The sequence below is a fragment of the Myzus persicae genome, unplaced genomic scaffold (assembly GCF_001856785.1).
Source record: "Myzus persicae strain clone G006 unplaced genomic scaffold, MPER_G0061.0, whole genome shotgun sequence".
In the NCBI taxonomy this organism is placed as follows: Eukaryota; Metazoa; Arthropoda; class Insecta; order Hemiptera; family Aphididae; genus Myzus; species Myzus persicae.
The window spans coordinates 835,692-948,275 of record NW_019100470.1 but is presented as its reverse complement, the minus strand read 5'-3'; the positions used below and the strand labels follow the sequence as shown (position 1 = coordinate 948,275).

Sequence of the window (112,584 nt, the reverse complement as noted above, 5' to 3'; positions counted from 1 at the left end):
TTGGGGGGGGGGGGGTTGGCAACCTGACCTTAGCCTCCCTCCCCCATTTTATTAACCCAGGAACTTAGAATTAGCATGGTCCATCTTTATTCATCTACGCATTCGAACCTGGTGTCAAAGATTTATATTCAAATAGGATTTTAAATTAAGAATATTTATTATTAATTTTAGATTTTTTTTTATTAATTCACATTTTTTTTATTAATTATGGATTTTTATTATTACGTTTTTTATTAATTTAAGTTGATTTATCAATATACACTTTTTTCTATTAATTTGGCATTTAATCCAATCAAGAATATTTTTTATTCAATTTAGATTTTTATTTAAATTATATATTTTTTAATATTTTAGGCTTTTGATTTCATTAAGAATATTCTTTATTAAGTACGATGGCGGTGGTATAATACCGCCAGATCAGGTTGGTACCTATCAGATGGATAAGTACTGAGATTAATTGCATACGACATTATCCGGTAGTCGTACATGATATTATATTATGTAATTTGGACTAAGAGACATTTCGCAAGGTTCCGGTTACGTTATCAAATTATTACTCAAGTTATGCACAAGTGTTTTGTAATAAAATAGCGGCCCGACGGTCGCCAACTTAATTATCCCGAAATCTCGAGTGTAATAATAAGTCGGTATAATTAAAATATTTAACAGCAAAGCATCAGTAATTTTAGACTGATTAATGTAAAATAGTGGTGGGCGTTGAAGGTATTTGATTTTATACTTTACGTGTTACGTTTACTAGCTGTTATGTTGGTAGAACACCCAACCTTTAACCATTGTTACGATATTATGCGAGTAGTGTTATTTTAGTTCAGTAGGCATTTTCATACAATTTGTAACGAATACAAAACAAAAAGCTTGGATCTACTAAATAACTTAATCCACATCGTTACACCGATATGAATAAGTTATCTGTATACCGAGTTTTATATAGTTCCTCATTATACCTACAGTTAGGTAGTTAAATTTATTTTGAATACAAAAATAAAATTGTAATTTTCAACTATTTTGTATTTAGTGTATTGGTAGATTATTTACAGTCAAATTATTTTGATCAGCGTCGCCTTAAATATGCATACTTCGCATCACATTTTCTGTAACAGGTAATTTATTAAAAGTGAAAAAAATACACTTGAAAAAAAAGTAGTTTAAAAACTTCTTATACATTTTTAAATGTATTCAAATTTTAACTAGGTAGTTGAAGATTTAATGTTATTAAAACTTTTACGTATTAATTTTAATAAAGTATCTTAAAACTCGTAATACCATTGTTATACCATCAAGTATCAACAGTTCGCAGCATGCATAAAAAATACAACTACTGTGTAGTATGATACATATTTTGTGCTAACAGATATCTTTAATTTGTAAGATCTTTATAATATATTATGTTTATAAGTTTCACAACAAAGTGCGTGTAATGGGTGCATACCATGGTTCACCCTATGCACACATTACCTTTAATACTTAATATCAATTTTATCGTATTATAAAAACTGTTATTTCAGTATAGGTACTCGAAATTATAGTAGATACTAAATCTTCAAATTCTATCATATGATCATCGATATATTATCTACGATTTAATGGGAATTAGAACCGTCTCGTATATAAGCTAATGCAAATCAATAGAACAACAAATAATATATTGAAAATATTTTAAAATAAAAAGTAGTAAACATTTATTCAACCACTGCTTTGGCGGCTGGAATGATTACTGGACCGGTGGTTATGGAGTTGACTCCGACACGCACAGTCTGGTTAGGTTCGTGACCGAGCGCAAAAAAAGGGTGGTCCCGAGTGGTCACCATCCCTCGCGTTATTGTTCGAATGTATACAGTCCGATAAGTGCTAATGTCTCCATGCAATTGGAGAAGCAGGGTGATGCTGCCATGCTATATAGTATATGTGGATAAATGTATCACAAATTGTCCACCAACTCACTTGTCATTGACCAAGACCTTTGATGGGTTGACTAAAAAAAACGAAACTCAGAGAAAAACAATATTCTATTGTATAATTAAATTTATTTTCTCGGACGAATTGATTTGATGGCACATGTTGCGGTTTTGTTAAGGAAATTATCTTTCCTTAACTATTCCCACGTTCCTATTTCTTACCTATGAAATTAATTTTTAGTGTCAAAATGTATCAAATATAATTAATTACAAATATTGTAATAAAAGTTACTGTGTAATTAGGAGTACCTATACAATTAGATTTTATCAACTGATTATAAACAAAATACACACTCTAGTTGTATTATTTTATTTATGAAACATAACTGTTGTGGAACTTGTCCATTCTGATGTGTTACTTGATTGTAGTTTTATTTTGATTTTATTAAATGTAAAGTATTCAAATTCATAACTACCTAGTTTAGCGATTTGTTCTTTCCCCGAAACAAGTTATACATTTGTGGTAGATCCTAGTGGGTTTTTCCGTCCTACAAAGTAGTTGAAATTGTGTGTTTTTACCTTTAATATTAGAGCAAATTAACCTGTTATCTCACTTAAAGGGACTGTTATCATTATACCTGAGTTATTTTCATATATTTTAATTGTCAAGCAAGTTCTGAATATGTAAAATACATAATAAAAATTCTCAAAAGTCTCCGAAAATTAAAATATCGTAGAAAAACCTCGTAACAACACAGATTATGACACACATAATTATCCTTACTCGATCTTAACGTTGAAAAAGGTTCGTACATTTCACTTCACATAATACATTTTATTGGTTACTACACAAAACTGGAGCTGTTGTCAACAAGTTTGCTATTTTGTTCGTTGATGAGGCGGACGCGACCAATAAAAATAGTATGCCGGGTGTGACGTTCTCTTAAAATGATTTTTATAAGATACTAGATTATTTTTATTCTTCGCAACTGTTCTGACTTTTTGAATCCAGATTATTTGTGGCTCTATGTTTTAGTTATATGTATATCGTGAGTTGATGTTATAAATGTTTTTATAGAAACTCGTCTATTATATCCTTCTCAAAACGAGTGTTTCTGATATCACCTTTGTCTTCAAGCTATTGAATGGTTCAATTGTCTATCCTGAAATATTGGAAAACATCGATTTCACATCCATTAATTTTATCCTGGTTTCAATAGAACTTCAATACCGAACATATAATAGTCTCTATTCATCTCAAATACATATTTTTATAAATCCTTTGACTTTTTCTATTTTGAGATAATTGATAACACTGCAGCCGCACTCGGTATAAAATAGACGTAGACAAATTCATTTATTGATCGAGACGACGAAGAAACATTCACACCACATTATAGTATGTTTTCCATCTAAAAAATCGTACCCATTTTCAGTATTGAAATAGCTTTTAGGTAATAAAAAACACACATATAAATATTATTAAATATAAATACGTTGGATCTGCTCTCTCGTTTTGTACACTCGTTATTATTAATTAAAATGTATTGGAATAAAATTGTATTAAAAAAAAAATTGTTCAAAACGTAATAATGGTTTGATAGTTCTATGGATTGATCAAGAATAGATATTTTAAATTGTAAGTAAGTAGTAATGATATTTATTACAATATAGGTTATGATTTCAATCAGAAATACATAATTATTATTCCCGTGATTTAACAAAACATACGTTTTTATTACTAACCACGTGATTATAAATATTAACCTTATACCTGTAGTATAAATGAATGCATATTGTATGTTTAATGAAAGATATGTTTATCCATTTTTTATATTATACATATTAAGTATGTATACTGTATTATAGTATTTAAATAATAATTGTCAAAATATATAATACAAGAAGGAGGGTACTCACTTTAGGTAGGTACTCAAAATAATTGGGAAGATATCTATACAACTAGGTATATAATTATTTGAACAGTGATATATGAAGATTTAAATTTTAAAAAATATCTATAGATTTTTTTACATACCAATTCAATTAAAAAATGTCAACGTTAAAAATTTTATGACATCAGATTCTATACCTATACCTAATAAATTATGAGATTATTTCTGTTAGGTTGGAAAATAGTTTGGCCAACGTATTCGGTAAAGATATTCTGTCCTACGACCCTTATGCCCTTTTTGCATCCAACAATTCCACACAAAACTGCCGTATAATATAAGAGTGGTCGATAAATTACACAGAAACGTCCAATGCTGAATCCGTTTTGTAGACCCAGCATTGTACATCATTTATAAGCCGCATTCACATACGCTCTCAATTATCCCAAAGTTTTGAAAACCAAGTTTTGAACCGTTTTAAAATTGTATATAAAATGCCTACATTTATAATATTTGTTTTTGCTGAAAGTTTATTTAACAAATTAACTTTAATTGAATGGCATGACAAAAAAATAACTATTCAATTATAATAAAAAATAACTTAGAAATCAGATTTATTTAACGATCTACTATCTAATTTAAAAAAATATATATATAATGGAGTCTTATTTTAAATTGTTTTTTCGTCATCGGGAAAAAAGGATATTTACATTTAGCAACATAATAAAAAATATATACCTACTCTAAAGGCAAATAATATATAATTAAGTTTTAATGACATTGAATGTACTATTATAATGAGGTAAATTCTGTGATTTTATATTTATTTAATTTTCATACTGACTGAAATATTCCAAAATTGTCAATTAGATTAAATTGAGAACTTTGTATACAACCCAAATTTACAATTATTAGTGCTGTCTCAAATAAACTTGTATTGTTAATAAATAAAGACATCATTATTTATAACATAATAATATTATATGTCCCAAAGGCAACCAAATAGAAATCAAAATAGTTATTGATCAACGTTTACAATAGTTGTCATATTTAATAGATTAAGTTGTTTTGATTTGAGAATTTTGTCCATGCTGGTTGACAGAAGTGGCTTCATAAAGGTGGGTCTGTCAAGATTTAAATTATGAAATTCACATATATCTAGTGTGTAAAATTGGATTTTGTGGCTAAAATTTTTACTTTCTAGTTTCTTATTACCCATGGCCTTACTAAGAAATCTAAAATCATCATCCTTATATAGACTCATAACTATACAAACACAATTGCTGTCGAAAAAATATCCTTGTTCAATAAATACAGTTATGCATAGATATATTATGTATACATTATATACTTCATACCTATTCAAAGAATATTTTTTTAGTCTACAGAAAGCATTATCATTGCTGTTAAAAATAAACATAAAATATATGGATCACATTTCAACATTTGTATGACTTGTTTTATTCTAAATAATAAATCGATTGATTTTAGTATAATCGTAAACCTTGCTTTAAGTTCAAAGGGTCCATAAATATAAACCATTTTAATCCACAAAGTTTGTTTCGAACACCATGCAAATAGGTACCAAATAAAATCGATTACATATTGTTACAATAAATAATGAGACATAAAGCCAGTATATATGCAATACGTTAGTGTGCTCTATTTTTTATTTTTTTTAATAACTTTTATGTCGTAGAACTTAATATAATATTGTAACACTGTGTACGATCCTAATGTTCTTTAATTATTGAGCTACATAATTAATTATACTCTAAATAAATTAAACTATACGTTTTCCCTAATTAGTATTTTATACTGTGAGAGCAATACCGTTAACTACACCATTATTTAGTTTAAATAAATAAATACAATCCTTTAATGAATCACTTAAACTTTTTTCCTATTCTTATTTTTACTATTATTATTTTACTACAAGAAGATGAAGTATTCATCAATTGTGTTTATTATAATTGTGTGCACATTTCAAAATTTTCATGACTCTTTAAAAATTAAAATATCACAAAAACCCTTAGTGGGGCCCTTATAAACCTTATGAAAAAACCAAAATTATGCATACATTGAGGCTCTCGTTCTCTCAATATCCGGTGACTAGAGAAGGCCCACATCACAGGTTCTAAAGGGTTATACATATTAAACATTATAGTCCAATAATAATTATATTTTAAAGTTAATATTTATCAAAAACTAAAAAAATTTTGCTTTCTATTTTTTAGATATTGTGATGCATCTATAGACTATAGAACAAAGTTCCTAGTGGTAAACCAAAATTTTCGGTAAATATTTTTTTTTAACAGTCCTCCATACACATAATGTCGATGCTTCTTTAGCTACTACCATTGTCAAGATTTTACTAATCAAAATGTTTGAATTTATCGCAGTAGATAACGTTTTGCATTCCTATCCAGTTAATTTTCAAAACACATAGTCGTGGGGGGCTTTCCCCCCCCCCCCCCCCAATCAATTTCCTCGAGTGTCACCACCGTTGATCAATGTGTATTGTGTATGTTGTACACGTTAAAATTATTGGACATTAACATATGACATTTACTATTGTGTACCTATTAAAATTGAAGTGCTCCCTAAAATGTACATTGTCTGCAAATTGTATACTTACCTATTTTTTTTTTTTTTTTTTTGATCTTAAGCCCGGCAACTATGGCCATTAGCTGTTTAGTAGGTTTGTAGGTTTGTTAGTTTATAGAGAGGATTGAACGGTATGTTTTTAACACGTGTGTGTTTTGTGTTTGGCAGAATTTCGATTGGGCACTCGTAGGTTTCCGCCTGTGTACCTATTGTCTGTATTATGTATGTATTTGAAGCTAATTTATCATTGTGTATTTCATTTTAACACCAAGGTGTACACGTAAACGATCAGTTTTACACTTAAATAGTATTGGGTATACCTACTAAATTATATTTAAATTAAAGACCGGATTTATATGTATTTTAAATTTTAAAAAATGCACTTAAAAAGCACAAAATCTGAAAAATAATTTTTGAATATTAAAGCTATTTATTCACTGCAAAGTTATAAAACCAAAACATTAATGATGGAAAAATGGATGTATCAATAAACTCCAATATTATATACCTACAGTACATCTTCTGATTGTGATGAAAAAACATACAATTTAAACGTTATTGGAAAAACAGTAATTATTTTAATATTTTCCATATTTGATATAGATCTCTGGTTTCGTTTAGAATTTTAAAAATAGTTGTACAATTTATTTATCATAGGGTAGTACACGGCATAATATGTATCGTACAAAATAAATGACAATAGACTATTTCGACTATATTTATGATTTATCACTGTGGTATTTTGTACTATTTTCCCTGTATGGTGTAGTAATAATTAATAAAATAATGACATCATTATGCTGTACTTATTATATGAATTTATATTTGTCTTTTTTCCCCATCCAAATCGAAAACAATTTATGTGAAGTAAAAATAGCGTTGCGTTCTTACTACGCCCAAGGAATAATCCCCATCTTCACCCTTCTAGTTCCATCTGTCCCTATAGATTATATAGATTATAGGTATGGACTTACGAAATTATAATACGTATATTTATATAATATAATATAGGTACGAGGTACATCACAAATTATGTGTATAGCAGCCTTTTCATGTTCGCGTTTATTTAAATTATTTTACAACGAATACCTGTTACAACAGTATAGTGACTAATTAAATTCATCAAATTTATTTATGTAATATATTGTATCCTATTATAAATTCAACTAATACTAAATGTATTCCAAAACGTCGCCCCCTACATGTATATTAATTAATATAATATATTGTATTATATTAAAACATTCGTATTTTATGTTTACACACACGCGCTGCACGTGGTGGATTCGTATTTCAGAAGTATGTATTGTGTTGTGTATGATAATAACTAAAAACAATTAAACTAATCAAATTAAAACAACTTGGAATATAATATCTTCTGTAAACAACGTTTAACTAATTGTAAATAAACATATTTTATTTGAATTTGTTTTTCGCGAATAATATTGTATTCGAACGCACTCTGCTTAAATATTTGACGTCGCACTATAAATATTCCGGATATTTTATTTTAATATTTATAAATAAATACATATTTCATATGGATTTATTCAACAACATAAACATTGCAAATCCTAACTAATGTGCATTGTCTTCCCACACTATTTTTTTTTCTATTTTAAATTCAATGGTGCGTATTAAAACGTTATTCATATTTTAGTATATTAGTGCAAATTAATATATCTGTTGTAATATGATGTGGTGCTGTATAATTCAATAACTAATATAATTTGTAAAAAAATATCAAAATAATCACAAGCTTTTTAAATATCTAATTGATGGATGAATGTCATTTTACTGCTTGAAGTACACAAAATACTAAATTATTGCTTACCATAAAAATTGAGAGTGTGAACCAGTATCACATTTTAGCAAGGTATCTTACTTAACGGTATCGTCGTCACTTTTTCTGCACTATTTTTATGAAATAAGCATTCGTATCTCTCTATACAATTTATTTAATGCTGTACTCCATCACGCACCTTAAGTATGAGTACTTTTTAGGTCCATCATATTTCACATAAAAAAAATATATTAAATAGCACTTGAAGATTTCATTATGATAGAGTACTTGTAATTCATTACTTGATAATTTAAAAAATATTAAATCATCGTTGTTTTTTATATTCCAACGTTTTATACCTTAAAAAATGATCTAGGTATACCAAATTACAATTACTTTTTTTTTTTAATAACTGTGTTCAAATAATTATGGTCATTTGGTAAAAGTTTAGCAATACGCAAATTTGAATAAGGGACGGTCATGATAAAAAAAAAACAATATAAAAAAAAACTTAATTTAGCGAATTGAAACTCCTTATAATGGCTAAATGCCATTTATTTATAGAGTGCAATAAATGTATTAAGTCTTAGTAGCATAGTTTTAATGTTTTAAAAAAATCAAAAGAACCAAATCGACAATAATATATGATTATTATTGTGAACGTTGAACAATAGCTATATTTTGATTTGTATTCATGTTAACGAGTAAATTGGATTAATCCTGAAAAATTACTTTGAAAGTTTGGTGGCATTCTTTCTTAGTTAGGAAATGCGAAGTTTTCATAGAAGTATTGGTGGTCATAAATAAAATAATATCAATAAAGTGACGTAATCATATCATTCATATTGAAGAATGTACATATTAAAGAGTAACGACATTATACTATAGAATCTTAAAATTAAAAGATATAAACACAAGTGCTGCGTGTACACAAGAATAATTTGTTGGATATTTGAAATAGTAAAATAAATTAGGAAAGTAACCATTTCGTGTAAGGCGTATACTATTCTAACCTAACTCAAATTTTAGATAAATTAAGGCAGGTGCTGTAGGCTTAGGACTATTTTAAGAAATAAAGAATTGTGAAAAGAAAATTGAGACCGATAAACCTGAAATAGATGGGCTCTGCAGTATGTGTATATAGAAGAAAAAAATGTCATTATTTACTTTTATTATGATTGTATTTTCTGTGTGATGGTTATATTAAGAGTTAATACACATAGACTCGTAATGACTATATGCTTATACATAAAAAATAACGATGTGATATCTAAACATTTGATTTTAAATATGGAACTCATGGTATAAAAAAAATTATTTTAAAGTCACTTTTATCGAAGAGGAAATTATTTTTTCTTTATTTTTGGAAGCCTTTTAGAGGCCTCATATTATACCGATACCGATACCGATTTATATCTTTGAATAATATCAACATAAATATGTACGGAAATTATAAATACTTTCGATTCAAGAATGTTTTAAATTTAATTTAATTAATTTAAACTTAAAATTATGACAAGTTAAAGTATTTTGGGTGACATTATGAATGTATAATAATTATTCAAACAGTTACATTATTAAATATTTAAAAGACAAAACCCACGGGACACAAACAACTTAATTTTGTTCTTAAGAATGCAGAATTTATTGTATAATTTAATTTTAAAAAAAACAATGTAAATAAGACCTAACCTTATACAAAATACTTATACTAATGGCCTAGACGTTGATGCCTTTAATGATCAATAAAAAAATGTATGTATATTTAAAAACAAACACTATAAGAATGACTTTGACATGTTTTTTTATTTGGATTATGGCTTCGACTACTGAGAACACGTGTGTATGTGTGACAAGGATGTGTTGCTAAAAACCCCGGTGGTCACCCATCCCAGTGCTGGCAACGACAGCAGGTACGTACGCTCAGAGCGTTTCCGCAGTTTGAGCTAAGGACTTCACCTCACCAATAGATACCACTGATATCTTCAATATTATTAGACTACAATGCATTATATAACACATAGGTAGTATTTGTATTTTATAATTTATAGTGCCGCATTATAATATTTAATGACAAATGTAAGTTTAAAACATACTTTAACCGTCACGAGTTCTCCTTCTCGCCCCAAAATGTCGGTATTTTATTTATTTTATAACTTAATAAACAAATTAACAAATTGTATAAAATTGTTGTTGTTGGTTTATTATTGGTGCAAGTACGGTACAATCCAATTTTATAGTCAATAATAAATTATTATTGTGCCGTAATTTGGCATTGCGGAAGACTGCTGAAACGAGCGAAACCACGCTACGCCCGGCGTCGCGAGATTCCGGATGGGTAACCACCCGGATTTTTGGCGACGAAACATGTCACACATACGCAATACCACGTAATACAACCATATCGACGCATAAACCTACTAAAAAATATACAAAAATAACACTCCACCGTAATCCCCCTCCCCAGGCCCATGGTTTATGTTGCAGCGGATTCCTCTAATAAACAAATGATTATTGTATTTCATTATTGGTTGATAATTAATAAAATATAATATATATTATTTATACCTATAATTCGTTGAAAAATTCAAATAAATTATGAGTTTCTATTTTTTAAATAGTAAATACTTTCAAAATAACTACATAATATTATTATTAGGGTCGAGCACTGCAAAGAAGGCGTAGGCAATGCGTATTATCAAATTGTGCAGTGCATATATGTCTTGCGGCGCCGTAATAGTTACCTTATATTTTCCACACATATAAATAAATATGATGAAATAAACAAGTCAATTGATTTGTTAAAAATATGTCCGTAAGGACATATCGCGAAATTTAATTTTAAATTTTTTTTAATAAAAAGTAAAAAATATACTGCAATGACATTTCCAATGCTTAATTTCCGGCTTGCAGTAATATTCTAAAAATATTATAAAAGTTTGTTTTAATAATAAATAGGTATTTATTTTCTTCGGTGTTTTCAAAAAAAAAAAAAAATGTGTTCATGAAAAAATCCTTTTTTCCACTCGTTAAAAAATGGAGGATAAGGATAAGCCGCTGTATTAGAGAAGGAGCTCTGGTTATATTCATCCTACCTGACGCAAACGTATACTACTAGATAATTCTTTTTCTGGTAAACAAATAAATAAAAATACGTAGTATTTTTATATTATTTATACCAACACAGACGTCATAAAATACATCACAAACTACTTTGCAGTTTTTTCAGAAAGCCATAAACCATGCAAGTACCAATAACACCACATGCATTATGGTATCACTTATGAACTATGTATATTATATAAAATTCTTTATGCTAGTTTATTTGTTTCTTCATGCTATTATTCGTACAGAACGATTGATTTTTCCTGTATCTAATTGCCTCGGTGCTTCTGATCACTTTATAAAAAGACAATAATTATTGATCGTGATGTGGTTTTTCTTGATATTGTCATCGTCAACGAATAATATCGTCATATAATAATGATATTGAATTGCAAGTCTGTTTTTTTGATGGATTTGAATTATTATCGTAACGCGTACAATGTAATCGTTTTTGATACACGTGACATTTATGCCTAGTTTCCACGCATCATTAGTACCTAGAAAACAAAATAACGACACATTGCCATTAGGTATTCATAATAATACGTTTTCGACGTTTAAAACAAAAAATGGTGTATTTCAATCAAATCTGCAGAACATAACTGGCCATTCTATAGGAATGTATGATAGTATGATTAACGTATAATGCGGAATTTTATTATATGATAAGACTTTCGTAAATTATAATAACACGATATCTATTTTCCACAACTTTTAAGAGGAACGTTTACTGGTGTGGTTCATTTTTTTAAATAGTTAAAACAATTTAGCTCCTAGTAATGTAGAAAAAAGCTCTAAATTAACTTCTCGGTTAAAAATCCAATAATATAAAAATGTTTAATCATACCAGAAAAAAATAAAAACACATTTTACCTAGAAATTATCTTACCACACGTACCGTACGTGTTCCTTTGGGAATGAAGCCGGGGAAATAACCGCAGTTTCTATAAAATGTTACTTGAGCTTTGGCCCAAATGAATACTGTCTTTTTTTTTTCTGAAAAAAAAAAAATAAAAACAACCCCTTGGCGCAATATAAAAACATAAAAGCTCTCTATGTTACATTTCACAAGTTATGTTATATATATGTATTATTTTTTTGTGAACCAATTTTATTATATAATATTTTTTTTTTTTTACATAGCCATAATCATATATAACGTATCTTGACGTTTATTCCATACTCGACATTGTATGAACAGTAAATAATAACAACCAATGATATTACTATCAACAAAGTGAAAAATGAATTTTGAATTTTGTTCTTAAAAATAACGGCGGACAGTATTGACGTATCTTAACATATTGTGATTCTTTCCACTTTTATAACATTTCACTACTATTGTGTACACTTATAATTACCTCTCATAATATAATTTTGTATAGTATTCGTCAGGTTATGTTACGCCATGTATAGGGACACTATAACGTATTTTTTATTTTTTTTTTATTTAATATCATAGATTCGATTAATAAATTATTGGTATCTACATTTAACCAATTGCTTTTGATGGACAATACAGCTGACAGATCCAAATCACATTTAGAGCATACGTATTTTTTGTAGATGTCTATTATAATGGTTCTCTCTTAGATTATATTATGTATTTCCCAAAGATGTCTGCAGTTAATATCCGAAGTTTGAAGTCACGACAAACACGGCGTAATTTATAGTTCGCGAGATATTTTGAATCGCATGGTCTCCGTGATCATTGCTATCTTTATGACACAATATAATAATAAATACAAATGTGTACACAAAATTATTGTCCTAATACACAAATCATCTAGTTCGCACTTTACCCGTGTAAGTATTATATATTATGTACGTATGCCTCTGTTTAACATTTATTATAAATAATAATATAGGTATACATAATATGTTATGTAATACAAGTGAAACATATTATACAATATGTACAAACTATGTACAATTCTTGTTCAGATGTATATTATACTACAGTATAGTGTCTACAAGCAAGTAACTATAGGTGCTACAAACTTATAAATTCTATAGTTATGTGACAAACATTGAGCACATATATCAATAGAAAAAAATAAATAAAAAATAATAATAGATGTGTGTAATTTTATTTTAATAATATATAACTTTATAAATTCCGAGTGTGTTAATTCAAATTATAAATCAACTATTGATCAGAGTGGGTTTTATCTGGAATATTATGTGGAAGTTAACTAACTAATTTTAATAAACACACACACACACACATATTATATGTATGTATAAAAATGAAATATAATAATAAAATATATTTATATATATTTAACATTTATATGCATATAAATGAGTAACACACCATCAATATTTTTTGTTATAAGACACTCAAAATCAGATAAATCAATAACCGACATTTTTTTTAAGTGGTTTTCATTAAAAAAAATATGTACCTGTATAACCCATAAAATAGAATGAGTAAAATTAGAAAATAATTCTTTTCAAGCTTGTATTACATTCATAATACAAATAACACGGGACAAATAAATTTTAAGGGTTCAGGTTGGTTTCTCAGCATGCTCATAGTTCATCAAGTCTATTTGGCTGCAGAGCAACAGCTTTACGACATTTGCGGTTGAGAGAAGTTTTTACCGACTTCTGGGAGTGTTTTAACTTTTCGAGAATGATTTTGAAATGGAGTTGTCACAGTATAGGTTTAGTTTGAAATGGCATATTTGGTTTGCAGAAACAGTATTATTGATTTTGTTGTCATGTAGATTAAAATCTAGAGTTTTCTTTTTCATGGTAAACGCTTGAAGTTTTTACAGAAGTATTTTGTTTGGCTGGGATATAACAATGTTTTTTCTTCGGCGTCTCAAACAAGGCGAAACGGCGAGTTAAGTTTTCCAACTACAGTATTTTGAGTGTAAAGTGGTATAAGCTTTGGTTAGGTATCTATACAATATTAGTCATAAGTACTTAAGTACCACGAATTTTTAATAAGTTTTTGCCAACAACTGCAGGGATCTGTGGAATTGTGGTTTGCGGTAAGCCGAAGGAGTAGATGTAAAAACAACATTTTAGATTCTCATTAGAACGATAATTGTATTGGTTTTACAATGATGTGTGTTTCTTTCTTGTCAGTCATTATCTTTTGAACATTAAAAATGCTTTGATTTTCCACCTTTAAGGGTACTTTATGGTAGAAAATTTAATCTAATCGTTGGGATTTTCCAATCCACCACACATGCTTTTGTTATTTAGTTTTCTCCTACAGAATATTGCACAATAGATTAGTACCCACGATTCGGTATTCCAATTAGCCCAGTTGGGTTAGGTTCACAAATTCGTTGGAAATTTTTAATCGTTTGTATCGTTTTTGTTTTTTTTTTTTTTTTAATACTTTCGACCTGTGATTGTTATACTGCGTATTGTGTATTGTGTAATGTGTTTTTTATTTCCTATCATATAATTATAATTTTCACTCGTGTTCTAATTGTGCTTAATTTGATGCGGTTAAATTTATTTCCCTTGTGAAACAATTAAACTACAGCTAAAGCTTTCCTCTATGGCTCTATCTCTTCTTTTCCACACTCAGCTAACGGCACGTATAATAACGAAACGGACTTTCAGAGCCAGTGTATTTTTTGTAATATGACTTTCTGAATTGGTATATGGAATGCCGAATGCGTATGTATGTCTCCCGAATACCTAAAACATTTTTATTAATTTTCAACGTATTAAACTACTTCAACCATTTCATGGTTAATATCTGCAAATACCAATTCCAACATCGAGTCCGTTTCCATTCCATGCGGCTCGAATATTTTAGATTATTATTTCACAGATACACTATCGTCATGATACTGAAAACTTGTTTGGCATTTTGAGGAATTTCATAAAATTAATTAAAACAGAATATATATTGTAACTTATTAAACATTTGTCTACCGAGATATGTGAGGTTCTTACTTAGATTCATTTGGCCATGATAAACTTATGCTTAATAATTATTGACTTCTGTGACTCGTTAGTACGACGATACATTTTCGGATTTTGTATAACATGTATAAAATATGATTTAGAGACAGTGTATCACTGTATTCCAAACTGACAATAATTTAGCCAATAACAGTTTCGTGTATCACAAAATGGATTTTATTTAACGATTTGAACATAAATATTATAATATCTACACTTATATTATTACTATTTTTTTTTTTTTTTAAGAACACAAGTTCAAATACCCATATTATATTGTTGCTTTTTACTTATTGAGTGGGTACGTGAAACCTGCAGTTATCAATGAAAATTGGAAGTTCGATAGGCAGCAGATGCGATTTTCTTATCTATTCTTACTTATTGTGCACTGATCATTTAGTTCAATTTAGTTTCACAGTCACATATTATATCCATCTAATTCATCGTTTAGCCTATTTTATATGCGTCGCCCGTAGCGGTCGTCCCGAAAAGCCTATAACAGGAGTCGAGTGCAGTCATTTTTTTAAGTTAAATCCTGACACGGGCAGGATTTTTGCTCTAATTAAGTCTCGTGTATTATATTTTGTATTCTGTGTACTTTTGTGTATCACAACATTCACGGTGTGGTACATATATGTTTATAATATGTAACATTACATTGTTTTGTATTTTTATATTATGTTCTACAAAAGTCCCACATTATATTTATAATATGACGTAGTATGTTAAATAGATATTATTCAAATGTTATTTCTTCAATACAATAAAACTAATAGATTACTGTTAAAAACCCTCATTTAGATATTTTATATCATATTAATTTGACCCAGGGATAATTAGATCGGAAAATGGGGCTTTTGGGACTTACTGTACTATAATTATACTAATATAATTTGTTGATGAAATTTATTTACGTTTTTTAACCAAAAAATACAATGTACTATGCTATACTTAATACATTATACAATTAATATCAGCATTTTTTTTTTCCAAAATAACAATTCAACCTAATTATCTCAATAGTCATGTACTTGTAATACACACAATCAAAACATAATTCGTGCATATTCTAACCTTTTACAAGTGTTTTAACAATTACACGTATTTCAAATGAAAATCAAAAAAATGAATTTATAATATGTATATTCGATGGCAATTCACAAATAGAAATATTCCAACAGAATATAATCTTCTATAATCCACGATGTAATTATGTCAACCCTATGAGGAATATTATATCCCATTTAAAGAAATCGAAAAATACAAATTACAATTAATAGATATAAATACTCGTATTTCAATTATACTGTAAAACATTGAATTATTGAACGTAACGCCATAATCTTTTGTTACAAGAATTTTCTTTGAAAACCGTCTACTCAAAATTAAAAATATATGACACGATAGAAAGAATGTGTATGTGCCTAGGTACTTTATCATTTCGTCTCACTCACCGAATTTAGTATTTCATTTGTATAAGATCATCAATCATTTTCAACAAAACAACTCATTTAAAAATTAAAATCAGTATTACTGTAGCAATAGGTATAATGTGATATTGACACATTGTGTTTAGATTTTTAAAAACTTACCTACTATTGTAAATAATTCCGGTATATTGTTTAGAATATGGAACAATTGATACATTTTATTTTAATTACTCATTCATTACTTCATTATATTAATCACTTATTTCTAAATCAATAAATTACTCATTTTAAATCGAAACAAGTATGATTAAACATGTTAGAGACAATTCATCAAATCGTTATAGATCACCTTAAACTGTCCTAAATAAACAAAACACTACGTACTAAGAAATATTTTAATAACTTAAATAAAACTGTTTTTAACAATCATCATTTATTTATTTATTTATTTAAATTCAGAATACCTATTATTAATTATACTATTTAGAATATAATCGTATGGTTAATATTGTTTGTACCTATGTGTTATAATTATTCTTAAAACTACTAATTTTGATTTTTTGACACAAACAATTATGGTGGGAATAGTATTAGAATACTTATTCAGTGGAAAAATGTCTAACTTAATAATCGTTCTGAATCGTCCTGAATGCACAAGCTACTGATCGAGGGGAAACCTGCAGTTGTTTAATCGTTGAACATGATATAGTGGTACACATTATATAACACTGAAATACTGTACTATTTATATATTTGTATATATCTATAAATTAATATATTAATTTTTTTACCGTCTCATTAAGATTATTATTACATAATTAAAGCAGTAGCTAGTGTTTAACTTAAAATAAAAAAAAACGTTCAATCTTTGTTGATTTTAAAAATAGTTTTTTATACTGACAACATTTTGGCCGAGGTGAAATTCATTTTATTATTTTTGCAAATTATATGTGTCGGCCATTAACGAAATTAATCCATTGATATTACTATAATTTTTCATGCTGCATTAACAAGACAACCATCACTCAACTGGGCCTGGGTGTCTTGTATTGATGTTATTTTTCTCTTGGACTCCATCAAGTATTATTCCGGTTATGGCGCAAAGTGGCCCATCCATTATCCGCATATACGATTGAATCAGGTTTGTCGTCGAAGACAGATAATCCTTCTGCGATTTAACGATCAATCAGGTCGGGATCTGTACAGGAACATTGTCCTTACATCAAAGTCAGCAATTACACCTAACATTGTAGTCCGGTAGGGATAATTCAGTACTTGCGTATCGTAAATCAGAACGAATTCCGTTTAACGGCCCTAGAGATTTTTCTAATTTCAATCCACAGTCATTTAAAACACACGGTTGGTTGGTCAACCGGATGGGAAATTCTATTAAAGAGAGACGCGTGGGACCAAAAAAAAAAACCCTAAAACCAAGGCGAATGTAAGATAATAAAACGATTTTGGATTATCACCGTTTGTTTTTAAAGGACGACGTGTTAAAACCATATAATAGAAAATGAAATAATAAATCAAACAAAAAGATTTTTGTTAGAGCTTTTTAAATCGATTTTTTTAAGACATATCAAATGTTTTTATTAGATTGGAAAAAAACATTAGCAATAGCTCAATAGTGCACTACAAAAATGTGCTGTCAATTCAGGCAATACAATACAAATTAGCCCTGAAGAAGAACTTACCAAAGTATAATCAAGTACCAAATAAAACTGGATTTAATAAAAAAAAAAAACTATGAGCATTATATTTGAGAGGTTACAAATAAATGAGATATGAAATAAAAAAACTCTCCTAAGACGTTCTCTCAAGTAAAATTGAATCTACACCACTGAATACATGTCATACATAAAAGCTTTTATACCTACCAATCGAAATTTACTATTAAAATAAATATAATACTACAACTATATTTGACAATATAACATGATTTATTTACAATTACCTAATTGCATTTGTTTGAGGACGGAAATGCATCTCGTGTAAAAAATATTTCATTTAATGACAACAACGATAAATGATTTTTGTTTCTTTTATTAAAATTGTCATGAAAATAAATTAAATGGTCTATAAAAAAAACTAAGAAGAAATCAATGATTGTAAACTCAATATGATATTACCTATAGCACACGGTTATCATTACCTACTCCATTATTAATTTTGTTGCAACTATGACGGTGTAAATTATTATTGTATCAACATCAAAAGAAAAATTATTTTTAATGAAATAGCTGAACAATTATTCGATGTACCTTAACATTATTTTAATTATGAAGAACTTCAAATACATTTTTAATGAAATCTCAACATTAACAGTCTTACATAATCGCATCAAAACCCTTTAAAGACATTTTTGTTGGAAAATATTTACTCAAATTAAAAAAAATAAATTCATACATACAATAGATACAACGTTTTGAGACACTTTTTCGTTTCATTTGATTTAGTGTTAAACAATCATATATGTACTACATTTTAAATAGTATTGTTAGTTTGAAAATCAATGATTAGCCTTTGCTTTGAATATGATATCGCCAATAAATCTCAGTGTACCACAACATTTTCATACACTACAAATTCTTGTACCAAGTCACCGGGAATCTAAAAGCGTATCGTCGTCACTAGAAAAAAAAATATGTCGCTAGATTTATTTTGAAAATTATAGTGGTATCCGAAAAGTACGAAAGTAGAAAGTATAAATATATAAAATCCCATTCGGAAAATGACATAGACAGTAAAGGACACTGAGTTTGAAATGAATCTAACTGTGTTATATTATTATTACTCAGTAAAACTGATCATATAGCCATATGATAGCCATGCGATTTTCTAGGTTATTAATTATTAAACCTTATTGCAGCGTTGTATATAAACAATTTACCACGAATAGTTCACGTGGTAGGATCAAGGATGTTGTATATTTAATTGAAAAGCACACTGTGATACTCGTACATTGAATTCATCAGATCAAAATATAATGTTTTAATGAGCATAATCTTATAGCTTTAAGCCGATAAAATCAAAGATAGGAAGTTGTTTTCGGATGTCTAATGAATAATATTGAGTACCTTTGAGCGTCTTGGGTTCACTCCAAAATCAGTAAACGTTCTAATAATATCTAAAAGAGAATTACTAGAAACCATTAGAATCCATTAGTAATCCATGGATAAAGAAAGGTTCTACCTGATCCGGTTAAAATGATTTTCACAGAAATCGTATTTTCGTTTTTTTTTTAAATCGATGGTTTTGTAGTTATTGCCCAGAGACCAATTGCCAAGCTTCCCAATAATTAAGTAATGACGTTTAACCATATAATATGTCCTTTGATTTAAATAATATTTGCATACCTACCTATTACTTATACAAATAATTATGAGATAACATGGTTTAATTTATGCTATTAAATAATTAAATATTCTATCAATTATGTTTTATTGTATTTAATACCAAGAAATATTTGGTCTAAAACAACGGTTAAATTAAATTTGGTGACTTATCGCGAGGATCAGTAATTATATTATTAATAATGTATTGTTTACCTTTCATATATATTTTCATAAATATTGTTTAACGTATAGTCAACAATTCACTAGTGTTTTCTTTGAAATATTTAACTATAATGAGTTTATTTGAATTATTATTATTATTTTGTATATTATGCAAGTTGATAAAATATGGAAAATATAATTCAATTATATAATTTACGAATAATGTTTGAAGGTAAACAGAGTTGACAGCTTCTTATATTACGTCGTTTATGACGTTTATCGAAATAATATTCTCCTGTCGAGCTTCATACCGAATTTTAATATTTTACTCTAATAATATACAATATCAAGTTTGAAAAAAAAACTAAAATTTTCGTCCGTCGATTACAACGATCTAGTTATCAATATTGACATTTTATTTCATATTTTTTAATCAATAATCAACTAAACAAATATTATGCAATTTATATTAAAATTCGACTCTCGATGATTCACACATTCTATAATTTGAAACTTTCGATAAGTACGAATTGCTCGTTCCCTTAAAAATCTAGCAGTAATTCGAATAAAAACAATGCAATTACACTCGGTAATTCGTAGTAAAATTTTAGGGAAAACTAGCCGTCAACGCTCGGCAATAGCAGAATTCGCTCGGCGAATTGTGTTCACCAAAATGTATTTAAGTTTATTCGATAAAAATAATTTACCTTACCATTGTATATACATTTAGCTTATTATTTCGGATAACTATCGAATTATTACAGAAGGTACGAAATTGGTTTTCAAAACTCAGTAATTCTAATTATTTTTTTTTCCTCTCTTGATATTTAGAACCACTCAGCAATTTAAAGTCTCGGTAATTCGACATTTTTCACATGTTTCACAAACTTCGAATTAACGAGAGTCGGCTGTTCTCAGAAAACCCTTTCGACGACGATTAAAATAACCATCATTAATTATCGAAATTAAAATATAATAAATCAATCAATACCTTTCATATATATCTTCTATAGCAGAACTTGATCCAGAATTCCAGACTCTCGCCTAAGTCCGAACGGGAAAAAAAAATCATCAGAAATTTAGACGAAAAATAATAATAAGCTGAACAACTTGGTTGGGTGGTACAAATGACATATCATGACATAACTGCAGCAGCCAAGAAGAATTGAACAATAAACTGTAGTGGACTTTTTAATTCCTATTTTCCTCATATCGTATAATGATACAGTCATTTATCACGTAATACGTACCTACATACAATACAATGAAACGTTCAAACGTGATAAGAAAAACTACTCAACATTAATCAAAAAGATGATAAACATTAAACACATATTATTTTATACGTTTTGACAATTAAATTAAGTGGCCGGCAAAGGAAACCAACTAATCAATAAGTATACAATATGGTTAATTTATAAATAAACAGATAAAACTACTTAAAAGTCGAGACTATGAAAATGGATTGCAAAAACAAACATAGTGAGTGAAAGCATAATATACTTCCACAAACACAAAAAATAATGTGCAATAAATTGAAATTCGTTTTTTTATGTAACTCATAATTAATGTTTAATATTAATCATAACATTATTATAAGAGTTAAAACAAAAAATAAAAATGTAACCGATATTAATATTGTTTTCTAAAAATATAGAAATCATCCAATTAAAAATAATATATAGGTACCTGTGTTTGGACGTCGAAAAATGTTTATTTTACAAATTGAAACTGAACTAAACGAATTACACGGTTTCAGTTAAAATATTATAACTGCAGGAAACAAAAATAGAAATACGTACAACAACAATTTATTTAAAAAACATGAAATCCAATAGGTAAATATAATATCCTTTGACCTTTTTATATTATATTTAATATATTTACGGATATCATCACCTATTGGAATTTGTGATACTTATACATTTATCCCAACAGTTAATAAAATATACGTAAAATGTTAAATACAAAACACCAATCAGCATATTATTAATCAACTATATAAAACCTCTAGAGTATAAGTATATTATATTAGTAATATTATCTTATATTACTAATATAATATACTTAAATTCTAGAAAAAATGGAACATCAAGTTTCTTGATAAGTGGAACAAATGGGTTGCATATTTCAGTTTTCGCAGGTCGCCAGCAAGCATTCAACAATAACAATAACCACTGATCAACAACAATACTAGAAGATCCGACTCTTTAAAATAGCCATCACAAGAACAAAGTCCCGAGATATCGAGCTATGTAGCTGCGAGGTACTCCAGAGTTTCTCGTTTAATTTAATGGGAGCATCTGAAGTTTAGAGTGTTTAGAAAACGACAGTATACAAAAACACGACGTGTATTATATTATATTATGTTCACAACACTCGAAACGTAAATACTATTCCAACCAATCGGACAGTATATATTTTCCAAAAGTTTTTGATCGAATCAAAAGTGTATTTTTACAAAAAAAAAAAAAAAACGTCAAGTAACTCTCTTGAAAAGCGAACGGGGCGTTTTTTTTTTTATAAAGTAATCGCGTTTCATTTTTCTCTTCCAAGAACTCGGGTGTACGTTATTTAGAAGTAATTCAACAACAAAAAAAAATAAATAAATAAAAAAAATCTCATCTTGAAGCACACCAAGTGTTGACAGAGCCCCCGAGTATTTGATTTCAAAGACCGCCCTTTTTTGTCAAATACACTGACGCCGCAGTCGAGCGTCGATCCACTTTGATTAACACATAATATAATATATTATATATACCCTACGATTTCAAATATAATATATTATTATTATTATTACGTGTGCACTTAAACGATCGATGATTGTCGTCTCGGTTTCCAACGCAGACAACCGTTTTCCTCTCAACATAATACAACACACACTGGTACGTGATCTGAAAATTAAAAGCAATATGATTTTATAATTAAAATCTCATTCACCGAGAGTGGTTGTACACCATGAAACAAATATGAAATTAATTTCGCTTCCGAACAAATTCAATTACTGCTGTGACGGTAAATTTTCGGTTACCATTTCCTATACCGTGCTTTCGCGCGTTATTGCATTACGCCGAGTTTTTTATAATTGTGTATTTTTTTTATTTTTTTCATGTTTATACACCCAGTCATGATTTGGCGAGTCGACAGATATTATGGAATATCGCCCAAACATTTACATCCGAATAATAGTAAACATCAATTTTCCGCCATTCAATTATTACGGCCAATGATGCGCTGCACAACATGATAATTGTATAATCAAACACTCCTGATAGTATTTTATTCTCTGTAGGTATGTAATGTGTACCCTGATAAAAAAATACTTTTAAAATTGTATTTAAATAGGTACCGAAACGAATGCACACTTTCAAAAAGTATTTCAAATAACTTTAAGAAAAATTTCAAGTACTTGACAAATTGTGTGTAAGTGTAAATACTGTTCAAATAAATTTTTCATTTTTACAAGTATACAGGTAAGAGAATTGATTTTTTAATTAGTGATTACTAATTTTAAATAATTTTAATGTCACATTTAAGTATCACGAGGATTTAGAATTTTGTACAATTTACTTTAGTAATCTTAATAATATGCTAAGGAATTAAAACAAGTTAGAATTTGTTACATTTTAATTCTGAAATACTTAATATTAATTAAACAATAAACAGTTGTTAGTGAAATATAAAATCATTAATTATTTAAATATTAATTATAAATAAAATAATACAATGCGGGAATCTATATATAAAAAAATATATATATCAAATTTGAAAAGTATTTGATTATAGAAAATATTTTTAAAAAATATATTCCAAATACTATTTAAGTATTTAAATACATTAACCCAAATGCTTTACAGTTATACTTCACAAAGTCGTTTATAACAGTTTTGGACAAAACGTCCAAAGTTACTTCCCTATCTGTGAGAAAACGTACAAAGTCCGACAATGTTAAGAACATAATGATTTCATCTCTCAGCCAACGGCGCAATAATTAATTTATCACGAAACCTGTATTATTAATATCGTTGTGCGATGACGGATATGTCAGTTGTACACCACGTATGTGTTGGAGTGTTGCAAACATAATTGGCTCCGAATAATTCTGAGACTAAAATATTAACTCAAACAAAATATTTATATTGCTATTATTCATCGTCTCGAGTTGGAGTGCAGGATATAAATTGCAACTCTATAGTCTGCTAGTCAGTGTTAGTTATGCAGTTACACGAAATTGAAATTTCGGTCAGAATTAATAATGTTAAAATTCATGACGTGAATTGCTAATATTATTGTGCACAATGTACCTACCTATTACAGGTGAGTGGTGACTCTTGCAATTTACATCATATTATTGTCATTGCACAGCTTAACGGTATTGTTGTTCAAAAGCTTGGAAATGTAACAGATGGTCCCTCGTAATTTAATTTTCACTAAATTTATTTTACATTAACATTTTCCAGTAATGATATCAAGACTATTTGCAAAATATATTTACTGTTTTTGATGGTTATAAAATATATTTGCATTTGAAATTTTCTAATTACATTAGTTTTTTTCCATTTATGTTGATAGCAATTTTATGTTTGGTCAAAAAGCTTGAAAATATATAATATTCTATGTTTCTTGTAGGTTGTTCCTAAATCCAATTCCTAACTCTCAAATATAAATAAATACAATAATTTTTTGTTAAAAGCTTTCGAACTTTTGAAGTTTAAATTTTAACACAATCCGTAAAAATCACGAACCTGAGGAAATGACTAAATTATTATTTACTTGTAGTTTTTCTACAACCGATACGGTACCGTCGAACTAATTGAGGCTGACCAGTCGGGTCAGTGGGAATAGTCCTACCGGGGCGAAAACTCTGTGTGGTCGCCGAGCCGAATGAAACTAGTAACGTTATGCTCAGATATGATGACTATCAAAATAAATACATTTCGGTGTAAAATACTAAAATATGACATGTTTATTTAGGAACAAATATACCTATTGCAGCATGCAATATTATTATACGTTATTATATTGTTATCAGTTATCACGTGGTATCACACCTCACTGGAACAAACGCATACGGTAAACGGTAACAACCATATCGCATATTTTAGTAAACGGTAATGGTACCGCGATGGACCTCATACCAGTGCCTCATACCTCACATACCTGTATATATAAGGTCAATGAATAATGCCTATGCTCGCGTATAATTTCGTGATATTATTTACAGAGTGAACGTGTATAGATAGTAAAACTATATTATTATATCTGCGTACTGATTTGTGACGTTAACATTAACGACGTGGAGCTAATATAATAACCACTCGTTCGTGATTTTCATCAACCGAATTCGTCACACTCGTATTATTTCGCACAAAACGTATTCTAAAACTTTGGTTCCAACGAAAACTCTCAACTATATACTGTCGCGAACGCTGTCAAACAGCATACCTGCGTCTATTATTGTTACCAATTATTATTATTATTATTATTATTATTATTATTATTATTGTCTGCATTGTTATTCGATTTTTAAACAGCTGACTATAGAGCACGAATCGTCGCAACAGCAGCAGCCACGCCGTCATTATAATATCGTGACGTATGTATCATATGCCAGACAAAACGACATTTGTGACGAATAAACTTGAATTAAATATAACCCCGCGCCGCCGCGTGATACCGGAATAATATGTTGCGACTATTGTGATTGTTTCAGTGTCGGCCGAGAAATTGTTTCGTTTCGCTACCCACTCCTGTACAATATGACGACGGTGAGTGCACTTATTGTCGGTAGTTTTTAAGTTCTTATACCTACGAAGTTCGCATTCGTACACGCTCGTATAATAATTCATTGTATTCCGGTTCTTTTGTTTTCCAACTACTTGTCGAGGATTAAAAACTTATGAACGTATTCGTTAAAATCGGGTAAACGTAGACACACTAGTGCTGGTTTACTGCAGTTGTTTATATTATATTGTATACGCCAGGACGGGATCTGATAAGCTAAACAAGACGAACGAGGTGTATTTAATCATTAATATTGGGGAGGAAACCCCTCCTCCCGTCTTGCCGTTTCCAGAACCTAAATTATGATATACGTTTGCGAACATTAGTATTGTGATTAAAAAAAATGCTTAGTTATTTTAAAGTGCCGCGAATTACAATTGCTGTAGGCACAATAGATGCCACAGATTACGTAATGCCCTTATATTTAATTTTAACTACAATCTTGAAAATTGTTACAAATTACCGAAATTAATTTTTAAATGTGCCGCAAACTACATGGATATATTTTGTTTTGGTTGTTTTTGGCACAAATCACATACGCCCCTCTGTTTAAAAAAAGTTGTGTACATCTTATCTAGCACTGGAGTTCCACATATTATTGTATTTTTAAATTTAACATGCAAAGGAGAGTGGGCTGAGACCCTTGGGGTATGGGGGGGAGGGGGGCAAAGCGCACTCGGAGTGGGTCAACGGGTTGGTGAGCGAAGAGCCCAGAGATCAGAGCCTATCTAGTACCCCTAGTGCATTATTATAATATAATCGTCTATGTTTGTGATGAGGGTTGGAAAGGAACGGGGGACGTGGAGGCACCAAATAAACTTATTTGGCGCCGTCCAGACGTAAACGGAAGAGAATATCCTGTTGTTGGTAAATGTTATTTGGCATTTCATCAGATCGGAGAGCAATTGTGTAACGGTCAACATTGGCATAGTGTCGGAGGACCATAAATATCGAAGGCAATTTTCAACGTTTTCATTTAGGGGCGGTCGTGTCCTTCAGCGAGAAGCGTTACGCATTGTGTATGTTTACGCACTTTAAATTATCGTCAAAAGTTGTGGTGCAGGAACGTTGACCGGTCCACTGTAAAGTCAAATCGATCAGTTAGACAGTGAGAAACTGGGATTTTTAATTTAATGTCGTATTATATCGATGGTAATTTATAATACGTATCGTCGTCGTGTTATAGTAATACAATATTATAGACCACGGTTTTATAATTTATTCATTTATTTTATTATTAATAAGAAAAACCTACTATAAACCTACTATACAACACCTATTACACCGTTCTGCGTTTCCGTGTGTAATTCCACCGAAACTCGTGATTTATAAACTAGACTTGGACTGTTGTTAAATTAAAAATATTTTCTATTTTATTATCGTAATCGAAATCGTAACCCATTGCAAAATTGTGCCACAACATTTTTTTTATTATTTTTTTTTTGTTGTTGTTTTAATAAACCACTCTTTTGTTAATCACTTTTTGTGAAGAAATATTTTTTTAATACTCAAACAAGCACAGTATAATATTATTATTATTGTTATTCAAGCATAATATACGTACAGTATGGCATGTGTCCAATTTACAATTAACATTTAGTACAATTAAAATTACAAAGTGTGATAATATGTAGGTGAACATAATCATTAAAAACAACTAAGTTAGGTTTATGAGATAGAAAATTAAGGGTCAAAATTGACGACCTGGCAACAAACATACTGGGCAGAAGTGATTCATATTTAAGTCATAATATTATTGGATGAGGTGGGCAAATTAAAAGTGGTATGTTGACGTTTGAAGCCTGGAGGGACATTAATAATATTTATTCAAGTTGATTTTTAAGCATAATCTCCATATTTGTATGTTTAAATTATGTATATAAATGGTGAATCCAAAATTAGGTACCACTAAATGGTTCAGTATGCGTATTTGCAAATATTTGTTAACAATAACAAATAATGATTAAAATAAAAAAATAAAAATCTAAAATAAAGAACGCACAATTTTGTATTAAATATTTTAAAACCAATTAATAATTTATAATCACCTGCAGTGGCCTGTATGAATAAAGAATGCGTTACGATACATTGACCGTGTATTAATAGGCATATATTCCTCAGTTGAATCTAAAACGAGAAATTGACACTAAAGAGCAGTTTAAAATTGCCAATAAGTTATTTAGTAGGTTAGTATAATATCGTAGGTGAAAAAACGAATAACAACAATTTATGGTGTAAATAAAAAATACAATTATGTAAAAAAAATTGTTATAATTTTAATACGAAAATACATTACTCAGTGTAGTTTAAGTGTTGGGTGTACAGATTTCGTGTGACTTTATAATATAATAGTTTTTTTTTTTTCAAGTAATTTACTCAGCAATTGAATATAAATATAAACATTTTTAATGCATATATTTTAATGTATACAAACAAACGAACTATTTTAATAATAAGTTATATATACGCGACATCAACGAGTAATAATATTTATAAATTAGTTTGTATTAATATAGTATCGTTATTATAAACAATAATTTACTCGCTACGGCTTGTATATTTTCACTGGCGGTCTAGTGGGAATCGCATCCTTGTTTTTGCCATATCCGACTTCACTCTCGGTCCGCACAAAACCGGAAACTCTGCGAAAAAAAATATACATTTATATATACACGGTACACGAAAATGTCTAATATAAACCGTCTAGGTGAGATGGGACGTTCGCGCTCACTACACGGAATATGCATTAAAGTAATCGTCCGCAAAAAAAGTCGGTGGCGCTATATAATATAATAATAATAATATCTCGACAAAATAATAATACCGTCGAACATTTCTTTTGCCGGGTCGAGACCGGAAAAAATATTCAATTTTTCTTTTCATTTAGCTCTAGTGCGGTGTTTATTTTCTTTGGCCGACTTACCGCCGCCGCCGCCACCCCCGCCGGAGGGTGTTACACGTTTTTATTATTATTATAATACTCGCAGTTTGATTGAAAAAAAAAATATGCCAGCCCCCGAGGCACCACGGGGGTTTCCGAGTATTGTGCACATGTATCGCGTCGATCGCGTTTTTTTTTTAAAGAATCTCACAACAGCATAACGATTATTATAGTCAGAAGTGCGTAGCTTTAGAATAATAGTATTGTGGCGAGTGAAAATATATTATCATTTCGATCGTTCGTTCCGTTGTGCAAGTCATTACATATATTAAGACAATAACACATTATTGTGTAATGAATAGGTACCTACATAATATATATATATATATATATAAGACAACGACCAATTAATTAACACGATGTGTTTTTCACACTTTTATAATTCACTCGGTGAGGTGCGTTTGAAAATATTGTGAAGAGAAAAACAAGAATTTTCGAGATTTACATGACTGCTGACCAACAAATTCACCAAAATGTCCACCTATGCTGCTGTGTCCTGTGGGTTTCCCCAAGCACTGTTTACAATATAATATTATATGTTTAATTTCTGGCATTATACGGAGTAATCCGTTTAACGCAAGACTCTCAATGGTTCAGAAAACACTAACGTTTTTTAAAATATTTCTTTTACATATTTTTAAGCAGTTACAAATAATCATTTTAGGCTCAGAACGAATGTATTGATATTTTGGAAATATTTATATTTTTACTATTTTTTATTATTTTTGACGAAACTTTTTTTTTTTTTTTTTTTTTTTTTTATTGAATATATACAATCTGTAAATTAGTTTTACAATAAGAATATGAGCTAAAATAAGTAAGAAGACATGATTTGCTTGATAAAAGAAGTAACCCAGCGGCTACACTTTTCATTGATTTATTTATGTTAGATATATATGTATATTATATATATACATATGTATTTTTTTTTTTTTTTTTTAAGTTTTGAGATTAAAAGTTTAGGTCACGGCACCATCTTCTCTTAAGCCTTCTTTGGGGATTCCCGGGTATTGTTTGTGAGTTTAGTGCTGAGATTAGCGGGTTGGGGTGGTTTTCTAGTCGTAACCTATAACGTTTGTGTATAGTTGATGCCATTTCTGAGACAGTTTTAATGTTTAGGTCTGTGTGGAGTGTGTGGTTGGATACGTAAAAGGGGGCCCTAGTTATCATGCGTAAGGTGATCGATTGAAATCTTTGTATCATGTTTAAATTTGATAATTTAGCCGCACCCCACAGTTGTACGCTTTTGACGAAACTAAATTAATTTTCATTCCGATTCAAAGTTACAAACCAATATTGTATAAACAATGTACAGGAATAATTTGATCAAATAATCAAAGTTCAACCAAGTTTATGGTAACCAAGTAATATGTCCGCTATTTTAAAACCAATTAAGATTATTAAGTTGTGGCCAAAGATTAATACGATTTTGCCCCGTAGGTAGTGAAAAATTGATTAACTCGAAAATTGGATTTTTTTCGTGTTAAATATTCATAATTTTTTTAGACAAGACGTACTACCTATATCAATACGTAGCTATTAATATTATGCAATGAAATAAAATGTTTAGAGGTCTCTTTTCGTATTAAATACCAGTGGATAAACGGTGTAATATATTTTATATATGCTTTCAATGGCAATTAATTCATTCAAGCCCACGTTTCGGAGCCTCAAAAGTTGGTTTATTTTCGCAGTGTTTATAGTTGTCACATTCATTGAATATTAAAATCATAATCTATTCATCACATAATTTACAATGCTCGTCAGTAATTAAAATTAAAATTGTGATTAAATTTTTATTCTTGTTTGTCGAAAGAAACGTAAATAATTAAATCCGTTCAATAATTACGACACAGTTTAACGATTGTAGCCTGTAGGTATACTAACTGATATACCATTTACGCATATGTAGTGTACAGAGGTGTTGTAAGAATTGGTATTTATTTTATTTATAACTCAATTTATTAAAGTCTGTCGAAATAAAATTTTGATACATATTATTATTATTATTACTACTACTGAACGCTCGACGAATCGGAAAAATCTAATGATATTATAATCTATGCCGTGTCGTTATTATTAACATCCACATCAGATACTACAATTCAGTTTAAATTTGTCAGTTTGCAAAACATTTTGAAATCACATTTAAAATTTTAACATAATATGTGTATCTAAGCCCACACTGATGCCCATTACCCGTAATTATAAGTCGTCCAGTTCATATCGACTCCTTTGACACTATGCGGTTTAAAAATTGCAGTTATTGTTAGTAAATTAGTAATAGTGAAGAGATGCTGCTGCAAGCATAATTCTTTGTTTATTTTAATTTTTACCGGCAAATAATGGCTAATCGATACAAAAACCAATATCAATAAATACAAGAACACAACAATAATCACGAAACTAATAATATTATAGGTGGTCAATAATAATTATGATTTATTTTACTCATACCAGTGTACGGAACTCTGGACAGAAGTTTTAAACGCCTAAACTGATAAGATGAACTTGGGCATACGACGTGTAGAGCGCGTGTGATACCGTGATTAAAACACCCTAATAATATAGACGAGTCACGAATATTACTGTAAATCGTGAAGGATCGTCGTCCTGGATCCTCCTTCCCGCCATCTCAGAAATCCCGAGGACCTCTGACTTCACGTCTTATTGCAATAGTTATGCGATAATTCCGCAAAGACGATCTCCCCTACGGGCCTACTCCAGTACTCCCGTTGTCCTAGCAGCAGGTCTACTACGTAGCTGCTGATCCTACACCGAGTTCCCGGGACAAATTAAATTATGCCAGCGGATTTTCCCACGTTTTTACAACTCCCTCAAAATATCAAAGCTGCAAGTATCCTTACACTGTAGCAACGGGTGGTTTCTTGTACAAATATAAAATACAAATCTAAAACCGTATCCGGCGTCTCGTGGGAACGACTTAATTGTCCGTCTGGAAACCCTATACAAATAACAATACAAAAACATTCAACTAATCTCTGTGCAGTCTAAACTATTGGCTTCGTGGTGCGCATCTTCGGGTATACGATTACTCGAGTGCCGAATTACAGAGGACTTGATTATTGGATCGCACACACACACACACACACACATATTGCCTTTTATAAATATACGGATAATAATATATTAGAGTCAAATCAGTTGTACCGTCGGTAACACCTCAACCCACTCGCTTCCGACTGTCAGCCCCGAGCGACGATCCCGGACCACGCGCTTTTGTTCCCGTGCCCACTATATACGACACTGTACCCGTTTAATTATTATTGTATAATATAATAATATCATCACGTATTGCCGATAACCACTGCGCTGCACCTCTTTTTCGATCCGCCGAGCGGCGGCTGCGTTGTTGTAAACGACCGTTTTTCAAGACGGTCCGCGCGCGGGTCTTTGTGCGCGGCCATTAATCAGAACGGGAAAAGGCTTGGGGAAAAATGCGTTTCCATTTATTCGGCATTATAAAAGCGAAATTAAACGAAACGCCGAACACGCTATACTTTTGAAACGCGCCGATTAATCAACCGCCGGCGGACGTGGTGGGAGGGGGGATGGGGGGCACGACACGTATAATGGAATGGTATGTACCAGGCATTATATTAATATATTATTTTGTCATATATATATATATAAATGTACAGCCAGAAGAAGTGCGGTTGGCTTGTGCAATGTTATTTTCTATTCTAGAATATGCGCGTATATTGTATAATAATATATATTTATGTGTCGATACCCTGCAGCAACCAATCGCCGTTGTCCTCTCACAATATCTGTGTATAATTAAGGCTGAGCACTTCGCGTGTCCTTTTATCCTTAAAATATTTTGCACGCGTCTGTGCCCTGAAATATGCATCGATCCTTAATCGTGCAGCGATAAAAATTTGCCGACCGAAACATTTGAGTTGACATACGACGTACGAACGTGTACTTTTATGTATTAGAAAACAATAAATAATAATAATAATAATAACTAGGATCGGGGACTAGGTCAATCAATAGTAAACACGTGACGACGAGACAATCGCGAGACCGACGAAACACATCGCATATAAGAATATCATGTACCTATCATATATAATTATGCGAATAAACGACCGACGCAGACTGATTGAAGTACATCAGCTATCACGTTGATGGGTCCATAAAATTGATGTAGTCGCGAGTATTACGCGAGGTGTGTAGATGCAATATTATCGGTGTGAAATAATCCAACACGAAAAAACGTGAAAATACGCAGCCCACACTTCATTCATTCAATAACGTTATTTTTCAAATGTACATATTATAAATTATTATACAAGAATATTATATTTTTTATCTTTTGGCAATTCAAAGAGAAAAATGAAATTCCAATTTCAAAATCGGGAATGTGTGTGCTTAAAATGAAAATATACAATAAAATACACGTTGACGCGTGTGATTAATGCGCAAACTTCGAAAGGAAAAATTACTATAAACTTCTAGTACTATATAATGGAAAAAATTTCATATCACTCGGGCACTTGGCTATGTTTCGGACAATTTAGAAAAACGTACCACTAACTTCTAAAAGTCTCTAACCTCGTGCACAATACACCTTATTTTATACTTCCGAATCATTATACCTATGTATAAGTAGTACCTACTGCTGAAATTATAATATTATATCCTGCAACGGGCAAAGTTGGTGGACGCGAATTCGGAAACGCGAAATACTCATTTAGGACCCCTGGTGCACCGAAATGAGTTTGAAACATTTTTATTTTTACTTTTTAGGAAACGTTTTTATTACCTATATAAATCCAAGAACCGGCAGCAATGGCGTGTTTACGGGGTTTCGTCACCACCCCTCATATCACCTGCGGGAACCGACACCGAATTACACTGCACGTTTACGCAGCTACACATTATAAAAAAAAACTTTCGAATAAACATACTATTGTAAATTAACAACACAATGTTTTGTTTTCGAATAACACCGTGATGTAGGTACGGTGTGATCCATAATTACAGAAAACACTAAAGGTTTTGAAAATGTTTCGTTTGCACAGTTCAAAATCGTTACAAAACAACGTCCATCAAGTGCGTTAAAAAATATTCTGCTATGGACTATGCTGTCATTAAACATTTCAATTAAAAACGATTGAAATAAAAAATATAAAAATACATTTTTGTTTTCAAAAATGTTGTATTTTAACTACTTAAAATCGTGCGAAACAAATATTTTCATAAACAGATTTTGAAACATTGAGTGTATTTTGCTTATAACAGTATCACCCGGTATGCCACGCGCATTTATTATTCGTTCTGATGTTTTGCGCCCCCTTGCCTTTTCGGTATTATTTGAGTATGAAAAATTTCTTTTGAATTGAATGAAAAAAATTCGAAATCACGTCTCAGCTATATTATACATTATACTGTCGCATTTTCGTAGACAAAATATTCGTTCCCTGTTCGAAATCGCAGACTATATCTGCAAGTACATATAATATTAATATATATACGGAACATATTTTCATCCCGATGCAACCATCATTACGTATAGGTACTCCGCTGCAATATATTTCATTTTTTCACACACCTGTTTACTTCGTACATCTATATCGAATGCTTCAATGCGTTTGATTTTTTCATTCTGGTCCGTATATATACAGTACTCGCACACATTACATTATATTAATAATATATAATATTGTGCATTGTATTGCGTCCTCGTTCAGTTTGTTCATCGTGACGAGTGAATTCCGTCGAGGGAGACAATACGATATTATGTTCATTTCGTCGACACTCGCCACACCGAGACACTTCTTTTCTATACATATATACATATTGTGTGCTATAACTTATGAGTACGTGAAAGTCAATAACTATATTGCACATATAAGCGATACTCCCCCTCCCCCGCGGCAACTAAACCTCCGAACGTCGTCGTGGCCACATCGATTATAACTCGAGTTCGTCAAAGTATAGTGAAACTTTGGATACTCGTCCGGGTATACGTAGGCATACATATATATATATATATATATGCCAAAATTTCGGACATAAAATTACCAAAACTTTCTTTTTATAAACCTATATCCGCGAAAACGACAAGCGTCACGGGGCGCACGGGAACAGCTCGACTTAAAATATTATCATCTATCATCCGCTGTTAAAAATTATACGTCTCCACGTTCACAACTCTTGCGAATCTCGTCATCTCGACTTGAATTCTCTTTCACTCTAACCGCACCAGAGACGTATTATAACGCCGTTTTATGCGAAACGCATTGCTCGTGGTAACACATGTCGATTAGGTATATCCGCGGACCGCGGAAGACAGTTCGATTTAAATATTTCAAATATTTGTAAGCATTTGCGTTATACACAAGAACAACGATGATTTGTATACTATTATTCACTCTGTATGTATCGTATTATTATACTTGTCAAGTTATGGGTTCTGAGACGAGCGACGAACGTATTGATTTTACAATGATATATGGGGTTTTTCTGCGTCCCCGCATGTAATTATACACGTATATTATGATAAAAATTTGAAAAAATGCTTCGGTTTTCAACTCTGGGCGTGGTGTCTGATAAAAATTGAACCTAGTTGTTGACTTTGAGATGTCAACATTAAAAACTCCAATGCTTTTTCTTAATACTGTCATTGGAAAATGACAAACGAAAACATTATGGATAAACGAGATAACATTCAACAATTGCTTACGAAACCTCAGTGCGCCGCATGGGTGGTTAGGCCCATAGGGAAATCGGAAATTTTCCTGTAGGCTCCCATCAATATTATACTCAGAAGTCCAATCCCGAAAAATTAAAAACAATATTTTACAATACCGGTTGGCGGTATTCATGCGTATATTTGTAATATTTGCACATTCCATTAGGAACCTTCGTATAATACACGTTGATTATAAATACAGTGAAACCTCTAAATATCGGACACTCTCGATCGCCCCGTAATTTTTGTCCGTTATTTAGAGGTGTCCGCTAATCAGAGGGAAAAAAAGTTCTCGAAAATAATTAGGTAAAAATTAATGAAAATGTAAACAAAAATAAATTTAAGATAAAAATGGACATTTATTGAAAAATGCTTGTTTAAAACCTCGATGCATAGTAATTTCGAGTATCGAGGCATTTTCTAATTCGACTGCGTTGTAGAACAATGAAGTGTTCTGTGTGTCGATAGAAGAAATGTATTCGCTCACTGTCCCTATGTCTCCCTTAGACTTCCTATTTGTAGATCACTTATAGATACTAAATACGAGTAAGTTAACTTCACAGAACATAAACCAGGAAAATGTTTTCATCGACGTGATAATGGACGGATACGATAAACTATATAATATTGTGCATAGTACAATAATATACAGTACGCAAATTAGATTAGATAGTTATTTATTAAGGCATTCCACGATTATTCTATATTTACGATAAAATTAAAAGTCAGAAATTAAACTACCATAAAAGTATCCGGTATTTAGGGGTTTTCCTACATAAAAACTGTGAAAATGTCACCGCTTCCGTTCGCTATTCGCACGTGTCCGTTAAGGGAGGTTTCGCTGTGTATACTTATTTTGTTGTATGCACCATTTTCTAATGTGTTCTAAAACTAAATAATGTATATATGTAATGTAAATATAAGTGAATATGTTCGATGTCCGAATGACAATAATGAACAACCGTAATAATATAATTAATTGGTAGGTACCTAATACCTATACACGAGTAAATATTATAGTATATTTAAGAAAAAAATGTTATCATTTTATTAATCTATTATATTTTTTTAACAATTGATTGTGTAGGTAGGCATAGTTTATGCATTATATCAGTGATTCCCAACGTGGGCGCTACCGCCCCCTTGTGGGCATTTTTTATTTTGAAGGGGGCGTTTTTATGAGGGGGGCGCTAAAGGGGGCGCTCATCTATCATTTAATTTTTTGTATTATAATTTTATATTAGCGAATTCGTATCAAATTATATAATTATTAATTATTGGTAGGTATTTAAATTTAAAATTAACTCAATTGTAGCGTTAAAATGTTAAATGATATTTTGTCTTAAATTAAATAGCTTATTAAAAAATAAAACCTTTATCATTTTAAAAAATTAATTGGAGGGCGGTGTGAGATTTTTAAAATCTAAAAGGGGCGTTGAGTAAAAAAAGGTTGGGAAACACTGCATTATATGATTTGATGGTAAAAGTATTGCGAGAGAAGTGAGCATTTTTTTTTTACATAATATATATTATATTGGTTTTAGTCATATTATGTGGCCCTAATAAATGTGTATACCAGTGAAAAAAGAAATACCTATACCCGCCCATGGTAGTATGTAACATGTTGTAATGTCACGGGGTAGGACAATTCAATTTAAATATTTGTACGTAACGTTACATTATAATATACTCAAGAACAGAGATAAACTATGTACTATTATTTAGATTGTCGTATATTATACTTCTTGTGGAGTTTTTTGTATCATGTCCAACTTGGATTGAGAAATGAAAAACAATAAAGTATATTTAAACCGAAATTCCTCTCTGTAATTAAAATCTTCAAACTCCTACGAGCACAATAAATTAATGCAGATAGTGTGTTAGTAATACTTAAAATAATATACTCGACGAACTCGTGTGCGCAAAATAAAAAAAGCGGGCAAGTGGATGTCGCTCAGCTGTGCATTAGGTGTCTACGAGGAGGTCGCTGTGATGGATGGTATTAAATTTGAATTCGATGATATCAAATCATTGTGTACGAAAAACTATTCTGAGCGGAGACGGTGCGTCAGTTTAGGATATTTTATTTTGTGTTTTATTGGTATAGCTTATGATGCTTAAATAACATCTAACTTTCAACTTAATAAAGACTACGAAAAAATAGTAGTAAAATATGCAGGTTATTGTATAATAATAAAAATACCTATATTGAAAACGGTATCGAACAATCGCGGGCAATACTTTCAGTCGGAGAATTTTTTCCCAAATTTTCGGTGCACACAGCTCAATAATATTATTATGTAGACGGGGACGTCGGATGTAGACCGTATAGTTTTCACGAGAACCGCACTCGGCGAGCACATCAAAAAAGCGTATCCAATAAGCATAACGACGGCGGCGAGCAAATGTTATTACCGAGTCGATGATTTTTATTATTTTCTGGCACGAATATATATTGTTATTTCACGTATCATGTTGGTCGATATTTTAATATTGTGTAATATGTATAATGTATTTATGGTACGGCCATTTGGCGTTCAGTATATATAGTTCGCGTTATTGCGACCTCCGAAGACAAAAATATACTATACCCGCTGCGTAATATTTTAATAATAATAATAATAATATGTGGGTAGGTACTGCACACGTCATATTATACTATATCCGGAAAAAATATTGACGGCAAAAATGTAAACAATAACAGCGACGTTTGGACGATGCGAAACAATGGTAATATAGTAGTTGTATGTGTATAGGTACCCAAAGGAAAAAATAAGCGCGCGCGGATGTATGTAAAAAAAAATTGTTACAAATGTGTGTTTAAAAAAACAAACAAAAATTATGGTTTTTTTTTCCTCGAAACTTCCTGTGATATCTATTTGACATAATATATTATCATGCATCGGTTCGATCGTATTAATATTAAAATAATAATAATAATAACATCGTACGATCAGGGGGGAGATGAAACGGTTCCGGTCGCTTCGTTCTCCGCACGTCCACATACAGCGTGATTCATCGAGCACGGTGGCCCAGGTGTTTTTTTTTTTTTCAATAATGCAATTATTCGAAATCTGATTTTTTGAACTATTATAAAACGAATACACTTGAAGACCGTGATTTAAAATTCTTGATATTTTTGAATAAATACACACTACAATTAAACGAATAAACGGAGGGGGCGAGTATGCTGAACGAACCACTCTGTACACCGTCATCCCCCGCGGTTGACGACGTCACATAATATGAATAAAAAATAAACAAATAATAATGGTATACAATGAGTATTATTATAATAATAGGTATACCTATACACTATAACAGAACTGTATACGATTCCGTTTAACCGGCTAAGCTCGGGTAATCGGTTTTAAACACCGTATTGACCCTGAACCGTGTTTATTTGTATAGAATAATGTGCATTATGCGAACTTGAACAAAACGAATGGACATAACGGCATTTCGATAGTAATAATAATAATAATAATAAAGGGATGCATTCCGTGCAGTCAACTGACGATCGGCATAAACCAAACAAATCCGTACTTATATACATTGTATATTATATTGTACTGCACGAAAACTAGTGTAAATATTCGATGTTACACTGGTTACACTGGTCACACGTGGAACACAATAGGAACTGAGTACAAAATAATCTCTTCTGCACATCGATCTGTATTTGTATTTAGATACCTACTCACACCATAAGTACAGCGTGCATGATTGGATTTTTGGGTAGACACTAGACACAGGTGTTATGAATAATATTATACACATTATTATTATTATTATTATTATATGCGGTTCGAAACGGTATACCTACCCGTGTAATACACAGAGGTTTGTTATATAGGTTGATAATTTAAAACCATTGATAATAGATATTCGAAATGTCTCGAAAAACCGCCACCAGGGTTGTATTATCGCCGTCCAAACGATTAGCAAGAATTAATTTTAAGTAGAAGTTTAGTGCCACCGAAATGTAAAACGGGCGACCACGTGAATTAATTGTTTGTTTTAATTCATCGTTAATTATTTGAACAGCAAATTCGATGTCTAACTATCTAGAAAATGTGTTAACGTTTTTTGAAAATTTTCATAATTTTTAAACTCTTTACAAAAAAACGTTTTTCACTATTTTATCGTTAGCTATATTTTCAATTTTGAGCTTTAATTTATTGAATGGCAACATAACGTACATTTGACATTTTGTGTTCCTAACCAGAATATTTTTCAAGGAATTTATGTTTAAAAAATACAGAGAATTTACAGTTAATTAGTTATTAGTAGATACTTTAAATTTAGATGAGTGATGAGTGGACCGACATTTCGCTACCAAAATTGTACCTAATCACTCCACACCTCTGCCTATCAAAATTTTAAATACTTGTAACTACTCGTTAAAAATTCAATTTCGGTACATACAAATTCTCAAGAAATATTCTGATACAGAATATGAAATTAAAAATATATGCCATATCGTTCAAAAAAAGTAAAAACTTCCAAATTACAATAAAAATATTACTTGTCTGAAAGGTGATGCGTTGTTGACAAAAATCCTAACAATGTACCCTGATTAAAATAACTATCTTGTACATATTTTAATGAAGATAAATTTAAAAAAGGTTAAGTAGAGAAATGTTTAAAGGGTTTTAAAAGTTTACAACTACCTAGTGGCTACCACTAAACTTGTATTCATATAGTATAGAAGTATAAATGATGATTTCAATTTGTCTTTTATGACAGCATAAAACCAAATTTCAATTTGTATCTGTTTTAAAAATACCTAGTGAAATCCTTATAAAATAATAATAAGGTTTACCGAAATCCATAAAATAACACACACGGTTTTTCTAAATAATCTTTTATTTAGGTCAAGTAAAATAAACAATCAAAAACTGATCTCCATGACAATACAATAATGTTCGTCAAAAGTCAAAAGACTCGTTTAATAGAATATATTATAACTGCAATTAATAGTGCCACAGGACATTGACTAATGACTACACAATTTTTGAACTATTATTTAATTGTACCTACTTCTACGGTATACCTATTATGTCTACCATTTTTTTTTTCATGACATTAAAATGCAATATAAATCAAACCCACATTGACACATGGCGTACTCAAATAACAGTACACCAACTAACGAAATAATATTAAGTACTTCATAATTTGTTTCAGGCGAACACCGTTATTAAGTGATGTTGGATTTAGAAGGAAAAAAACAAGAAACTATCAAGGGAAAACGATGGTCTAAACAATATTCCATGTCGTGTGCCATAGGCGAGCACTTAATATTCGTTTATGATTTAAAAAATATATGATTAGAAGACGACGTGATGGAGTTGACGTCAATACGCGAATTGTTTTGAGTACTACACTTCAATAAATAATTGTGTGCAATGGGAAATGTGATCCTGCACGATTGGCTATCGGAGATATCTAAGACTGTGCGCTCTCCGTCATCGTCATCATCGTCATCGTCATCATCATCATCATCATCATCATCGTCATCAACACTATCATCACGTTTAAAACCTTCGGTTATCGTTTTTTGGTGGGCGTCGAAGTCTGTGCTGGTTTCACTGCAATAACGAAATAATTAAAAACGAAATAATCGATTTGTGGCGTATGTATAGGTGATGTGTACGACGATATAGAATGTTCGCACCGAAATTAATTCTACCAAAAACGACGACGATGATGCGATGACGTACACATTCATAATACCACAATATTGTTGTTATTCTGAAGCGACCGCATGGCGTGCGGGGAACCTAAGTCCGCGGCCGTTTGAAATAAAATTTAAATCAACCGTCCATAAGCAGATTAAAATAATATATTTATCACTCGTTTCGAAAACCGCCACCGACCTTTTTAAGACCACTGTGCGTTTGCAGTATATAATATCATGTGAGCTCATCTCCACATCGTTTCGATTTCGCGTACAAATATTATGTACCTATACGTCATTTAAAAATAATATTGTATTATATACCTCCGGTGGAACGGTTTTTTTTTTTTTTGTTTCTCGGACTTTATCGCGTACGGTACACAGTCGGGGCGTTTCTGATACATTCTCCCTGATATACTGCAACATCAACGATGTGCATTGTTTATGTCTTTGACGGGGAAAAAAATGTATGTGTATATATATAATGGTATGAGTAAATAAATAAAAGTTTCCGACCGACTCGAGCGCGCGCGCGTTCCACAGAGGCACTGCAGAAGAGAGAAAAATATACAGACAACGAACAGACAACGAACAGTCGCATAGTATACGCGGTATACGGTACAAGTATAGGTCCTATACCTGCAGCTATACCAGCTTTCTATATATATATACGTATCCGGGGCCTACGGTTTGCGTTCATATATTTTTGACGTCTCGGCGCCGTGATGGGACCAATAAATTTTGGCCAAGACGAAACGAACCGAAACTTTGTTTCGAAATTATTATGGCCAATAAACTTTGCCGCAGTCCCTATACCTAATATAATAATGGACAAAATGTATATTACGGATATTTATTTTGTATATATATATTATATATGTATACACGCACTGTACACTTCCCACCGATTCTGCACTTTCTGAACCGAATATTATTCCCGGCAAAAGTGTGTTACGCGTACATGTTATATACCACCTGTACAACCCGACTCCACCCTGGTTAAAATAATTAATCTATATCTATTGTTTTCCGTTTTTCCGTTACACGCGAGAGCTCCGTCGAAATCGGTTCATCCGTTTCGAAACCTTTCTCGGACAGACAGCCAAATGTATCTGCGCGTGTTTCGCGCGATATCACACATGATTTTTAAATCGCGTAAATGTTTAAAAATCATATATCGTTTAAAATTGTAATACTATTCGTTTGTAACACATGGGATCGATAAATTAATGGAAATAAGTTCGTAAATAGTAGCAAATGAGTAGATTTTCCAAAAATTCAATGAGCCGTGAGGCGAACAATAGTTTTTTGTCACGTCGTTCTGTATAAAATGTAGACACATTTTTAGGCGTGCTCTACCCTAATGTACACGCCTTATAAATATTGTCCGTGAGAAATGCAATGTTTTTTCAGATAAATCGAAACTAGACCGTCCAGTAAATTTTAAGATGTACAAAATATTCTTGAAATATTCTTGAATTCTTGAGGTTTTTGTAAAACCTACTTAAAGAGTGTTGCTTTGTGTGAATTCCAAGTGCAACCCCTTTTTTTACTGTAAATTATTAAGTGGATAATTTTACTGAAAATGTTGACTTATCAACATCAAAATTCTAATGAGTAGTATTTAAGTATTTTTCTTTGTGTACTAAGGGTGATGATAGGTCCATGATTTTGGAATTAGTAGGTATGGAGGCTATGTTAAGTTGAACATTTTAGTAGTTAATAATTATCTATCTACGTTTTTAATTTTTAAAAATGGTTGAAGTATAATAAATACAAGATCCAGTATTAAATCTATTTTATATTTTTTGTTTAATCATTTTTCACTAGGACTAGGGATTTATAATCATAATATATATGAACAATTTAATAATTGAAAATGCAATCGCTCAAATTTTAAATCAAGTACATGGAAATTTGAAAAAAAATTATCCATCAATAATAATAATTCACAAGAAAAAAGAGGGATTCTCATTTGAAAAGCAAACGTTTGTATCGCCACGGAACATTTCTGTGTATGCTACAAAAACCTCAACAATTTTAAACTATGTACGAAAGCATATTATTTAAAAACTCCATAAATCAAAATTCGAATAAATTCATTATTAAATAAAATAAAGGGAGTGAGCATGCTCGGTGAATCAAACTAGCTGTATATCCTATTCATTATTATTACACATGTATTTATTATATTATGTGTGCATAGTGAGAATATAGGGTTTAAAATTATTTCGATGTAAAATAATTGTCTTGACGCCATTTTTAATCGATATAATAATAATAATAATATGATGGTATTAAAAGAAAACCTTAAGCATGTCACATTGCGGCCGATCGCGGGTCGTCATTAAAACCGTCGTACAAATTAAAATTAAAAGCATGCATACACCCTCCTCGTATATACCCACATATATATATATGGTTATTATATAAGCGTATAATATCACACTGGGTAGGTCATTCGGACGAGTGTGTTAGTTTCGTTAGTTTTCGTGCGTTAAATTGTGTGCGCGTAATGTGTTCAAAGTCATTATAATTAATGCGAAAAATTATAATCGTGTCTGTATAATAAAATAAGTTTCCACTACCTATTTACGATGCGCGTTTAATATTATAATCAACAGCGTAATAGGGTTTCTGAGAACCATATTTTTCACTGTCACGATTATATTTCAGTTACGTCATTTCGGATGAAAAATTAATTTTAAATTGCTAAAAGTATGATTCGCTTGTAAGCACGTAGGTTTCGAAAAAAATTAAATAAGTACAAAATATGTTGACTTTAACGTTTACCGATAGAAACTTAATGTTTTATAATAATCAATAATAACAAGCACTTAAAATTAAATAATTATTTCGGCAGTCCTTCAGAAAATTAAATTTTGTTATTGTAATTATTAATAACGTCAGGATAATATTACTCACCGTCAAGAGTAATATTTTGTAGATGGTGCATCGTGGATTTAGTGCTATATTTCATGTAAAATCACAAAACAAACATAAGAGTGGGAGGTACATTGGGTACAAATAATAGTTATTTTTATTTAATATAATTTATTTGGAATATCAAATGTCCGAGCAATAATTTATTACATTATATCCAATTGATTGTGAAAGGAGACTGTTTATACTTTGTGATTCACAAAGCATGCTCAAGCCCGTTTTTACTCAATACATTCAAAAACCATAATATTATTTTCAAACACTTTGTTTTTTTTTTTTTGTACTTTTTAAGAAATGGCATGTGGACTGTGGTGATGGAAACTTCTGTTTCTCAAACCAAAACCCCTCCTTTTTTACTGTAAATCCATTAGAAGATACATTTTCTGAACATTTTAAGGACCTAGTTAAAAACTCGAAAGAGTCAAACTAAAATTTCACTATTTTTCCAAGATACAATTTTTGAAATACTGAAATCAAAACAATGTACTTGAATAGTTGAATATTGTTAATCTAAAATATAAATATATTTTTGAATCGTTCCTAATATACTAGCGATAAAGTATACTACTTGTAACATCAGCAAGATATGAAAATATTAGAGAAAAAATTGTAAATAATATTTATACATATCAGAAATTGAACATTTTTTTTATACAATTATAAATGTTTGGGTTATATTCTATAATTTCTATTATCGTATCAATGGATAAGTTTCCCCCCTTGAGTAAATTTTTCAAAAGACAAAAATATATTTTATGATCAAATTAATTTATTGTTCTCGCTATATACACAGATGTTAAATATGTCTGCTTTTTTTAATAAACAAAAAATAACAAATTAAACTAAACGAGATAGTCATTTTTCAACAATTATTGTTATAAGCTTTAATAACAATTATAAATTAAACTATGTATAAAATGTCTGCTACAAGTCGATGCCGTTCCCTTCCCGTTCTCCATACCCCACAGACGCCATCTGTTTATCATAATATTAGGTATATAATATTAATATGTACCGTTGTACCCAACCCGATAACATCCCAAACTAAAATTTATATCGTAAAACGTGTATTCAAAATAATAAAAATTGTATCGACATTTTACAAACACGAAATGAAACTGAAAAATAAATTAAATTTTAAAAAACTGTTTAGTCTGCAACAGCATGATCTTTTGCACTATTACAATAACGAACAAATCTGGGTACGTGACACCTATATCGGCCATGCGGTGTTATGTCGTATAGAGTTTAAATTTAAGAATTTTCATAATATTTGAAACCATATACGTATAAAATTTTACCGAACAATATAATATAGGGCATAGGTATATAGTAGATATTAACTGTATTGTATACCGTAGGTGTATTATACGTATAGCAGCAATTGTAAAGGTCGACCGAAAATCGTATTTGAGAAAACCGAATGGGAGTGGTTGAAACCGCAGTTGTCAAATAAAAATGATTATACGATTTTCACGATTTGACCTTTTACTCGTCTGCAATAACGAAATTCCGAACATTATCTCTTTGGTGGCCGACCCGAAACGTGTGAATACTGCAAATGCGAAAAATAAGGGAATGACCGCGGATATAAAAGGTTCAAAGAAACACGCGTGTTTCGCTAATGTTCGAATCGTTTATCAAGTATTTTTATTCGTCTCGATAACACGGACTAGACGGGAAAAATCGTGAGTGCTCTGCCAAAATATTGCAAAAACGTTTGGATCCCGCAACGTGTCGTGTAGTCCAATCGCAATAATAGATTCGATTGCACTGTGTCAAAGACACGAATTGATGATCCAGATGATATACCGTACAGGTGGAGAGGACTGTTTAACATTTGTAACTGCGACATTAGGTATATTCGTGAATTCGTGATGGAATTCAGAGCTGGAGAATTATTAAATTAAAAACGTCGAACCGCCGTTGTCGTTTTCTCGGTATCGAACGTCTAACCGACTTTACCGAGAAACCACAGAAAATAAAAAATAGATTATGCGCCAAGTGGTCCAAATGTCCAATAATATGGATTATATATTGTAGTGTTAAATATTATACATATTATTATGAATAGACCCCGTACGGGGGGAGAAGACGAGAACCGCGTGGTCAACACTTGTAACACTATTATACATTGATGTTAAAATTCAATGCACAAAATGAAATAATATCAAACCATTGTCCGGGAATCGTCTGTTTAACCGACTTTGCCGAGAAAACAGAAAAAATAGATTAAAAGACCAAATGTAACGGTGCGTGTTCGAGTAACACATTATTATGATGAAAACTGACGTTTAAGAAAATGCCAGAAGACATTTAAAACGAAACAAACGCAAACCTTTAAATTCTTTGTATTGACTTTTTTCAACGTTTAGAAACGAAACTAGGACAGCGACAATTTTGTCATCTGTATACACAATGACATGTATTGTACCAGATATAAGATAAGAGCATTTTTCAAAGCAAAAACTACATCTATTTTTTTTTCAAAACTTATAGGTACATTCAACAATAGCTTTCATAACTTTTTAAAATTATATATTTTTATGCAATAGTTAAAAATTATGATAACAATATTGTGGTTGTAAGTGATTTTCATCAAATAATTTGAAAAATCCTTTTTGTTAATTATTTAGCTAACCATAACTCATTTGACCGTCATAACGACATTAAAAACAAACGCGATTAAAATGAATATATTTTTAAAAAAAAGGTAAAGCTGCACTTGAACTGATACGATGTAAGATTGATAAAAATGTATTTAAAAAAAAAAAAAATACAGCTCCTGAAAAGTTTAGTGTATAATATATTCCGATTCTGGTAATTGGTGGCAATATTCCATTCCGATGTTAAGTTGGAATTTTTTTAAATATAAAACTTCGTAGCAATACGCCCTAGAGAGTCTCTGAAAAACAACCTAATCACGAATTGAAAACATAATCGCTTGAATTTTTAGAACAAGAGAACTTGTTTAACAACTTTTCTTTGAAAAAGCAGATACCATCTCCCGAATTACATTTCAGTTGCTAACATTCGCCTGAAAAATATGTAGTTTGCGGGTCGCGCATGACGTTATAAATAACTAAAATTCATTAAAAACGAGATACCCCGAAAATATCGTAATGGTATAATTATATAGCAATAGTCGTCTTTCGAGCGGTTTAGTCGGACAATTTAACCGTTCGGAAAACACCTCGATGGCTTAAAATGGGTATTACACGACGGCACATAATACCACGGTGTGGTCGATACTTGAAATACCCCTTAACTGCACCCCTGTCACTGGCCTCGTCCCCCGGCCATAATTGGTTTTCTTGACACGAATTTTGGATTAAATAAAATACGCGCAGGGACGCCGCGACCGCGTGTGAAGAATGGGCGGGGTGGGGGAAGGATCGGATGGAGCATTGTTAGCGCAATCCCACTTCACTTCAGTTCCCTTTTCCCTTCTCCTTTGAAACCTGCACCGTTCAGATCTGAAGTAGGATGTAAAGGACCGTGCGTGGTATGTATATACGGATTCTTCAGAATTTTTTTTTATTTTTCCGTCGTCGTCGTCAAAACTCGTTCTTGAGACGAGTATATTATATTATTATTATTATTATTGTGTGAGAATCAGCCGAGAGGTACAAAAAAATATGCATAATATAATATTACAATACATATAGACATAAAACCGCGACGAGGACTGCGTCGGGTCTGTAATCCTTAATGTTTGTAGTAAATCAAAGCAACATTTTTTTATCACGATGTTAATTCGGGGCTTAGTTGTAATGTCTGTGGCATATTTTTGTACTTGGATGCAATATTCGAAAAATATTAGTAAAATCTAATTTGCAGGACGTCAATTTTCTCGCGATTGTTTCATGATATATACTAATACATAAAACACGCTATGTAAGTAAGAATTGGTGTTGTTAAGTCAAACAATTATTTTATTTTTTATATTCAAACTCTTTTCGTCTATCTCGTTATAAGTCGAATTTTGATGTTATTCGTGTTACTGTGGGTATACGTTTTTTAGAGCTACAACTTCCGTGTAATGCGGATGTATACTACATGCTTGTAATTCTTGAAAACAAAATCTTGAATTTTCAGAAGGTAACCCTTACGGATATAATAATGTAACAAACATGTTAGTCCATAGTAAATAATGATAATATTGTTCATCGCTTTGTACTGTATACACGTTGTGATTTAATTTAATTTTTTTTTTTAATTATAAATGTTCGAGGGGATAGCGTACAAATGTAGATAAAATTTAATCCAATTGAATTTAGTAAAAAAATACAATGCCTAATATGACATGGATGTATTAAAATAATCTTTAAGTCATCTTTTAGTTATCAATACAAGGTGACATCTTATTTCGAAATAAATACCTAAAACGGACAAACAAAAATACAAAAATTGCAGGTAGTATCATATTAAATAATAGCATATTATATTATATCATATTTTACACGCTCGCGAGTGCAGGCGTAAATTCAATCTTTAATGCACTCGTATCATAATATTATATAATTATTAATATATTGCATAAAAATGAGTGTTGAAAACGGAAACAATAACGAGATAGTCGGCTAATACAGATATTTTTAGTCCAAATAATATATTTAAATGATGCGCATTATGCAAATCCGCCGTTATCGGCCAATTGGCACGAAATTTCGCACAAATATTATTTGGGATCAGGAGGGGTTGTTAGAGTATTAGAATAGAAGCCACGGGTAACGACTATTATACATAAAAGGCAAAGTGAATAGTTGAGATTATAGAATCAAAAAATAGTCGACCGATTTTGACGATTCGAGGGTTCAGATAATAGATCGAACCTGCAGTTATTTCCATTATGATAATGGGGTGGCTTACCCGCTACTGTACAATAATATCAAAATAATAACCGCATACCAATTCGTTTAACTTCAGCTCGGGATTAAATAACCGACCGATTTTGACGATTCGGGCGAGGTTAGATACCTAATATAGATTGAATCAGATATTTTGCGGGCACTCATCTCACCCGCTATAAATAATATTCGTTTATCTCTACTTTCTAGTTCGCGTTCGCGTAAGTTAACAGAACCGTAAATTAGTCATTATAATACACTGTTGTCGTATACGCCACGCAAAGGCTTGACGTATATAACAGATATTTTTCGGTTTCTGATTCTCTAACCGTCAAACAAGTAAATTATCGATTCCTGCTGTATGAACTTTATTTAAATTATTCTTTTGGTGACCACGATGACGAGTACTGCACAAAAGATAATTAAACTAGGTTCAAACAGGTTTTACACAATACTACTCTAAAGTTACTTTACTCTCTAACAACTGACCACGATAACGAGTACTGGATGTTTGAGAGTGAGATATCTTTAACCTAGGCAAAGTCTTACTCTTTCTCGACTGACCACGATAACGAGTACTGGATGTTTGAGAGTGAGATATCTTTAACCTAGGCAAAGTCTTACTCTTTCTCGACTGACCACGATAACGAGTACTGGAGTAAGTATTACAGTGTCTTAATATCTTTTTCAAAAGGGTTTTTCCACCGCCAACGTCTCTTTACACTCAAGATAAAATATTCTAAAATAGTCGCAAATAAAACAGTAACACTTGGTTAAAGGAATTAAATATAATATATTAAAGAATATAAAAAAACAAATAATAAAAAGAAACGTCAAAAAACTGCTTGTTAGCCACGACAATGAGTGATCCAAAAACTGAACAGCCCCGCTCCCGTCGCAGACGTCGCCTTATGTAGTGGTAGCAATTTTGCTGATTCGGCTTTATTCAATTTTGCATCATTGTTTTAATTTTTTATAATTTTGTTATGTATATGTACAACACTGTCCTCCGCAGGTGGATTACATTTTTCGGTTTCATATTTTATTCCCGGACAACGCCGCAGAATATACAGCTAATTAAATAATAAATTAACAATGCATAGGAATTATAATATTATGTATAATATACGAGTAAGTACTCAAAACTACACACACAGATATATATATATATATGTATCGCCGTCGTTAGACTTTGTACATTGGCGTAACAAACGCTGCAAAAGGAGGTCGAACGTCCATGGTTAAAACAAACGTCGAAACGACATGGTTCGGGATTGTTACTAACCTAACAACAGCGTTTCACCATTAGTGAAATGTGGTTTGTATAACGTCAACATTTCGCGAAACTCTTAAAGAAACTATTTAGAAAAAAAAAAAAAAAACTAACCTCGTTTTTCCCGAATAAACGGCATCCGAAGCGCTCTTCGAAAATACATCCCTGATCTTTTATAACATAATATATTGCACCAAACATATTATATTATATTGCACACCGTCGCTTTTGCAAATAATAATATGGTCTTATGTCGTGGTGAATTTTTAAGTGTTTTATTTCGGTACTTGCGCATTATTTTTTCTGCCAACATTTTCCCGTATTTTTCATTTTCCGGTAGCGTATTTGACCTAGTTTGCACTTTGGTGGGTCAAGATTGCAAACTGTTTATTATATTTGAAATATTTAAAAATAATAAACAGAAAATAAATACGAACGTGTATTAAAATTTTAATATTATTATAGGTATTAAAATAATTGTTTGCTGGTAATCTTAGCTCCCGCTCAGAACCGTGGTTATCGTTGGTATAGGTATTATGATTTATCATTGAGTTCAAATTTAACACACCCTTTCCATTACTCGATGACGACTGACGAGGTACACTCGACACTGACTGTGCAGCAGAGCGGTTGCTCGCTTGACGGCTTTTTTTCATAAATTAATTTACCAATAAAATAATATAAATAATTTAAAAATATTATTATCCTATTTTTAATTTTTATGATTCTATAGAGAGTCATTATAATATGTATAGGTGACTTTATTAGTAGTCATAATTCATAAATTATTTTAATTCGTAAGTACTAAATTATTATGTATACCTACCTATATTACAAGTCCTTAATGGAAATTTTCATCCTGTTTAAATATATATTAATAAATTAATAAATCATATAAATAATAATCTGCAGTATAATTACCAACCATTAATTTAAAAATATTGTGTATTGTAATAATAGTTTATAGATTATTTGTATAACTCTCGGCGATTCGTCGACATACGCATTACACGTTTGATTGCCAAAATAAAGTTTTAAAAATTGTCGATGTATATAATATTACGAGTATATGCGGTCAAAAGAAATACATAGTTCACTTTATTGTTATTTTTTTTTATCGAACAATATAGTATAATAAAAATTTGAAACTTTTCCCCACTGGCTTTCGATTTGTAGACAATACCGTATATTTAACACGATTCAACAGTTCAGTCGTTCGATTGTGGTTCTCAAATACATAACATAAAACCACAATAATAATATGACGGAATCCATGATCCCTCGCCGGAAATGGATTTGTTCTAAAATTCAGTTTTATAGGCTTGCACCGAGCAAGGGAGTTTTGTTTCGTATTTTTGGTCAACAATACGAAAACCGATTTACCATAAACCGCATTCACACACATATTACAAGACATTTTATTGTTTAGACATCATTGAATTTGTATTTGTGTTAATTTATGATGAACACAAATCAAGACGACAGTATTATTATTTTAATTTAAAGAAATTGAACTATTAGCGATAATATATTTGTGAATGTTAAACAAATGATTTTCTCAACTAAAATAATTATTGGATCACGGTATACAGTTTGAGATAGTTTTCGAAATTGTAGTTCTACATTTCTAAAAAACAAACAAAATAAAAACTAACGGAATACATTTTCGGATCAAACTAATAAATGTTCTTCATTTTTGTTCCACCACAATAACGACACTTAGAATAAATACATAATATTACAAGATTAAATTTTACAATTACAACAGAACTTATATTTTTTTCAATTCTGGAATACAACAGAACCATTTTCTGATTATTATACATGACATTTGATATTTTGATATTCATATCATTCATAAGATATTTTATTTTTTATTTTTTGATTTGATTCATTCGTCTCTATAATTAGATGAAACATATAATTTAAATACAAATATGAAGAGTTTACAATTTTGTAAAATACAAAATATATCAATTTAACTTTGCATAGCAGTTTGAAATTTGAAATAATACATTCCATATAATATATACATTACAAAATAAATAAAAACATAATCTGAATTTTAGGTATTTTCTGTATTTCCAATATTCTAGGTAAAATAATAGTTGGTTCACTGTTGGTTTTGATCATCAAATAGATTTATCAATCTAAATTCCATACAACAATAGCCGGACCATATAGCATTTCAAGTTATAGAGGGTCACAATTTAGCTATTATAGTGTTTAGAGGTATTTTATGATATTTAGCTTTTAAAATTACCGTCAATACATATCATTAAAATTAAGTACCTATCTTCAAAAAAAAAAATGTTTTTTTAATTATCAAAATAATGATAGAGAAATACATATAAATTTAAAAACCTTTTATAAGCTATAACTAATTATTTTCGAAATTATTTTGGATAAAAAATAAAAGTAATTTATTATTTTTTTAATTAATTATGTACAAAAAAAAAATAACTTGAAATAATATTTGAAACTAATTAGGACGCAATCAGTGTTAAAAACATTTTTTCTAAAAATCAATAGACATTTCACATTTTTATTTCGAACTCTGTTAGATGTTTTTTATTTTATCCTACGCTGACGCATTACTGCGTTATTGAGTGCTTGTACTGAGTATACATTTATTATTTTTAGGTATATAAAATCTAATTTAACTTGTATGTGACAAAACCTTTTACACTAACTTTATTATTGTCTGAAATTATATTATTATATTTGATTATTGATATTATTGTGCATGTGTTAAGCGAATAAAAATTGAACATGTATTAATTTGAACTAAAAATGTATTTTAATGGAGTTGAATTGAATTTCACTCAAATAGGTATATTAAATGTACATTTGTATCATCTACCACCTACCTACAATTAATTAAAACGACTGACTAAAGTTAGCTTAACTCAATAGTTATATTTTAGATTCTGAGCGGAACCGTATTAATTTTACAATGATATGTATGTTTTTGTTGTTCATCTGGAAACACTTTTTCTAGTAATAAAAATGCCTAGACCTAGATTTGCTGTTTTGAGGCTGGTTTCTGAATATTGAATTTAGATGGTACTTCCTACTTTGGGAGACCAAAAGTAAAACATTATCAGTATTTTTTTAAATAATCGGGAAAAACAATAAAAAATTAAGGAAAAAAGAATTTTTACTCGAACAAAGTTTTAACAAGATCGAGTTTGTTTTTTTCAGTGTAAATCAAAAAAAAAATAACTGTAGATACTTGATATTTTCAAAAAATTTAAATTTTCGTTTTATCTATATATATGATAAGAATGATAAGGTGTTCAAAATATATTGAATTTTTTTAACTCTATATAGAAAACATACATTTAACATTTTCGATTTTATTTTCTATAAATTCGATAAAAAAATTTACCTGTCTATAATGACTTACTCAGTGCACTCGAACTACTATACAACAGAGTGGCCGATTATTTACTACTTCCCCCCCCCCTTTTTATTTTTAACTATGTTCAATAAAATGTACTAATTGTAATCAAAAATTATTCATTTACAACGGATCAAACAAAAAATATAGGTAGGTATTTTCATGTTTATTTTGAAAAAGTGAACTACTACATTTTATTGTACAAAAGTTTATTTTATCAGAGCAAGTTTAAAAAGCTTTACATAGCATCCCAAATCTCCCTATAGATTTTAATTTTAATAAAATTTGTCTCTTGCGGAAGTCGTATTTACACGGTGTTTTAAATAGTAGTTAAGCCACGGGATTACATTTTAAAAAATGTAAGTATGCTACAAGTGCATCTGTTTTTGAGAAAATCATTGCTATTTTCTGATACCTACGCATATAATATAGGTAAGTACTGAACAGAGTGTTTTTTTTTCAAACGCCACTACGGTTCAAAATGTATTTATTAAGAATAATCAAAATACCAGTAGGTATAGGTATCATTTTTTTGATTGCGGGGAGTTTTGAATATTTGACTGGAAATGTAATTGAATATTCTTTTTTAACAAAAGCGAATTTATCAAAAGCACACGGGTACTCACTGATTGCGAAGACTCACAAAAAAAATCCGCAACAACACCAATTGGTTCGTCTTGGGTTTTCACCACCTCCTCCCCCCCCCTCTTGGAGTCTAAAACGAACAACCCTCCTTCGACTATACTCGGACGTTATTTATATATAGAAGTTATACATCATATTGTCCTCCGGCTGACGCACTACCCCGTAATAAATAGTGGCTTATTACTCAAAACGTCCGTCCTTCTCTCGCAGACACAATAAAACACGGCCGCAGCGTATATACTGTGTATGTATATACAGCTTTGTCGTCGTATAATATGTTCCATATAATACATATGTATATATTATATGTATTACCTAGATTTATAATGTATAATATACAGTCGGTAGATAAAGTTAAATGATTTCCGTTTCGAAACCTCGCCGCCGAGATCGCGGTGGTTTACAGTTCGAACACGATGATAATATATTATACTATAAAATATTGGTAGCAGGTCACCCCCCCCCCCCCCCCCCCCCCCCATCGCAGTTTACCTGTCCGGAAGTTTCCCTACTAAAAAAAACGTGCGACGATAGCGACAAAAGTGGCCTGGACGGTGTAAAGATATTTCATCTGTCGACGACTAGACTGGTAACCGTAAGACACCAATATGGCAATAATATATGAAAATAAACGTGTTTTTAACCATGTATTTTGTGACATAATAATACTTGAGTTAAACAGTTTTATCAATTGTCAGTTATTTTATCAACTTTGCATAATAATATATTGGCATAGGTATCAACAAGAATAATATACGAAATTATTAAGCCGTTTAGATAATCAAAATCAAACTGTCTTCTGTCTTTCGACAACCATCGTTCATATAACTATATTATATTTTATATCACGTTATTTGTCTACGAATAATTTGATTGGGTTTCTTGTTTATTACGGTTTTTTTTCACAATTTATTACGATGATTCAAATAAAATTTAATTAATTATTTTTGAATTTATTTTATTTTATAATATGGCTTTGGATTTCGTAAAAAGTCCTAAAAGAAAATGATTTAGCAGTTCATTGTAAAATATATTTTTGACAAAATTGAAAAGATTATACCAAAAATAAGGTGAGACAGTACTGGAAATGTATAAAATATAATACCGACAAGAAGCGCGGACGAGCACATACTTCAAACAATGAATTTGTTTTTCACAAAGAAGAACACAAATCACAATCACTAACCAAACGCGTTTGAAGTTGGTGTTAAGAAAATAGTAAGCAAAGTAAGAAACAGCGTCTAGTCTAGTTCAGTAGGTGCTCCTCATCAAATAATAATTACTTAAAACCCATCATCATCATCTGTCACAATATCTTCAGTGCTTATAACCAGGCTCCAAGGGTGAAAAAAATTGGTTAAAAGAAACATCAAGTAAAATGCACCACCTGCAAACTATTATTGAAATTGGTACTTTCAGAGCCATATGCACCTAGGTAAGCATACTTAAAGAATATAGAGTATAGACTATATAACGATCTATTCCTATATTTTACTTGCTATATTTTATGAAAGTATTTCAAAAATAAAATATTACGGTACCTATAGCATCGGAAAAACTATTCTATGCCCTTTTTAAAGACGTATCCTGTATTGGCGTAAGTTAGTGGGTGGTTGCACTCATTTGAATGTACGCCACACAAAAATTTAGTTTGTGCATTTTTAAATATCAAATATCAAATCCATAACTTGCGCTAATTGTTGAAAACAAAATTATGATAAATTATGTGCGTGCGATGTGTCTATTCTCGCGTCACCGAAACCTAATTTGCCCAATCAAAGTTCTCCGACTCCCGATTTGCAGATCGATCTGCTGCACTACAGAAAATTACTAAACATAATAAGTCAATAAAGAGGTTATATTATTAAAGAATAAATATTTGTATGATATAATATTATTATTTGAGAAATTTGTCAACACTAATAAAAAAAAAAAACTAGTGATTCGAATAATTGAATATAAAATGCAAAAACTAAATACCTAAGTATAAAACAATTCGTATTATATCCGTCACCTGTCAACTACTTGGGAATATTGTTAAAAGTTAAGAAGACCTTTACATTCAGTCATTTAGAAAGAGAGATTTACTGAGACGTCAGTGAACTAGAATATTGGCTAAATGGGAATGTTTTCAAAGTATTATAAAACCAGTAAATTTGTCAGTGAACTGGCCGGGATGTCAATGAATTGGAGGATTGATCCTTGTGTGCTGGTGTGTCTCTGGGTTCTTTGAGGGGAGTTTGGTCCCTCGGCTTCCCCACAGGATCCGTCCTTGGCCCTTTTAATATAACCTTTAGTGGTCTATTATAATTGCGGTCACAGTGTCTTGTGCAAAATTTCAAACTAAATCCTATTCCGTTCTCATATTATACAATCTACCACGTTTATAAGCAACTATATATTATACTAGGTATAGTAAACAGCCCTATAGATGCAGATGACTCTACAGTCTACATATTGTGTGACGAATTGAATATGTTGTTTCGTACTAATCTAATCTGCGTGTTGCTTAGTGCTTACATTATGAACATATACTTTTGTGTCTATAGATCGTTTGTTTGTAATCATTATAATTATTATACAGTTGTGGTTGATAGTTATAATATTATAATGTTTATTATACGACTGTGGCTACTATAATAACGGTAGTTATATTCTCACGAGTCGACTAGGTATTTTTACATTTTTTTATATGCAATAATGATTACTTTTGTTGTTTTCGATTTGTTTTATAATACTAGTTTTGTTACCCGACTTCGATAGGGAAAAAATTAACAATTTTGAAATCTCAGTGTATTTTGGTTATTGTGCAATAAGTACCTATTAGTTCTCGGCTCAGCATGTCAGTGTCAGAGTACATAATATCACGTGGACAAATCCGAACGAGATTGACAGTCGGATACAAAGCTTAATGTATTTTGATGCAGGTAAGTATAACTTCATGAACTAATCAATTTAAATGCACTTCTGACCGAGAAAATCAACAATTTTAAAATATGGTACTTGTTATTTTTGTTAGTATGAAGAAGCTTATGTGATGATATAATATTATGCAATCAATATTTCAATCGATAAAAATCAAATTTCAGACAAGTAATTTAGTAGGTATAAGTATTAAAGTTTAAACGAGCAGATTAGCGGACCAACATTTTGCAGGTTATCCTGTATACCGCTCACTCCTCTGATCTAAACATTGGGTACTTACAAATGATGAGCCCATGACTCATAATAGATACTCATCTAAAATTTGATATTTATATTTTATCGAAGTACAAACTCCAAAAAAATATTCTGCTTTGGAATAAGGCACCAATGTCCTATCAAATATGCATGTTGCTATTAAAAATTAAGAGATTAAAAAAATTATATACATAAAAAAAAATACTAAAGATTTGTTTTTGCACCTAACTAAAAAACAATATTTTCAAACACTTACCTACTAAAGTAGGATGGGTCATCTAATAGTATTCCAATAAATAATGATTGTCGGACCGCTAGTAAATAATATTATTATTATACAATATTCATTGTAGTGCGTAACGCTAATAAAATTAAACGTTCTAAAAGTATTATTTGTACAAGGCCGATGTGACGTGGACCGAGAGGGCATATGCCAGAAAAACAAAGAAATAAGCTGCTGAGAATGAAATAATCGGAAGAAAAAACACCATCCGATGGGACAGCGGCGGCGACCGGCCGTCGAGACGATAACGACGTCGTTACATATAGGCGGCGGAGTATATCGCATCGCACACGACACTATGCGAGGAAAGCGTTTGCGGGAAATGTCGTAAAAAATAAAATGTATACAAATAAAAAGCAATAGGAAAACCGAGAATATTGTTCGAAACGTAAAAACCGTAAAAACCGAACGCTGCCGCCGCCACGTCGTAATGGCACATTGAATTCTCTGTAAAAATATAAACATTAAACCGTAAGCCGCCGCCGCGATTTCCCATTTTCGTCACAATATTATTACCATGCCACCGGACGGCATGTCATCGGGGTGCAAGCGCGAAATAGTCTGCGGAATTATAAAAAATAAAATAATGACTCGCACAGCAATAATAACGATTTAACGTAAATAAAAAAAAACAGATTCGGTCGGCCTAATCGGTAAGTCGTCGTCGTCTGGGGTGGATTTCGATGGGAGTGCCGTTTGGGGGTGGCAGAGGGTACAATGTACATCCCTATTTTTCTTCGAGTTATATCGGCCTGCTTTGCAATGTTCTTTACCATCATGCCGATGACCTGACCGTAAAAAGTTAAGGGGCCTGCTCGTACGTCTTTATTAACGGTCAATAATATTTAGACAAAAAGAAAATTCGCCGCCCATTGCTTTAGAGTTAGTCGTCAATGATAATTAGCGTGAGTGTGCACTGCTGACCAAAAATAAAAAGACTGATTTTTAATATAATGTTGTTGAATTCGGTTTTGATGCAGACGGTGTTTTATTCGTGTGTTCTCGTTCAAATCAAAACTCGCTAGTTTATTTAAGTATACATTTATTTGAGTAACATTTAACAATATACGGAGGAATGTAAAGTACCCCCTCACTCCGTCTGTCCATCGTCGTTTTTACACTACACAATATGACGTACCTATACGTTATAATAAATAACACGGCGATGTAAGTATTATAACATGTACGACCGACTTTAAAACCGCCAAAACTCGCCTAGGTCTTGAATTCCGTTATTAATATTTCAGTCTCCCGTAATAAATGTATTTTGTACGAAAACGTGGAAAATGGCGGAGCATTAATCTAATCACTTTTGTGGATCGCGATGTCATTACGCGTTATGCGCGGCCCCCACGTTTATTATTCGCGGCATAATAACAATATAATACACACCCACCTAGGTATATAATACAATATTATGATTTATTTTTTTATTTTACGCCGCCTCCGGACCCGTGGACGGAACATATTTTCATAAATTTTCCGATTTTTCGTTTTACTCTGCGAACGATTTGCAGTTTATTGCAATATACATAATAATATTACGTATTATATTATTATTACAATATTGTTGGTTTATAAAACCCGCATAATCGGTGTTCCGTGTTTACAAACTGTATATCTACACAGAGCGGTGTAGTTGTTTCATAATCGATTTGCGATATTGTTTTTTACCTGTTCCCATACAGTGTAGTGCGGTAATATCGCATTATTACGATTATTTAACGGTGGCCATAAAATGAGTTTCGATTTATCATTAAAATAATATATTATACAACATGGGTAGGTGCAGATACCTACTCGCTTTATTTCAGAGCCAAAGACGATAAGAAAGAAAATGATAATAATAATAACAGTAATAGGTTTTAGTACAGTTCCTGCGCGTGCGCATGGATAAAATACATAATAGCATATTATAGCGCTGGGAAACGATTTCATAGAATAGATGAAATTTAAATAATAATGACACTCTTTTTTCCTCGTTTTAAATAAATTTCGTCGCCATTTATCCATGACACGTTAACATTTTCGAAACGGCCAGCAGCTGTGTATAATGGGCACCTAAGTACGACGGTTTTAAATTTTAAATTCAAATGACGACACCGCTTCACCATACCGCGGTACCTTGAACCAGTCTTACTGCGGTATACTGTATCATTATCGTCGAGTACATAATAGTTTGATATTGTGTATTATAAAATATTATTATTTTGTTCTGTTCTGTGTTTAAAAAAAAACAATATTCACTTTGCCATTCACGGGAGTTCAACAAGTTGTCGACTGCGTGAAATAGCCGATATTTTTTTCGAAAGGAAATGGAAATAGTCACCGCTGCCGTGCATACGTAATAAAATATTCAATACAATACGATATACATATTATTACTCAATAGAATAGTAGAAAACACGCCGAAATGCGATAGCAGTACAAAATAAACAACGCTAAAGTACCTATTGGACTTAATTGGCCTGACCTAGTTCAGCGTCGTTCGAATAATAACAAGTGTCTGTATACTGGATGACCCATTAAGAAACACTCATTGTTTCAAAAACTGTTAACGTTTCGAAAATATTTTTCTAAAAAAAAGTTACTTTTTACTATATTCATCGTTATTAATTTTAAAACTTTTACTTTTTCACCACAACGTGTATATTTTTCCTAATTCTATAACAAAATATTTTTCGGAGTACATCGATACCAATGGCACTGAGCATATTTAAAATTTAGATGAACGAAGGGGACAATAAGCTACACCGCTAAATGTTGGCCCACTTCTCTGCTCTTCAAAACTATAAATAATTATAATTAACAAACTATTTATCCAAAATTTTATTTGTATAGATCAAAATACTTTGAACAATATTCAGATTCAGTTTTGATAAGAAATCAAAAATGTATGCAGTCATTCAAAAGAGCAAAAATCTTTATAATTATAAAATATAGTACAAACTGTATTTTGTAACGACTCAAAGTTTTTTATAAAATATATTTTCAACAAAATCAATGTCTTCTGAAATAATGAGTGTTTTATAGATACTCTTGTGTTACATGGATCATTCCACTTATTATAATTTTACCAACCGAAATAAGCAATTAAAATTAGGTAGGTATATTTTGGACACACTTGGCATAAAATTAATCGAGATGATCTTATTCTCTATGGCTCTATCGAAGTACCTACATATACTTCAAAAATCGTGTCGTGTGCAATGTACGTAATTCCGTACCACACAGTGCAATGTTCATGTGGCAACGTTCCACGCAGTATAATAGTTTAAACTTTAAACTTTAAACTCCAAATCGTAATTAATTATAGCGGTCGTATATTAACTGTATATAGGCACTGCAGTCTACCTTTGTTTTTTCTACTGACACGTCAATTTCACACTTTAAAATCCTAAACTTTGGCGGATTTTTATGCACGTACATACAATATCGTTAACTGAAATAGTGTTTCTCCAGCAGCGTTAAATGTTTCCAACCCGCAACAACGCAAATTAGTAAATACTACGAAGAGTATCATAATTTCCAGTTACTTGTTATACCAAAAATGTACCTTATATTTGTTGAACAGTCTAAATATTTACCTAGATGTTATCTGACAAAAATTAATTTAACAAGACGTGATAAGGGGGTGTAAACATTTTGTCAAATTTTGGTTACAAATTTATTCAAATAAATACACCGCAGTATGCTTATTAAAGTTATTAGTTGAACACTATTCAATTTGTAAAGTGACAAAAACCAAATAATAAAACGTACCATCATTATCATAAAAATATATAGTTTAATTAGAAATAATGAACTCGTTTATGGTATTTTATTAATTTTGATGGAGAAAATAATAATATATTTTATCACACATTCACAAGGCTTATTTAACTATACTATGAATAGCATTTAAATATTAATTAATTAACTAATTTAAAAACAATAATCATGCGCTGCAATAGTGAAACTGCCAGTCGTGAGTCGTGACTGCGTGGCTCACTAAATAAAAACAATAATAGTAAAAATATAGCCATTACAAAAATAAAACACTCCATTATAATTACGATTATTGTTATGAAATACCATGAACAAATTGATTGCCTTTTCGTATAAACGAGAACAATTTAAAAGAGAATATATATGCGTTATACTATATGCATTTCTACGAGTCACACTACGTGGCAAAAGCTTATAAAAATATGCCATATAACCTATTTATTTTATAGCAAATAGAACTTGTTTTAGGTATGAAATTGTTCACCCACACGGCCGCTCAACCCCATCCTACCCAAAAAAGAAAACAATATGTTTAATACTTTTAATCCATCCGGGCTCGACCATACTTTCAACAGGCTAAATTAATACTAAATACGGCGGAAGTTGTACATAATAATATAAAACGTTTCAAGTTGAATGAAAACCCCTGAATATAATATTATATCATACCGTTTTGAAAGTACTAAGCTTGATTCTGTTAAAAAAGAATTCAAAATTATTTTTTTTTATCGTATAATATATTACGTAGGTATAAAATATATAATTGCAGTTTTTACAGCTAAATTAGAAAAATTACATCACAACTGGTTGTAATATTCACTATTCAGTATTTAATGTAGACATGTATACGTATTTATAATAGACTATTATAGAACATGTAGAGGTATGATTTAAAACGGATTTAACGTATAATAATATAATATTATAAGTTATAACATCGAAAGCGTTTAAAAAATTGAATTTACCGCCGCAGCTTATAGTATTATAAAACGGAATAAAGATATTTATATAGGTATATTATACCCTAATTTCATATAAGTATTATAGGTGTGTGATATATATATTTATTATTATGCACTTGGGTACATGGACATAATTTTATTTTTTCATAATATATACACATAGTAAGGTGTGGTAACAGAAAAAGCTGGTGGTTATAGAGTGGCCAGTTAAAAAAGCGATATTACTTGGCATAAACGTATTATTAAAAAATAGGCAAGTCTCGCGGATTACTGATGTGGTACGCAGTATGATGTCATGGTTTGATTAAACCGTATTTACATAAATATAATATTCCTACTACGCGGTTGTAATGAATGTGATTACAAGGATAATAGCCAGCTGAGGACTCTCGACCCAGTTATAGCAGTGTTCAACGCTGGGGCAGGTGACGAGAACTACTGCTGACAACATATTTTATACACAGCACCGCATTATCGTGTCCTGCAAAACGCTTCGTTTACTATGTATATAGGCGTATACGTTCTAATGAAATACATTTTACAAAATAATGTTATGTTTATTTTTTTTTTCTGCAAAGGGTCCAAATTATAGAGGTTCGCGTCCTTTGATATATTATAAGGACTAATAAAGGACTAATATATGCGTCTTCTTATAATTGCCTGCAGTCGCATAATAAACAGCGGTGTAGATTTTAGACTTAGGAAATACTGAAATCGGTATAATTACACCCGCGCGAAATTAAATACAGTCGAACGTGTATTTGTGGATTATACATTTTGCGGTTTGAGACAACTCTTACTATAATAATAGAAACATAAATTAATAACTAATCGTAGTTTATTGCAATTTAAAATTTTAAATGCAATTTTTCACTCAAATCGAACGGTAACTGTGGTTAAACAAATACATAGGTAGCTATCTCAATAATTAGTTCAAAGTTCCCGGTTAGTCCCGAATGTTACCGATGAATTTAATCCAAATCCGCCATCAGCATAATATTTGAAATACGTTTTTTTAGATTTAGGTAATTCATACGGACCTTGAATTTGTATTTTCAACGGCCTTTGATGATGTTATAGCTTATATCTTCAAGTAAACGATTTTAAAACCAAATACAGCCATACGCCTACTACATCAGGTACTTACAATATAACTGTTATACACTTAAACTGCTGTATACAGAGTGATCCCTTTAAGAGGGTACACCAAGTATTTAGAAAAGTATTAACTTTTTTTGAATTTTTTCTTTTGAACTTTTAGATTTATGCTTTTCTAAATTTGTATAATATTTTAATTTTTTCACATTTTTATTTATTGATTAAACCACCATCAACTTTTGACTTTCAAATAGAAACATACAACAAAAAGGTCATAAATAGATAAAACTATTTTTTTTAATGTATTTCCACATTTAAATATTTATGTTTCGTTATTTTGTTTGCGAGATACAGCTTTTCAGAGTTTGGTAGTTTAAAAGAGGTGTTATAGTTGGTAGTGCTACAAATATCGTATTTACAGGTAATTCGGTATGTCTAATTAGTCGATAAGCTATAATAAATGATTTGGGTTCAAAATACAATAGTTACCACTTATTATTTGTTACCTTCCAATGAAAGAATGGTTGAACTTTATCGAATTCATCACTAAAAGCGCCTGGTCTTTACAAATGAATGAATAGTATAATCAACACCACCAAACTTTGAGGAGCTATACCTTCGGACCTTCCAACCAAAAAAACGAAAAATTAAAATTGTAATATGAATATTCAATAATAAAATGGTTTTATTAATTTATGGCCTTTTTTCATGCGTTCCTATTTGAAAATGAAAAGTTGATAGTGGTTTCACCAATAAATATAAGGGTGAAAAAAAATGAAAATATTATACACTTTTAGAAAATCATGAATGAAAAAGTTTGAAAAAAAAATTCAAAAAAGTTAATGCTTTTCGAGATAAATATGGTACCTTCTTAGATGGATCACCCAGTATAGTCAATTTTTACATTTCAATTTGATATTTTAATACTTAGTTTTCACGCTCTAGTCTTATATATTGGTATTATAGGTAAACATTGAAATCGAGTATGTTATTTTCGATACGCGCCCACGCGTATTTTCCGTGGTGTTATATTATGTACATACAATATGTATTATATTATATTATGTTATACTGGCTTTCATTACTTTCGACTTTCCTGCAGTGCGATACTGTCAAAATATGAATACAAACAAATATGTCATTTTATGGAAACGAACGTCACCGATAAGTATAGGTTCAGTCATACTATACCTATAATAAGTATCGACTTTTGAATTCACCAGAAAGCTAGTATTAAAAAATAATTAAATAATTAAATTTTTTATCCAAAAAACATCGAAAACAATATGTTTATAACTCATAAAAGGTTTTTAAATTTATGCCTATATATATTTTTCTAATATTGTTTTGATCATAGAAAACGAATTTTAAAATTTCTAAAAAGTAAAAACTCTTTTACCATACGAAGTAGGTGGCAGAATTAATACATGAAAAATGAATAATGACCAATGACTAATGAGCCGTATTCTAAAATTATATGTTCTTTCTTATTTCATTCGGACTTTTAGATTGTTTTTTCAACCGCCGATGAAGTTATAATTTATATTTTCGCACAAACGATTTGAAAACCAAATACAGCCGCATATTGTACAGTGCATGTTTTATTATGTATCTACGTTATAATGTATTTTCTGTACTGTTTAGGTAGTCAAATTTTACATTATCGTTTGATATTTTAAATTAGTTTTCGACTCTTTGGTCTTATATATATAGGTGAACAATCGAAATCGCGAATGTGTTATTTTCGATATACGAGAACACAAATATTGTAATTCCAGTGTCTGTTCATATGCACATCGCACATATACATATTATTATATGCTGGTTATCATTACGTTCAACGTGATTCCCGCAGTGCGATATTGTTTCGAAATACGAATACAAACAAGATAATTTGGAAATGTAATTGTATATCGGAACTATAACGTCACTGATAAGTATACGAGTATTGACTTTTGCATTCGTTGGAAAGCCAATATTGAAGCGCTCTGGTGGAAAACCAATTTACGGCCACCAGAAAACTGTTTGCACCTACACGCTATTATAACACACACAATATAATATAGGGGAATTCACAAAGCATTCCAACCCTCTTTTTTTTCTTTAATAATGCAGGTTATTTTAAATCTGATTTTTGGAGTTCAAAAATATACACCTGCTTAGAGACCGTAATATTTTAAGATGTTTGATATTCAATGTACGACCTAAAGTTAATCCTGTGGAGACACAGATTTCTGTAACCCACTCAAATGACAACTAGTGAAAATGATGACGTATCTAAATCTGCAAAACTCAAACTAGTAGTTTTCGAGTTATGGGACTCTAATACTCTATGTACTAATGAGTAAGGATAGGTACCTATAATGATGTAATGTTTCTTGGAAGGTTATGGGGGTAATGGTTATTTAAAAAAGTTAGTAATTAATATTAACTATCGACTTTTATAATTTGTAAGAATGAATATTTTAATAACTGAGAAACTACATACTCGTTTGAAATTTCAATTAGTGACATCAAAATTCTCAAAAAAAAAATATCAAATTAATAGTTTAGTTTTTACCAAAAAAAAATGTTGGTTTTCATTTGAAAAAAATAAGTAATTGTATGCTACAGGCACCGGTTAAATGGTATAAAAAAATCTAAGCAAATAGAACAATTATGGTCCTTAGGCATACTAAAAAATTCAAAATATTTGAATAAATTCAAGGGGAAAAAATGGGGTGAATCATCCTGTATATATTTGTGTAATGTGGATGTTTGCATGTTTTGTGCATTGTGTCGTTCTAAAAGATTTGAATAAAGAAGGAGCCCAAGGAACCTTAAATAAATATTATAATTAAAACGAAGAATACAATATATCGATAACCCGACACGGATATAATATTACTCGTTTCTGTATTATTATACATTATGCATACCATAATCATAAATAGGTGGTACTTGTCGTAAACCGTAGAGCGCCGTCGGTGCGTTGTATTATATACGTTGGAATGGAAATGCTCCGGAGCTTAAAATAATTTTTAGATTTTAAATACCCACTCAGAGCAAAATAATAATATATATACCTAACGGCATAATACCGCCGACGTCGATAAAATAAAGTATAGTATGGGACATTACGTGTGTAATACCGGGAAAAAAAAAACAATTTAAAGCACATTTTATAAGCTGCTGCAGTGAACGACGTGTGCACAGATTGCGCGATATTTTAAAATGTATAAAATTATTTGAGTTGGAAATTGAAACATTATACATTTATATTGGAAATATTATACAGTGTGATTCGCCGAGCATCCTCATCTCCATTTTTTCCTCTATTAATTTATTTATTTACCCAACTACTGATTATTGAAGCACGACGATCAAAATTATTTAAATTTGTACACGATTTAAAAGACGGTCTACAGCCCACGGCCCATCATCATCATATGTATTTATTTAAAGCAACCAAAAAGATTTTAAGAATAGCATGTATAATGTATATACATTATACGTTATTATAACAATATTATTGATTACTTTTTATTTTTGCTTATTATTAGATAATTGTACTGTGTGTACCACCCTCGAGGTTTCTTAAAAATCAAAGGGGTCCCGCTAGCTAAATAGGTCGAATACCACTGATTTAAGGAGAGTCTTGTGGCAATAAAAATTTCTTTTTTTCAATTGAGACCAATCTTTTTTACTGTAAATTGTTAAGAAGATGACTTTTTTGAAATTGTTGATGTATGTCTAAATCAAAATTCTAACGTGTGGTTTCTCAGTTATTTAACTGTATGCAACTATTAACTACTAAAGATTGTAGGTGATTCTTAAAAATGAGTTTACTAAAATATCAAATAAATTATGTGTATGTAATATTGGATCTTGATATTATTATACTTAGACAATCTTTAGAAATATAAAATTTTGATTAACTAATATTAATTTCTCTAATAATTCTCAAACCTTCAAAGCCCGAGTATACTTCAAATCCATTGTCATGGACAGAATATTACAATTACATTATCACCATTAAACCTTATAGTCAAAAATCAAAGTCATCGAAAAAACTACTCGTTCGAATTTTAAATTTCGATTGATATGTTTTATGTTATTAACATTTAAATCATCTGTTAACAAATTTAAAGAGAGAAAATGTAATACTTATTTGAAGTTGATACCACCAACCACAAACGACACTCTATAAATGGCACATATTATTTTTTTTTAAATAAGTGCTTAAAAATATTATGTTCCTTGAGTATACTTGAAAATTTCAAAAGTTCAAAATTAAATAAATATATGACAAAAACAAATCGAAATAATAAAAATGGGGGTGAGTACTCTTGGTAAATCTATACGGTTATCATAATTTACGGTGTGTACCTATAATAAACACTGACAAGTAACACTTTTCGTTTTTTTTGAAATTATTGTTACTTATTAAATTCTTGCAAGGATGTGCCACATGTGGCTATACATTTTAGTTGTTTTCATATATTGTTATATTGAATAGCTATATTGTAACAAATATATTATTATAATACCCATAGTGTATATGACTATAAAAACGCAAATATTTTCGCTTTTTCACGTGACCGACACGGCAACACACAAAAGCTAATATACCTACCTATTTATGCATGTATTAGCATTTTAAAGCCATCAGAAAACGAACGACGAATATTAATATTATGGTTTTTCTTGCTTAAAATCTTAAAAGATTCGAATGGACTCAATTGTTAAAACAAATCTTAATATATACAGTTTAATATTTATCGGTACGTTTAAAAAACAAAAAAAAACACACCATAATATTATCGTTTACAATAATGGACGTTTAAGAATTGTTTAAATAAAAATATTAAATTTTTAATTCGAAAAACAGATGTGTTGCTGATTGGTACAATTATTAGTTTGAATATTTTAATTACATTTTCAAAACTTATTTATTTACATTTCGAAAAAGCGATTACAAAGTACAAATATTAATATAATACTTTCTGTTATTAAAAATTAATGAACCATTACTTTAATAAAAATTATTATTTTTTAAATTTAGTTTCATATAACTCGAAGTAAAATTCAAAATGGTAAAATGTTATTTTAACTGTCTTTCAAGTTTAAAAATATATTTTAATTGGAGCTTTTAAAATAAAGATATAGTAATAATAATTTACTATTAGGATATCATATATCCTATCACAAACACTTTCCAATGCAAATTATATTTTCACGTTTTAATAAGATTAAATGTTGTGATGAGGAAAAATTAATAATGGATGATCCACAATCTCAACTATATAATTATTAAAAGCGATTAAGACAAGCAGGCTCGTGATACGCTTCAAATAAATTAAGCTCTTCCGTAAAATATATAATTATCTAAAAACGATAAATGCGTGTCTTCATTAATGTGTACATTACTTAAAATATATATTTTTATAAAAAAAAATGCTTTTGTTGGTTTCATTCAACCCACAAACTTAAGAAAAAATATTTATCAGTTTATCACTGATTTTATACTATGCGGTTCCATGAATATATGAACTTTATTTAGCATTTATTTTTTTCTTTCTGATTTTAGAACAACTAACAACTAACAATAAATGCATCATATAACGTGCGAAAAAACGATTCTAACTTCTGAGCATGCCTGGTCAAGAGGTTGGTAAAACGACGTTTTTCACATTTTTAGTGATTTTTGTCAAAAGTACAGGGAAGTTTTCCACTATCGAATACAATCTGTGTTAAACTTCCAATCTATAGAGGTGCCGCATAAAACTTTTTAGGCTTTTTTTACTGCCCGAAAAAATGTGTTAACCGAAAAAAAACCACACGTCATTGTAAAACCAATAGCTCCCTTGCCCCACACTGAATCTAGAAAGAAACGTTTGAAATCCCTTAAGAATATCAATGTTTGTATTTCTGAACAAAATCATTATAAAATGTGTAACCATAGTACAATTTTTACTATTTAAAAATATGCTTAGATTCATAAATATTTTTAATGTATAGAAAAATAAACATGATTTTTCTTGAATTTGAATACTTAAAAGTTAAAATCCCATCGTTAATGGTTCAATTCAAGGAGTAAATAAATTATATGCATAGTAATAGTAATATATAACTTAACTATTTACAAAAATTCAAATTCGATTTGATGAGATATTCTATTCAATATATTTATCTATTTAAAAAAGAATAAAATGTGCAAAGAAAAAAACAACATATAATTTTAAATCCGCTTAAGAATGCAATATGTTTTAAAATACTCATATAATACAATGTTTTACGTATATGATAATATCAAAATTTACAACTTTTATCCACATAATATATTTTTGATAAAAAAAACTATTAAATTCATTTTTAATGCATTCGACGATTAGAATTGTTTTTAATAATATATAAATAATGTACAAATTTCCTCTTTTAAGTATAAGGAAACATAAACAAATTATTCTATTTTTAGACAAATAAAAACATTTAATATTAACTACCTATTGTATTTTGTTTAGTTTTAACTAAGGTCCATGATTCGAGTTTCATTAATTTTGATCAGAAGTATTTTACTTTAATGCGAATTACGACTTTATTTTATGAGCCCTAATTGAAAACATTAAAGTAATCCCAAATAGATTGGTGTGAAGATGTTGGTTGACATAGATCTGGAAAATTTGATTTATTTCAAAGTAAGATTAGATGTCGGATGATTTGTTAAACGATCCACGGTTGCGGGTTTTTTTTATATAGAACCAACCCAAATTTACATAATATTATTATGCATAAGGCCAATTGGGATAATTATGTTAATTCAATTAGATGCTATGGAACGAAACGCGTTCACTTAATAATTAATGTAAGGGAACTCGGGGCATGATGGGCAATCAAATATATGGCTCAACGTAAAATATTAATTTACTTATACCAATATAAGTAAATAAATATTTTATGATGAGATAACGCACGATTTTATCAAGAGATGATTGTATTATTACTTCTTAGAAATGAACTCACTAACCGTGACAAGATTTTTTGTTTTAAAATCACCAACATATCATTTTATATTTCAGTTTTTACTTGTAAAAGTGTGCCTATGTAGATACTTCTTAACTCCTATATACCTCCTAACTTATAATAGTATAAGACGTGTAGTGAATACTGAATTCGTTTGGAAAATATAGGTTTTTCAATTTTCAATTTTTTTTTTATAACGCAACAATATTTAAAATATGAAAAAAGTGTGAGACTATACATTTTTATAATTGCGAATTATAAGACAAGTAATAAGTGCGTATTCCCTGCAATTATTAATATAATATCTATATTAACTATTGTGTTTTTAAATTTTAATCCTGTTTAATTGACCACTGCTAATGGATTTCTAAGATGAAATATTAAGGCCTTATCTCTATTATATAGCACAAAGTAATTATAACTATATATAGTATTATGATAACTGATGTCTGATATCGAAATAATGAACTTCACAAACTTGACTACAAATTTTACATCGTTTTAGTGAACATAACTTGAGGGGTAGAAGGGATGCCTATGACGTGTATAAGAACGTTAACTTTTACGTAGACTTAACGTTATCAAAATGCTATAGCTAGAAAAATAAATAAAGAAATGATTTACTGCCGGGCACTAGCCTTGCAGTAGCTCTTGTAAAATCCACAGCGTGACATTAAGTGAGATTTGATTTTTCTGTTTTAGATTGTTAAAATATACACCAAAAAAGAAAACAGTATGTGAAATTCTTCGAGCAGTGTAAGAAAAACAAAAGACGGGACTAGGTACTTAAGACGACAGTGAAGTAAGTCTTACAAAAGAAAACCATAACTCAAAGTTTTTCTGATATGCACTTGAATTAGTATGCATACAGGTAGTTATTATTAGTAAATACCGATACAAATAAACCCTAAATACAATATTGTGTATTTGTTTATTTATTTTTTTTTTTTTGATTTACACTGCAAAACCAGGCGATCATACAATATTTTTTACGTAGGCGAGGATTGGGAAAACCGAAACGTCGAAATATGTCATGATCTACAACACCTTGCCTATGTTATAATAAAATATATTCATGACCAGAAATATGAGACGACCCACACGTTGCAAATGGTTGATGTGAATATAGGATGTATATGCGCAGTACCGTAATCGAGTGGGCCATTTCCCTATATATAAAAAAAAAGAAAAGTGTATTCCATTTTCCTCAAGAGTTTTTTTTTTACAAGATTTGGGACAATTTTTCTCGAACTATTTTAACTCTGTATAACATATTGTTATTATGTATATCATCAATTCTTTAAAATGTGTTAAAATTCTTTATTTTTTATATTCAATTATATGGCACAACATATTTAATTTGTATTCTTATATTATTTGTATAATATATTTTGATTTAAAGTTATCACATGGTTCTAAGTTATTTTTAAAAAGTGTCCAGATTTTTTTTTGAAGGTATTTCATTTTTAGAGGAAAAATTGCTGAGGCCCCGTTTTCGATTACGAGTGCAAGATTTTTCAAACGGAAGTCGCGTCTAGTATGACATGTATAATTGTGTGCGTGATGTGTGTCAGATATTCAGAAAACTTGGCGACTGTCTGCGCGGATGCGTACAAAATTATACTTTAAATATTATATATATATATATACAATAGTAAGCGCTTACTTTGCCGTCGCTATTGACTAATCCGGAAGTCCAATGACCGGAAGCCGTCGTCGGTCCGTACCGGTTTCCTGTGTCGGGCGTCAGCGACCGGCCGCCTCCGCCGCGGCCTGACCACCGCGGCCGATCGTCTCTTACGCCGGCGGCCCGTGGACGGCGGTGGCGGGGGCGGCGGGGGTCCGAAATTGATGACCGTGCCGGGCGGCGCGTGCTTGACCGGCAGCAATTGAACGTAGTCGCCACGGGCCGAGTGAATGACGCCGGACGCTGCCACAGCGAACGTCTGTAACCGGGCAGAGGCGGGCACGGTTACCAGTCTGGCGGCCAACAGTATGGGCACCAGCACGGCGGCCGCCACCACGCCGCACCCGAGCACCAGCATGGCTATGATGACGACGACGGTGCGCCGGGTACCGGCACCACCACCTCCGCCACTGTCGTCGGCCGTCGCCGAAGAGGAAGACGAGGACGACGATCTGCGGTGATGGTGGTGGTGATGGTGGTGCGGCTGAGGCTGCGGCGCCGAGTCCCTGTTGTGCTGGTGATACCGGTACTGGTAGTGGTGTTGTTGTTGTTTTTGCTGCTGCTGATGTTGTTGTTGTGGTTGGTGGTGATGGTGGTTGTGGTGGTGCAAATGGTTACGGTGGCACGCGGTCGCCGTGCCACAGGGCGGCGGTTCTTCCTCGCCGCTCGACACGGACGGCGAACGGTCGTCTGTCTGCGGCAATATCGTGTACTCGAGCTCAGCCACCAGGTCGCCGGCGCCATGTTGGGCGCGCACCGTCTTGAACATGCGGCGGCGGATCGCACAGACCCACGCCGACACCTATACGAATGGTGCAAAAAACTGGTGATTTTATTTTTTTATTCAAACGGGCTATTGCCCGACAATAATTTGAAATTTAATCAGTGGTGTTTTGGAGTGTATACGAGGTAGACTATATTAATTACGATTTGGTATAGGTACTCGGTAAAAACAGTAAAAGTATACGGTACACATCATATACAAGTATACGATCGTGTACCTTAAAATTTTCATATTGGTCATATTAAGTGCGTATAACAAATACTTATATAATATTTATAGTATATATATATATTAAATGAGGTTAACGTGGAATACCACCTGCGAGCAGTGGCGTAGACAGAACCCCGGTGGCCCTAGGGCCATAAGAGACAGAGAGGAGAATCTTAAAGAAGCCCTCTTCAACACAGAAATTAAATTATGATAAAAATATTGATTGTTAAAGGTCCAAACAGACGACCGGATTTTTACCGTCTTCCGTCCGGTTCACTTTATAAACCAACGTAGTTGGATTGTGGTGAACAGACGACGGCCGTTGTTCGCCGGCCGGTCAGTTCGCGGTTGGCCCAGTTCGCAGTCTCGGCGAAATCCGTTCGTCCGTTTCGACTCTAAATATAGTGCTTCTAGGAACTGACAATATAATGATAAGGAAAAAGATGACGGCGTACGACGTACAAATCACAATATTTTTTTATCAATAGTTTATTGAGCTGAGAAGCATATAATATGATAGTTGCCGCCTTAGAAATAATATTCTTAATAGTTGAAATCACAGAGTACAAGTTATCATAATTTATTTGTCAAGCTCATAGGCATATAAAACAACTATAGATAGCAGCGGACTGCATATTACATTCTCACAGGAACGTTGAAGTCGTGAGGTCATATTATGTCAACAGGACAATGTTTACAAAATAACTCAATAGATAAGAATCTTATTATAAGATACTTACACATATTTATATGGTACATATTATATATTACGAATTTATATTTTATGTATATTATCAATCATTCAATTTTACCCTTTCGGCATATGACTGCTGACTTCAATATCATCCTACGGTCGGCTATCTAGTTATTTTACGTGTTTACATGCACATTACTGTAATTAAAGCAATACAAATATTATAAATACAATTTTAAATTTTCTCTATTAGCTTTCGGCCGAACAACTACTGAGCAATCGCATTTTTTCTCGTAAATTGATTTTTCAGTGAAACCGAATTCATGGAAAAATATCTTTGGATTAGTATAGGTACCAACTATCATTCTTAAACCGTGATACCAACCAAACAAATCCGATTATTATTTTCCGATCTATCATAGTAGTTGTAGCATTGCTAAAATATAACTTATAGTTATAACTTATTTTAAGTTATTTAGCCACGAGTAGTATTATAGTACATTCCGTAAATTATTTTCTGTGGGGATAAACGGGATTACGACATTTGAACTGGTCATCCTGTAAAATTCTGAAAAGTGGGTTGCCCGGTTGATCCATAATTACTCATTGGACACTGAGAACTGTTTTATAGAAAAAACTAACACACAAGTCGTAATAACTATATAATTACTAATGAATATTTGACATTAATTGTTGTTATTTTTAACGCTGAATATTGATATATTATTATCTTATAAAATATACAAATAAAACGACTATTTTAAATAAGTACAATTAATGGATTTAGGATATAAAATAGTTAAGTTATTAAGTTTGAGTTTCAGCAAAATTGATAGATTGATAATTGTTTTTTTGTACGGGATAAAAAAAACTGTACATTCGTTGGAACACTTGGAACGATTAAACTATAAACAAATATAGTACGATTCACCAAACACATTGACCTGTGCATACTATGGTAAGTTTGATTAAGTATTAATTGTATAAAAAAATGTAATAATTTTTAAAAAAAATAACTTTTTAGCTTGGTTTAATAATTCTTTCGGAAACCCTACGTCGCAAAAATTAAAAAAACAAGTAAAATATGTATGTAAATGGCCATCATCAAACATCGGCAGCACCCTAGTTCGAAAAAAAATGTTCGAATTTTTTTTCTCTACGTCTAAATCGCCATTTACACTAACGATCGAACCCAGTTTGGAAGGTCAGATGTCAGAAGACGCATCTTCCCCTTTAAAATGTAAGTAACATATACGACACTTTAACATATCATTTCATTTCCGTCCAATGTAAAATTTAAATTTTCAAAATGTTTTTCGAAATGTTTTTTACAAAAATGAAATTTATCGATGCCGTAAAATGTTTACCTCTAATAATAGACCACAAACCTACAATGGTCAGCTATACCGGAGCTTCAGCAGTAATAATAATAATAATAATAATAATAGTAATAAAAGCTGTACATTCTACACAAGTATAGGTATACGTATAACTCTATTTTCATTTTTAACAACGGAAAATGTTATTTAAAAACAACCACATAAGTTTGGTCGGGTAAAAGTGCGATCTCAATTGAATTTATATGTTTACATGGAACCCACTACCCACGCAACAGTTCGGTTTCAATGGGTACACACTACAAGTCATATGTTTGAGTACACTTTTCTTCGCCTCCTCCGCGGAAATATTTACAGTCGAGATATTTTCGTTATTATTTCTGTTCGCATTATTATTATTATTATTATTATATGATCGTTCAGTAGGTATAATTTTTTCCTCAGTACATATTTAAGTTTTCGCAAATGCTGCTAAACATTTGGCTTTTCTTCGTCCGTTATTTATAAATGGAATATTACAAAAAAATTTCCTGGGGCGCACATCGAGGATCCCCGAGGACCCACCCAGACTTAGGTATGCACTCGTAATACCATGGTACGTGTGGGTATTATATGATACTATATTACTATAATAATAATAATAATAATAATACCATGGGTGGTGGGTTTGTGTGAGCCAAAAAATTCAAGACGAATATCTTTTGGTATTTCAAAAATAGGTAAAAACATCGATAATTTTAATGTACCCATTAGCACTACGTCACGAAACAACATGTCCACACGCAAAATGTTGTGTAAATGTCGTTCGGAAAAAAATAAATTCAAGTTCCTATAATATTATATTATATACTAAAACTACTTAATAACTATTATTATTATAATTTGTTTTAGGCATAATATTAGTACGACCATAACACTGGCATGTATATATAGGCGTTACGACTTGTGACGTAGGTGTCGCATAATTTAGTATTAGCAAGTGGTTGATAATATTATTATATACACTTGGTAAAATTAGACTAAATCACTATCGAGTTTTAGGACAACATAATTTTCCATCGCAGTCCGTGACATGTGTACTAGTAACAATAATTATTATGATATAGTCGTCGCTTATTATTAAACTCGCTGTTAATTAACTTATAATATACACACGCATTTGCATCCATAATGAACTCCAACAGGCAGATCGCGATTTATAAACATGATGTATACTATCACATAGGAAACAATATTTGTCGATTTGTCTATATGTGCTACAGTGGTTATAATGGTGCAGGGGTCGGTGAGTATTTTGTAGGGCGTATATCCACATTTTTTAGTCCATTTTCCCTATTTTCTCGCATATTTTGCAATATTTATTTTTTCCTCGACTCATGGCGTCGAAAAGTATAAACGTTTTGAAAGTATTTTTCTTAAATAATTTAAAGTCTTACTAAACAATTCTTTAAAAAAAAAACATGTCTATTATCAATTTCTGGGTTTTTTCTTTTATAAATGACAGTATAGGTACATAATGAACTCAAATGCTGTGGTTCCAAAGTCTAGTCGGCGACTATTCTGTAATATTATTTTAAGGTGGACGGCTGTACGATATTATTATGAATGTTATTAATTGTTATGAATACTTGTTTAATAAAACACTATGACAAAACCTAACACACTTCAGATATAATATAATATTCAAGGAAAATATAATATGAAAACAATTATTTTTAAAAGATCTCAACACAATATTAAACTTACGCCGTACAATATAAGATGTTACTATGTGTGGAATGTGCCCCACAAACAATGTACCTAATTGTTTACAACACAAATTCATCGTGACACATATAATTTAACAATATATTAATCGTCGTGATAGCGACGACAATGCGCTACTTTCAATTTACACTAATCGCGAGAATTCATTATACATCTATGTACCCACAGTCCACACGTTATATTATAATGGGTATATATATATATAGCGAATACACGATCGGGCAAAAGAACGTAAAGCGTGTGTAATGATATAATAGGCGTGTACTCGTCCTGGTGAAGTGAGAAATGAAGAGGGGGCACGGTGTCCAAATGAACTTTAACCCGACTATATAATATACAGTACCTATACATATATAGGTAGTCGTTTCCAGTGTGGTTTTGTTCGGTTAAAAAAATAATGAAGTTTAAATTTATGGTAACTGGGTTACAAGCGGTTATACACGTGTACGTAGATAATATGTATATTGTATACATATATACATAGGTATATGTGTGTATGTGTATAATATAATATATACATATTACATATTATATAGAGAACACGGAGCGGCCGAGTTAAATTTATGGTTATTCGGCGTTTTGGCGTACACCGAACGCGTGAGTGTGGTATGTACCTATATATACCATAGTCCATAAACTATATACCTACAGCTCCGTGAACTGTTACAATATGATTGCGAACAATGTTATTTTTTTTTCAGTTTTTGTCTCTATCCTCGAGCTTATAACTTTTATTAATATATTATACAAAGTACTATATTACTTTATATACGTATAGTTACGACGTACGCCGCCGCCAGAGGGTCGTTTTATAAACCACTGCTGTGTTGGGCGTGAGAACTCTGGAGCACCTTACCTACCTAAAGGTACCCAAATAGAATTCCAACGGATTTCGGCTGGATACTTACTACTTAGGAACCGACAAACGCACCCACGGTCTCTATAAATATGCGTATACTATGGCAATCGTACTCCGACTTTTGGCTTTCGTTATTCATTTGTCCACCTAAACGGAGTTATTCATTTAACGTACATAAGACACTCATCATTTCAGAAAACTGCACGAATGCTTTTGAAAATATTTTTTATACAATTTCAAGTCATTGTAAAACAACATTTTTGGAAAAAAATTATAATTTTTTAAGTTTTTTTACTCTTTCGAATGAACGCATATTTTTAATTTCATATTCTGAAGCAGAATATTATTATGTTTCTATCTTTAAAAATCAAATTTCGGGCACGTAGGTTTATTAACTATAGGTATTTAAAATTTGCATAAGCGGAGTAGTGGAATAACATTTTTCGTGGTAAATTCTGTACCACTCGATGGAGGTTAGGTTAATAGTGAGAACCCAATATAACTTTAAATAATTATAAACCATAAGCTGCTACTCTTCCAAAATTCAAATTTTATACATCGAAGTACTCCAAAAAATATTTTGCTTCGAAGTAAGGAATTGAAAATGCAGGTTATCATTATAAAAAGAAAACATTTATAATAAATTATTAAAATAATAATATTTGTTTAGAGAAATACTTTTCAGTTTTTAAGAATTTCATAAATTATCTATATTTAAAACGGTCAAGTAATTCTTGGGTTTATAAGAGACGAAAAAAGAAACATTCACTTTTACATAATTAGGTATATAGATTTGTACTTTGTATCAATATTGCCTATATTTAAGTTAAAAACTTTTATTTGCGAGACAAAATTTCCCATAAAGTCAATGTCTAGGTTGTCTTTCAGTATAGTCCGTCGTCAACTTCAGTGACTTTCAAAAGAAACGGTGTGAATATACGTCTCCTCCACTAATATTGTACATACATATATAGGTACCTCTACGTCGTCGTATACGATATTTAAATTTATTACATTAAGGCGTCTCCGCCTTTTGTATTTTCCGCAAATATTTTACGCTTTGCAAACAAATCCAATTTAGAACGTATAATTTTTCAAAACGCATATTATATACGTTGTAGCTATTCGTTCTGTTGCAGGAACAAGCATAACAACAATATAATCTCCCGACGCGAATCCAGAACGTTTTTTATTTTTCTTCTTCGTCCAAGTGCACAACCATTTTTCCGAAGTCTGATAGAAAGGAATATTTAATAATATCATGCACTCGAGTTGGAATATTAATTTGAATTCATTAAAGTTTTTCGATATACCTGCCACCAAATACATGTACAAGGCGCGAGTACCTATATAATATATATATTATAAATACGAAGTGGGTTTATGGTTTTTAATACACTTCCAAACATTCCGTTGGCATCAGAAAAATAATATCCACAACGGTTTTTTTTTTAAATGTTATTTCATTTATGTACCGCGGTCAGCACACAATATGTTTACAGAGTGATTCACCAAGCTTGTTCCTCGGTTTATTCTTCAATAATTCAGTTGTTTGAAATCTAATTTTTAAATATATTTAATTCCATATTTTTAAATTCTCAAGATTGTTTGCACTCCACTAAATAATTTACAGTAAAAAAGAGGTTCTCGTCTTAAAAACAGAAGTTTGTATCGCCACAGGGCACAGAACAAAGAAGTTAAACTTAAGAAGTACACAAAAATTCAAGAATTTTAAAACATAATCTATAGATTTACTTAAAAATTATAAATCAGAATTTAAAATTTAAATGAAAAAATGAGGTGAGCATGATTGCGGTGTACTACCCCGTTTATAAGATATAGGTACCGACGTTACGTTTCCCATACTATTATATACATTTATAACTACATTTAGATCCACAGAACTTCCCACCTATAGATATACTATATACCCAATTTCGCGATTATCGTGTCCCGTAGTCGGATTACTCCGTCAACGCTAATGTTCGAGTTGGTTTTCATGCGATCAGGCAATAATAATAGGCTATTTAGCTGCGTTAAATGCAAAACGTCTCGACAATCGCGTGTCTTGGGCGTATTATACGACAGCTACACTTTTCACCGACAACGAGCGTTGGTTATGACATGACATTTTAGTTATGTAAAACGAGATTCACCATGCATGCCATCTCAAAATTTTAAATATTTAAATATTATACTCAAATGCTTTATTATTTTTGAAAACTCGAGACATGTGCATTTTTGTATTCCGCCTGAGGAGTGTTCCGTGGTGACAAAATTCTGTTTGCCAATTAATGAGAACCGTCCTCTCAAATACCTAAGTGATTTTTTTTCAAAAATTTGTATGGATCAACATGAACACTTAAACGAGTGGTTCAAGTTATTAAACATTATACTATAATAAGAAATACAGATAATATATATTAAAAAAAGCTTGCAGTAGGTATACACTATATACTACACACATATTAACATAAGATATAATATTATGCAGTATTCATTATTTGTTTGTACTCACAAAAGAAGTTAGAAAGGTAAGAAATTTGATAGTATTCCTCACTTTTTAATTAATTCACAAACTACAAAATTTTATAATTTATAATAGGAAAGCTACAGGATACAATTTGTAATAATATTGTGTGAATAATAACTAATAAGTAATAATTAATAAGAGCATGGCTAAACAAATATGAAATTAACTTAATATTTAATTTTAATTTTATGTATACACCATAATATAGCTGGATGCCCGACCATTATCCTGTTTAGTACTTACATAAAATTTAATAAGTAGGAAACTACTAGTTCATATTTTGATTTCGACACATGAAAATTTAAAAAAAAAGAAATATAATACTAAGTAATTCCAAATAAATGTGGTGGTTTTATTTAAATAACAAAAGTTTGTGTTGCCACAGGACACTCCTTAAATAAAATAAAAAATCTCAATCATTCAAAAATATGGTATCTAAGTTTATTTAAAAATTTCAAAAATCAGGTTTTGAATAAATTTATTAGGAAAGAAAAGGGGGTGCTTGATGAATCACGCTGAATAATATTATTATTACCTATTATGATAATTATATTGTTTAGTATTTACCTCTATACGGCAATAACACGACGGAAATATTCCAAACGAAGTGTAATGTGTGATCTAAATCGAACACTCAAAAGGCGTCCAATAACAATATAACATGATGAATAATGATGATGATATTATTGCTGTAAAAGCAAATTTTAACAGTATCTTAATAACATATTATTCGTTCCCCGTTCGAGTGTTTAATATAACTTTTAAAATAAATCATACGTCATCATGAAAATACGAAATTCGCGAGCATTATAATAAGATTCTATCAGTCGGAAAATTGTTGTTTGAACTGTTGACCTACGACCACAGCTATAGATAATTGTATACGGCATAGAATATCCAATTGTTATTGCTGTTTATGTATACATTCGCAATCACGATTATAATAATATAATAATAGTACACACTCGTTTACCGACTGAAGCACGGATAGGGACGACTTTGTGCTTTGCCAAAAAAAGCATTTTTGTTAAACGTCATAATTAGAGCCTGGAATTTTATTCCCTTAGAATAGCTGAAAAGCTAATATTCTCATAAAAAGTTGAAAATATTTTTCCAATATTCTTTAAAAATCATAATAAAATATGCAAAAAATATGTCAATAAGTTTTACTATATTATTTCCATTCAAAACTTTTGCTACGTTTTTCAAAATGATGAAAATGGGTTCTTTCTGTAGAAAATGCTTTCTCCGTGATTTTTTTGTGGAAATTGATCAATTTTTATAATTATTTTATTTCCATTTTCACCAGGTATTTTTTTAAGTTTTATTATATAGTATATAATATTATGTCAATATCATATCACTATTATTGGGCATAAAATTTATATTATTGACGCAACCGCAACACAAAATTCCCTAATATTCTTTATTATACGACATTTTCTTTTATCTTGAAATATTCTCAATTTTGCAAAATAAACTTTTGCCATTAATTTACTTGTTTTGTGATTTTTAAAGATTTCAAGTCTGGCTGCATGGACTCAAAAAAACATATGCAAAAGAATACAATTCCGGCCTGTAGTCATAATATATTTAAATTTATAAGTACGGTGTCAAAACCACAATGAACAATATTTAAAATGTACACCCATACATATTATTTGCAAGTATGTTTTATAGAGTTCGAAGTACGATTTATTTTTAAACGCAGTGCCACATCGCGTTCAGTTTACCGAACTATTTTAATTAATTGTTATTTGTCGATTTGATTAACGATAATAACTATATTATACATCATAATATTATTAAATATTATTTTGTCTATACGGGTACTAAAATATAAATTATGATTGGATGGCGTGTCGTAGATTCGTCATTTCCCCTCGCTTATTATAATCCGGGACAGTCCAAAACAAATGAAACTCAAGGACGAATATTTTTTACAAAGCTGTAAAACCGAACGACATAACGATTTTAATTGGTTTTCCGTTGTTGTGTAATCAACTTTAATCAGTCGCTTTAGAATGAAATGTACTCTACGCAGAACTTGGAGTGTGTATGAATATTTTCGTTTAAATTGAAAATCCTCCCCGTTTCGTGTTCGACCTGCACACATTTTCAATGCATCGTTAACCGAGTTGATCAAGAGATTTACCATTGTGCGGTTTGCTTGCTGTTTATGAACTAAATCGGATATCGCTCATAATATTTAACACGGTGCAAGCGGCAGGCTCGCGAGGATCGTTAAGAAATATCTTCGATTCAAATGTGCGCTCAATAATAAAAACAGTGTAATACTATAATAACATAGTTTGAGGGGAATGAGAGTATTATATTATTTTTAATTAGAAGCATAAAAATATTACCATTATTATTTCTCCGTATATCATATCAATTTAAATAATTAATTATTATTGTTAATTGTTATGTATTCCGAGCGCAGTGAAATTTACGGTGCACTGCTCGCACATATTTCGTTTACGACAAAATCCTTAAACCGTTTCCGGAATCAAACCGAACTCATTTGCGTCCTGCTACAGAGCCGTAATTTGTAGTGAATGGGTCTACACAATATACTATTATGTATAGACGCAAAAGACTCTATACATCGTTATTCATTCGCCGCGCTGCTGTCCGACTTACAAGAGACACCCACACCCGCCCCGGTGGCCCACCCAAACCCGGTATCGGCACTTTTTGATATTGGCACGGTTTCCAAATAAATATTTATATTATTATTATACACAAACAAATACCATAGTTGTATACAATACGAGACCAAAATAATGGCAAATAAATCGCGTTGCACTCGGTTATTTCAATAATGGTTTTGCAGTGCGCGATCATTCGAATTCCACTGTGGCTTATGTCAAGGTGTGGCCAGGGTAGGGGAGGGGAACAGTGGCATTTTCCACCCCTCCCACGAGAGCTTTTTGTTTAACTCTATCGCGAGTGCTATCAAATATATTATAATATACAGCACAACTCGTGCTACAGTCGTCGTAATATATACGCACGCACTATAATATTATTTTTTTCAACTTTAATTGTTTATTACACGTCCTATAAAATAATGTTTATACAATAAGCTTTAGTACTGAACGATGTGGGTTGGATTGATTGGGGTCGCAAACTCGTAACTTTTATATTTTAGTATCAATTAATGTAGTCGGACCCGTCAATTGTTGGAGGGAATCAATGAATGCATATTCCAACTTATTTACTTCATTTTTATACATATATATATATTGGTAATTGGATATAATTTCAAACTTGTATTTTCAGTTAGTTCAGATATCAGTATCATCAAAATATTATCTTCATCTCGAGTTACTATTTTTTATTTTCAACGTCATTTAAATTTATTAGTCAACTTAAAATAAACAAAATATTATGTACATTACATTATTCGACAAACTTTTATAATATTATATTTTTGAATGAATTGCCATCCAAGGAACTCCCACGTGGGTAGCACTAAAATAAAATATAATACAATAAATTTGAACTTAGCGATACGTTGGAATATTGTTTTTTGGTGATGCATGGTTATTCAAATAGTGTAATCATTTTCAGTAATTTATTATTAAGAACATACAATAACACTATATTTTAAGTTTTGACTAAATAAAGCTGTACATTTTATTTTATTTTCTTATTTCTTGTATAGTTGTATGTATCCCACATTCGAGATAATATCAAATACTGCAATACTAGACAACCAATAAATAATTTTACGTAAAATATCATTCAAATAAAGATTTTGACTATACCATTAAACTATTACAGTAATAAAGTGCTAGTTATAATATTACCAAATTGGTTATTTATATACTTCTCAAATTAAAGCTAGGACAGAATATTAAACGAGCTTCTCGGTTAGATAAAAACTGAAAACCAATATATGTACGTTCTTAGCATCGTGGATAGCACTCGCATAATCCAAAATACTATGCACCTACAACCTACTATTACAAACATTTTCCGTAGTCTAATATAAAAGAATAATAAGAATATTTTATTATATAATGCGCTCGAGTTGGAACTAATTCGAAATCGTTAAGGATTTTCTATATACATACACCTGCTGCAGGTGTAAAAATATATAAGTACGAAATAACGGTTTTTAATCCTGGAAGAATCAAATCTCCTAGTTTGTCCGGCTTATATTATATTGTTCAGTATTCTGTTTTCAGTGTTACAAACTCAAATAACATTATTTTGAACATTTTTTTTATTTTATTATCAGTGGCGGGCGTTGATATTAATACAAAATAAAATAATGTATTTGCAACCAATATTTTCAAGGTTGTATTTTTTCATACGATTCAAGTAGTAATCATCAAGTATAAATATTATTGTTATTATATTCGATGTAAAAATATTACCTATATTAACTTTAAATCTTGGGATCGAATTGCGATTATACGCAATTATTATACGCGTGTCGATACAATTAAAAAGAAACTCGACATCTTAAAACTAATAGTGACCCTATACATGTACATATAATATTAAGGTGTATAATGAATACGGATTGATACACCAAGCATGATAATTTTTTTTTTCATTTTTACGTATCTCGTAAATTATTTAACGTATTTATTAAAATAATTTCGAACGAGTAGTTTTCTGAGTTATTAACCTGTAAGTATACAGAGTATTAGACCACGATAATAAGGTTTAGAGGATATGTGTGGGACTAATACGATCATTTTAAGATTAAACCAATTGATACTAAACTTTAGTAAACTTATATTATTTGTAAGACTTGTCCAACTGAGAAAGATTCTTTATAGACAAAAATATATTTTTTAAAAACCAGAATATTTGAATAAACCCATTATCAAAGGAGGATAAATATGTCTGTGCACAGAGTGTGCTTATTGTGAATTTATCGTAGCTGTTTATTATACAATTCGTACTGCATAATATTATTATTATTTCCATGACACTACTAGAGTGGTGTGTTACCGATTTTGCTACTGCGCTTTTGAATAATGTAATATTTTAATTACAGCATAGAACTATTATCCAGAATCTGTATGTACTACGATACAGTGTACTAAGTATATAATATATTTGCAGTAAAACACGGAATATTAATAATTAATTATATTTGTATTATATTGTACGGGTACAAAACAAATGGAGCTCTATAAAAATGATGTGATAGGTTAAGTATTATAGGCGAGTACTGTTGCAAAAATTCCCGGTAAAAAACCATTTTCAATACAACTCGAGGCAGCAAACGAACAAACGCTGGTTTTTCGTATGTTAAACGTTTTATATACGTTTTATATAATTAAAACGAGGGGCTTGGTTATAACAAGTTGCATTGAAGCGCATTTCATCAGTGAATGTTGTTATATAGTATTATATAGACGAGAATGATGATCATCGCCGAAAAGCTTTATGTGCGACGTGCGAGGTTTATGGGTCACTAGGTATAATTTTTTACGAAAAATTCGATTAAAAAATATAATACAACACGTCTGTTTTATCGTATAGGACTTAACTGTATTTTGGTTGATAAATGCCATATCATTATGAGTGATTATTAATAGTATTATGTATATGCATAGTTAGTAAACACTTTCTATTGTAATAAAATAATTATCATTCATTGCAAACAGTATGAATATTTTCGTTATTCAATACATTTTAGACTTTTATAACTTTACCTCTAATATAATATTATAATATTTTAAACTCTGAACTGCAACCGTTCACGGTGAATAGTCACGAATTCGATCAGTGATTTCTGACGTTTTATTACAACTACTCAAAAGTAATTATCACGCGAGGCCGTGCAATTATAATTTTATAAGCTTATTAATATTATTATTATTATCAAATGTTGAAATGACGACTTTAGTTTTAATTGGAATTTGTTCGAGTCACAATATAATATTATAGTATAAAATATAGATTAACATTTTCTGAGAAATACAGCAGCTTAGCAGTATTTCTTCATTCTTAAACTTTATGAAGTTGGTGAAGTTTTAGCTCAAAATATGATATCAATAGGTAAACAACAAGTTTTACTCTTGATCAGTTTTTTCCACGTCGATTTCAAGTTAACTACAACAACACCTCAATGTGGACCGTTTGTATAAACATTTAAAGTTTACGTTTTGACCAAATTGAATATTCGGGTAATACCAATTTCTTCTCAAACTCTATCAATTATTTTGTCGTTATTCAAAAAATATTATTTGTGCGGACTTGAAACGTTCTACCCTATACATAGGTAGGTGTATTAATATGTCAATGTTTTCGATTTTCAACGAAGTTTTCAAAATATTCTTAGCCTACATTTTTCTTTTTAAACTGATTTTAAGCTGTTTACTACACGATCCTACGATATTGACTTTTAATAATTAATAACGATATAATAAAACGTGTTATTAAACAAATTTTTTTTTGATTTCAAAAATTAATTCAACCACCGTGTATATAGTTATATATTGTATATAGTATATATCGTTTCCTATTTTAAAATAAATTGTCAATATATGGTAACAAAAAAATAATTTTAAACAAGAATATTTTCACACAATACAAAACATCAAAAGCCAAAAATTGTACACTGATGCTTCCAAAAGCCAAGACGGTGTCGGAGCTGCAATAATTTGGAATAACGTGGAATTCACGCATAAACTTCCCAACTCCTGCTCAGTATTCACAGCTGAGTCAATTGCCATATTAAAAGCGCTCGAAATAATATCTGATAATCACATACAAGACACTATTATCTTCACCGACTCCCTCGGTTCGATCAAGAATATAAAAAACACATATAATCCTTCAGACATTGGCCTACATAATCAAAATAAAATTTACACCTTACAATACCATAATAACTTCAAAATCAAACTCGTTTGTATCCCTGGACATTCTAACATAAAAGAAAACAAACTCGCTGACCTCGCAGCCAAAAATGCTATCACATCTTCACTATCACCCACACAAATCATTTCCTCCAGTAACATACGAATGCCCATAACAAAGAAATTTCGAAAAGATGGCATCAAAGATGACATCTTATTATATGAAACTAAACCATATCAAACATAACACCGATAATTGGACATTTCCCTTAGAAATTCACAGGCAATTTGAAGTTTAATAACCTGCAGACTAAGAATTGGACACACAAAAATATCCCACAGTTTCCTAATGTCCAAAGAACAACCACCGATGTGCACAACATGTGGTTTTCAAGTCACCATCACAACAAAAACACATACTTATCGAATTCCGAACCTACGACAGTACCCGAACAAGCCACAACATACTCGAATCACTATCAGAAACTCTATGCAATCACCCTCAATCCATTACCAACATCATGCAATTCATCACAGCCGAAAATCTTATTTTCAAAATTTAATGTAACTTATAAATATACAATTTATGTAATTTCTGTAATTTATAATTTTTGCACTGTAAGCCCAATGGCCCATGTTGACGAGGGTATTATTATTAATTTAAAAAAAAAAGTTAATTTTAATTTTCAAGGAATCCCGCAAAACAAATGCTGACAGCCTTAGCCTAACTCGTAGAATTCAACATATTCATTAACACTAATCTCAATGTCGATGCATACAAGAAACATATAATATAGGTAGGGCCGGAAAGGGCACTATAATAATACAGTAGACAGTAGCGAGGACTTTCCCTGTTTTACAATAAATTAAGTATTTTTATCATGTAGTTTGTAGAGGGGCGTGGGTGTGCTCCGTCTCCGATGTCTGCATGTGTAGATATTTTCTGGATTCCGTCGCCTCGCCAAATAATATTCGGATCGGCACCACGAGCAACAGGTGAAATAAATATTTACATACATCCGCCCAAACAGCAATACGTCGAAGCTTCGTAACAGATGGAACTTTCCTGAAATTATCTTGAACGTGTACGTAAACCCGAAAGTCGTAACACCGGACAAAAGGTGACTTCACAGCAGCAACTGCGTGCAGATGACGCAAACTATGATTTCCGGAAAAAACACTAACATTTTGAAGGTAAAAGTATTTTTATTAGTGCGATGAAGGGACAGTATTAAGAGGACATCACACCCGCGCGTATTGTCTCCATCTTACAAACGTACAACATACCAAAAGCTGTTTTGCACGGGATTGAACAACTTGGGCTGTAGTCCAAGCTAAGCAATCAAATGTTCGCAATATAAAGATGAGAATATTTACTGTGCAACGAAGTTTTAAATTTTTCGATATCACAAATACAAGAAAATTGAATCGTGTTTATTGTAATGAATTTTTAAACAATAAGAACTTTTCTTGTATTTGTGATATCGAAAAAATAAAAACGATGTTGCACAGTGAATTTTCTCTTCTTAATAGAATGAGAATTTGGTTGTTTAGCTTGGACTTATAGCCGAGTGGTTTTCTATCCCGCACAAAACAGTTGCCATGTCCTCTTAATGGACTAATGCGGTAACCGGTTTAACATGCTTTGAGTAGAGTTGGATCGTATTATCTGGAATATTATGGAAATATACTATGCGGTAACTCTATAAGGTATTTATTTAGTAGGTAGTTGGTACCCAATCGCTTACTATGATTTCTAACCGTAATATTCAAACAATTTCGGCACCAATTCGTATTCAGAAATCATGGTTCACACGTTGTCACGGCGTGATGTAAGAAGTCACCTTTAGACGTATATAAATGTGGCGTACATCGCGTACTTGATTTTTAACTTACTTGACAATTCGTGTTTATAAATTATAATATGTCATACAAATTTAATTCCACCTTGCCCCAGGCCGTCGTCATAAATAATCTACTAAGTTGTCACCTATAGCATACCGAGCATGGTACGGCCGTTCAGGACCTCTCGAATAGGTGAATAAATAAATTATTATAATATAAATATCTTATGTACCTATTATTAATTTTATAATTAAAATCTTCTTTAAAATAATTAATTATTATAGTGGGAGTTTAGTTATAAGACGCTGATCTATACGCAGGACCGTATTTAACAGAAGGCTGTTTCCCTGGTGGCTTTTTGAAAAAAATGTCCATCGTTTCAATCCTCTCATAATTCCATTCATTAATTTTCTACAGTAAATATTATATTTTTATATTTTATAATTATTTATTACTCACCAGTTACCATAATAACTAACTATATATTATATAATTTTATTATCATTATAGCATTAGCATAAATGCCTTGGCCGTTAAAAAAAAAAAAATAAACACCGAAAGTGATCTAGAAGAACCTTCACTATCAATTATTATGATAATTTAATTAAAGAATATTTTTTAGTCACGATCTTGGTAGAAAATACATTTTTTTTAACCATTCAGGTTTATTATGGAAATGATTTTTTATACCATTTTATTCTTTGCCCCTGGGAGGTAAATTCCTAATATTACGGTCCTGTCTATATGTAGCGGAAACGGTAGACTGTAGGCGCGTTAAATATTTAAAAACATACTGAGACACGTTTAGATTGCAACGTTTGCACTTTTGAATAGGACTGAAACGAATTATTTTACATACATACATACTACCCACACAATTTAAATTTTTTTACCACCGGCAATATTACAATAATCCAGTCAAACCCGGGTGGGTAGGTCCATTATAAACGTTATACTCTCGGTTGTGTGTTTTTTTCGTTCATCGACGATTCGAATGCGTGTATTTTTTCCTCCACGTGCGTTTCGTCAAATTTATCTACCACACAACTAAATATCAAACTCCTCAGTACATTTATAACCACGTGCACATTGTATACGTATCTGCGTGTTACGATATTTTTGTAATATAGGCTAGTGTGAGCTACGCACCCGCAGTGGTTGAAATCCGTCAATTTTCAATGCAATATAAATATTTAACATAATATATTTAGATAGGTATAGGTATACACTATACAAAGTGATTCATCGTTCATGCACCTCACCCCCGTTTTTCATTTACTAAGTACATTTTTTGAAATAATGATTTCAGAAATCGTTATTTACACAATATATTATGAAGATATACTATGTGCACAGCAGGTGCCTCTATATTATTATTTAATATTTATTGTGAAACGTTTACTGGGCCGCGTTAACAACGAATATGATATATTATTATTATGCAGGTAAAGGTATAATATAATGTGCACCCCTTGTCCCCTTCTAAAATTCAAGTGGGTACAAGTTCACCCCTTTGCACTCCTAAAAGTACGCTTTTGAATAATAAACTATACTATATCTAATACATTCATGTTATACACTTATATATAATAATATTATAACATTATCCTGTGGTGACCTATTGTGTTATTGCAATATTTTTAAATTGCGTGATTGCGCACACATTATAATATTATAATAAAATATAATGATATATGGGTGGCACGTCTATTTGTCTTTTATTTATGTACACAATTTTCTGTTTTGTTTTCCGTGGTTTATACAATATAATTTTTCGTATGTACATTCGTTTCGAATAAATTATTATTATTACAATATATACTGCGCTTCGTATATGGAAGTAAAAAGTTTTGAGTAATAAGCCAACCTCAATAACCTAATATATTAGAACTAGTACATGTTAATGTTATATATTTATATTGTATTATATATTATGTTCGGTCGACATATTTCATTTGTATTCTTTAACGAAAGTTAACCGTAAATAACGAAGAAAAGTGCTGTTGTGTAAACGCTTTAAACTCAAACTAATTTATATTTACATTAATTACAGCAGGCTTGCGCCCCGCGGGTTACGACGAAAATATTAATATTCAAAATAATACAACTTTGTTATGTTCGCAGCTGTATCTTAAGAAAATTTTATTGGACAATATTATTATAAATGTATTTCATCTTAAAACTATACTATTTTGGGTATAATATTAAAATATATAGGTACCTTCAAAATATGTAATACGACAAGACGAATCGATCGTCTTGGACGATATATTAACTGTCGAAGATGATTTGATTCTTATTAGTTATTACTTATTAGTATATCCTGTACCAATAGAAAATAAACAATTCAAACATATATATTATTACGAATTTGTTTTAGTTTGAATATTTATTTACAATATACATTACTTCTTTTCTTTTTGTTTTGGTTAAATTCTTACAAACCACATAAGAAGATAAGCGTATATACTATAATATTATATCTATCACTCGGTGACAAAACTCAAAACGCATTTAACATTATAATACATATAACATGTATCATTCATAATTTGCATTTGTATTGTGATGCCTGAAAATAAGGTTATAATATTTCAATCCGAATGTTGCAAGCTATTACGAAAACCGATCACAAATATTACAAAGATATTGCTTTTGGTTAGTATGTTAAAACCTGAAACAATAGGTAACTACTTCAGATAATACAATTATAATAGATACCTACTATAGATAAGAACATCAAACACGTTATCTTAAATGTTTATTAAAATATTTTGTTATATAAATATTTTTAGTAATTCCAAAGCCACTTTTTTGCATAATATTTTGAAATCGTCTGAATGTTAGTTTTTAATACAAAATATTGTAAGTATTACAAATGCATACCTTACGGTTTTTACTTCTCGTGCATTAAACTCACAGCACTGCTCATTTATAAAATCAAGTTAAATGTTAATTTTTAAGCTCAAATTGTGTAAGGTCAATAGTAAAAGAAATAAATGGTAACAGTTTGTACAAATTTCATTTTAAGAGTAGTGAATAATGAAATATAAGAATTGACAATCGTACAATTATATTTTAGTATATAATTGTAATCCGCGAAATCTTATTTGATTGTTATATTATTATATTTTCTCAACATTTTATTTCGATTCGTTTAAAATATATCAAACTGCAACAAAAAATAGACGGCATGATTTACGTTAAAATCAAAAAAAAAAAATATAATTACAAGTTACACACAACTGACCATTTGTTAGGTATGGCTGTATAGAGGTGACTGAATAACGGTTTGACATATTAATTCTATTATTAATGAAACTGATTTATTATAAAATTCAAAATATCTAAGGCAGGTATTTATATAAATATGAGAAAATATATAGTAAAATACAGTTTATTTTAATAATTATTCTTGTGTAAGACAGTATTTTTGATATTAATGTTACAAGTGCTGGTATTATGAATTACCATACTCTAGCACGGTGTCTCGGAAAATAAAATAGAACAAAAGAATTTAAGATAACAGTAAATAAATAATGTTATACAAAAATGTAAAGATGTAGAATTATATGAAGTAAGGAAGTAATATTAGTAAATTAAAGTTATACGAATAAATTAAATTATTCGTGTAGACAACTAGCTATTATGTAAAACAGCAATTATTCTTACAATATTTTTCTCAACTTAAACGTACCACTCGATTTTTCGTGGTTTATAAATCAAAGACCTGAGAAACTACCTCTCAAACCAAATAATTAAGTAAATAAGACATTTTCAAATTATTTTTGAATATAGTAATAAACTGCGATGGCCATTATAATAATAAGGAGGAAAAAAATGAGACTTATTTTTTTAATACTTTGTTCGTGCGGAAAATAAATTAAACACAAATTTCTTAATGCAAACTCATCTATTGTGTGTTTTTTTTTAGAGACTTTTATGTTTCTTCTCCGGGCACAAGATATTGTACACTCTACAGTCGGTTATCAAATTTTGACAAAATATAAATTTACGAGGAAAGGTTGAATAATCATAGACAATAACGCAATATTTAAACACAGCGTATGTAAGCAATGCTGATTGTTTTGTCAAGTAGGTATTTAAATAAAATAATAATAGTAAATAAGCGTAATTTTAATTAAATGATTAATCACCGACTATAATTAACTATATTTCAATAACCTTATACCATTTTCATTATATTTTTTGTATTCGTGTATTTTTCTTACCAATTAAACTACTAACGAAACATGGATTATGTAAAACAAGACAATATTTAATAATCTTCTTTATGGTTCATAATAAGTGTAGAAAAAATGTAACGTGTTTACTTATAAAATAAAAATATATTTTGAAGAGTTTATTTCTAGTTGCACAAAGAGAAGAATACGAACGAATAGCTCTGTACAAGTTTTTGAGGAGCCCCCCGTTAGTTATAATTGTTATAACACTTATCTTATATTTAAACTAAAAATGATTGTTCAAATAATAGGTACACGTGATCGGTGTTACACGTTTATTACTTGACAACCGATGAGAAAAAAACTGTAATATATTGGTTTCTACTATGTATGTAGAAATATCCAGTATATACGAAATTAAAAACAGTAGCTGTGGTTAAAAATTAATATTATATAACATCATATTATATACCTTGTCTATAATTTATAACTCTTAAAAACTAAAACGTATCATCTATATTTTTTTGTATAAGAAGTGTATTTTTATAAGTATAGAAGTAATGAAGTTGCTTTTATTACATATAATATACATTCTCTGTAAAATATCAACGTTTTAAAAGTTATAAGACAATTTTTTTACAGTCAAAAAAACAATGTTTGTGTCTATGTATGCATTCATTATTCACGGTTTATCAGTGTCGATCGTAGACAGAAATTCGCTTAGTTATATTTTTCGAAACATTTTTGTTTAACATAATATTTTGAACGAATATGTTACATTTTGACTGCACGTCTGCACTCCAGCGAAAATGATCGCATCTCACTTTGTCCAACTTTTTGTGGTGTATGAAATAAACATTCAAATTCTTATTCTATTTATTTGTAACATATACGTCTAAAAATATGCACATTGAATGTTACTTTAAGAAATGGGGGAATTTTAAGAGAAATGAAAAGCAGGTTATAACACACTGTTCATTAAATATATAAAAAAAGGAATACGTTTTTCAACGAAAGATAACTACTTGTTTCATGACATGCGCTTCGATATTCGATATAGTACTGTAGGTATTTACCTGAATTATATATATATACTAACTGAATTACCCGGTTTCGCCCGTGTGGAGTTTTTACTTTTTCTAAACGAAATTCTTAAAACAATACACATATACCTAGTTGTATTTAAAGGAAAAAAAAATTTAATCAAGAGCTAAATGGTATTAGTAGCGTAAATGATTATAACCGAAATGACGAATAATATGAAATTGTAAATAAAAGATCACTCATAGGCTCATTTGATACAAGCTTGTGGAAAAAAAACTCGTTAAATTTTTTAAATGACACTTAAAAACCCCATAACCTTTAAATACAATCCCCCCTCTCCTTCTCTTGAGACAAAAAATAAATAAAAAATCGGAAGACGTGTGCCACTATCGGGATGGTATTTGGAGCAATTCTAAAAAAAAAATTTTAAAAAGTTAAATTTCGTTAAGTCATCACAAAATTGGAACATAAAAAGCCTGTTCTTTTTTATATATATATATATTTTTTTTTTATCAGATAAAATAGAATATTTACAATCTGTAATATTTATATACATACAATAAGTAGGTATATTTGATAATATAAGAAACAACATGAATGGCGTGAGGAGGGAGGCCCACCAGTGTGGACACCCTCTAGCTTGGGGGAATTTTTATATATTTAAAAATAAATGTGTGTTATGGCCAACCAATCGTTTTATACAATATTCGAAGGGAGTCTTTAAAATAAATTTCGATTTTGTCGTACATACCTAATGGTTTTGCAAATTAATAGGTATAATTAATAATATGAAAAACCCATGTTACGCGTTATACCCACTGCACCCAAACGTGATAAATATAATAATATATAAAATAATCACTACTGGATTATCGTTTTATGTCGTATTGGCAATATAATGGCTATTAAATTGATGGACATATACTAACATTTATTTTATGTTATTTCAAAATATTGTTGAATACCACTTTTACGCAATGAAAAGTTAGAAGACTTATTTTTTGTTGGATAGAAAATACTTAACTGAAAAATCGGTGTCAATATTATATTTATAAAAGTATTGATATCGAACTAGATTTTTCTCGAATTGTTCGAAATAACGTCCAAGTTCGAATACCTAATTCATTCCCAAAGAACTTTGAACTATTCGAATTTTTCAAAACTCGGGGTGTTTCATAGTTCGCGAACATATCTTTAGTTTTCACGATTTTCTAATCGTGTTATGTCGTTATCTGATTATTTTACGAAGGTTCGGAAAGTTCGAAAAAAGTTTGAGTAAAAATGGATTTGTGTTCAAGTATCCATTCGATCTCGAACAGTTCGAGAAAAAAAACGGAGTCCGACCCATCCTTCGTGTCATTATAATATATCACTCGTATAACATAATAATATATACTTACGAACTGTGCGAAAAGAAAAACAAACCGTCGGCCGACGGCACACTACGTTTAATTATATAATCTATTTACGCGTGTCCGAACTGTGTCGCAGGAGCCCGGAAGACCGCAACTATTATAATATCATATTATTTTAATAATATTATAAGTGATTATATTATACTACGTTTAGAAATGGTATTAGTACGTCTTGTAATATAATTTTACAATTCATTGTATTGTTAATTATATAATAGCGATGAATTGTTATAATCGTTCGGGGCCTTGGTAAACGCGGCGGCGGCGGCGGGACATCACGCCGAAAACACGGCTGGGAGGCGGCGAGCGTTATGAGCGGACGACCGAGACGCGCGTGACACACTGCAGGCCGTACGGACGTGAATCGCGATTCGCGAATGCCGCTGCCCAAAATTTTTCCGTCGGACCGCCGCCGCCACGCGAGTCTCCGCGCCGAAGCGCTCGTATACCGCGGTATATTATTATTATTACTGTCGGAAATACGGTACAGCCACCGCCCTCTGCCGCTGAATTTCGTAATTGGTGGTTTTCATAACACTGTTCTTCGAAATCGTTTTTGATTTTCGGAATTATATTGACACTATACTAGTATACTACTAATGCAATATCCTAATGTCCTATAATGTATCGTAGTCTTTACAATGTAAAGATTTTAATAATAATAATAATAATAACATTAATAATTAATAATTATATAACTATATTGTATCGTAGTTTTTTCCCTCTAGTCTCGTACTATACCACGGCTAACGCGAGGGTTAATTTGAGGGTGTCAAATGAAAAATAGTCGCCACAGTTGGGGCGTTTAAGTAGTGTCTGCACCGATCGGTTTGATTTCAAATATGTTTATTATTTTTAATTACGATTTGATCTAGATACTGCAAACATAACATATTATTATGTCCATCCCTACTGCGTGTTTTTAATAACTATATCAAACTGTATAGTATTGTTTAAAAATATTACAATATTTTGACTGGAGTGCATATAGAATATAGTATATATTATGATATCACTTATAAGTATGTCTGCTTTCTAAATAGTCGTGGTTAGCATTACGCGGTGATTAAGATTTTGGTAGCATCTCAGTTGACGGTGAGTTTATATTTATAATGCATTTCTTGAATGGTTTTGTTATATTAAATTATTTTAGTCATTTTTTAAATTATTATTATTTGAAGATGGTTTAAGACAAGGCAATTTTCGGGCCATACTTAAATATAGAGCAAAAGGTGATGATTTTTTACGAAACGTTCTTGAAGATCCAGGGAAAAGAAATGAGTACACCAGTCCTATCCAAAATAATATAATAGAGTGCCGTAATACAATAATATTGAGAAAAATTGCAAAAAATGTTAACGAGTCTAAATGTTTCCCGGTACTTGCCGATGAAACCACAGATATTTCAACAAAAGAACAGCTTGCTATTTGTGCAAGATATGTCAGTGAAGATAACATATTAAATGAAGATTGAAAGTCTAACAGGTGAATCTTTGGCAAATTCCAGTTACAGAAATCATAATTTCATTTTATATAGTTGAGGTATTCATAAATGTTTCAATTTTTTGCTATACAATTTAAAACCTACTTATAGTGTTTTAATTAAAAATTTTTAATCAGTTTCTATTTTCTTTTTGTCTTCCTCTCTGTAAGCAGTTACAGTAGGAGTACTTTTTCCCACTTTATCAAATTCTTGACAGGAATAAACATCTTACATTTATCAATTTTTAATTTTTTTTATATTAAATATATTAAAAACTGTTAAAAATATTGAATATATGCTCCAATCGATGCAAATTAAATGTATTTATCAAATTAAAAACCTTTACATTTATAAGTCAAACCACTAGAAGTACTTAATTTCTGGTCAGTCACTAAGGTCGATTTGATAAAAAACATATGGGATTAGCATTGGTCTTAAATGATTGTTCTTGCAGCCTGGCATAACATAGTTAAAGTTGTCTATTCAAACCCCTCAAGAACTCGTATAAAGTGTTGTATCCGTCTAACTATTTGACAATTTTATAACAATTCGACACATTTTCAGAATAATCTATTTTACTCTATTGTATTTAATATATTATGAGAGTTATTTCAGTTATTAGTAGAGATGTACCTATTTTATTTGATTATTTTGAAAAAAGAAACTTAACTTTTTATTTATAGTTGTCATGTTTTGTTCTTAAAATTATTTATTAAAAAGTCATACTTAAACATACCAAAATTATATTTTTAATTGAATATGTAGGCGAAATATATATCAAATAGGGCTGTGAAAAGAGAAACCATGGCCACATTGCAAGTTTTACCTTAGACTATTATTGACGCAAAATAAAAATAAGTAAGTAGTCCTACATTTCTTGTCCCTCTAAAAAAATTACTGATCTAAGAGGAATCATTACATTCTTATATTATTGAATCATTGGAATATGTGTTCATAAAGTTGTTTTAATATTGAAGATTTTATATGAGATGTTACCATATGTAGGTATTAATTAAAAATACATTTGAGGTAATGTAATTATAAAATAAACATGTGATTACAACTTTTTAAATATTATATAAATTTGTAAAACACATAAACATCACATTATGAACACGTGTCAAATGGCATAGGGCAATAACTCCAAATAAAAGTGTAATTATACTGCTTTTCATTTCTGACTAATATAAGCTAATAAACAGCAAGTCCATTAAGACCCACCAAAATGTATCAAAAAACTCTACTTTGTATGATATAGTTTACTCTTTAAAAATACAATTGCATACCATCTCTTAAAATGTTTAAAGAAATATTTTTGTTACTCCATGGATTTATATAACGTTGAAAAATATTTTATGATTTACTGAAAATAAAGTTTCTGTGTTACTGCCTAGTGGTATATGACAAACACATTTTCATTTTAATTGACATATAAAAAGCTGATATCTAACAATTGTTGACATATATTGCTGTATAAAAAGATCTTTGTTTAAAATAATTGTAAGATTTAGTAAATATTAATGATTTTTTAATTATTGTTACACTTCTTTCATGTATTTTATAACACATAAAATCATAAAATGTGTAAATATCGATGAATTTGTATTAATCTGTTAGGTTGGTCTTTGAATCATTTTCGATGCTCTCGAATAACAGGTCCATCGCTGCAACGTCTAATACAGGATAATCAAAATGTTCACCTAGATTGAACATAAAAGATTAAAAACACCATTTAGCAGAATTAAACGACTCAGTTAGGTATATATTAAAATTAAACAAATTAAAAACAAAATTTTGTATACATATTATATGTGTATGTAAATATTAAATTTAAAACCAAACCAGTGACAGTTTTAAAGTTGAAGATCCCTACCCTCTTAGGACTTGGTTAATTGATTTTTATTAATATATTATATTGAAAGCATATAAAAAAAATTTTTTCCGTCAATAACTTAAAAATATAATGCAAAGTTCCTTGTAAGTTGATGTAAAGGGAAATTAAAAAAAAAGTTGAGAGTAAATCCACGATAATTTTTGATAGAAGTTTTATTCCCAAGGTTTAGAACTACTCGCTTTCTCATTAACCGTAGATACTATACATATTTTTACAGCATAAGTTTATTTTATCATAAACATATTCAAAATATTTTGACAATACAGCTGTTTAAGGACGATTTAAATTAAAAAATTTTTTGTTTTTTTTCTTTAAATGACTGTACAATTTTATTCGTTAAATCAAAAATATTAAAATTACCAAAAAAATATTTTTTCATAACGATTTAAAGTTTGAATGTTGACAAAGATTATCAAATTGCAAATTAACTATTATATTAAATACATTATTTTGCTGTTTAAAATGTATAAAATGTTCCATTTGTACAGCTAAGGATTGAAAATGTATAACAAAGTTTTTTTATAGTTATATATAAGTCAAATTTGGATATTTTATTATATTTATTTATTTAAACAACGAATAATGATTTTAGATTTCTGTTGTCATTATTAAAAATATTTTTCGTGGGTATTAAAAACTTCTGAATCATATCATAATGTACAAATATGATAATATGCAAATATTATTATTTATTATACTTCAACCTAGGCTACCGTATTAATAACAACAATATGAATATAATATAAAATATCCTAGACTGACAAACTATCTCCGCTTAAAATCTTTTACCATCCATTACTGCAGTGACCCACATGTACCTACTGCGCAGCAGAGTCTAACACTTATCTGCTCTTATTTTTTCATCGAGTTCAACTAGATCACAAAACAAATCAAGATCTTCGGTATCCAGCGCGGCCTTGATTGGTCTATCGCACTTTTTACACTTTATATTACCATGGCGATTATCATCACCGTCATAGTCGTTCATCCATCTCTTGAAACATATGGAGCAGCATGAATACCTTGCGGTCCTATAAAATACATTTGAATGTACATTATTATTTTTTTGTTACTTCTATATTGTGGAACTAATAATATAAAAATAAAATATAACAATTACCATGACTACAAATGTGGCGCATAATTGACAGTTAATTTTTTCCGTATATATTTGAATGGCAAGATCATCAATTCTATCATTGGCTCTATTTTTTAACTTTGAAAAACTCCGGTTGAATGCTAACACAAAATAATATTACAATTAGTGAAAATTTAAATTAAAAAAAAAAACTTTCAAAAATAATATAATAACTATTAAGGTTTAATTACATTCAATAACTTTCTGGTGAAGTGAAGTAGGATTCATAATGGATAACCAATATGCCCAATCTGCCATAATTTTGAATCTTTGGAGATGCTAAGTGATTTTAAAATATATTTTACAAAAAAGCAATAAATTATAAAAACAGATATATATATATTATGCATATGAATTCAAACGTACAACGGGCACAACTAGGAGTATCGTGTTTATGATAAAATAACGTTAAATAACAGGTATATTATCGGTATATTATAATATACATTAAATATTTGTACTTTCGGTTTAAAAAAATAATTTCAAAAATAATTATATAAGTACAATGTAATATGCGCAGAGTTTTGGCTATGGTTGCCCCTTCAGAACTAAACCGGTTAAATATGAGTTTGAAAATGGTTGTCGCATACTACCGACCAGTCTATTATATACATCGCCGGGTCCACCGACAACAATCATGTACCAACTTGGTCACTTGGAAGAAAGTGTGTTGTGTTACGGTAAAAAAAAAAATAAAGTGGTTTATGGTCTAGGGACTTGGGTTGTCACCGATTGCTGGAGAAATTAAGACCCATGTAATTGAAAAAAAGGATGAATAAAGATACTTATAATATATTATTATTATTAAAATATGTTTATTTCGAAAAATAGATAATGGGCACCACTGATCACGAGTACAGCCGAAACGTCAAAAATCAAGTGTTCTGATAAGAAATTTCAGCGCTTAAGGTGCTAAGGAGTAAATAAGACTTATTTATCTGTATGAAATAATGCATATATTTATGTATAGAATTAAGATGCGCAGTGTCTAGAAATATAAATTGAGCACCCATGGACAAGATTATACGTTAAGAAATGGCCGCCACTGCAACGAATTTATACCTATACTCTGTGATAGGAGAGTATACGCATACCTACGACTTTGGCACCATAATGATCAAGGTCCGTCGTTTAAAGGTCGAATTCTCCAAACATTGTAACCGCATATTTAACCAAACCGTGCGGAAGAAAAAAGCGCATCATGAAAAAATAATTCCAGCAGTGAAGCTCAAAAAGACGTTCCGAGATTTTCGGTGTGGAGGTACAGTGGTCGAGCAAAAATACGGGACGGCTACGCAAAATGGCCGTCATCAAAACACGCGCGTTTACGGTGGATGGGGAAAGTACTTATAGAAACGGAAATCGAAACGTTTCGTAACGCTTGGACTACGATTTCACGCAACTCGTAGTATATTATACACAATAATAAACAACAAGTTAGTAAATATAATATATACAAAAACCTATTTACTCACTGTAATAGAGGTATGGACGACAGTCACGTCTTGTCTGCTGAAACTGGTGATTATACGTAGTTGGTAGGCCGCTAACTACAACTGACAACCGATGGGGACGTACGTCAAACACCAAATGAATATCCTGAGCGACGACCCGCATCGCGTCCATCAAACTGACACTGGCGAGTGGCCACGATTGGCTGTAAGGTTTGCTCTCTCCCACCCCTATCACTTTGTAAGGTTACTGTTACCAACTATTGTCGCTGACTCGTATAGCATCGAAGGATTCTTCAAACCCTCCAGTTCTTCGTCGAAACAAACTTAAAAAAAAATTAAATGAAGGTATTCAGAGGTTTAATTTAAAAATGTCAAGATATTTGATGTGTCAAAATAGATTGATTTGTACGGGTATATTATAATATTTAACATTTTTAATACTTTTAATATAGAATTTAGAAAAATTGATAAACTTAAATAAAGCGCTCCGACCGATGCAATAAGTAATCTTGATTGTTCAAACATTGTTACATCTTTTAAACAAACCTTTGGAAGTATACTTACATTTTTGTCAGGCGTATATCTTTTTCATGTCCATAAATTAATTTTGAATATTTTGATAAACTGATTAAACGACATGTCTACGCGTGTGTGTAAGTATGTGTATGGCGTCGGAGTGTCGGGCAGTATACAGTATACATACACTAATTATAATTTACTAGATACACAGAGACGATCAGTGAAGACAAGGAACGAAATAATGGCCTTAATGACTCCTTTAAAAGTTTAAAATGACACGTTTATAGAGGTATTAAGAGAACGCCACACCCGCATGTATTGTCTCCGCCTTACAGACGTACGGCATACCAATTATTGTTCGTTCACTAGTTTTAATAGTGTGCTGTTAGTTTTGATATTTTAATTTTTAAGTGAATTATGTGCACTTTCAAATATTAATACTTTAAACACGCATAACTCAATTAAATTTTAAAAACCAACGAGATAACATAGATAATGTTCTGATCTAAATGTTTAATAATAGGTCAGTTCGCACTAATATCAAGACTAACAGCACACTATTGAAACTAGACAACGAAAATGTACGTGTGAGGAAGACGAAGACGACAATGCATATGCGGGTGCAACACCCTCTTAAGAAGACAACAATTTACTATTTTAAAATGCTCATAACTTGCCTTAAAATTGAAATATAAAAAAAAAACCGTATGTCATAGTCTAGATAATAATCTTACTTCTAAATTCAATATATGTCAATTCCCTCTAAGATTACACATAACTGAGTTAAATGAATTATTTAGAACGTACAATTTGCTATGATATGCCTTTTTAAGATTGAGACAAAGTATGCGGTGATGGCGCATGTCGTCCTCTTAAAGTCGACATTTAAACCTTCCTCGGCGTGATGAGGTGAATAGTCGTGATTCAATAATGGTGCATTGTTTATCCGGTTGATGTGGTTAAGGGTTGTGGTGAGCGGCAATAACTTCCCCCGAATAATTATAAACGAATATTTTATAATTATTCGAGTTTTAAATGATTTCGTTTGTACAGTTGTTTAAATTAAAAATTTTCCTTCTCGCGTACTAATTTTTTACCGAGATTAGTGAGGTTTTTCGAGAGCGAACAGTCATCGCTTTTGGTTCGGCAAATTATCGTACGGACAACTGCGATATGTTCGTAATGTAGAAGTACCTCGTTTTTCAGATCCTTTTTTATCTGTTTTTAAAACAAATGTGCAGCGACCATTATTATTATTATTATTATTATTATTATTATTATTATTATTATTATTATTCCATGTAGCCGCTGCAGCGACCGTCCGAAAAAGGAAATCGACTGTTCAACAGATGTCGCACTCGTAATAGATAAATATAACGTTTTCATAAAATACATCTCTCAGAGATTTAATAAATACACATTTTAAGTATATAATGTATATATCATGCTTAAGCATTAAAATGAATCAAGTATACTGTATAATACTATAATGTACCTTTGGAACAGTTTAGAAGCCATACCCATAGTGACATACATTTTACTATGTAAGGTACTATTCATATTTTGTATAATTAATAAAAAACATTATAACTCATGCTGACTGAAGGGATGTTTTTTTAATTTGCCTAACAGTACTTTAAAGTTTGTTTTTGTGCCCGCATTTATATTATACATACTGCAGCTCCAGTACCCATCTTTATACGACAGTAACATCAACTGTGCAGTTATAACTTATAAGGTATAACAATTTAATAATATACAACGCACTATTTTTTTTTTGGTTACCATTTGTATAACATGTATAACCATGTTATACTGTTTATTTCTATCGATCGAAATAAACAAGCCCCCCCCCCCCCCGGTATAAAACCGAAAAAAATTGTATGTATCTAACAGAAGATAATAATAATGAAGAACTCCTGACTCTCACGTCTACATTCAAACACGTCTAGTAGGCCTGGGCGATTGTAAACTCGGCCCGAGGAAAAAAAATGTTTAAAAGGTCTATTGGAAACTAGGCCCGTGTTTTTTTCAGGGAAAAATTATTTAGGTGCAAACTCAGCCCGGATAAAATGTTTTTATATAATTTTCTTGTAATATTTTTAAGAACCGTTTAGCTTTACCCAGAGAACGCCACGAGGAGGCGATTCTCAATATCCTACCAACATTCTTTTCATTTTCGTATTATTCATAGTATGAAAATCGTTACGAACTGTAAAATGTATTTATGTAAATTTTTAATTGTAAAAAATGTAAAAATAAAATGTATAAATAAGTTTTTTTAAGTAAAAAGCCATGTGTTTAACGTATTCACTTACTGATATTTCTTTATTTCTATATTTTGTATGTGTTCATTCTAAGAGTTCTCTTTAGTTTTCGTATTTTGAAATTGGAATGGTGCATCTAGGCTGTTGATTTTAATGTACGTTTCTGTTTGTATATCTTTTAATTTCGCAATGACGGAATATGTATTGGGGAGAGTGGAATTGAAACTTGAATTAAAATGCGCATGAAACGATTCACATGCATTAGTTGTTAAAAACGTATCAACTGATGCACAGGCCCAGAAATCCGGTGGAAACATAGCATCTTCTCCTACGTAAATATTATCGGGCCGAGATAACAACCGACCTTTTTTATTAAGTGAAATTTCCGGGCCGAGTTTACAATCTACCTATTTTATTACCTAAAATTTTCGGGCCGAGTTTTTCGACAAAAAAGGTAATCGCGGGCCCAGTTTACATTTGCCCGTAGGCCTACACTCTATAGAAAACCATACAATATTATATTATATATGTACACATTTTTTTTCATACAGCTGAGGCAATTAATAGGCTGCATCCGAGTTGGGTCCCGAATTTATAATTGTTACACTAGTTGGGTCCCGAATTATTTTAGGTACTACACTAGTTGGGTCCCGAATTATTTTAGATTCTACACTAGTTCGGTCCCGGATTTTTATAGTTACTACACTAGTTGGGTCCTGAATTATTTTAACTACAACACTAGTTCTTGAATATTTGTTGGTAAGTACTACACTATACTAACATTTTCCTTCCCATTTTAACCGACTGTCTATGATCTATTTAGACCACAGGTATGGTTAAAAATGTTTTTTGCAGTTTTTTTTTTAACCTAACCAATTCGTCGAGGTTTAACCGGCATTTATCGCTGTTCCAGAAAGTTTATTATAAGATATGTCAAAAATTATCAGATATTACCGATAACACTGAAATTATAACACGAATGCTCGAAAACAACATACGTCTTTTTTTATTACGAGTTTCCTAATAGTCATATTATATACGTATAAGTACTTTTCATTTACTTTTCAATTTAATAAAATTGTATTAATATTATTGCATAACATTTTAAATTATTATAATATTTTTACTAACTATCAATTACTTATACTTTAATATTTAAAAAAAAAACTATAAAAAACATTTTTAACCATACTTGTGGTCTAAATAGATCATAGACAGTCTGTTAAAATGGGAATGAAAATGTTAGTATAGTGTAGTACTTACCGAAAAATATTCAGGAACTAGTGGAATACCTATAATAATTCTGTACCCAACTAGTATAGCACCTCTTAAAATCCAGGACTCAACTAGTACACTACCTGCGATTAGCCCCTATTATTCGGGACCCAACACGGATGCGCCGAATTAATATTGTAAAGGTCGGAAAGGTGTTATTCGTATTTAAGTACCAAAATTTTTTTTTTTTTGTCAAAATATTATTAAATACCTCTTTGAAGCAATAAAATGTTTGAAAGTATTGATATCGAACTAGATTTTCCTCGAATTGTTTGAAATAACGTCCAAGTTCGAGTACCTACATCATTTCCGAAGAACTTTGAAGTATTTGAATTTTTCAAAGTTCGGGGTGTTCACAGTTCGAATACATATCTTTAATTTTCACGATTTTCTAATCGTGTTATGTCGTTATCTGATACGAAGGTTCGGAAAGTTCGAAAAAAAGTTTGAGTAAAAATGGATTTGTGTTAAAGTATACCCATTCGATCTCGAACAGTTCGAGAAAAAAACAGAGTCGGACCCATCCTTTATGTTATTATAATATATTATAACATAATAATGTTAACTTATGAACTGTGCGAAAAGAAGAACAAACCGTCGGCCGACGGCACACAATATATAATTATATAGGCTATTTACTCGTGCCCGAACTGTGTCGCAGGAGCCCAGAAGACCGCAAATATTATAACATCACATAATTTTAATAATATAAGTAATTATATCTGATAATATACTGCTCTCTTTATCACAAGCTAGTCTTATATAGAGTTAGCATTTTATCTTTCATTGGAGTGCACGTGGTCAGCTTACTTTATAAATGAACCTATATTATATTATTGTGTGTTGTGTCTTATGCTAGGTCACATAAAAATGTATAAATAGAATTTACTTTTAAGTTAATTGTTGTTTTAATTATTTGTATTTTTTAAAAAATATTTTATTGTTATTTCGTTATGTTGTTTTATATAATTGTTGATCTTTAATAGTAAAGCTAAAAGCGAATAAAAATAAAAACAAAATGTATTAATTAAATTGTTCACTAAAATGTAATTGTCCAACCACGTGCCACCAAATAATTTCAAAGCGACCATTAGAACACTATTGATTCTTTAATAATTATGTGTTCATATAGTTGTTTTAATATTGAAGATTTTATATGAGATGTTACCATATGTAGGTATTAATTAAAAATACATTTGAGGTGATGTAATTATAAAATAGACATGTGATTAAAACTTTTTTAAAGATTATATAAATTTGTACAACACATAAACATCACGTTATGAACACGCGTCAAATGGCAGAGGGCATTAACTCCAAATAAAAGTGTAATTACTGCTTTTCATTTCTGACTAATATAAGCTAATAAACAGCAAGTCCATTAAGACCCACCAAAATGTATCAAAAAACTCTACTTTGTATGATATAGTTTACTCTTTAAAAATACAATTGCATACCATCTCTTAAATGTTTAAAAAAATATTATTGATAATTCTTGGATTTATATAACGTTGAAAAATATTTTATGATTTACTGAAAATAAAGTTTTTGTGTTACTGCCTAGTGGCATATGACAAACATTTTCATTTTCATTGACATATAAAAAGCTGATATCTAGCTATTGTTGACATATATTGCTATATAAAAAGATCTTTGTTTAAAATAATTGTAAGATTTAGTAAATATTAATGATTTTTTAATTTTGGTTACATTTTTTTCATTTTATAACATATAAAATCATAAAATGTGTAAATATTGATGAATTTGTATTAATCTGTTATGTTGGTCTCTGAATCATTGTCAAGGGTCTCGGATTCAATTTTGATGCTCTCGAATAACAGATCCATCGCTGCAATGCCTAATACAGGATAACCAAAATGTCCACCTAGATTGAACATAAAAAATTTAAAACACTATTTAGCAGAATTTAACAGCTCAGTTAGGTATATATTAAAATTAAACACTTAAAAATAACAAAATTTTATACACATATTATATGTGTATGTAAATATTAAATTTAAAACCAAACCAGTGACAGTTTTAAAGTTGAAGATCCCTACCCTCTTAGGACTTGGTTAATTTATTTTTATTAGTATATCATATTAAAAGCATCATAAAAATAATAATTTGTGATGGAAATAATAAACAGCGAATATTATAAAAGTTTTAATGTATAGCAATTACAGTAATAGAATAAAACGTAGAAGTGGCGTATTCACGATAAATAGTTGAAATAATGGTTCAATTTTCGACTTAAGTACCTATTCCGAATACAAAGTGAATCTAGTTGGTGCATTGGGGAGGTCAAAATTTCCAGAAGTTTTCAAAAGTTCCAAGAAAAGCAAAAAAATGAATGAAGGAAAACAGGAACTTTTAATCAAAAATAGATTTTATATTCACTCATGTTTAGTTGTATAAGCTTATACTATTTTCGGTTATTAAAATTTTTTTTAAATTAATGTCTATAAAAAAAAATTTTCCCGTAAATAACTTAAAAATATAATGCAAAGTTCCTTGTAAGTTGATGTAAGGGGAAATTAAAAAAAAAAGTTGAGAGTAAATCCACAATATTTTTTTATAGGAGTTTTATTTCAAATGTTTGGTTCTACAGATTAGAACTACTCGATTTCTCATGGAAAGATTTTTTTATTTTATTGTAGTGACCGTTGATACTATACATATTTTTACAGCATAAGTTTATTTAATCATTTTTTATACTTTATAAACATATTCAAACAATTTTTACAATACAGCTGTTTAAGGACGTTTTAAATTTAAAATGTTTATTGATTTTTTTTCTTTAAATGACTAAACAATTTTATTTGTTAGGTCAAAAAGATTGAAAAATTAATTCAAGGCTCCACACTCTTAGTTACAATATCAGTTAAAAAATATTAAAATTACCAAGACAATATTTGTTCATAACGATTTAAAGTTCGAATGTTGACAAGGATTATCAAATTGAAAATGAACTATCTATTATACTAAATACATTTTTTTTTTTTTTATTAAGCCTCGGCAACTGTGGACATTGGCATCAAAGAGTTTAACTTTCAATTGCTTACATGATATATGTTACATATTAAATATTATTGATAAGTTTGGATTTAAAAATAATGGTTTAATGCGTTTTAAAACAAAGTTCCGACAAATAGTTAAGTAATACTGCCACCAAATAATTCAAAAATATATGAACATAGTTTTTTTATAGTTATATAAGTCAAATTTGGATGAAATTAGATATATAAACAAAGAATAATGATTTTAGATTTCTGTTGTAATTATTACAAATATTTTTGGGTATTAGAAACTTCTAAATCATATCATCATGTACAAATATGATAATATGCAAATAATATTATAATTCAACCTAGGCTACCGTATTAATAATAACAATATGAATATAATATATAATATCTTAGACTGACAAACTATCTCCGCTTGGAATCTTTTCAAATCAAATTTAACCACACCCATTACAGTGAGTCAGTGACCCACATGTCACCTACTGAGCAGCAGAGAGTCAAACACTTACCTGGTTTTTTTTTTTCATTGAGCCCAACTAGATTACATAAAAAGTCAAGGCTTCTGTTATCCAGCGCGTTCTTGATTGGTCGATCGCACTTTTTACACTTAATATTATCATTGGGATTATCATCATCGTCGTACTCGTTCATCCATTCCTTGAAGCATATGGAGCAGCATGAATTCCTTGCGGTCTTATAAAATACATTCGAATACACATTATTATTATTTTGTTACTTCCATAGTGTGGGACTAATAATATAAAAATAAAATATAAGAATTACCATGACTATAAATATGGCGCATAATTGACAGTGCATTTTGTCCGTATATGCTTGAATGGCAAGATCATCAATTGCATCATTGACTCTATTTCTTAAATTTGAACCACTCCGGTTGAACGCTAACACAAAATAATATTACAATTAATCAAATTTAAATTTTAAAAAAAACCTTAAAAATAACATAATAACTATTTAGGTTTAATTACTTTTAATGACTTTCAGGTAATGTGGAGGATTAGTACTTGGAGACCGATCTGCCATGATTTTGAATCTTCGAAGATGCTAAGGGATTTAAAAATATATTTTACAAAAAAGCAATAAATTATAAAAACTGATATATATATATATATACATTAAGCATATGAATTCAAACTTACAACGGGCACAACTAGGAGTATCGTGTTTATGATAAAATAACGTTAAATAACAGGTATATTATCGGTTATAATATAAATTAAATATTTGTACTTTAACGGTTTAAAAAAATAATTATATAAGTACAATGTAATATGCGCAGAGTTTTGGCTATGGTTGCCCCTTCAGAACTAAACCAGTTAAATATGAGTTTGAAAATGATTGTCGCATACTAACGACCAGTCTATTATACACATCGCCAGGTGCTCCGATAACAATCATGAACCAACTTGGAAGAAAGTGTGTTGCCTTACGGTGAAAAAAAATTCCATTTTCCACCCCACAGAGCACCACGAAAGAACACATACGACAATAATGTATACATTGTGTCTAGATACCCGAGTGCTCGTGAGTGATAAGAGAAAATGAGAAGATTGGTTAGGTACGACGGTTATCTAGTGACCTAAATTGAGGTGGTGATGCACAGTGAGTGGAGGGATTTTTTTGTCCGATTGGCCACTCGGGCATCACTGCATGCACAGTAATTGACAGGGTATCGAATATAGAATACACGGCTGGGTGCCCGAATGTGTAGACACAGCCATCATAATTATTCATGAACGACGAGGCTCTATAGGGCATGACTTGATCAGCTTGGAACTGTTTCTTAGGCGGGGGGGGGGGGACACTCGTGCGCATCAGTTTCGGAGGATATAATGAACGTTGTGATAAGAAATTTCAGTGGACCCAGTGGCGGCGCTCACATGATCCACTTAAATCTGCGAAGAAGAGGGGGTATCGTATATGAGTAACCATCGCAAGAAAATATAAGTAAAATGTGAATAATAGATACAAATCAATATTTTTCCTGTAAACAAATATGATGAACCATAATAATATTGTGATTAAAATGATTTTTTTTCATAGTCCCTCCAAATATACCCATATATATTTACAAATATTGTTTAGGTATAGTTATCATCATCGCACGACAAGATAGGCATTGAGAAAATGGCCGCCTTCGCCACACGCTAAATATATTCTATATGGAGAACGGACGAAACATTGTAACCGCATATCTAACCAAACCGTGCGGAAGAAAAAAGCGCATCATGAAAAAATAATTCCAGCAGTGAGGCTCAAAAAGTCGTTCCGAGATTTTCGGTGTGGAGGTACAGTGATCGAGCAAAAATACCAGACGGCTACGCAAAATGGCCGCCATCAAAACACGCGCGTTTACGGCGATTGGCGGATGACGAAAGTACTTATATAAACGGAAATCGAAACGTTTCGGAACGCTTGGACTACGGTTTCACGCAACTCGTAGTACATTATACACAATAACAAACAATAAGTTAGTAAATATAATATATATATAAACCTATTTACTCACTATAATAGAGGTATGGACGACAGTCACGTCTTGTCTGCTGAAACTGGTGATTATAGTTGGTAGGCCGCTAACTACAACTGACAACCGATGGGGACGTACGTCAAACGCCAAATGAATATCCTGAGCGAGGACCCGCATCGGGTCCAACAAGCTGACACTGGCGAGTGGCCACGATTGGCTGTAAGGTTTGCTCACCCCCACCCCTATCACTTTGTACGGTTATCTGTTACCAACTATTGTCGCCGACAATAGATACTAATACAATGGACTATACTTAAAACACGTATAACTTAAATAAAATTTTAAAAAATCGTTAAAAACCAACGAGATGACACACATAATGTTCTTATCTAAATGTTTGATAATATTGATGATACATATATGAATTATTCAGAACGCACAATTTGCTATCATATGCCTTTGTAAGATTGAGACAAAGCATGCGGTGATGGCGTCCTCCTAAAGTCAACATTTAAACTATTTCTATAGATCGAAATAAACAAGCCCCTTCCCCCCCCCCCCCCCACTGCCTAAAACCGAAAAATATTTTATGTACCTAAAAAAAAAGTAATAATGAAGAGCTGTTGACTCTCACGTCTACATTCAAACATGTCTGGTAAGGATATCTCTATACAAAACCATACATTATATTACATATGTACACATTTTTTTCATACAGCTGAGGCCATTATTATTGTAAAGTTCTGACAGAGGTCATACGTTTTTACGTGCTCAAATGTGTTTCTCCAAATTCTGAGATTGTGTACGTTGTATAATGTTAATGTATGCACGTATTTGCTGCAGGTGTTATGCGAAAGACTGGGGTGAAGTTAGTCACCAAAAAAGGTACTTCCTATTTATTTAGGTTCACTAGTGTACTGCATAAATATTATAGTACGTGTACCAATATATTATTGTATTTAAACGATAAACTGCAACGTAAAACATATTTTATCGGTTTGAGAAGTTAGCTGAGAACAAAAAATAGAAAAAAACTGGTAAAATAAACATTATATTATAAATATTTATAAAGGAAAAAAGGAACCCTTTCCTAAAAGTCGATATGCGTATTGTGAAAAAAAAAATTGTTAACCATTA

The 112,584-nt window shown here is 30.7% G+C and overlaps 2 protein-coding genes across 4 annotated transcripts; both read right to left on the bottom strand.

Moving 5' to 3' along the window:
• Positions 1-28,396: 28,396 nt before the first annotated feature.
• Positions 28,397-96,263, bottom strand: LOC111043087 (AT-rich binding protein-like). Of its 3 annotated transcripts, none has more exons than XM_022327904.1 (3): positions 95,886-96,263; positions 72,375-73,197; positions 28,397-28,595 (listed from the first exon to the last, which is right to left on the bottom strand). In XM_022327904.1, the coding sequence occupies exon 2, from the start codon at positions 73,162-73,164 to the stop codon at positions 72,385-72,387; it is 780 nt and encodes a 259-aa protein (XP_022183596.1). In that variant the 5' UTR covers positions 73,165-73,197; positions 95,886-96,263; the 3' UTR covers positions 28,397-28,595; positions 72,375-72,384. The 3 variants fall into 3 exon arrangements, with proteins under 3 accessions (XP_022183596.1, XP_022183604.1, XP_022183612.1); XM_022327912.1 differs by lacking the exon at positions 95,886-96,263 and adding an exon at positions 81,147-81,246; XM_022327920.1 differs by lacking the exon at positions 95,886-96,263 and adding an exon at positions 74,202-74,364.
• An 11,085-nt stretch (positions 96,264-107,348) lies between these two features.
• Positions 107,349-111,590, bottom strand: LOC111043110. The gene is made up of 5 exons (XM_022327943.1): positions 111,487-111,590; positions 109,946-110,021; positions 109,740-109,858; positions 109,466-109,649; positions 107,349-107,815 (listed from the first exon to the last, which is right to left on the bottom strand). The coding sequence occupies exons 2-5, from the start codon at positions 109,998-110,000 to the stop codon at positions 107,700-107,702; spliced, it is 474 nt and encodes a 157-aa protein (XP_022183635.1). The 5' UTR covers positions 110,001-110,021; positions 111,487-111,590; the 3' UTR covers positions 107,349-107,699.
• Positions 111,591-112,584: the final 994 nt, after the last annotated feature.

Coding starts and splice junctions, on each gene's coding strand:
- LOC111043087 (XM_022327904.1), bottom strand. CDS start 73,164: ATGTTCAAGACGGTGCGCGCCCAACATGGCGCCGGCGACCTGGTGGCT.
- LOC111043110 (XM_022327943.1), bottom strand. CDS start 110,000: ATGGCAGATCGGTCTCCAAGTACTAATCCTCCACATTACCTGAAAGTC. Junction 109,650..109,739: donor GCGCCATATTTATAGTCATG/GTAATTCTTATA, acceptor GTATTTTATAAG/ACCGCAAGGAATTCATGCTG. Junction 107,816..109,465: donor CAATGAAAAAAAAAAACCAG/GTAAGTGTTTGA, acceptor TGTTCAATCTAG/GTGGACATTTTGGTTATCCT.